This window comes from Ovis aries, chromosome 7, assembly GCF_016772045.2.
Source record: "Ovis aries strain OAR_USU_Benz2616 breed Rambouillet chromosome 7, ARS-UI_Ramb_v3.0, whole genome shotgun sequence".
Classification (NCBI taxonomy): domain Eukaryota; kingdom Metazoa; phylum Chordata; class Mammalia; order Artiodactyla; family Bovidae; genus Ovis; species Ovis aries.
The window spans coordinates 21,372,000-21,493,895 of record NC_056060.1 but is presented as its reverse complement, the minus strand read 5'-3'; the positions used below and the strand labels follow the sequence as shown (position 1 = coordinate 21,493,895).

Genomic DNA, 121,896 nt, shown 5'->3' with positions numbered 1-121,896 from the left:
CCACCATCCAAGTTTGACTTAAAGATCATTTTTCACAGAGCACACATCTCAAGCAGGCCTTCCATACTGCCCAGCAGTCCTACTGCAGTCTCATAGTTATTGCCTCTTGCATTTATCTCCTGCTTGCTGCAAACCAACACCATCCCCCAAATCCTCACTGTCAGTTGACATCCTTGCCTATTGTTTCATGGTGAGACAATAGAAGAGAATGTCCATGTCCTCCAACCACTAAATCTGTCCAAGTGCCTGTATCTTTCTCTGCATACTCGACCTCCCTCTCCTGTAGAAATGGATGTGGTGTGTTCCTGGGTATCTCCCTGACTTGTGCAATAGCTTCTCTGTCCTTTCTTACCCACTCAGGAATTTTGCTCCTGCAATTACTCCTCTCTTTCCAGAATCATGTTTTTTACTCTCTCCTGGATCTTTCCTATCAGCATGCAAACATGCTGTAATAACTTCAGTTTAAAAAATACAAAACTAAAACAATAAAAATTTAAAAAATAAATAAATAATACAAAACTAACAGAACCTCCCTTGACTTTACTTCCCTCTGCAGCTGCCACCCCACTTCTCTGCTCCCCTGTTTCCACTTCTTCACCTCCATTCATGCTTGAGTCTACTACCCGTAAGCGTTCGTCTTTATCCACACGATGAAGCCATCTGCCAAGGTCACAGGTAGCCACCACAGGGTCCAGTCCGATAGGCATTTCTCAGTCTCCAGCCTACTGATCTCACAGCAGCCCTGGCTCCTGGGGTCCACTCCTCTGGCTTTCCTCTACCTCATTGGCCTCTTAGGCTCCTCAGCTGGATCCTGTTTTTTTCCCAATCTCTCCTCTTCTTCATCTTCCCTCACTACCTGGGTGTTCTCAGTCCCATGACTTTCAGTAGCATCTACACACTGATATTTCCCAAATTTATAGATCCAGCCCTCATCGCTCCCAGAAACTCTGGAATTAGCTATCTATCAACTTGATGTCTTTCTTGGATGTGTGTGTAATAGGCATCTCAAACTTAACATGCCCAATTACTTCAAACCTGGTCTTCCTCCAGTATTCCTCACTTTAGTAAACTTTAGTAAACATTTTAGAGTTAACTTTGACTTACCTGGTCTCTTATCTTTTACTCTACATCTGGTTTATCAACCAATTCTATTAGGTGTCAATTTAAACTTACTGAGACATGACTTATTTCTTACCATCTTTACTGCTACTACCCTAATTCATTATGACCTTTATGACCGTCTCACAAGCTCTCACCCGGACTATTTCAATCATTTCCTAGTTGGGCTCCCTGTTTCAGACACTTGTTCTTCTAAAATGTCCTCCTATACATCATTCTTAACAGAGTAACCAGAATGCTCCTCTATAATCATAAGTCAAGTCATATCTCTCCCCTGCTCAGAATCCTCCAAAGGCTGCCCATCCCACCTAGAGTCAGGTCTGAAGTCCTTTCTCATGGCCTCAGGTGAGCATTCCAAAATCATATCCTTGTACTCTTCCTTCCACTTAATCCTCCCAGACTCCTAGGCCTCTTTCCTGTTCTTTGAACACTGAGCTCCGCCTCAGATCTTTACATTGGCTGGAGCTTCTGTGAGGAAGACTGCTCCTCTTAGACAGTCATGTGCCTTGCCCCCTCCTGTTATGCTCATCCATCATCAAATGTCACTTTGCAGGATTTCTCTGATCACCCAATAGAAAAATCAATCTTTATCCTATCACCTGGGCATTTTTTGTTGTCATTATTACCTAATATTTTTTGCTTATTTTTTCCTTGTTTCCCCTGTTAAAATGTAAGCTACAGATGATTGGATTTTTAATTTTTTAGGGGGGGAAATGATATTATGGTTATAATGAATATATAATTGTATATCATAGCTATATAATCTTTTAGAATTATATACCAATACAGATGAAACAATTTAATGTCTTGGGTTTGCTTCAAAGTAATATGAGAGGGAATGGAGAGGTAGTCTGTCAATGAAAGAAGGCTATGAGTTGATATTGTTTAAACTGGGTGATGGGTAGATAGGAGTCCTTTACAATATATTTTCTGGTTGTTGTTCAGTTGCTAAGTTGTGTCTGACTCTTTTGCAACCTCATGGGCTGTAGCCTACCAGTCTCCTGAGATTTCCCAGGCAAGAATACTGGAGTGGGTTGCCATTTCCTTCTCTAGGGGATCTTGCCGACCTAAGGATGGAACTCATGTCCCATGCATTGACAGGTGGATTCTTTACCACTGAGCCACCAGGGAAGCCCACTATTTTCTATAGCTTTGTATATATTTACATTTTTCCATAATAACCAAACAACCTTTGCTAGTTTATCATAATCTCCCTAATGCCCAGAGTAGTACTAGGCATATAGAAGGAATTCAATAAATATATATTTGTTGTACAGCAAAAACCAACACAGTATTGTAAAGCAATTATCCTCCAATTAAAAATAAATTTACAAAAAGAAGAGAGAACATTCTCCAACACATTTTTAAGTTTTAAAATGTTTCATCTGATCCCAATTAAACAAATGTTAATTATATGTATATAAACTATAGAATATGTTCTTTATTGCATATAATAATAAAGGCTTGTCTTGATCTATAAAAATTCATATTTATTTAATACTGATTGTATAATCAGTTAGGAGAGTGAAGGTATATTTTCAAGATAAATGTTAACCATTTACTGCTAATTGTTGAAATCTAAATTTTAAGTTCCAAGGGAGATTTTATAAAGAGTATCCCCTTCCAGGTTTTGCATCTGAGAATGTTTAATTGTGGGAATATCAAAAACTAAACTTAAGAGCAATTTTTAAAAATCCACCAGGGGGCTTCACTGGTGATCAGTGTTTAAGACTCTAAGCTTTCCATGTGGGGGGCACAGGTTCGATTCCTGATCAGGGAACTAAGATACCACATGCCATGTAGCATGGCCAATAAATAAATAAAATTTTAAAAATATACATGTGGTTTAATTTCTTATCTCTTTTTTACCAAATCATGATAATTAACTATCATCTCCTATACTACTACTACAATTGTGTAGCAAATCTGGAAAGGAAATACAAAAGTCTAAAAAGCTACAGTGTAGAGATCACTGATGTGTAATATATTGCCCATAGGAAGAGAATGTGATTGTTGAGGAAAATTTGCAATACTATACAATTAATCAGATTAATATAGAAATAAATTGTAATAGAAGTTGGATTACACATATGGGGATGTGCTCAATTAAGGTCACTTGCATAGTCAGCCCATATTTATCAACTGTTCACTGTGCTGGATACTGGGAACAAAGACCATCTGCTGGGGCTTCCCTGGTGACTCAGTGGTGAGGATTCTGCTTGCCAGTGCAGGAGACAGGGGTTCAATCCCTGGTCCAGGAAGATCCCACAGGCTTTGGAGCAGCTAAACCCATGTGCCACAACTGTTGAGCCTGTGCTCTAGAGCCCATGCTCAACAACAAGAGAAGCCACTGCAATGAGAAGCCTGGGCACTGCGACTAGAGAGTATCCCCTACTCACTGCAACTAGAGAATGCCTGCAGAAAAACAAAGTTACAAACAAAAATGCTTAAAAAAAGAGACCATCTGCCTTCAAGGACCTCAGGGACTGTGATGATTAATTTAAGGTATCAACTTGACTGGCCACTTGACTGGCATGCCCAGTTTAAGCATTATTTCTGGGTTTGTGTAAGAGTGTTACTGAATGAGATTAGCATTTGAATCGATGAACTCTAAATTACTTTAAAGTAAATTTCAGTTCAGTTCAGTTCAGTTCAGTCGCTCAGTCATGTCCTACTCTTTGCGACGCCATGAATCGCAGCACGCCAGGCCTCCCTGTCCATCACCAACTCCCAGAGTTCACTGAGACTCACGTCCATTGAGTCAGTGATGCCATCCAGCCATCTCATCCTCTGCCGTCCCCTTCTCCTCCTGCCCCCAATCCCTCCCAGCATCAGAGTCTTTTCCAATGAGTCAACTCTTCGCATGAGGTGGCCAAAGTACTGGAGTTTCAGCTTTAGCATCATTCCTTCCAAAGAAATCTCAGGGCTGAAAATCTTGCAAAACATCTGCCAGGAAGGGCCAACCTGTGGAAAGGGGTGTGTTAATCTCTTCTTTTTCGGTAACCATTCACAGGTGGGCAGGGTCAGATTATCTCTTCATGGGCTGAACAAAGGTACTTTAGTTTAACAGTTCCCAGAGGGGCAGGATCCTTTGTGGCAGGCCATTATGTTTTTCTCTGCAACATTATCATAGCATTGTGCTCTCAATCACCCAAGCCTAACACCTTAATCTTTTTCCTTCCCGCCCCCTTTTTAACCGCATAGCCAATTAGTTACCAAGCCCTGTTGTTCTGCCTCTGAAAATTCTCTCACATCTGTGTTCTGCTACCCACAATTGTTGGCCTATTCCAGAACTATTCATCTCTCTGCAGTCCCATTGCAATAGCCTGCCAATTAATCCCCCGTCTGTGATCATATATCCTTTATTCTGTCCTCAGAGTTTTGTTTCATAAAACATGGGATTGATCATGTTTCTAATCTGCTGAAAGCCTCTGGTGGTTCTCTATTATATAAAGTTATGATCCCTAAAGCTGGCCGAGTGAGCATCACAATCACCCCAGGAACTTTTAAAATTAAAAAATACTGGCCATAGGGAAGGTAGACCTTCTCCTATGGAATCTTCTGGTGACAACTTCCTGCAATGGAAGTTCACCCACAAAATTCCCTCTGAGCTTTCAATTCAGTTGGATATGACTATTGGTTGGAGGAACCACTAACTTAACAGATAAAGTCTAAACTCTTGGATAAAGGAATCAATCAATCTCTCTAGCTTTTCCCCATAATATGTCTTTTCCTCATCATTCCTTTTTGGTGTCCCATTCACTCTTCCCTTTAGACACACAAGACCAGCCTGTGCTTCCCCATACTAATGTGTTTACTGATGTTCCTCTGCCTGGAAGGCCCCTCCTCTCCATCTCTGCAGAATAAAACTTCCCTATTAAGGCTCATTCAAATACCTGTTCCTCCAGGAAAACTGTCCAAATTGTCCTGATCTCTCTCTCTCTTTTTGTTCTCATAGCATTCTCTACTTCCTCAGGGAAGCCTTCCTAAACTATATTCTCTCATAGTTATTGGTGTTTTGATTTATACGACAGTACTTAAAGTACTTAATAGTAATACATTTATTTATGAGGTTTAAGAAAACATCTTTGTCTCCTACTATACTGGAAGTGCCTTGAAGGCAACAGTCATATTTGTTATCATGTACTGATGGTACCTAATATAGATGTTCCATAACATTTGTCGACTGGGACGGGAATTAATGTTTTTGGAATGATCACATATTCTGTTTTGTTGTGTGTGCAATTATATCTCTATATATTCCCTTATTAGGTCACAGGCTTTTTGAAGGGAAAGATAAAAGTTATCTTTGTACTATATCCCTAATCCTCACCTTGATCTGTGGCTGGTAGCTAAGATGGTAAAGAATCTGCCGGAAATGCGGTGTTGTAGCCACGCATTCCAGGAAACAAACTCACTCAGAAGGACAATGCAGATAGTGGAGTGCAGTTTATTACACCGGCAGGCCCAAGGCAGAGTCTCCTCTTAGCTAAGGACCCTGACCAGCTTTTGTGAAAATCTTTTATACCCCATGTGTACGTGTCTGAACCCACCACTCCAAATTCCTTGAAACTTACATAAACCAAGGAAAATACAATCCCAATAACCCCATCATTCACGTGCTATGTGCTCACGTGCTCAAACAGTCAAACAATTAGCCAGTAATCAATAAACCCGAGGTTATACTCCGATAGATACAGAAAAACTTATGGCCTGTCTGGAGGAAGGGGTGATTAAGTGTATGTTTTTTCTTAGGTGATCAGTAACCTATATACGATCTTCAAGGTTCCCGTCTTGAGGGGGTCTTATCCTTCTGTTGCTGTTTTCATAGGCACTAAATACAGAGTTCAGAGTCCATTGGAAAGGTGGCTGAGCATGAACAGGCCTAAGATGGAGTCCAGGCCCTATGAATTCCTTCTTCAGTGGGAGACCTGGGTTCGATCTCTGGGTTGAGAAGGTCTCCTGGAGGAGGGCATGGCAACCTACCCCAGTATTCTTGCCTGGAAAATCTCACGGATAGAGGCGCCTGGCGGGCTACGGTCCATGGGGTCACAAAGAGTAGGACATGATTGAGCTACTAAGCGTAGCACAGCACAGTATCCCAGGAGAATATAGATTCCAAAAGAGCCATGACTTTTTATTTTGTCATGTCCCCAGGGTCTAGAGTAGTGCTTGGCCCCTGGCATTTGCTTAGGAAATGCTTTTTGGATGATTGATTATAATTATCAGATGGCTCCTTCTCCTATAGTTCCTAGTGGTACTACTAATATTCTTCATTTTATTCCTAGATTTCTCTTCTCCAATTGAGATATAGTTCCTGTTTGAATGTACTAAAGTGTGACTTGAAGCAAGGTAAGATTCTCCCTGATAATTTCCTTTCTGATTCCACTGTTTATCAAATATCTACCCAGGACCTACTACATATCAGACACTGTGGGAGGACTGGCAAGCCCAAAGCAAAGTGTAGCCTCAGTCTGGTTAGAGGGAGAGGTGAACACAGTGAGACAGATGATAGTGACATGGAAAAGTTACTCTGGGAGCGCCCCACAGTGGACAGGCCAGACTGGCATCTGGAGAAAGTGATTTCTGAGCTGAGTCTGAAAGGACGAATAGAAGTTAATCTGGAGAATATGCCAAGCAAAGGAAATAGCTTAAAAGGCACACCGGTGGGAGAGTGTGATTTAAATTCAGTGTGACTGAAATGCACTGCGCTCTTGACCAAACATTGAGAGGTGCAAAAAGAAATGTAAATCATGAAGAGCTTTAGTGCCACACTCAGTGAATTGTCTTGAAAGTATCGGGCAGTTTTAAACAGAACGGTGATTGGATCTGGCAGCTTAGTAGGATGGAATGGATTGGGCAAATCTATAGGCAGAGAGCAGTTAGAAGACGATTAGGGTAATCAAAACAAGGAATAAGGAGAAAGAAAGCAAGATTAATGAAAATAGAAAGATGATAGATTCCAAGCATATTTATAAAATACATACTCAACGAACACTTACGTCTAGAAAATTAGTTTTAGAAATAATGGCATGGGTGCTTAAAGGTCAATAAAGATGTTTATTATATCATATTTCTGCAACAGTTAAAAATTGGAAACATTATGCGTCCATCAACATGAGATTAATTAAATTAGGATCTAATTTATCTAAGCATGCAAACTTTAAAAAGAATGATGTATAAAGGGAAAAATATTAACTACAAACAAATTGTAGGGCTTCCCTGGTGGCTCAATGGTAAAGACTCCGCCTTAAAAAAAAAAAAAAAAAAAGAATCCGCCTGCCAATGCAGGACACGGGTTTGATCCCTGGTCCAGGCAGACCCTACATGGTGTGGAGCACCTAATCCTGCGCGCCACAACTGTTGAGCCTGAGCCCACAAGTCACAGCTATTGAGCCTATGTGCTGCGCCTACTGAAGCCCACATTCCCTAGAAGCTGTTCTCTGGAACAAGAGAAGCTACCGCAATGAGAAACCCATGCCCCACAACTGGAGTTTCCCCACTTGCCATAGCTAGAGAAAAGCCCTTGCAGTAAGGAAGACCTACAACAGCCAAAAATAAATCAATAAAATAAAATAAAATAACAAACTGTAGATAGTATGTAATGTCGCATTTTCATTTAAGTGTGTCTAACACATGTGTATTGTATATTGGTATATGCATTGAAAACAATTTCTGAAAGGATTTATGTAAAACCTGTCTACCATGTTTGTCTTTGGGGAATAGGGTCAGGGTGATGGGTTTTCGCTTCCTAATTTCTAAACCTGTGTTTTCATTTTTTTTAAATTGGATGCAACATGTGAGCCTGAATAGAAAACAAAAACATTTTCTTTTTATATAAAGGACATTTGTGGGACAGTGGGTGAAATTCGACTAAGGTTTCTAGATTAGATAACTGTACCATATCAATGTTAATTTTTTGATTTTGATAATGGTATTGAGTTTATGGGAGAGAATGTCCTTGTTTATGGGAAACACGCACTGTATTATATCTGATCCTGTCACAGTTAGGAGCTATTGTCAAATTCAAGGTCATTAAGATTTGCCCCTATTGCTTCTTCTAAGAATTTTATGCTTTTTCCTCTTACATTTAGGTCTTTGATCCATTTTTAGTTAATTTTTGTATATAGTATAAGTAAGGGTCGAGCGTTATTCTTTTTCATGTGGATATACAGTTTTCTTTGCAGTTTGTTGAAGAGATTATTCTTCCCCCAATGGAATGGTCTTGACATCCTTGTTGAACATCAGTTGACCATAGATATGAGAGTTTATTTCTGGATTTTCAATTCTACTCCATTGGAGTAACCTTATGTAGCACCACATTGTTTTAATGATGGTAGTTTTGCTTTTTTTAAAAAAATAATTAGTTAAAACTGGGTCTTTGTTGCTGCATGCAGGCTTTCTCTAGCTGCAGCAACCAGGGACTACTCTGTAGTTGTAGTGCACAGGTTTCTCATTGTGATAGCTTCTCTTGTTGTGAAGCATGGGCTCAGTAGCTGTGGCTCAAGGGCTTAATTGCCCTGCTGCAAGTGGGATTCTAGTTTCCAGACCAGGGATCGAACCTGTGTCCCCTGCACTGTCAGGCAGATTCTTAAACACTGAATCACCAGTGGTGATTATACTATAACTTTATATAGTATGTGAAGCATGGGACACAGTAGTCTGTGGCTCAAGGGGCTAATAATTGCCCTGGATGCAAGTGGGGATTGTAGTAAGATTAGAGACCAGGAAGATCGAACTGAATAGCTTGTGTCCCAGACTGCACTGTCAGGCAGATTCTTAACAGCACTGAGAGCCTCACCAGGTGGAAAATTCAGATTATACTATAACTTTATATAGTATGTTTTAAGTTTGGAAAAGAGAAGCTAAAGGCAAAGAAGAAAAGGAAATATATACCCATTTGAATGCAGAGTTCCAAAGAATAGCAAGGAGAGTAAGAAAGCCTTCCTCAGCAATCAATGAAAAGAAATAGAGGAAAACAATAGAATGGGAAAGACTAGAGATCTCTTCAAGCAAATTAGAGATACCAACAGAATATTTCATGCAAGAATGGGCACAATAAAGGACAGAAATGGTATGGACCTAACAGAAGCAAAGGATATTAAGAGATGGCGAGAATACACAGAACTGTACAAAAAAGATCTTCATGACCCAAATAACCACGATGGTGTGATCAGTCACCCAGAGCTAGACACCCTGGAATGCAAAGTCAAATAGGCCTTAGGAAGCATCACTATGAACAAAGCTAGTAGAGTTGATGGAATTCCAGTTGAGCTATTTCAATTCCTGAAAGATGATGCTGGGAAAGTGCTGCACTCAATATGCCAGCAAATTTGGAAAACTCAGTAGTGGCCACAGGACTGGAAAAGGTCAGTTTTCATTCCAGTCCCTAAGAAGGCAATGTCAAGGAATGTTCAACTTCTGCACAATTGCACTCATCTCACGTGCTAGCAAGTAATGCTCAAAATTCTCCAAGCCAAGCTTCAGCAGTACGTGAACCATGAACTTCCAGATGTTCAAGCTGGATTTAGAAAAGGCAGAGGAACCAGAGGTCAAATTGCCAACATCCACTGGATCATAGAAAAAGGAAGAGAATTCCAGAAAAACATCTACTTCTGCTTTATTGACTATGCCAAAGCCTTTGACTGTGTAGATCACAACAAACTGTGGAAAATTCTTCAAGAGATGGGAATACCAGACCACCTGACCTGCCTCCTGAAAAATCTTTATGCAAGTCAAAGCAACAGTTAGAACCAGACATGGAACAGTAGACTGGTTCCAAATCGGGAAAACAGTATGTCAAGGCTGTATATTGTCACCATTCTTATTTGACTTATATGCAGAGTACATCATGCAAAATGCTGGGCTGGATGAAGCACAAGCTGGAATCAAGATTGCCAGGAGAAATATCAATAATGTCAGATATGCAGATGACACTATCCTTATGGCAGGAAGTGAAGAGGAACTAAAGAGCCTCTTGATGAAAATGAAAGAGGAGAGTGAAAAAGCTGGCTTAAAACTCAACATTCAACAAACTAAGATTATGGCATCTGGGCTCACACTTCATGGCAAATAGATGGGGAAGCAGTGGGAACAGTGGCTGATTTTCAGTGGCTGACTTTATTTTTTTGGACTCCAAAATCACTGCAGATGGTGACTGCAGCCGTGAAATTAAAAGATGCTTACTCCTTGGAAGAAAAGCCATGACCAACCTAGACAGCATATTTAAAAGCAGAGACATTACTTTGCCAACAAAGGTCTGTCTAGTCGAAGCTATGGTTTTTCCATCCATGTTTGGATGTGAGAGGTGGACAACAAGGAAAGCTGAGTGCTGAAGAACTGATGCTTTTGAACTGTGGTGTTGGAGAAGACTCTTGAGAGTCCCTTGGACAGCAAGGAGATCAAACCAGTCAATCCTAAAGGAAATCAGTCCTGAATATTCATTGGAAGAAATTATGCTGAAGCTGAAACTCCAATACTTTGGCCACCTGATGCGAAGAGCTGGAAAAGACCCTGATGCTGGGAAAGATTGAAGGCAAGAGGAGAAGGGGACAACAGAGGATGAGATGGTTGGATGGTGTCACTGACTCGATGGACATGAGTTTGAGCAAGCTCTGGGAGTTGGTGATAGATAGGGAAGCCTGGCATGCTACAGTCCATGGGGTCACAAAGAGTCGACACAACTGAGCGACTGAACTGAAATTTGGAAATTGTGAGTCTTTCAATTTTATTCTTCTTTTTCAAGATGGTTTTGTCTATTCTGGATCCTTTGAAATTCCATATGAATTTTTGAATGCGTTTTTCAGTTTCTGCAAGAATTTTCAAAGGGATTGCACTGGTCTGTATATCACTTTGGGTAATATTAGCAACAATATTTAGTAGTTTTCCATACATAAGTCTTTCATCTCTTTGTTTAAATTTTTTGTTTTGTTTTGTTTTCTTCCCAGTTTTTTTTTAAATTAATTAATTTATTTTTTTACTTTATTTTACTTTACAATACTGTATTGGTTTTGCTATACATCAACATGAATCCGCCATGGGTGTACATGAGTTCCCAGTCCTGAACCCCCCTCCTACCTCCCTCTCCTTGTTTAAATGTAACTATTCCTTTCCTTTTGATGCTTCTGTAAATGGAATTGTTTTCTTGTAGATAACTTATTTTTGACAAAGGCAGTTTAGTTGAGAAAAGATCTTTTCCAACAAGTGGTGCTGGAACTACTGTATATCCACATGTGGAAACCAAAAACCAAAAACACAAGGACTGTAATGCATACCTCAAATCATGTAGAAAAACTAACTCAAAATCAGTCATAGTCTTAAACATAAATACAAGTCTAGATTTCTAGAATTTCAGAAGAAAATGTAGGAGGAAATCCTTGAGACCTCCAGTTCTAGGCAAAGACTTCTTAGATATGACACCAAAAGCATGCTCCATTAAAGGACCAACTGATAAATGAGACTTCACCAAAAATAAAAATTTGCTCTTCAAGGGGAATTGCCTGGTGAACCAGTGGCTAGGACTTGGTGCTTTCACTGCCATGACTGCATGGCATGGCCAAAAAAAAAAAACAACAGAAAAAAAACAAACAGTCCCTGTCCCGCCCCACCCTCACTCTTTAAAGATTACTATTAAAAGATTGACGACACAAGCCACAGATTGGACATGTATTATTTGATAGAGAAATTTCTTCAGAATATATGAAAAACTCTCAAAGTTCAAAATATGAAAAAAAAACACCCCCAACCTAGTTAAGAATGGTTAAACAAAGATTTTAACAGACACGTCACACACACTTGGGCTTCCTGGTAGCTCAGTAAAGAATCTGCCTGCAATGTGGGTGACCTGGATTCAATTCCTGGGTTGGGAAGATCCCCTGGAGAGAGGAATGGCAACCCATTCCAGTATTCTTGCCTGGAAAAATCCGAAGAATACAGGAGCCTGGCAGGCTACAGTTTATGCAGTTGCAAAGAGTTGGACACAACTGAGCGACTAACACTCACGCACATTCATTTAAATATAAGCACACAAATATATGTTCATCATCATTAGTCATCAGGGAAAAAGCAGTTAACACACAATGAGATACTAGTACACAGCTATTAGAATTAATAGTAAAAAGACTGAACATTCTGTGCTGGCAGTAACGTGAAGAACCTGAAACTCTCATACTTTGCTTGTGGGAATGGAAAATGGTACAATCACTTTGGAAAAGTTTGGCGTCTTCTTTAAAAGTCAAACATGTATCCAACATAGCTACTATATGATCTAGCCAGGGAAAAGAGGGCATATGTCCAAACAAAGACTTGAATATGAACATTTATAGCAGCTTTACTATAGCCTCAAACTGGAAACAATTCAAATGTTCATGAACAGATGAATGCACAAATTGTGGCATTTACATATTAAAGTGTTCCCTGGTTGACTCATCCTTAAGATTCTTCAAAGAATCTGCCTGCAATGTAGGAGACACAGGTTCAATCGCTGAGTCAGGAAGATCCCTGGAGAAAGAAATAGCACCCCACTCCAGTATTCTTGCTTGGAAAATCCCATGGACAGAGGAGCCTGATGGGCTACAGTCCATGGGGTTGCAAGAGTCGGACACGACTGAGCAGCTAAAACCACCACTGCCACGTATGATAAAATACTACTCAGCTACAAAAACGAAAGAATTATTGACACATGCAAGAACATGGATGGATCTCAAAATCCTTATGTTGAATGAAAGAAGCTCAACAAAAAGTACATATGATTTCTGTATGTAAAGTTCCTGAAAATACAAACTAATCCGTACTGATAGAAAGTGCCTGTGTTACCTGGAGAGAGAAATGTGGAGGAGGATTGGGAGAGATGGTTAACAAAGAAGCATGAAGAAACTTTGGGGCATGATGGATATCTTCACTATCTTTAATGCAGTGATGCCTTCAAGGCTTTATAATATGTCAAAACTTATCAAATTATACATTTTAAGTATATACAGTGGGTCAGGAAGATCCGCTGGAGAAGGGATAGACTACCCACTCCAGTATCCTTGGGCTTCCCTTGTGGTAAAGAATCCGCCTGCAGAGAGTATTGAGTAGAAGGGCCAAGCTCTGTGTCTTGTATTCCCAGCTGAGTGATGTAGAAGCTGGTGGTGCCACTGTCTTTCCTGATCTGGGGGCTGCAATTTGGCCTAAGAAGGGCACAGCTGTATTCTGGTACAACCTCCTGAGGAATGGGGAAGGTGACTACCGAACAAGACATGCTGCCTGCCCCGTGCTTGTAGGCTGCAAGTGGGTCTCCAATAAGTGGTTCCACGAACAAGGACAGGAATTCTTGAGGCCGTGTGGATCGACAGAAGTTGACTGACATCATTTTCTGCCCTTCGCTTTCCTGGCCCCACGGTCCGTGTTGTCTTCAAGTTCAGTGTGACAGACTCCGTCCCATCAGGCGGGTCTCTGGAGGCGTGAATGTTTTGTGTGGAGTAGAGAGTGGACTAGGGAAGGTCCTGGATGACCTGGGTCCCAGCCTCTCTGGCCAGCCCATGCTATCTCTGGACGCTTGGGTAGGGTTGGAGCAGAGTCTGGAGGTCTGCACCTAGCAAGGTACTTTTGTACCTCAGATGCTTTAGGTGTGAGATGTTTCAGTGAACCAAAGTTCTGACACCTTGTTTACATGCGTGTTTTTATGGAATTTCTATTAATGTGGCTTTAACCAAAAATAAAATGTCCCTGCCAGAAGCCTTAAAAAAAAAAAAAGAATCCGCCTGCAATGCGGGAGACCTGGGTTCAGTCTCTGGGTTGGGAAGATCCCCTGGAGAAGGGAAAGGCTACCCAGTCCAGTATTCTGGCCTGGAGAATTCCATGACTCTATAAATGGCAACCCACTCCAGTGTTCTTGCCTGGAGAATCCCAGGGACAGGGGAGCCTGATGGGCTACTGTCTATGGGGTCGCACAGAGTCGGACACAACTGAAGCAACTTAGCAGCAGCAGCAGCAGCATAGTCCATGTGGTTGCAAAGAGTCGGACACGACTGAGCAACTTTCACTTCACTTCACATGTCAATTCTACATCAGTAAACTTTTTTAAAAAGCTACCAATCTGATGTATAGTTAGGTTCATTTGTTTTAGTCCTCAAATTTTAGGAGTTGCTTTTTAATTTTATTTTTGAATATGTAAAATAATTACATTTATATAGACAAAATTATATAACCAGTTAAATTCAGGGATACATTCCTTTCATATTTTCACTTCTACAATGTTCCCTTCCTATCTCCATAGGTAACTTTTTCTCTTTGTAATTTCTGTTTTATCATCTAGAGTTGCTTTTTGATATGCATTTATACTCCCCCATCTTTTGGCCATGTTTTGGCCACAACATGTGAGATCCTAGTTCCCCCACCAGGGATTGAACTGGTGCTCTCTGCAGTAGAAGCTCTGGACTGCTAGGTCAGTCCTCTTTCCAAAACAAAGAATTGCACATTATGTAACCTATACCTTCTATTTTCATTTAACAATAAATTCTGGAAATTGCTGAGTATTCTTCTTTGAAAAAATTCTGTTATTTATTTATGGCTGCCTTAGGTCTTTGCTGCTTTGCTTGGGCTTTCTCTAGTTGCTGCGAATGGAGACTACTCTCTAGTTGTTGTGCATGGCCTTCTCATTGCAGTGGCTTCTGCTGTGTCAGAGCACAGGCTCTAGGAGTACAGGATTCAGTAGCTGCAGTGCGTGGGCTCGGTAGTTGTGCTTTGCAGGCTCTGGAACACAGGCTCAGTAGTAGTTGTGGTGCATGGGCTCAGTTGCTCCATAGCATGTGGAATCTTCCCAGACCAGGCATTGAACCCATGTCCCCTGCACTGGCAGGTGGATTCTTATCCACTGTGCCACCGGGGATGTCTCTCCTTTCTTTCTTTCTTTTTTTAAGAAATATTTATTTACTTATTTGGCTGTGCTGGGTCTTAGTTGCGGCATGTGGGATTTAGTTCCCTGACCAAGGATTGAACCCAGGCCCCCTGCATTGGGAGCCCAGAGTCTTAACTACTGGATCACCAGCAAAGTTCCTCTCATTTCTTTTTATATGTGCATAATACTCAACTGTGATTTGTCACTGATAAATGTTTGCTATTATAAATACTAATACAAGAAAATAACCTTGTTCATAAGTGATCTTATATTTTTGCCAGTGCATCTTTGAAATCCTAGAAATGGAATTGCTGGGTTAAAGATAAATATATTTGTAACTTTCCTAGATAATGTGACGTTCACTACAGAGTGGTTGTTGTATTTGGTATCCTCATCAGCAATATATGAGTGTCTGTTGCCCCCTAACCTTGCCAAATGAATATGTTATGAAATACTTGGGTCTGCCAGTCTGATAGATGAAAAGTGGTAGTTTGCTGATCCCACTAAAAGTGAGGTTGAATATCTTTTAATATGTTCAAGGGCTATTAACTTTTTTTCTATAAACTGTTTATGCGTTTTGCTCAACTTTCTATTGTTGTTGGTTTTCTCTTTTTAGAAGTTCTTTGTATAGTAAAGTTATTAACCCTTTGTGATTTAAGTTGTCACAATTTGTCACTTAGGTTTTCACTTCATCTATAGTGGGCTTTCTCTGTATATATGTGTGAGAGAGAAAACTTTGGACTCTTTCTCCAGAGGGTGTTCTTTTATTTTTATGTTGCCAAGTTTATCAATCTTTTCTTTTATTGCTTCTAGACTTTTGGGTCATAGCAAGAGTTCCTCCAATCCTCAGTTGTAAGAGTAGTCGCCATGTTTTCTTTCAGTACTTATATGTTTCAGTTTACATTTATTTATTTATTTATTTTTTACTTCAGACTGCGCTCTATTTTGATAAATATTACCTTTTACATGCACATCACCTCAGAAACAATTACATATATATTTTTAACATAGCATTCTAGGCCATAAAATAGAGTCAAAATAATTAACCTTCAGTGCATGACAAACTCATGATAGACCAGTTGACATAATTAAGCTAATCAATTAAAGATTTACCTAATGCTTAGTTTAGAATCATTATTAGACTTTTGAAAATGTGTTTTTAAAAAGGGAATAGATAATTAACACTATTAATTCACTTTCTTCTGGAGCCTCAATATGAGAAAACTTGTATTTTAAAGCTAGAAAAAACGATCTAACCAAAAGTGTCATAATTTTATGTATGTTTATATTCTCAATGCTTTCAAAGCCCAATTGTGATTTTTTAAAAAGAAATTAAACAACATGCTTTCATTGAGAGAATTTTTAAAATCTTTACAATTCAAGCTAATGAAATATTTTATTGTATATAATAAAAGTGTTTTTAAAAAAACATTTCCAGGCCCAGACATCCGCAGGAGTATGTGAGGAAAGGATTCCACTGGAGTATAAGCAATAACTGAATTCAATGAAACCACAAATCCACCCTCCCTACAGTAAATACTAACATTTACCACAGGCTTGAAATTCCTGTAGCATCAGTAAATGTATTTTTTAAAATATTACAAACATGCTTACGATGCACAGGAGGATGGGAAAATTCAGACTTCACTGTACACCATATGTTCCCAGCTTCTCTAATTCACAACTAGTAAAGAATCACAAACATCCAAAGAAAGTATTTTAAAATAGTATATGATTCACTGGTAAGTGATTTTCATACTCAAATAAATAGGAAAATTTTCATTTTAACGTCACGTTGAATTTCAGTACTTTTCACTCCAAGAAAAAAATAAACTGAGACGTGGTCATGAGTTTAGGATTATATATATTACAATTTGCCTTATAATACATTTGTGGCTTTATGATAAAAATAACTCAGGGACATATGGAATCCAAGCTAATCTGCATAACTGTCACAAGAAAAAAAAAAGCATTTAAATGCATTTCTGAAATAAGAATTTTCACTTAATTCAGAATCTCAAAACAGCATTAGACCTTGGCCTTGTTTAAAAAAAGTTCAGTTAAACACTAAGCTAGCTAAATAACCTTCTTGAAAGGCTTAAACATAATTGATATAGAAAATGCTTTCCCTCTAATCTCAATCTTACATAAATGAAAGAGGTGAGGGGCGGGGGAAGGTAGACAATTTCTTTAGCAGCATATATGGCTAAATCCATCAACCACCTTAAACTAGAATGTCCATTATTGACCCCAACAGTTACCCACTTCATAGACCAAAAGACAACAACTTTAGGGTTATGGTAAGTAAAACATTTTTGAAAATTTTGACATTAAACTAGAGGAATCATGTCTTCATTGTAAGACAGAAAGACACAACAGAAAGTAAAAGACATTTAAACTAAACTGATTTTCAATCTTCTCTGAATAAAAGAAATTTTAAAAATGGTTGAATAGCTAAGCTTTGTGCTCTAACCAAACTAATTAATTACAGTGATTTTAAATGGCAACGGCCCTCTGACTGGGTAGCTTGACAGTTTTGAATACTTTTGCAATGATTTTTTTTTTAAATGCAAAGACACTAAAATGATCCGGTCATGCAATGTTCATCTAATGCATTCTGCATCTCTTTTCCAATCTTGTAACTAAGGATCTTGTTCCAGTCAATCTTAGTGCGTGTAACTGGCAACTGCCGACGTAAGGCTTTGAAAGTAATGTCTGACATCGTCTGGTAATTCTCACTGATGGCAGTCTGGTATTCATTTTCTGCAGCCTCTACAATCTTTATAAATTCTTTTGCTGTTTGCACCTCATTAGACACTGTTAGGGAATCTTGTATATCTTTATGACTCACTAGTTGAACATTACCATCTTCATAATAATGAACCTGAATTTTCAAGATGCCAACCACCTGAGTGGTTGAAGGAGTGATTGTAAACTTCCACTCTGACCTCCAACGACCATTCCAAAAGTTTTTTGCTTGAAACTGATGGCTTTCTATGCATGCAATAATGGTTTGCTGTCCATCTATATTTTTACCATATTCAGTGCAGACTCCATTCGGATAATGTTCTTTTACATAAGCTCGTAGAGCAGTTTCTACTGAAGTTCTCTGTGATTCAATTGCATTTTCTGCTTCATATGGTCTTGGATCAGTTGCTTCCTTTCTTAAGTGATCAAATTTGAAAGAGATTCTGTTTTTTGGATCCAAAAACTTTCCATTTCCCAAGTCACCATGTTCTGTTATCAGTACCTGATCTTCATAACCTTCAATTTTTACTGGGGTAAGCTGGTCCAAGTTATATTGTGCAAATGCATGGGCTGCTCCTTCCCTGAGAAGATTATCATTATGAAGTAGTAACCGAACATCATTAAACACTTCAGTAAATTCTCCAGGAGGAGCATGAATGATGAATTTGGCTGCTATGCGCACCTTCTCTTCATCAGACAACTGCTCCTCCAGATTCGCCATTTTTCTTCTGGCGACAAACCGCCTCAGTTTACATTTAGATTTCTGATCCATTTGAAATTTATCTTGGTGTGCTTGCTTCAGCAGCACATATACTAAAATTGGAACGATATGGAGAAAATTAGCATGGTCCCTGCGAAAGGATGACACGCAAATTCGTGAAGTGTTCCATATTTAAAAAAAAAAAAAGAAATTTATCTTGGTGAACAATGTAAGATACAGACCCAGTTTGATATTTTTCCAAATGGCTATCCAATTGTCTCAAGTCTTTAAAAAAAAAAAAACTCAATCCTGGGAATTTTCTGGGGGTCCAGAGGTTAGGACTCAGCCTGCACTACTGCCAGGGCCATGGGTTCCATCCCTGGTCAGGGAATTAAGATCCCACATCCCACTGGTGGTGCAACAGGGCCAAAATAAAAACAAAAACAAAAAACCCCTCAATCCCACCCCATTCCCGTTGAATTCCTCACTTTTATCACAAAATAATAATTTCAAATGTACATGGTTTTATTTCTGGACTTTCTATTCTTTTTTTGTTGGTCTGTATGTTATCCATGTACCAAGAGCATAATTTTTTAATTATAGAGACTTTATAGTATGTTTTAATATTAGATGTGGCTAGCTTCCCCCAGACATGACGCTAAAAGATTTTCAGGGTGTTCCTGGATGCTCTTGTCTGTTTGGCTATTTTCTATATGAAATTTATAATCAATTTTTTTAATTCTAGAAAGGCGACATTTTTGGACCATGTTGTTAAATTTATAATTAGCTTAGGGAGAACTGACATCACTATGATGTTGACTCTTCCTATCCACCATGACTTTTTTTTTTTTTCCCACCACGACTTTTATGTTTTTCAATAAATGGTTTAAAGATTTCTTCATATATATGGTTACGATATTCCTAGGTATTACCCTTTTTTGTTTCTATTTTAAATAGTTATCTGTTACATCTTCTACCTAGCTATTATTTGAATATGGAAAGGTTATTGTATTTCATTTTGTTAATTTTATAACTTGTTACTATACTAAATTTTCTTATTATTTACAGTAGTTTCTCCGTTGATTTTTTTGAATTTTTCAACATACAATGATATAATCTGCTAAAAGAGGTACTTTTATCCTTTTAAATTAGTGTTCTGATACCATGTAAAATGCTAGTGATAGCTCATTCCTGACTAGCAATAATGCCTGTAATGTTTCCTCATTTAAAAAACATACTGGATTTTGCATACACATGCACACACACACATCTTTTAATCCCGTTAAGGAAATATCCATTGACTCTTACTTCACTGAAATTTTAAATCAGAAATGGATATGAATTATGACAAACACGTTGTTGGCAACTGTGGAGATAAGCATATGACATTTCTTCTTAGAAATATTACTATAATAAGTTACACTAATAGATTTTTTAATATTGAATTATCCTTTTTTTTGGTAATGAACATCACTTGGTTGTACTTTTTAAAATGTACTCTATTTTCTATCTTATTTAAGATTTTTGAATCAATATTCACAGGTGAGATTGTTATATGGTTTTCTTGTGTACATGCGTGCAATCTTTATCATTTGTTTATTAAGTTCATTTCATAAGATGTTTTTAAAAGTTTTATCCTTTTTCTATGACCCAGAATGTGTAAGCAGAATTAAGATTATATTTAGGAAAACTATGCAATGGTTTGAGTTATGGGCTGAACTAACCACTTTTTATTGGAACATCTTTTTAACCTGAAACAACAACTAACAAACTATACTTACTCAGATTTGGGCACTTGGTAGAACTTTTCTCAAAAATATACAAACTGAGTTTGTCACTTCAAGGAAAACAGGTGACTTAGTATAATACTTATTGCCAATGATAAAACTCAAACTTTCAGATGAAAATAAAAATTTTGAGAAACTTGTATCTGTAACCGTGTGCCTGACTAGTTCCCAATACTCAAAGATTTTTCTGGTGAGATTGGTAGTGATAGTAACAAAGGTGACTTTAAAATATTATAAAATGAGTGTGTCAATATTTAATATTGTTTCATGAAATGTGTCAATGTGTATCACTCAGTGAACTAGTATTTTCCAAATGACCAATTTGGTCTAAATGTAAAACGTGACAAGTTCATTGATACAGTGCTGCTAGCTTTTGACAAACTTCCACTTCTTAAATTTTGGTGTAGTGTCAAAGAAAAATATTAACAAAATCTAAATAGGTGAATATCAGACTCATTGGAAAAGACCCTGATGCTGGGAAAGATTGAAGGCAAAAGGGGAAAAGGGCGGCAGAGAATGAGATGGCTGGATAGCATCACTGACTCAATAGCTATGAACTTGGGCAAATTCTGGGAGACAGCGGAGGACAGGGAGACTTGGCTTGCTGAGATCCATGGGCTCACAGAGTTGGACAGCACTTAGAGACTGAACAATAGGCTCTAGGGAAATACCACTCTCTTTTCCAGCTACATACTTGAGTGAGTCCAGATCTTTACACGCTGCAACCAAAACAGTATACTGCAACAAAGTGATTGCAGAAGTACATGTGTGAATCCAGCTTCTTTCTATTAGGTCAGATTGTGTGTATGTGTGTGTGTGTGTGTGTATGCACACATGCATGCTCAGTTGTGTCCAAGGCTTTGCAACCCCGTGGGGTATAGCCCACCAGGCTCCTCTCTCCATGGACTTTTCCAGACAAGAAATACTGGAGTGGGTTGCCATTTCCTTCTCCAGGGGATCTTTCTGACCATGGGATTGAACCCACATCTCCAGCATCTTCTGCGGATTCTTTACCACTGAGCTAGCTACCTGGGAAGGCCAGGTTAGATAGTGTTGTTGTTCAGTCGCTGGATCCTGACTGATTCTTTGCCATCCCATGGACTGCAGCACACTAGGCCTCCCTGGCGTCATTAGATGCCTGGTCAGATAGTAAGAGATTATAAAATGGTAAAATAAAAGTGATGCCACTCTTCTCACTAAATTGTATTTATTTTGGAACATATAGTTATATTTCACAGGTTATGTTACCGCTTAATGGGTTTACTATTGTTGTTTTCAAATAAATTAATAAATATTTTTAACTTTCAGTTTTAATTGCTAATATGGTGAATATTGATAGATACAATCCACAGAAACCAAAACTTGGTAGGGAGGGAGTCTTCAGTATATATATATATATTTTTGCCACAGCATGTGGGATAGAGGATCTTACTTCCCCAACCAGGGATCAAACCTGTATCCCAGCAGTGGAAGTGCAGAGTCCTCACCACTGGACCACTGGGGAATTCCTTTCAATACTTCTTAAAAGTTAAAAGAGTTCTGAGACCAAGAAGTTTGCAACTCAGTACTTGTTGACTTCCTCAAGAAAATTTCATGTTCACATTTTTTGGGGGGCCAGCTACTTTTATAACTGAACAGAGCCATAAAATTATTGGATCATATTTTCTTTTTGAAAACCTTGAAATGCATCTTCATTGTTTCTAGCATAAAATAATTCTGTAAAGAAGTCTGATGCCAATCTACTTTTCTTTTCCTTATAAATGGCTAGTATTTGTTGTCTGGATGCTCAAAGGGGTTTTCCTTATCTTTTTTCCCCTTATCTTTAAAGACTAATAATTTTATAGCTTTACTAGAAAATGTTTTGGTTTTGACTGTTCTGGGTCAGTTTTCTCCTTTGCAATAAGTATGTAGACTTAGTTCTTATTCAGGAAAATTTTCTCAAAATTTTGTTTTAAATATTTGTTCTGATACATTGCTCTGGTTTTCCTTGCGGGGATAAATGTATGTGTAAAATCTCTTTGCTTGTTCTCTATATCTCTTTCTCTTGAAAGTTTTTATTTTTCTTTTTAGGAAAACCGTTCTCTTTTCAGCGTTATTTATTTCTGAAAAAAATTTTTTTTAATTTCCTTGATACTGGTTAGTTCTCATTTAATATACAACAGTACTCTATACAAATCACTTTTTAGCTTTTCTATTTCTGGTTTACACTGTTCTTTAAAAGCATTTATTATTTTATTTCACTTAAAAATAAAGTGAAAAAAGAGAGGAGAAAAAAAATTACGTTAAAGTTTTCATCAGCTTTGTGACCACATTTTTCTAGTGTGTTACGTCTACTTGAATATTATTAGGTTTGTTTTCACCTTTTTGTTTCCACAGTAGTACGTATGGGATTCGACCACATTTCTTATCTTTTCCGAATTTTAAATGAGGTAGATTTTCCCGGAATCTACTTTCGTCTCTCGGGCCCCGCCCACTCCCGGGCCCCGCCCACGCCTCTCACACACCGTCGAGGGACACGCCCAGCTGCTTGTCTCTCTCTGGTGCCAGACTCGCTCTATTTTTTCCCGCCATTTCCAGCTCGTCTTGAGAGCAGGTTGGTTTCCGTGAGATCCGAGGCCTTCCGGGATCACTGCGGTCAAACAGGTAGGGAATATAGTTTTAAAAGAGCTACTGGTAAGTTTGAGCCTTTGCCAAATCTCCATCGCCCTTAGAAATAGGGCGAGTCTTACCCTCACAAACCCTGTTAACGGCTCTTCTTTGAAAGAGTTCATTTGGTCAACCCATTTGATTAAAATTCTTCTTGCTCCGCCTAACTGGGAGCGTTATAACTGGGACCTTTCCAATAGTTCTTTAGACTCACTTCTGGGAGAAGTTAGTGTATCTGTGAGCAACAAATAGAAATCTGAAGCTCGTGCCTCTGTGTAATGTCTTTGCGTTGAAACGTTTGCATGCTCAGTCGCTTCAGTCGTGTCTGACTGTGACCGGATGGACTGTAGCTCGCCAGGCTCCTCTGTCCAAGGGTTTCTCCAGGCAAGCATACTGGAGTGGTTTGTCGTGCCCTCCTCCAGAGGATCTCCCCCACCCAGGGATCGAACCGGTGTCTCTTTACAGATTCTGCATTGGCAGTCGGATTCTTTACCACTAGCGCCATCTGGGAAGCCCTATTGAAACATTTATTCAGTGTTTTTGTCTTGAATTTTGCCTTTGTGTGACAAAAATGTTAAAGTGTGGCGCAAAGTAGCCAACATCCTTTGAACAAATGTCTCCATAAACGATTTTAAAACGTTTTTAAAGAAAAAACTTAAGTGGGGAAAAAAATTTACCTTCTCTTTTGGTTTTTCCCCCAATTTAATTTGAAATTAAAATCAAACCTATTTCATTCTTGTAGTATATTCATGAAATTAAACATAAATTCATTAAATATATGAACTAATGACAGCTCAGTATGTATCAGTTCTGTATTTTTAATGTCAGTTTCTTCATTTCAAATCTTGCTGTTCAGTGAATATCAAATGCATCTTTTAAAAAAGAATGGGATTGGACAAAATGTTAAATGAATCTTAAGATCACTTTTAGATCTGTGATTCTGAGGTTCTGTGGAGTAGAAGAAAATGTAAACAAGCTGAGACATCATTCAGAAACCATGTTTCTCTTAGATAAAATGTGTCCCAAGTGGTTGATATGTGATCTTCTGTATTTTGTCCACTACCTCCTCCTTGCTCCATCTTGCTGTATCACTGGAAACTATTAGGAAATAAGATGGTCCTTTTTTTTTTAAAGATTGTTTTTTCTAATTACAAATTAATACCTGAATTAATACAGAAAACTTAGAAAACAAAACAGTGTAAAGACAGCATATACGCACAAATATCCATGATCTTCCCATTCAAAAAAAAATCATCACTGTCCTGTTACTTTTCTGAATATGTATACTTTTTAGAGAATGGCATTGCATACTCTGCAGTCTGCTTTTTTACAGTTGAGAGATATATGTACTTTCTTACAACCAATTGAAATACTCCACAAAAATATGCCCGTATTCCAATAAGTTAGCAGAAGCTAAGCAAGCATTATTAAGTAGATTTTGGAACAGCTATAATTATGTTATAGTAAATATAAATATGTTATGCCCAGAGTTGTTCTCTCTCTTTGTTGCAGAATGGATTGGTTTCACTGCAACCGATGTTTCAGAAAAGATGGGGCCCATTTCTTTGTCACCAACTGTGGCCATATTTTCTGTAAAAGATGTGTGATTCTGGGTGAGTAACTTAACTGTTTTCAGATTCAGACAAAAATGTTTTAAACTTAGAAATAATGATTAGCCGTTTCTCTGTGTAACTTGGAATAAATATCACTTAGGAGGTCAAATGTGCTGTGAGTATAATAGGAAACTGTTGATTATGAAAATTGGAGGAATCCATTAACAAAGAATGATTTAGCAAATGGAATATCTATTATTTGAACATCAAAAGGTTGCTTATTCGTGTTCTGAAGCCTGTAGCGGGGAAAGCCACAAAATTATCACACTGACTAGAGAAAAGAGAGAAGAATAAAAATGATGACTAGAAACTGGGAAAGTGGTTGATAACAAGAGCCATTTCTAATGGAAAGTGGTATAGTCTGTCAAGTTAATTTGTTTAGAAATATTGACAATGATGATAGTGGTGGGTAATACCTTTGTGGTTTTCACGTGTCCTGATTTTGTTGGAAGGAAAGTTATGACCAACCTAGATAACATATTCAAAAGCAGAGACATTACTTTTCCAACAAAGGTCCGTCTAGTCAAGGCTATGGTTTTTCCAGCGGTCATGCATGGATGTGAGAGTTGGACTGTGAAGAAGACTGAGCGCCAAAGAATTGATGCTTTTGAACTGTGGTGTTGGAAAAGACTCTTGAGAGTCCCTTGGACTGCAAGGAGATCCAACCAGTCCATTCTAAAGGAGATCAGTCCTGGGTGTTCTTTGGAAGGACTGACGCTAAAGCTGAAACTCCAGTACTTTGGCCACCTCACGCGAAGAGTTGAGTCATTGGAAAAGACTCTGATGCTGGGAGGGATTGGGGGCAGGTGGAGAAGGGGATGACCCAGGATGAGATGGCTGGATGGCATCACTAACTTGATGGATGTGAGTCTGAGTGAACTCCGGGAGATGGTGATGGACAGGGAGGCCTGGCATGCTGCAATTCACGGGGTCGCAAAGAGTTGGACACGACTGAGCAACTGAACTGAACTGAACTGATTTTATATATCCTTAACACAACCCCAGGAGGTAATTATTAGTAGACCCACTTTACAAATAGCTGATTCAAAGAGGTGATTTGACCAAGTTCTTGTAACTGTTAAATCTTAGAAGTGGGACTTTAAGATATGTCTTTTTTTTTTTTTTTTTAGTGCTAAAATACTTACAAGGTATGTATTCTGTATATATGTATTCTGGGTACGCAGGTCCAGAAGAGGGACTTAGGATGCTTTGATCAGGGAAAATTTCATGGAAGAAGTGCCACTTTGATAAAGTTTTGAGTAATAAATTGGAATCTGCCAAGTGAATTAGGCAGGGAAGATCATTCTAGTTTAAAAGAACATCATGTATAAAGGTATATAGCATCATAAAACTTAGTACAGGAAAGTACACATGGTTGGGATTGGTAGAACATAAAAGAATAAGATGAGAAATGTGAGAGATGAGGCTAGAGAGGTAGGCAGTGGCCAGATGATGGAAGGCTCTATCTACCGGGCTAAAGAACCTGAACTTTATCCTGCAGGTGATGGAGAGCTGTGGAAGTTTCTTTGTTTTGTCTTTTTCTTAAATAGAAGGATGGTTTGGATGTGCTAGCTGATTCTGGCAATAATACAGGAGGAAGACCAAGAAAACTTTATCCCCAAGGAAAAAGAGTCAAGTTAGCTCACCTCTGGAGAAGCTTTTTTGAGGTGTGAATCTCATGACCCTTTTAAGTTCTCTGCTAATGTGACAAAGCTATTACTATGCTAACAGCAGCTTACTTTGGAGCAGTTTGTCTCAGTGAAGCACATAGTCATACGATGTTTTCTCCTGACATGGCATTTATCTTAATCAATAACCAGCACCACTACTAAAAATTCAGCGTCAAAGGAAAATTAGGAATTTTAATTCTCAAATCTTTCATGTTGAGTTAATTAGACAATAAGGGTAGGAGAGCTCCAAAATTATATCCAGGAATACTAGCAAAGTGCAAAGAGGGCAGGAATAATTGGAGAATTTCTTCAGGTACCCAATGTGTGCCTACTGTCAGGGAGATGGAATAAAAAAATAATAAAGTTGAGATCATTGGTACTCTTTCTAGATTCTAGTAAATGTACATCCCTGAATGACTGCTGGGAGGCAACTGTCCCTCATTTGTAGAAGAAAATTGGGAATTTATTAAAAAGGAGATGGGTAGAGGTACAGGGTGAAAGCCTTACTTCTCATCAACATACAAGTTTGGAAACGCTGATTTCTGGCATGGTGCTCAAGTTGAGGTCCTTCTTTAGCACAATGACATTCTGAATTCAGTAAGAGCCTCTTTTCATTAGCTAGCCAACTTGACTGTTACCACATACTTTGGGAGAATCTTACTTCACGCCCGTGAGAACCAAACATTTTTTTCCCTTTCCTCTCTAGAAAAATGTGCTGTTTGTGGAACTGCCTGCAAGTATCTGGCTCTTTCTGATAATGTAAGTTTTTCCTTTTCTGTCACAATCTTATTCTGTTTCCTGGTATATAGAAAGTATACAAAGAATACAGTGACTATGAACTGAAAGTTGGGGGGAATTCCATGTCGGTTCAGTGGTTAGGGCTCAGTTCTTTCACTGCAGACCTGGGTTCAATCCTTGGTTGGGAAACTTAAGATCACCAAACCACACCATGCAGCCCCAAAAAAGAAACAAAATGCATAGATAACAATTGAGGGGGAAAAGGAGGTAAACAAGAGATAGAAGAATTATTTGTGGGTTTGTGGCTACTGCCACAGAAGCGTGAGGTAAGGAGGATTAAGACGTACAGTCAACATCTCCTGGTTCAGTAGTGATCACACTCTTACCTAGCACAGTGAAATTCTATTTGGTGCTTTAGAAAGGGTGGTACATCTTTAACCATATTTGCCAATATTTTATTTCATTCCATTGTGATGTGTCTTATTCTCTTCATAGCTGAAACCTCAGGAGAAGATGTACTTCAAAAACCCTGTGGAGACAGCTTTGCAATATTTTAGTCACATCTCTCAGGTATGAGAAATAACAGTGAAGACAGCCTGATTTTCCAGGCAAGTTATAATTGCATCTTATTTCTTTTCTAAAGGTTCTCTTTAAACTGCATTTGTACATTTGTATACAATGGGCAGAAAGTGGCTGCCCTATTTGCTTTCTTCCCTGATAGTACAAATCTCAACAATTAACTTTTTACTGACCCAGAATCTGTGATAGGTTGTAAAAACCACTATGTAGCTGAATCTTATAGCTCCTAGTTCTATTAAGTAATTTTTGAGGATAAAGATGCTTCTCAGTTCAGTTCCGTTCAGTCGCTCAGTCGTGTCTGACACTTTGCGACCCCATGAGTCACAGCACGCCAGGCCTCCCTGTCTATCACCATCTCCTGGAGTTCACTCAGACTCACGTCCATCAAGTCCGTGATGCCATCCAGCCATCTCATCCTGGGTCGTCCCCTTCTCCACCTGCCCCCAATCCCTCCCAGCATCAGGGTCTTTTCCAATGACTCAACTCTTCGCGTGAGGTGGCCAAAGTACTGGAGCTTCAGCTTTGGCATCATTCCTTCCAAAGAAATCCCAGGGTTGATCTCCTTCAGAATGGACTGGTTGGATCTCCTTGCAGTCCAAGGGACTCTCAAGAGTCTTTTCCAACACCACAGTTCAAAAGCATCAATTCTTCGGCGCTCAGTCTTCTTCACAGTCCAACTCTCACATCCATACATGACCACAGGAAAAATCATAGCCTTGACTAGACGGAACTTAGTCGGCAAAGTAATGTCTCTGCTTTTGAATATACTATCTAGGTTGGTCATAACTTTCCTTCCAAGGAGTAAGTATCTTTTAATTTCATAGCTGCAGTCACCATCTGCAGTGATTTTGGAGCCCCAAAAAATAAAGTCTGACACTGTTTCTACTGTTTCCCCATCTATTTGCCATGAAGTGATGGGACCAGATGCCATGATCTTCGTTTTCTGAATGTTGAGCTTTAAGCCAACTTTTTCACTCTCCTCTTTCACTTTCATCAAGAGGCTTTTTAGCTCCTCTTCACTTTCTGCCATAAGGGTGGTGTCATCTGCATATCTGAGGTTATTGATATTTCTCCCAGCAATCTTGATTCCAGCTTGTGTTTCTTCCAGTCCAGCGTTTCTCATGATGTACTCTACATATAAGTTAAATAAGCAGGGTGACAATATACAGCCTTGACATACTCCTTTTCCTATTTGGAACCAGTCTGTTGTCCCATGTCCAGTTCTAACTGTTGCTTCCTGACCTGCATACAGGTTTCTCAAGAGGCAGGTCAGGTGGTCTGGTATTCCCATCTCTTTCAGAATTTTCCACAGTTCATTGTGATCCACACAGTCAAAGGCTTTGGCATAGTTAATAAAGCAGAAATAGATATTTTTCTGGAACTTTCTTGCTTTTTCGATGATCCAGCGGATGTTGGCAATTTGATCTCTGGTTTCTCTGCCTTTTCTAAAACCAGCTTGAACATGAGGGAGTTCACAGTTCATGTATTGCTGAAGCCTGGCTTGGAGAATTTTGAGCATTACTTTACTAGCATGTGAGATGAGTGCAATTGTGCGGTAGTTTGAGCATTCTTTGGCATTGCCTTTCTTTGGAATTGGAATGAAAACTGACCTTTTCCAGTCCTGTGGCCACTGCTGAGTTTTCCAAATGTGCTGGCATATTGAGTGCAGCACTTTAACAGCATCATCTTTCAGGATTTGAAACAGTTCAACTGGAATTCCATCACCTCCACTAGCTTTGTTTGTAGTGATGCTTTCTAAGGCCCACTTGACTTCGCATTCTAAGATGTCTGGCTCTGGATAAGTGATCACATTATCATGATTATCTGGGTCCTTCTAGGCATCTTCATTATCATTCTGTGCAGATTTAGTGAATCTTCTAAAATTTGCTTTGAATATATAGGTCTGACCCTGTAGTGGACTAAGCAGCCTGGCTTTCAAAGTTTTGCTTATAGACCTAAGTTCAAGAAGAGATTTCTTGTTCTCTATTCTTATTTTTCAATAACCTTTCTTAGAAATGCTTATATATTTAATTCTTAATTTAGTATTTATAATTAGTTGTCTGAACTTTAGAAGATATTTTTCTTTTCCTGATGCATGATATGTTGTCATGCTATTGACTCTGTCAGGAGCAATCGAGTTGTGGAAGGAGGTGAAGAGGAGACAGGACAGATTTGAGAGAGTTCCCAAATTGTAAAAAGCTCGGTTTTTCACTTTCACTCTTTAGTTCTCCACCAAGATCATTTCATGGCCTCATGGGATTCTTATCTGGGCATGTTTCTTGAGATTTTATCGCTATTTTTCTTCTCTATTCTTCTCATTATTTTGAGTTATTCTTTTATTAAACATGAAGATGGTCCTCTGTCATGTTTGGCTGAAGAGAGTAGATTTCATTTTTCTTCGATGTCTCCCCTTTGATGTCATCGTCCTGACTCTGGAGATGGAGGAGGGGAAATGAGGGCTTTCACGGCATCCTATTTTAGCTGCTTGGGTGAACCATCATATTTGAGATACTATTTAACATTATGAGGAGATAAAATCCAGCTGAGACTCAAGCAGAAATGTAAACAAGGTCACATGAACAAGAGAAAGAGCAGAGCTTTGGTTAATAACTAAACGAAGGATTAGTTAATGATCAGTAGAGAAATTATATGTAGTCTGAATTCTACCTAATCATGGGACCAATTACACATGGTCAAGTAATCAAGATAAAATACATGGAAAAGGTCAGTTAATCATCACTTTAGTGAAGTGCCAGTTTGGTAAAGTCAGCAATGTCTGAAAATGTGTTTTCTTAATCTGTGAAGTTGAGTAACTGATCCAAGTAATGTCTAGATTGTCTTTTGCTCGCATTTTCTTTCCTCAGTCAGACTTTTACTGGCTCATCTCAAGTAGCAGCCTCAAGTATACTTATCCTGCTTTATTTTTCATTGGAAATCTTATCTCTGACATTTTATATTTGTTATTGTCTGAATTCTGCTCTGCTTTCTCATAGCATAATGTGTTCAAGGTTCATCCATGTAAAAATATTAGAACTTCATTAGTATTTCATTCCTTTCTATGACCAAGTAATAATATAGATGGATATGCATTTCATGTATTCATTCATCAGTTAAGGGACATTTAAGTTGTTTCCACCTTTTGATTATTATTAATAATGCCATGATGAACATATGTGTACAGTTTTTGTGTGGACATATATATTCATATCTCTTGGATATATACATAGGAATTAAATCACTGGGTCAAATGGTAGTTCTGTGTTTAACTTTTGAATCTGCCAGACTGTTTTCCCAAGTGCTTGCCTATTTTACATTTTTACCAGCAGTGTGTAAGAATTTTTATCTCCATATTCTAATCAATATTTGTTTTATCTATCTTTTTAAATTACAATCATCTTAGTGGTATGAACTTGTACCTTGGTGTGGTTTTGATTTGCATTTAGAATTGATGCTTTTGAACTGTGGTGTTGGAGAAGACTCTTGAGAGTCCCTTGGACTGCAAAGAGATCCAACCAGTCCATTCTGAAGGAGATCAGCCCTGGGATTTCTTTTGGAAGGAATGATGCTAAAGCTGAAACTCCAGTACTTTGGCCACCACATGCGACGAGTTGACTCATTGAAAAAGACTTTGATGCTGGGAGGGATTGGGGGCAGGAGGAGAAGGGGACAACAGAGGATGAGATGGGTGGATGGCATCACTGACACAATGCACATGAGTTTGGGTGAATTCCAGGAGTTGGTGATGGACAGGGAGGCCTGGTGTGCTGCGATTCATGGAGTCGCAAAGAGTCGGACACAACTGAGCGACTGAACTGATGATTAATGATGTTGAGCATCTTCTTGTGTATTTATTGGCTATTTATTTGTCATCTTTAAAGTGATGTCTATTCAGATACTTTGCCCTTGCCCATTTTTTTTAAAGATTGTCTTTTTACCATTAGTTTATTAGTTGTAAGAGTTCTTTATATATTCTAGGTACAAGTCCTTTTCCAGATATATAATTTGCAAACATTTTCTTCCATTTTGTTGGGTGCTTTCCACTCTAAAATTAAGAAATAAAATAGGGTTTCCCTGGTGGCTCAGTGGTAAAGAATCCGCCTGCCAATGAAGGAGACTTGGGTTCGATCCCTTGTCCAGGAAGATCCCACATGCTGAGGAGCAACTAAGCCTGTGCGCCACAACCATTGAGCTTTTGTTCTAGAGCCTGGGAACCACAACTACTGAGCCGCAACTACTGAAGCCTGCTCTTTGCACCTACAGAGTAGCCACCACTGGCTGCAACTAGAGAAAAGCCCGCACAGCAAGGAAGACCCAGCACAGTCAAAATTAAATACAAATTACTTAAAAAAAAAGAAAATAAATGTTCATTCAGTCAGTTCAGTTCAATTCAGTCGCTCATTCGTGTCCGACTCTTTGTGACCCCATGAATCGCAGCATGCCAGGCCTACCTGTCCATCACCAACTCCCGGAGTTCACTCAAACTCATGTTCATTAAGTAAATTCAAATAGGAAGAACAGATAAGAGGGGGTATCAGTAAAGTAGGAAATAAAGAGAGAGAAGATATTGAGAGAAGAAGAGGAAAAGATGTAAATTCACAAAGAAGGACAAATTCAGAGCAAAAGGCATAAATGAAAATACAGAAAAAGACATTATTTTAGTGTTTGGATAGACAAATATGTCTTGAAAGGTCAGTAAATATTTAGGCTTTACAGGCCATGCAGTCTCTGTTGGAGCTACTCAACTCTGCTGTTATAGCATAGAAGCAGCCATAGGCAGTCTGTAAACAAATGGGCAGGACCATATTCTAGCAAAAGGCAAAGGACAAAAGGAAAGATATACCCATTTGAATGCAGAGTTCCAAAGAATAGCAAGGAGAGGTAAGAAAGCCTTCCTCAGTGATCAATGCAAAGAAATAGAAAAACAATAGAACAGGAAAGACTAGAGATCTCTTCAAGAAAACTAGAGATACCAAGGGAACATTTCATGCAAACATGGGCACAATAAAGGACAGAAATGGTATGGACCCAACAGAAACAGATGTTAAAAGGAGGTGGCAACAGTACACAAAAGAACTATACAAAAAAGATCTGATCAATAGTTGCCTGACATTGAAGTCATATGTTTTGCTAACATACATAAATAACTACCATACAAGTCGTTTGAATAAAATCAAGTCAAGACCCGATCTCATCAATAGACCAGACCAGTTTTCCATCCCTCACTTGAATTTAAACATCGAACAACTGAGATAATCAATGATGCCTTTGAAGAAAGGTATTGTTTAATTGAAGATTATTTTACCTGAAAAGAAAGAGTTTATCTGTCACTATATAAAACTTTGGAAACAGTATAGTTGAGTTCTTTGTCACTACTGAGCAAGTTGAAGAACTTAAGCCCCAATGTAAGAGATAATATTGCTTTGATTATATACTGTTCAACCCAAAAGTTTCTGACTGCGCTGCACAGCATGTGGAATCTTAGTTCATCAACCAGGGATGGAACTCATGCCCCTTAAAGTGGAAGCATGGAGTCTTAACCACTTGACCACCAGGGAAGTCCCCTGCTTTTGATAAGGAAGCATTTAGAAAAACAAAATTTTTTGCACAAATCTCTTTGAGCATCATAATTACTCTTGCAGTTACAAATCTGAACATGTAACTGCCTTTTCAAAACCCTTTGATGGTTTCCTATCACCTGTTTCCGACTCTTCAGAGTGACACCTAGTTCCCTTAAGATCTGGTTCCTCCAAATCTTCTCTCTCCAATGTCATCCACAGCTACCACTTCACATTTTATGTACCACATAAGTTCTTGTGTAGGTTATTTATTACCTAACCTATAGGGTAGGTTTAGTTCTTTGCAGTTCTTTTATACACCATGTTGTGTATAACAGTTTTGTATCTCTGTGCCTGGAACGCTTGACTTCCACACTAAAATCACCTCTTAATTATTGTTTCTATGCTTTATACATACTTCTGTTTTTCATATCACCTTTTGTTTTAGTTATTGATTCATACTTCTGAATGTCTCTTGTACAATATGGTGAGGAGCTACAAAAGTACAAGGGTTCATATTATCCCTCTTAGTATTTCCTATTCCTTGTATCCATCACCCTGCTTCACCAATTCTTAGCTCATGGCCAGTCTTCCTTTTTCTGGACCACCCCATCTAGATTATTTTGAAGCCAAAATCAGATATCATATCATTTCAATTTGTAAATATCTCAGAGCTTGTCTCTAAAAGATAGGTACTCTTTTCTTAAATATAACCACATCATGATAAAATAATTCCTTAATATTATCCATTAATCAGTTAATATTCAGTTTCCTCAGTGTCTCATTATTTTTTTCAGTTTTATTTATTTATTTTTTACTTTATAATATTGTATTGGTTTTGCCATACATTGACATGAATCTGCCACGGGTGTACATGTGTTCCCCATCCTGAACCCCCCTCCCATCTCCCCATCCCATCCCTCTGGGTCATCCCAGTGCACCAGCCCCGAGGACCCTGTATCATGCATCAAACCTGGACTGGCGATTTGTTTCACATATAATATACATGTTTTAATGCCATTCTCCCAAATTATCCCACCCTTGCCCTCTCCCGCAGAGTCCAAAAGACTGTTCTATACATCTGTGTCTCTTTTGCTGTCTTGCATATAGGGTTATCGTTATCATCTTTCTAAATTCCATATATATGTGTTAGTATACTGTATTAGTTTTTTTCTTTCTGGCTTATTTCACTCTGTATAATAGGCTCCAGTTTCATCCACCTCATTAGAACTGATTCAAATGTATTCTTTTTAATGGCTGAGTAATACTCCAATTGTGTATATGTACCACAGCTTTCTTATCCATTCGTCTGCTGATTGGACATCTAGGTTGCTTCCATGTCCTGGCTATTATAAACAGTGCTGCAGTGAACATTGGGGTACACGTGTCTTTTTCAATTCTGATTTCCTTGGTGTGTATGCCCAGCAGTGGGATTGCTGGGTCATATGGCAGTTCTCTTTCCAGTTTTTTAAGGAATCCACACTGTTCTCCATAGTGGCTGAACTAGTTTGCATTCCCACCAACAGTGTAAGAGGGTTCCCTTTTCTCCACACCCTCTCCAGCATTGATTGCTTGTAGACTTGATAGCAGCCATTCTGACTGGTGTGAAATGGTACCTCATTGTGGTTTTGATTTGCATTTCTCTGATAATGAGTTAAGTTGAACATCTTTTCATATGTTTGTTAGCCATCTGTATGTCTTCTTTGGAGAAATGTCTGTTCAGTTCTTTTGCCCACTTTTTGATTGGGTCGTTTATTTTTTTTGGAATTGAGCTGTAGGAGTTGCTTGTATATTTTTGAGATTAATTATTTGTCCATTGCTTCATTTGCTATTATTTTCTCCCATTCTGAAGGCTGTCTTTTCACCTTGCTTATAGTTTCCTCTGTTGTGCAGAAGCTTTTAATTTTAATTAGGTCCCATCTCTTTATTTTTGCTTTTATTTCCAATATTCTGGGAGGTGGATCATAGAGGATCTTGCTGTGGTTTATGTCGGAGAGTGTTTTGCCTATGTTTTCCTCTGGGAGTTTTATAGTTTCTGGTGTTACGTTTAGATCTTTAATCCATTTTGAGTTTATTTTTGTGTATGGTATTAGAAAGTGATCTAGTTTCATTCTTTTACAAATGGTTGACCAGTTTTCTCAGCACCACTTGTTAAAGAGATTGTCTTTTCTCCATTGTATATTCTTGCCTCCTTTGTCAAAGATAAGGTGTCCATAGGTGCGTGGATTTATCTTTGGGCTTTCTCTTTTCCATTGATCTATATTTCTGTCTTTGTGCCAGTACCGTACTGTCTTGATGACTGTGGCTTTGTAGTAGAGACTGAAGTCAGGCAGGTTGATTCCTCCAGTTCTATTCTTCTTTCTCAAGATTGCTGTGGCTATTCGAGGTTTTTTGTATTTCCATACAAATTGTGAAATTATTTGTTCTAGTTTTCTGAAAAATAGCATTGGTAGCTTGATAGGGATTACATTGAATCTATAGATTGCTTTGGGTAGTATACTCATTTTCACTATATTAATTCTTCCAATCCATGAACATGTTATATTTCTCCATCTATTTGTGTCCTCTTTGATTTCTTTCACCAATGTTTTATAGTTTTCTATATATAGGTCTTTTGTTTATTTAGGTAGAGATATTCCTAAGTATTTTTTTCTTTTCATTGAAATGGTGAATGGAATTGTTTCCTTAATTTCTCTTTCTGTTTTCTCATTGTTAGTGTATAGGAATACAAGGGATTTCTGTGTGTTGATTTTATATCCTGCAACTTTACTATATTCATTGATTAGCTCTAGTACTTTTCTGGTGGAGTCTTTAGGGTTTTCTATGTAGAGGATCATGTCATCTGCAAACAGTGAGAGTTTTACTTCTTCTTTTCCAATTTGGATTCCTTTGATTTCTTTTTCTGCTCTGATTGCTGTGGCCAAAACTTCCAAAACTATGTTGAATAGTAGTGATGAGAGTGGGCACCCTTGTCTTGTTTTTTACTTTAGGGGAAATGCTTTCAATTTTTCACCATTGAGGATAATGTTTGCTGTGGGTTTGTCATATATAGCTTTTATTATGTTGAAGTATGTTCCTTCTATTCCTGCTTTCTGGAGAGTTTTTATCATAAATGGATGTTGAATTTTGTCAAAGGCTTTCTCTGCATCTATTGAGATAACCATATGGTTTTTATTTTTCAGTTTGTTAGTGTGGTGTATTACATTGATTGATTTGTGGATATTGAAGAATCCTTGCATCCCTGGGATAAAGCCCACCTGGTCATGATGTATGATCTTTTTAATATGTTGTTGGATTCTGTTTGCTAGAATTTTGTTAAGGATTTTTGCCTCTATGTTCATCAGTGATATTGGCGTGTAGTTTTCTTTTTTTGTGGCATCTTTGTCAGGTTTTGGTATTAGGGTGATTGTGGCCTCATAGAATGAGTTTGGAAGTTTACCTCAGTGTCTTATAATTATTTTAAAACTTTTAATTGGTTTCAATAAATTCTATATAACTGAGTTGATTTTTTGTCTCTTAACGTTAATGGTCTTTTGTGCTGTAAGGCTGTTCATAGCATGGATTTTGCACATTGTATCTGCCTAGAGTCATTTAATGCGCTTGTTTATCCTCTATATTTTCTCTAAGTTAATAGTTATTTAGGCTTAATCAGAATCATTTAAGTTGAGGGGAGGGGATGAGACAAGACTACTTACAACAGTGCTGTGTTCTGCCAAGAGGTATGTAATAATTTTCTGTCTCTCATTTTGTGTGATGGTAGAAGTTGATGAACTTTACATTGATCCATTAGTTCACTGAGTTGCAAGATGCTGATATTTTAATTCTGTCTTCTCATATTTTTTAGCTGAATACTTGGAAAGGAGAAATTTACATTTCTCAACTATATGATTACCTTAAGATATAATTCAAAATTATGGGAATTCCCTGGTGGTCTGTTGGTTAAGATTCTGAGCTTATACCGCAGGGGGAACTACGGTCTAACATGCCACATGGCATGGCCAAAAAACAACAACAACAAAAACAACAGCTAAGACCTGTAGATATTAAGGAACAAGGGAGTCAATTTCACCAAAGATAGATAAAGGAAACTAATAAATTATGAGTACCTAAGAGAGATAGTGAATTTACCAATTTTTTTTTATATGAAAGTGAAAGTCGCTCAGTTGTGTTCGACCCTTTGCAACCCCATGGACTACACAGTCCATGGGATTCTCCTTGCCAGAATACTGGAGTGGGTAACCACTCCCTTCTCTAGGGGATCTTCCCAACCCAGGGTTCAAACCCCGGTCTCCTGCATTACGGGCAAATTCTTTACCAGCTGAGTCACCAGGGAAGCCCGAGAATACTGGAGTGGGTAGCCTATCCCTTCTCCAGCAGATCTTCCCAACCCAGGAATCAAACCAGGGTCTCCCACATTGCAGGTGGATTCTTTACCAGCTGAGCTAAATTTATTTATTTGGCTGAGCCCAGTCTTAGTTGTGGCTCTTCGGATCTTTGATCTTTGCTGTGACATGCAAACTCAGTTGTGGCATGTGAAATCTAGTTCCCTCACTGGGGATTGAACCTGGGACCCTTGCATTGGAAACGTGAAGTCTTAGCCACTGGACCAGCAGGGAAGTCCCTACCAATGCTTTTAAAGTAAATTTTTTAAACTTAGCAACTCTTCTACAATTATTCAAAGCATTAAAATTACATGGGAATATAAAACTTCAACTAAAAAATAATGACATTTAAAAGTAAAAATTAGGAAAACCATTCTTTAGCACACACACAGAAAAAAAGCTGGTCAAGCTAATGCTCATTTCCAAAATATATTTTATGAGACGAAAACCCCCTTTTCAATTAAGGCAATAATATGCATAACCACATTGGATCATATGTCTTATCTTAAGAAACCATTGAGCTCCCCTTTACTTCTGTATGGTGACTCTCTCAGTATCTTTCAGTGGTTTCTTCCTTACTTTTCCCAGCCTCTTGGCATTAACTGGATCTAATTCAGAACTGAAATTTTAAAAATACTCTACAGTAAACAAAATAAAAATTATGTCCCATGTTATCAATTCTAAAAGGAGTGGGAATCCAGAGCATGAAGACCATGATGCCTTTACCTGGTCCTAATATGAAGATACAGGAAAGGAGTCTGAGTATTAAAGTAGGTAGTTCCATGCATTGTTCCAATGAAATAAACAATATTTAACACTTGGCATTATACAATGTTTAATGTTATCAACAGAACTACTTTTGTTACTATCTGCTCTATTATTATATGAATAAAATTATCCCAACTAAAAACAAGTAGGCAAAATTTGTCCTAAAGAATCTATAACCTTTTTATGAGGCTGAAGGATTTGAATGAGACAGAATAATAAATTTGCTCACATTTGAGATTTGTAAAATACTGAGATTCATTACTGAGTTTAGAATCTCGTTTAGTAGATACATTTGAAATAGATCAAATATTTGTGCTCTAGCTTTGGGAAAAATCACTTGTTTTCTCCTCTAATTCTTTTTGCTGATGGTTGTTTACTGATTGATCTTTCTTCCTCTTGGAATGGTCACATCTGAGGTTTGGGTGTTAGTTTTTTGGGGTAAGTATGTGAAGCAGGCCTACTTAGCCCTAGGCAAAAGGTTCCTCCAATAGTCTAGTCTTGTTCCCTGAAATTCCACAGTAGGGGAGGGTCTGTTCCCCCTGTACACAGGACTAGGGGAGGAGTAACCCATCTAGGGAAAGATTTGGGCTTTCTTGGCCCCAGCCTGATACTAACAATTTTATCACAAACTGATCCCAAGAGTAGGTTAGGATGTTTGGGGTACTGTCTTTTGGCTATATATTATATCTACCTGTAATATCTATTTCTTTCTAATCCTTTGCCATTTTAGATAACTCTCAGGAGTGAGTGCCTCTTTTTCTGCTTTTGCATTGTTCAAATTTTCTAAACTGAATATGTTTTTACTTTTATTGGAAATAAGAACAATTTAAAAAATAGACTACAGTGAGTTCTTGTCTATATAGAATTAGTTTGTTTTTGAGTAGAAAATTAAGAGTCTGCAGACTGTATAGATTTGGAAGTAGAATTCTTTAGTAAGGTGGCAAAAGCAACTTGCAAATTAGATGAGAATGAAAAGTTTATGGCAAAACTACCAGATCTAGGAAGGACCTCAGACAAAGGGTTTATGGCTTGAATAGGTAGGAAACAGATGAGACATAAATACTGCTGTGTATTCAAAAGTACAGCCTGACAAAGCTAAAACGCTTTCTAAATATTAACTTTTGATCTGATTCAGTAATCCCATGATGGGCGCATCAGTACATCAAATGGTGAATGAAAACAAAAGATAAAATTATTTGCCCATGCCCAGAAATAATATTCAGGAAAAGTCATCTCCGTCTGTGTCTCTTTTCCCTCTACTGTAGCAGTATAAACAGCCTGGAAGTATCTCTGTGTATCTTAGGGAAAGTAAATTGGTTACCAGTGCTCGGCAGTATCTAGGAATGTGGAAGCTGAGTCCAAACCAATTGTAAACAAGTAAGGTCAGAACCAATTCTAAACTTGGAAACTTTTTTTGTTGTTGGTTGTCACCCTTCTTGCTCATGATGAATGGTTATATTTTAAAAGGGCTTATCTGTGTCAGTATTCTCATTAAGATATTAGGAAGGTGTTATTCTGGAAATGTAAAGCATTGGCTTTCCCTAGTTTTGGGGAATCGCGAATTAGGTCAGATGCTCCAAAAGAAAACAATCAGTAGTAGAGTATGAATTGAAGAATTTCTGTTTGTTACTGGAAATAAGGGGAAAGGAGTTATGGGGTTGTATGTCAAAGGCCTGTTTTCCCCTAGTAGGTGTGGAGTTTCCAGAAGAAACAAACTGATCTCCTCATCGCCTTTTATAAGCACAGAATTACAAAGTTAGAAGCAGCCATGCAGGAGTCACAGCAAACACTGACCAACCAGGACAAGTAAGTGACAAATCAGATCGTCCAAGAGCCCTTTCCAGAGAAGCTAGAGCCTTTCTATCTTTATGGTTCCAAAGCCTGAACATTGCTTCATGTGTGTTTGTGTTTGTCTTGGATAAGTTCAGTACAGAATTTTGTTCCCTCAGTCTCCATTTTCTTTTTCTCTTTCTTCCCTCTTTACTTTATAGCTTTCCTCTTTTACTTCCATCTGTCAAAAACTGCTTCTTCAGAGAAATCAGACATGGCTTTTTCACAGTAATAATGATGGGAGATAGCATTTAAAATGTTACCTGTAGGAGGATGTATTTTGGAAGTCTTAAGCTAAAAGATGGAATCCCTGACAGAAATGTTCAGACATCTTCAGGCCAGGGGTGCACGTGCAGAAGAGATGCAATTCTGTGTAAAAGCCTCTGAAACCATACCAACTGATGCTTATTTTCTCCACCTGATTCTTCTCACCATCAAAACCCTGCCATTGCTGACCTGAATCACTAGGTCTCTGTCAGAATTATCTTGTATAGTGGCAAACATCTCTCTGGAAGCATTAACTAGATTTGATAATAATAAAAATCAGGAATTTTTTTTTATCCCACTGACGTGCTGAAGCTCACCGTTTCCATCTTTTGCCTAGAGAGCTGTCAGTCTTAAGGAAAGAGAATGGAGAACTAAAGAAATTTCAAGCCATCGTGAAGGTGAATAAAATACATTTTCCATGCTATTATTTTCTTCTCTATTTTGCCCATCTGTCTAGCTGACTGAATAGAATAGTTTTCCATGGCAGGTATTAATTGATAATGTTTGTAAAATAAACATACTATAGTAAATGGACAAGGCCACAGAAGACCTTGAAGGGATGAGAGGACAAAATTTAGCACAGTGGTAACCCATTCTCGAGGAGAAGGCAATGGCAACCCTCTCCAGTACTCTTGCCTGGAAAATCCCATGGATGGAGGAGCCTGGTAGGCTGCAGTCCATGGGGTCGCTAGGAGTCAGACATGACTGAGCGACTTCACTTTCACTTTTCACTTTCATGCACTGAAGAAGGAAATGGCAACCCACTCCGGTGTTCTTGCCTGGAGAATCCCAGGGACGGGGGAGCCTGGTGGGCTGCCGTCTATGGGGTCGCACAGAGTCGGACACAACTGAAGCGACTTAGCAGCAGCAGCAACCCATTCTCGAACATCAATGAATCATGACATGGCACATGGGGAAGCTCTCTTACAGAGGAGTTATCTGTTGTAACTTAAAATTTCTCTTTAAGAATCCCAAGGCACCTCAGGACCCTTCTTTTCCATCTAACTCTATTTCCTAGACATTTCTCTCTTCCCAAGATTGTTCTTTGTGTTTATATAACATTCCTTTTGATCTTACTCTTATATTTTCCTTTCTCTCTCCATAGAGTCTCTATATTTCCCCATGTATATCAGTCTTCAGGATTCCCAATGTGTTTTTGTGAAGAGAGACTAAAATTTTCTTCCCCCAAAGCTAAGTGTTTCTAAGGAAACACTGCAGCTGTTTTCTTCTATTGGAAATCTTAATAACCACAACTAGAAGACATTGCAGCTTAGTTATCTGACAAGTAAGATCCATTGATGGGGACTCTTGAGCTAAAGCTTCCTTCACCCCCATTTTTTTCACCTACAGGAATCTCCAAGTTGGTACCAAGGAAGCAGGTCAGTTTTATCAGGCGCCATAGCTTCCCTCTCTGAAAATATCTATCCTTTCTTGACACTTGGCTCTAATGCTTATGTGGGCTCTGAGGTGGAGGAAATGGTTTATGAATTTATCTTTCACTTCTCCATGAAAGAGTTACTCACTGAAAAGCGCTGATGTAAAATCTTGAATGCAGTGCTCACCCTTGACCGTCATCTTATGAAATTCTACTCATCCTTCAAAATTCAGCTCATGTGTCATTTCCTCTGTCAAGACTATTAGGCAGAGTTAGATGTTCTATTATTCATTTATTCAATAAATATTCATTAATTGCCTATTGTTTGTGATGTACTGTGTTAGGTGTTGGGTGTGCATCACCAATTTTTCTAATTATAAATGTCTGTACCCTACCAATTGTGAAATATTTTTAATATCAGCTCTGTATTGATGGATTAAAAAAACATAGCCATTGACTCACAGAAGCTAAAGTCATGTTCTAGCATACTCTGTACTTCTAATACACACATTATAACATTTAACGTTGCTTTTTTATTGTCTCTCTCAGTAAGCCTCTCAAAAATAGAAACCACATTCTAGTTATTTTTTGTAACCTCAGGATCTAAGATACATGAGCACTAAATAAATGCTTGTGGATAGATGGAAGATGGGATGGAGGGAGTGAGGGAATGGTGGATGTGTAAATGGGTGGATAGATATACGTAAAGTTGAGAGTATCTGGTAAGGCACTAAGGGAAGGAAGAAAGGACTTCTATTACTGGGAATAGAGAAGTGGAGAAGATTTCATTTAGGGAATTGGAGAGCCAAGGAGACCCATATGGAAACCTTGCTTCCACTATGCTCAGAGAGGAGGCTATTATTTTTATAAATAAATGGTGTGATTGATCCTCTAAGGTGGCACCAAGTTCTGCTTACAGAGATTAGAACTGCTTTTGTTTTTTTTCTTCCTTGCAGATTAAACACACCTCGACCAGTGGGCATCACTTCTCCATCTCAGTCAGGTAGAGACCATGTTTTGCCCAAATATAAGCGTGAGATAAATAAATATCCTTTTCCATAAACTATAAACCATAAGGAAGATGATTTCCTCTCAGAAAGTATAATGTGATTTTCCTATTCTTATGTATGATACGGAAAGGCCAAACTCGCAGATACTAACTTGCAACAGACAGGCTAGGCAAAACAGGAGACACCATTAATGGCAACTTTTCATCCTCTGTTTTATTCCCTTTTAGTTGCTCCACGACCCATTTCTCAGCATAGTAGCCAAGTGGTCAGGTGAGTAGAAAGCTACACAGAAACATTAAAACTGTTGGCAGAAGATGGAAGATGTGGCTGAGATAGGTACTGAGGAGACTTTACGTCTATAAAAGTTTAATACCAGGTTTGTTTGCTTTTCGTCTTTGTTTTACTTCATACAGTCGGTCCTCCTCAGTGGAGTCTACCCCTTATAGAATGGCTGGCTTTAGTGACTTGGGACAAGTAAGTAATGTTTACATTGTCTTTCCAGACTGAGATTTCTAATGCTAAATGAAAGCCAAGATTAAAGCAAGAATATTAAACTTATTGGTTTTGGCATGAATTATCTCTCTTTTGGCAATGCAGACCTGATATTAGAAGTGGGCCTAATTCATAGCTTGGAATGAATAGAGGTGAAAATAGTGAACCACATTAACAGTGTCCATCATGTTCATTTTGGAAAGATTAAAATGTGGGTCTTTCTTGGACTTGTGTACCCACTCTGGGAGAACAACATATTCTTCAGTGTATACATAGCATGAAATATAGAAGCCAGAGAATCAAGATATATTTACTGTTACTTGTCCCTCAGGGAGCCAGAGGTCTTCAGGGAAGGAGCACTCCGAGGGATTCTTTTACTGGTAAGAGGGGGAGAAAAAAGTTTTCAGAGATCAACATATTCTATAAAACTACCAGCAGATTTTGGGTTTTCTGTGCATAATATAATGCCATTTTACTTCCTTTTTCTCTGAACAGTGATCCCAGGTATCCAGACATTAATTTTGAATAATATTTCTGTTCTCAAACTGATAGGGAGAAAATTGAAACTTGAGTAATAGAAAGTCTTCGAAACCTTCTGGTCAGGAGAGAGAACTTTTGAGTAATTGACTTGGGTTTTTTTTAATTGCCACAAGATGGCAGTAGAAGTTAGATCTAAAAGAAGATTAGCTAGATGTCAATTATGTTAGCCTAAAGAGTATCTCCTTCTTCAGTTCAGTTCAGTTCAGTTGCTCAGTCATATCCGACACTCTTTGAGGCTCCATGAACTGCAGCATGCCAGGCCTCCCTGTGCATCACCAACTCCTGGAGTCTATCCAAACCCATGTCCATTGAGTTGGTGATGCCATCCAACCATCTCATCCTCTGTCTTCCCCTTCTCCTCCTCCTCCCCTCAATCTTTCCCAGCATCAGGGTCTTTTCCAATGAATCAGCTCTTCACATCAGGTGGCCAAAGTATTGGAGTTTCAGCTTTAACATCAGTCCTTCCAATGAACACCCAGGACTGATCTCCTTTACAATGGACTGGTTGGATCTCCTTGCAGTCCACGGGACTCTTAAGAGTCTTCTCCAACACCACAGTTCAAAAGCATCAATTCTTTGGCGCTCAGCCTTCTTCACAGTCCAACTCTCACATCCATACATGACCACAGGAAAAACCATAGCCTTGACTAGACTGTGTCTCTGCTTTTTAATATGCTGTCTAGGTTGGTGATAGGTTGGTCATAACTTTCCTTCCAAGGAGTGTTTTTTAATTTCATGGCTACCATCACCATCTGCAGTGATTTTGGAGCCCCCCAAAAATAAAAGTCAGCCACTGTTTCCACTGTTTCCCCATCTATTTGCCATGAAGTGATGGGACTTAATACCATGATCTTAGTTTTCTGAATGTTGAGCTTTAAGCCAACTTTTTCACTCTCCTCTTTCACTTTCATCAAGAGGCTCTTTAGTTCTTCACTTTCTGCCATAAGGGTGGTGTCATCTGCATATCTGAGGTTATTGATATTTTTTCCGAGCAATCTTGATTCCAGCCTGTGCTTCTTACAGCCCAGTGTTTCTATAATGTACTCTGCATAGAAGTTAAATAAGCAGGGTGACAATATACAGCCTTGACATACTTCTTTTCCTATTTGGAACCAGTCTGCTGTTCCATGTCCAGTTCTAATTGTTGCTTCCTGACTTGCATACAGGTTTCTCAAGAGGCAAGTCAGGTGGTCTGGTATTCCCATCTCTTTCAGAATTTTCCACAGTTTATTGTGATCCATAGAGTCAAAGGCTTTGGCATAGTCAATAAAGCAGAAATAGATGTTTTTCTGGAACTCTCTTGCTTTTCCATGATCCAGTGGATGTTAGCAATTTGATCTCTGGTTCCTCTGCCTTTTCTAAAACCAGCTTGAACATGAGGGAGTTCACGGTTCACTTATTGCTAAAGCCTGGCTTGGAGAATTTTGAGCATTACTTTACTAGCATGTGAGATGAGTGCAATTGTGTGGTAGTTTGAGCATTCTTTGGCATTGCCTTTCTTTGAGACTGGAATGAAAACTGACCTTTTCCAGTCCTGTGGCCACTGCTGAGTTTTCCAAATGTGCTGGCATATTGAGTGCAGCACTTTGACAGCATCATCTTTCAGGATTTGAAACAGCTCAACTGGAATTTCATCACCTCCACTAGCTTTGTTTGTAGTGATGCTTCCTAAGGCCCACTTGACTTCACATTCCAGGATGTCTGGCTCTAGGTGAGTGATCATAGCATCGTGATTATCTGGGTTGTGATGATCTTTTTTGTACATTTCTTCTGTGTATTCTTATCACCTCTTCTTAATATCTTCTGCTTCTGTTAGGTCCATACCATTTCTGTTCTTTATTGAGCCCATCTTTGCATGAAATGTTCCCTTGGTATCTCTAATTTTCTTGAAGAGATCTCTAGTCTTTCCCATTCTATTGTTTTCCTCTATTTCTTTTCACTGATTGCTGAGGAAGGCTTTCTTATCTCTCCTTGCTATTCTCTGGAACTCCACATTCAAATGGGTATATCTTTCCTTTTCTCCTTTGCTTTTTGCTTCTTTTCATAGCTATTTGTAAGGCCTCCTCAGACAGCCATTTTGCTTTTTTGCATTTCTTTTTCTTGGGGATGGTCTTGATCCCTACTCATGTACAATGAGAACCTTCACGAACCTTGGTCCATAGTTCATCAGGCACTCTATCAGACCTAGCCCCTTAAATCTATTTCTCACTTCCACTGTATAATCATAAGGGATTTGATTTAGGTCATACCTGAATGGTCTAGTGGTTTTCCCACTTTCTTCAATTTAAGTCTGAATTTGGCAATAAGGAGTTCATGATCTGAGCTACAGTCAGCTCCTGCTCTTGTTTTCGCTGACTGTATAGAGCTTCTCCATCTTTGGCTGCAAAGCATGTAATCAATCTGATTTCGGTGTTGGCCATCTGGTGATGTCCATGTGTAGAGTTTTCTCCTGTGTTGTTGGAAGAGGGTGTTTGCTATGACCAGTGCGTTCTCTTGGCAAAACTCTATTAGCCTTTGCCCTGCTTCATTCTGTACTCCAAAGCCAAATTTGCCTGTTACTCCAGGTGTTTCTTGACTTCGTACTTTTGCATTCCAGTCTCTTATAATGAAAAGGACATCTTTTTTGGGTGTTAGTTATAAGAGGCCTTGTAGGTCTTCATAGAACTGTTCAACTTCAGCTTCTTGGGTGTTACTGGTCGGGGCATAGACTTGGATTACCGTGATATTGAATGGTTTGCCTTGGAAATGAACAGAGATCATTCTGTCGTTTCGGAGATTGCATCTAAGAACTGCATTTCGGACTCTTTTGTTGACTATGATGGCTACTCCATTTTTTCTAAGGGATTCCTGCCCGCAGCAGTAGATATAACGGTCATCTGAGTTAAATTCACCCATTCCAGTCCATTTTAGTTCACTGATTCCTAGAATGTCAACGTTCACTCTTGCCATCTCCTGTTTGACCACTTCCAATTTGCCTTGATTCATGGACCTAACATTCCAGGTTCCTATGCAGTACTGCTCTTTACAGCATCGAACCTTGCTTCTATCATCAGTCACATCCACAACTAGGTGTTGTTTTTGCTTTGGCTCCATCCCTTCATTCTTTCTGGAGTTATTTCAACATTGATCTTTAGTAGCATATTGGGCACCTACTGACCTGGGGAGTTCATCTTTCAGTATCCTGTCTTTTTGCCTTTTCATACTTACTGTTCATGGGGTTCTCAAGGCAAGAATACTGAAGTGGTTTGCCATTCCCTTCTCCAGTGGACCATATTCTGTCAGACCTCTCTACCATGACCCAGCTATCTTGGGTGGTCCCACACGGCATGGCTTAGTTTCATTAAGTTAGACAAGGCTGTAGTCCATGTGATCAGACATAAAAATATTGCAGAGAAGAAATACTCTGCAAAACTCCAACTTAATTTCTTGTCTCTTTCCCCTTAGAACTAGTATTCTTACTACTGTTTTGTAAGACATTAGTCAGTCCATAGAGAATACTTATCAGAGAGGATTTCCCTTTCTTTCCCAAGAGGCAATTTTTAAATTCACAGATCTCTTCCTGAAATAGCCATTTTTGAAATTCACCAAATAGTCATCCTTTGATTCTTTCATACTCACCCCTTTGAAGAGTAGGTGTTTTAGCTTATTTCTGTCAAGTTAGTAATACTCTCTTTTATTCCTGATTTTAGTTATTTAAGGCTATCTTTTTTTCTTGGACAACCTGGCTAAAGATGAGTCAAGTGTTTTAAACAACTCTTAAGAAGGAAGTTTTAAAAATTTGTTATTGAGCTATAGTTGATTTATAATATCATGTAAGTCTCAGGTTTACAGCATAGCAATATATGTATATATATTTCAGATTCTTTTCCTTTTAAGTTATTGTATAATATGAGTATAGTTCCCTGTGCTATACAGTAGGTTGTTGTTGGTAATCTATTTTAACTAACTATACATAGGAAAATCCATGGACAGAGAAGCCTGGTGGGCTGCAGTCCATGGGGTCGCTAAGAGTCGGACACGACTGAGCGACTTCACTTTCACTTTTTGCTTTCATGCATTGGAGAAGGAAATGGCAACCCACTCCAGTGTTCTTGCCTGGAGAATCCCAGGGACGGGGGAGCCTGGCGGGCTCCCGTCTGTGGGGTCACGCAGAGTTGGACATGACTGAAGTGACTTAGTAGCAGCAGCAACAGCAGCAGCATACATAGTGGTGTGTATATGTCAGTCCCAGCCTCCTAATTTATACCTCCCATTATCCGCCCAGGATTAGTGAATTTTGTTGATCATTTCAGAGAACCAACTCTTGGTTTTCTTGATTTTTGTCTGTTATTTTTCTATTCTCTATTTCATTTATTTCTGCTCTAATCTTTTTCTTTCCTTCTGCTTTTGAGTTTAGTTCTTCTAGTTTCTTAAAGTGGAAGGTTTCATTGTTGACTTGAGATCTACTTTTTTAATATAGATGATTACAGTTATGTTTCACTCTGAGCGCTGCTTTCACTGCATCTTTCAGGGTTTAGTATATTGTGTTTTTGTTTCCATTCATCTCAAAGTATTTTCTAACTTCTGTGATTTTTTTTTTCTTTGACCCATTAGTTATTTAGCAGTGTTGATTACCCATATAATTGTCAATTTCCCAAATTTCCTCCTGTTTTTTATTTTAATTTCATTTCACTGTTGTTGGACAACATATTTTGTATGATTTAGATCCATTTAACTGTGTGGCCTAAAGCATTGTGTATCCTGGGGAATGTTCCAGGTACACTTGAAAAGAATGTATATTCTGCTGTTGTTGGATGGAGTGTTCTGTAGATGTCTGTTAATTAGTTGGTATATAGTGTTGTTGTGTTTTAAAAAATGTTTATTTGTTTGGCTGCAACAGATCTTAGCTGTGTTGTGGCATGCAGGATCTTTCATTGTGGTTTCTCTCTGGTTGTGACTTGGGCTCCAGAGTATACGCTCTGTAGTTGTAACCCATGGGCTTAGCTGCCCCACAGCATGTGGGATCTTAGTTCTCTGACCAGGGATCAAACTTGTGTCCCCTGCATTGGAGAGCAGATTTTTGACCACTGGACTACCAGGAAAGTCCTTATAATGTTGATCAAATCTTCTGTTTTCTTGGTGAACTTGTCTAGTTGTTTTATCCATTATCAAGGAGTATCTTAATTTCTCCTTCATTTTTGAAAGATAGTTTTGCTGGATTTAAAACTTTTGGTTGACATTGTTTCATTTAGCATTTTGAATATGTTATCCTCTTATGTTCTGGCCTCCATGGTTTCTGAGGAGAAATCAGTGCCAGTTTATTGAGAATCTCTTGCATGTGATGATGGCTTCTCTTTTGCTGCTTTCAAGGTTCCTCTTTCTTTCTTTTTTTTTTTTTTCTGGTCTTTAGCTTTCAACAGTTTATTATGCATCCAGGTATGGTTCTCTTTGATTTATCATCTTTGGGATTTATTGAGCTTCTTGGATGTATAGATTAATATTTTCATCAATTTGGGAAGTTGTCAGCCCTTATATCTTTGGATAATTCTCTCTGTCCCTTGTCCTCTGTTTTCCTTTTGGAACTCCCATTTGTATGTGCTGGTATGCTTGATGGTATTTCATCAAGTTCTCTGAGGCTCTGTTCATTATTCGTCAGTCCTTTTTATTTGTCTTCCTCAAACTGGATAATCTCAATTGATTTATCTTCAAATTTGCTGGTTCTTTCTTCTGCCTGCTCATATCTCTAGGGCAGTTTTCATTTTAGTTAACTTTACTTATCAATTCCAGAATTTATATTTACTTAGTATTCTCTGTTTGGTGAGACCATTGTCATACTTTCATTTAGTGCTCTAAACATGGTTATCTGAATATGTTTAAAATAGTTCGTTTAAAGGCTTTCTCTTAAAAGTCTAATGTATCTGTGCGTGCATGTGTGTGCGTGCTAAGTCACTTAAGTTGTGTCCAACTCTTTGCAGCCCTATGGACTGTAGCCCACCAGCCTCCTCTGTCCATGGGATTCTCCAGGCAAGAATACTGGAGTGGGTTGCCATGCCCTCCTAATGTATCTGCTGCTGCCAAGTCACTTCAGTCATGTCCGACTCTGTGTGACCCCATAGATTGCAGCCCACCAGGCTCCCCCATCCCTGGGATTCTCCAGGCAAGAACACTGGAGTGGGTTGCCATTTCCCTCTCCAATGCAGGAAAGTGAAAAGTGAAAGTGAAGTCGCTCAGTCATGTCTGAGTCTTATCGACCCCATGGACTGCAGCCTACCAGGCTTCTCTGTCCATGGGATTTTCCAGGCAAGAGTACTGGAGTACTAGGTTGCCATTGCCTTCTCCGCCTAATATATCTAGGCTTCCTCAAAGACAGTTTCTACAGCTTTTTTCCTTTACTTTATATAGGTTCTAGTTTCTTGTTTCTTTCATGCCTTATAATTGTTGAAAACTAGACAGCTAAATAATATAACATGGCAACCCTAAAAAATCAGATACTTCCTCCCCCTCCAAAGTTTGTTGTTGTTTGTCATTGTTTGTTTAGTGACTTTCTAAAACTAATTCTATAAAATCTGTTTTCTTTGTCATATGTGGCCACTGAAGTCTCTTTTCAGTTAGCTTAGTGGTCAGCTAATGATTGGACAGAGATTTCCTTAAACACCTGATACCAATACATCTCTCAGCGTGTGTTAAAGGACTGTATATTGAGGTGCACTTTCAACACTCAGGCAGTTGACTTCTGTGCCATAGCCTTCCCTTTCTGCTTGTGTGACCTCTACGTAAGCCCAAGATGACAGCTTAGGGTCTTTTTAGGTCTTTCTTGAGCATGCATATAGCCCTGTGCACACGGCCTCGATTCCCAAGAACCTGTTGTTCCTTTTCAAAGTCCCTGAAGACAGCTCATTCCATAGCTTTCTTTTTGATGCTTTTTGGTTAGCCTTTTATTTGTTCCAATTGATAGTCACCTCAGGCAGCCTAAACAAATGCCTCTAATTGTTTGCAACAAACACTCCTGGGGGGAAAAAAGGCTTTTCACACTTGGTGAACTCTAAGCTCCAAGTCCTGGTAAGTTTGGCACTTTGTTGTGGTTCAGTTGCTAAGTCATAAACTCTTTACGACCTCACAGACTACAGCATGCCAGTTTGGCATCAGTTCAGTTCAGTTCAGTCGCTCAGTCGTGTCCGACTCTTTGCGACCCCATGAACACGCCAGGCCTCCCTGTTCATTACCATCTCCCGGAGTTCACTCAGACTCACGTCCATTGAGTCAGTGATGCCATTCAGCCATCTCATCCTCTGTTGTCCCCTTCTCCTCCTGCCCCCAATCCCTCCCAGCATCAGAGTCTTTTCCAATGAGTCAATTATTTGCATGAGGTGGCCAAAGTGCTGGAGTTTCAGCTTTCGCATCATTCCCTCCAAAGAAATCCCAGGGCTGATCTCCTTCACAATGGACTGGTTGGATCTCCTTGCAGTCCAAGGGACTCTCAAGAGTCTTCTCCAACACCACAGTTCAAAAGCGTCAATTCTTTGGCGCTCAGCCTTCTTCACAGTCCAACTCTCACATCCATACATGACCACAGGAAAACCATAGCCTTGACTAGACGGACCTTAGTTGGCAAAGTAATGTCTCTGCCTTTGAATATGCTATCTATGTTGGTCATAACTTTCCTTCCAAGGAGTAAGCATCTTTTAATTTCATGGCTACCATCACCATGTGCAGTGATTTTGGAGCCCACAAAAATAAAGTCTGACACTGTTTCCCCATCTTTTTCCCATGAAGTCATGGGACCGGATGCCATGATCTTCGTTTTCTGAATGTTGAGCTTTAAGCCAACTTTTTCACTTTCCTTTTCACTTTCATCAAGAGGCTTTTGGTTCCTCTTCACTTTCTGCCATAAGGGTGGTGTCATCTGCATATCTGAGGTTATTGATATTTCTCCCAGCAATCTTGATTCCAGCTTGTGTTTCTTCCAGTCCAGCGTTTCTCATGATGTACTCTGCATATAAGTTTGGCATCAAGTCAGGTCAAATAAAGGCAGCCGTGCAAGTGAAGACAGGTGAAGTAATGAGAGTTTTCTGGGATGAGGCTTTGAAAGAGTTCTAACCCCATTCCATCCCCTATGATGACAGCCAGACTGTTGGTTTTCAATGCTTCCATTGACCTGGAGAGGGAAAAGTGGGACTAGGGCAAGTTAAAATGTCACAAAACTCACTGTTTACTCACATTCAGTTATTTTTCTGGAATAAACTTTCCCCAGCTTGTTAAAAACCCCTTGTTAATTTCTAGAATTCTGAGAAAAGTCGACTCTGACAATTTTTGCCAGATTTCTCATTCCTTTTATGGAGAGACTCTGTGGAGGTCCTCACTCTGCCACTTTTACTGATGCCACCAATTTAACGACCCATTGTGTTTAGACATTCTTTCTGGTCATCTTCAACTTAGAGGGGAAATCAAGGCACAGATACATTGGAGCACATCAGGGCAGTGTGCTCATGATCCTGACCTACAAACTCATGAAAGGGAAAAGACAGTTCCATAATGATCCACTGCTAGGTGATTTGTGGGCTTTTTCACGTGCCTTTAGCCCCAAAGCCTAACATATATACTGAAAATCTTTGATCCCCAGTTCCTTTGCCCTGGCCCCCAAAATATCTGGATCTCTTTTCAGTTCGTGGATTATCTCACAGACTCGTTTTTATGCTTTCCAGAAACCCCTTCACCGGCTTCTACTCACAGCCTATCTTATAGGTAAGGCACACTGTGTTTCCTTTCACTTGAGATGTTCCCACTGACATTCTGCCAGCAGCCCTGGAGTTATTATCTCCATTTACCTGTACTACTGAAATTTATAATCAACCTTGGAAACAAAAGAGAAGATTGAATAGTTCTGTGTCTAATACACATCTGAATTATTTAATTGTATTCTCAGTTGCAAGTAGGGGATTTATTTCCTCTATGGCTTAAATGTATAGGCTCTTCCTTTACACATGCTTTTTACTTTAACTTTTCCTTTTTTCTGCTGATGCTCTTGTTTCCCCTCTTTAGAGCTTCATCTGCCTCCTCTGGACAGGGAGTCTTTTCTTTCAGACCGTCTCTAAATAGTGGGGATTCAGGTCACACAAGAGTCTTCACCCCTAATAATTCAGGTAAGTTAATTTAACATTCCTAAAGAAGTAGCGCTTCAACTATTGACATATATACTGAAATAACGATTTCAAGGTGAAAAGAAGTTGAGATTGTTTTTTTTACGTGCTATTCTAGACCCTGGAAAAGCATTGTCTCAAGTTGTACTCCTTAATTTTCTTAACACCATTTCCTTCACTTTGGATTGTGAAGGTAGGCTTTGGATTGTGCCTAATTTTCACTCATCCCTTATACAGGTCTGCTGTAATATTTAACCAGAAGATTGGCTTGTAATATTAAACTGTTCTTTTTTGTTTGTTTGTTTTTGTCTGTTGCTTTTGAGATCCCTCTGTTGGAACACTGTTGGGAGCTCAGTGCTCAATGAAAATGATAAACCAGCATCTTTTTTCTCCTCATGTTTTCCAACATACTTTTGCTACCAGTCCTTGTGATAAGGGTCTATCATTTTCCTTAGCTCACCAAAATCTTGATATTGTCTTTACGTCTTTCTATTCATAGTTAAATTCAAATCTCAGAACTCCATGTCAATACCCCATCCTCAAACGAAAATAATGGACCTTATAAGTCACCTCTTGAGTTACTTAGCTAACAGCCTTTTCTCTTCTGAGTAGTATACTACAGATTAAGAACTGCTTATTTAACCTGATCAATAAATAGCAATACTGAGGAAATATCCCAGGAAGTTATCTTTCATCATCCCATTCCATCCTTAAGGTCAGAGGCAGAACAGAACTACACTGGGGAGCCTTCCTGGTTTCCAGCTACCAGTCCTACAGGTGAGCTAGTCTAATGTCTCCGCACATGCAAGCCTCAGTTAGGCCTGCACAATAAATGCCTCATTCTGGTGTCTTGTTAAGGTGATAAAATGTAACCAGTGAAGAGGGAGGTGGATTTCAAGTGTGGTAATTTTTCAGAGTGGTCTTAGTTTCAAAGATTCTAACCCCTGGTTTGGGGTTTAAAAATTAGGTCACACAGTTGTTGTTGTTTAGTCACTAAGTCATGTTTGACTCTTTGCAACCCCATGAACTGTAGACTGCCAGGCTCCTCTGTCCATGGGATTTCCCAGGTAAGAACACTGGAGTGGGTTGCCATTTCCTTCTCCAGGGGATCTTCCTGAGCCAGGGATCCAACCTTTGTCTCCAGCATTGTCAGGTGGATTCCTTACTGCAAGGCTTTAAACTGAGAGGTCTTGGCCACGGTGAACCTAATAAGTATGCTAATACAAGTAACATTCCCCAAAGTTTCACAGATAAAGATTTTCAATGGAATATATCTTTTGGCTAAAGGTACTGAATGAACTAGGGAAAGCCATTTTCATTTCTCCAGAGAGAACTAGAATAATGTTTTGTAAATTTATGAAACTATGATTCTGATTCAGAAAACAAGAGGAAAAGGGCACGGGAACAAGAAGAAAGGTTTGTAAGGAGGTCTCTTATAAGTTTAAGTCTTGGGTTTTTGAGAATATTTAGACCAAGCTCCTGGTGACCTACTAAGGTAGGTAAATATTTTGCTGTCAGACTTCAAAATGCCCTTTATTTTTATCAGCAAGAAATTAGAGTCACTCCTTAAAAGGCAACACTGGGGGAAATAACATCCCTCTGTGTGTGTGCATGCTAAGTAGCTTCAGTTGTGTTGGATTCTTTATGACCCTACGAACTGAGAGCCTGCCAGGCTCCTCTGTCCATTGGATTCCCAAGGCAGGAATACTGGAGTGGGTTGCCATGCCGTCCTCCAGGGTATCTTCCTGACCCAGGGATCGAACCCACGTCTCCTGTGGCTCCTGCCTTGCGGGCAGATTCTTTACTGCTGACCCACCAGGGAAGCCCCTCTAAGATCCTTGTAAATGGAGGGATTAACCCACAGGTGAGAAAAAGACTTGAGACGTATAAACCATCCGCAACTAAATGTTCATTTGGATCTTGATCGAAGTACACTGTATAAAACCATTTATGAGGCAGTTGAGGAAAACTGAATATTTAGTGGACATTTGATTAAAGAGCTTTTAATGGGTTTTTTTTGGTAGGCATGATGCTATTGTGGTTGTTTTAAAGTCTGTCTTAAAAAAATAAGTATCTTTTGGAGATGCATACTAAAACATTTATGGATAGAAAGTTACATGATTGTCCTAGTTTTGCTTTAGCTTCATCTAGTGGAGCAGGGCAGTGTGAGGGAGCAGAAAGCAAAGAAAATTAGCCATGAGTTAACTGTTGAAGTTGGGTGATGGGTACATGTGAATTCATTATATTACTGTTTTTGTATTAAGAGTTATTGAAGAAAGTACCACTTACCCAGAGACATAATTCTCCCTCCCTGGTAATGGCCTCTGGGTATGGTAGTCATGTTCCAGGTTTCCCTGGTTTGATTTTAGAAATATTCTGCCTTATCACCATAAACCAACTGAAACATTCCAGTTTCATGAGTAGCAACATAGCCTTTGTCGCACTGGTTGTATCAAATCTTACAAGTTTTCTTGCAATGGAAAAAACTATGGGGAAGCAACAGCAATGGTTTACTGTCATGCTAAACTTCATATAATGACTGAAAAGGGCCTTACTTGCCCTTTTTGATTATAAACGCCCTTAACTGCCTTCCTGTCCTGTGCTGCAGAATCTCTACCAACAGAGGCAGATGGGATTAGCCAGAGGGAGAGAAGCATGGAACACTCCTGGATAGACCACCTTCAAGGTCTCACCTATGCATACTGCTGAAGTATGGACAGAGGCATCTCATACTCACTTAGGTGTGATGCCCTTGGAAAATGTACCCCTGCCTACGCTCGTTTCATTGTGTACTTTCTCTCTTTCAATCTTGACCCTATACCGCTGTATTACTTCCTATGAAAGTGATCAGGTCAGTCCTTCAGGAAGATGTTTACTATCTCTCCCACAGGATACAGATAGCTCCCTTGTTTCCTGCAACTTGAAACAAAGGTTATAAAAAGAATTCTTGGCATCATTGGGGGGTGGTGTGGGGTGATATACTTATTAACCATGTTTTATTTATGGATTTCACTTTTTAGCTTTGTATATATTCTCCCATTGTCAGTTAACAAGCAGTAACTCTGTTCCTTGTCCTATTATAATTTTTCTATTTCCCTATTGTTTCCTCTGTACCTAGATACTGTTAAATATGTTGATTTTCCTTTCTGTTTCGTAACAGTTGGAAACACAGGCTTGAAGCCCTACTAAAGTATACAGATAATGAAACAAAGAGGATGCCCTTTTATTGCTACTGTAACTCTGTTGATGTCGTAAACTCTCAAATGGTGGGATAAGCAAAGAACATTACCACTGAGATCAAACATTTATTCTTCTTTGGGTAGTAAGGGGTAGAAATGAGGAATTAAATGGGTGGACCATAGGCAGGTATACCTTAAGTGAAAATACTGGAAAACTGAAGAGAGCATCCGCTAGAGATAAATTAGGTCTTAGGAATGACGTGGTAGCTGAATAGGATCCTATTACGTTTTCTGAAACTGAGCTTATTTTTAAAGGCATTTCTAGACTCCCCCTCTTCTGAGAGAGAACCTACGCTATAGCAGGTGTGGAAAGCAATCTGCCTATTAATAGGTACTGATCTATTTCAAGTTTTGTTCATTTACTTTACCTCAGTATATCCTGCTGCTTTGAAAATAAAAAGTATACTAAATCAGAAAGTAGATGAATTTGGTTCCATTAATCTTTAAACCAGAGAAATGGCAAAGTGGAGAGAGAAACAATTTTATTTTTGGCCTTTTTATTATTAGTCTAGCAATTTGGGGCTTCCACTCTTTTATTTCTAGATGGTTAACCCACTGATATCTTTATATCTGACCCCAACTGATGAAAACCACTCTAAAACATAAGGACTTCTGTCCTCAAGACAGATATTATAAACAGGGGGTAAAGTCTCTTTTGTGGACACAGACCAACACCAAAAAGATTAAAAAATCAGTTTCTGTCAAACTAGGCAGGTGGGAGTGTCAGGTTTGTAAAACCAAACCTGGAATCTATCTGGACTGTCCTCCCGAACAGCAGACACCATTCCCTCTCCTTTACTCCTCGGTAATCTATAATTCTACTTTTTTAAAAGGACATCTCCCCTAATTCCCTCCAATAAATATCCAGTCTAAATTATTCTCCACCCAATTATTAAACTTTTTCACAAGCTCCGGGGGGAAGATTTACCCTGAGACAAACAGTGAACAGAATGGGGATTTTTGGAAAGGTACAAGGCATAGTGGTCCCAGTATCAGAAATGAAAACATTCTGCTCCCTGTGAGATTCAAAAAGCAGCAGGAAAACACAGAAAATCAAGCTGGTATGAGGAGAGGAAGTATTTGCGATTGACTGGGACATAACTGAGATTCTTAGCTGCATTAATGCATGAACTTGTGTTCAGAGAGAAATGAGGTGCAAGGCAGCCTTATATTTGGGGAAAATGCTGGGACTGGGGTCGTATTAGAAACTTTCCTCCTCCTTTACAGAACTCCATGGCCGTGGGCCAAAGCCTAGCCTCTCTGTAGAATAGTAAGGTGAAAGAACAGGGATATGAAAAGAGCAAGAGCCTTTTCCCAGACCCATAGCAAGCCCCTCAGTGAGATTGGAGGCCTAGATTTCTGCCCGTCTGATCCCCACCTCGTTTTGTACTCCATGGTCATCCTCCCTGGTCTACCCTTACTATATCCCTGTCCCCCACCCTCAAGAACACAAAGTTTTTCAGTTCTTTGCCACAAGGTAAGTTAAAAAGAAAATAATGTGGTTTCTTTGTTTAAACAGTTAACTAAGTTGGTTTGTCTTTTAGTAACAGACCTCCCCTCCCCCAGCCTCCCACTCAGTCCTGGATGATCACATCATCATCATCGTCGTCATCGTCCTCCTCCTCCTCCTCTTCATCTTCTGGCAGTTCCTCCTCTTCCTCTTCCTCCTCTTCATCTAGACAGACCACCACTTCAGCTGGCTCAGGTAATCGAGAGTCAAACCAATCCAGTACCTGCTGGGTGCTAAGCCTTGATGCCTGACTCAGTTGAGGGATATCACTTTCCCGGAGCTGTTGGTGGGTTGCCCAGTACCTCTCCAAGGGTCGTATATCCGGTGGGGGCGGGGGATTTGGCAGAGGTGGTGTCTCAGCCCATTCATTCAAGGAGCGGGTTGAAGGTGGTGGTGTAGGAATTGCTGGATCCTGGAAGCTAGGGGCACCAGGTACTGCATTGTCCCGAAACCATTTTAGTTGCCCATGCTTCAAGGCATAGCGTGTGTCACCAAACCACTGAATAATCTCAGGCCGAGGTAAACCAGTGATCTGCTCTAATTTATGGTAATCCTCACGCCGTGCCCATTGGCACTGTAGAAAAAACGATTTGAGGATAGCCAACTGCTCTTTGGTTTTGCGCTTGGTCTTTCGCTGGCGTTGCATGTCTGGGGAAAGATACTCTGCAGGGCCAACCCTACCTGATGCTGAGTTATGCCTTAGCCCCTGGGGCCAAGCTGGCTCCAGCTGTGGGGGTAGTGCCTGTTCATTGGGTGACAGTGGTTGTGGGGCACAGCCCAGTGGCTGGAGGGACTTAGAGGTGGCAGGAGCTCCATTAGCCAGTCCCTGGAAAGAGGAAGAAGAGGTAGAGGAAGGAGGAGTCACATTAGATGCTGACTCCTTCTTACAACTACTGGCAAGTAATGAGATGGATTCGGGCTTATCCCGAGCATGGGGCTGGTGGACAGCTGTGGCATGGTTCCAGGAGGCAGTACCTAGGCTGTGTGACTGGTCGGGACACCTGCCTGCCTGCTCCTTGGAGAGGCCACTGCATTGATGATCCTGCCAAAATTGCGATTGATGGGGGAATGCTCCACTGCCAGGTACCATCAGGGTCTCCTTTGCTTTCTGGTGATTCAGTGGCTCCTCAGGCTCTACCTTCAATCCTTTCATCTGGGTGGGCTCGCTAAGAGTCAGGGGCACTATTCCAAGACCAACTTGTTCCGGAGGTGGCACAGGAGAAGGAGGCACTTCCTCTGGGGGCCGCCCTGCATGATGAGTAAAAGAGAGAAGGGATTTGAAATGGAGTTGGTCCCGATGGTAGACTACTCGGGCTCGAGTCTCTTCAATTTCTTCAGATGACCAGCTAATGCCACAGCGAAGGCGCTGGGCCATGAACCAAGTCTTGACTTTCTCCATCTGCAGCCCATAGCGCAGGCAAAGAAGGGCAATGTCTGCTAAACTGGGGTAGGGGAAGTAGCTGAAGGTTTGGAGCAAGTGTTCATTGCTGTCCAGCTCACTGGTCTGGGCTGCTTGGGTCCACACAAGCTGTAGTTCCTCAGAGATTGGAGGGAGGCAGATGAGGCCCGCAGGGGAGCTATTAAGGCTGCTGGCCTCTTTATTAGGAGGCATGGTGCTTTCTGATTTGTGCCCTTCAGAGATAGCTGTAATAAGAAGAGAAACAGCTCGATCACTGGGGTTCCCCTTTCAGGCCATTGCTCAATTTCTACCAAACAAAACGTTGGGCTCCAAAAACAATTTTCTATGTGTACTGTACTGGATTGCTTTTAAAGTGTTTAACAATTTCTCATTTAATTTTCATAACCTTATAAATCATCAGAGCCTGCTATAATTCCCCCTATAGGTATGAAAAAACCAAAGTCCAGAGAAGTTAAATTATTCCAAGTCACAAAAATAGTGAGTGTTGTCACCAAGATGATTATCTGACTTCTGAGGTTAAAAAAAAGGAAAACATCCTTAGAGCCTTTATCTTTCCCCTTCAAATTCACTTCACCCTCTAAGTTCATGCAACAAGAGTGACAGAATGAAGATTCACCTAGAAAACCCAAAGAGATGTATGTAATCTCAGAACACTTTAGCTCCTAACAGACTATTTCTTGAGTTATCTCTAGATTATCTCTAAAATGTGGAAGATTAGGAATACAAAGTGTGAGAATCTAGAAGGTACAGAAGGTAGAACAGCACTGTCCCTCTACCCAGCTCCCTTTTCTTTTCTTCTTTTCTTGGTGGTGGAGTGTTGCGGGAAGGTGACTGAGTTTAATTTTTTTCTAAGTCTCATTAGGATGAGATGGGTCAATGATCTGGGATGAATGGAGTTCCCCTTGGTTTTGATCCGGAGAGGGTAGAGGGAGGTGAATGTTTCCTTCCCCAAGACTTCCGCAGAACAAAGGTTATTCCCCTTTTTCCCAGCCTTTGTCTCTTCCAACTGCTGTCTCTCTCCAGGAAGCCTAGAGAGCTCCCTCAGACCTTAACAGCCGCCTCCACACAGGGCGGGAGGCCTGCAGCTCTTATCTCTTCAGTCCAGCTTTCTTCTTGGAACCAGGTGGGCAGGCTCATTATAAACTGTAACCAGGTCCTGCAAGCTACCCAGTGGCACCAGGGCTCCCAGGCTCAACATGGGTGTGGGGACTGCAGAGAAAGCCTCTGACTGTGCTTTATTCCTGGAAACCTGCCCAAGCTATTTCCCAGAATAATTCTGGGCCCCAGTTTGACTTTTTTTTTTTTTTGCCACGTGGCTTGTGGGGATCTTAGTTCCTCAACCAGGGATTGAGCCCATGCCCCTGCATTGGAAGTGCTGAGTACTAACCACTGGGCCACCAGGGACTTCCTGGTGATGGAGTTTTAACTCAATTCCCTGTTAAATGTTCCCTGTGTGGGCATTAGAGACTAACATTATCTGTCACCCTTTACTTTTCAAGGACTCCCATCTGAGTTTACAAATAGTCCCTGTAACACATTACGGAGAGGACAGCATGCCTATGTAAAAGTTACAGATAGAGCAGTGTAATATCGGAAATTTTATATGATGAACAGAAAAATTTGGCAGCATTCTAATGCATGTCACCATTCCCTTTTAACAAGAAAATCTTAACAAACTGAAGGCCATGCAGACCTTGAATGCAATACAGTTTGAGAACCTTCAGAGGGTAAGTGGAGGCAGCATGGCATAGTGGATATGAATGTGATTAAGGCCAGCATTACATAGGAAGTTTGAATCCCAGTTCTGTCTGAACTTACAGGCGCCTCAGTTTCCTCATGTGTAAAAACTGAAGATAATGTTGAGCGTATGTAAAGTTACATATGTTTTTACAGAGCACCTACTGTGTGCTAGGTGTTGTATAGGCGGGGCCTAGAGCTGTTAGAGGTAGAGGTCTAGGGTGAGACAAATCTGAGATGAATCACAGCTTCACCACTCCCGAGAGTGCTTGCTGAAGCCTTAGTTTCCCATCAGAATAAAAGGTGATAACAGCATCTACCTGCAAGGTTATGACTAAAAAAATGCAACTGACATTATGCCTATACTAAAGGCTCAATAAATTAGAGTTTTTATCATTGCTTCAGCATCATGGGATGATTCTGAAAAGTAATGCTCCTCCTAGGCAACAGGGGAAGTGAGGCAAAGATGGAATATTTTAAATTACTGTATCCAATCTGTTATTGCAGAGTCCTAATTCTAATGGGGGAAACCAGGGTATCTGATTTTGTACTTTTTATATTTGGGGAGTTGGATATAATTCCAGAAAAGATTTTGCTGCTTTTTAAAAAAGTATCAAAATGACTGCTTTAGAGAATCTATAATTTAGATATAAATCCTTTTTGATTGCTGCCGGGTGAATTTTGATTGCTGCTACCCAACAGGTTCATCTCAAGACACAGCTGAGTGGCTGTGAGGAAGTGCCTGCATGGGTAGGTACTTAAAACCACCATTTGGAAGTTGTGGCCCACCAGGAACACCACTACATCTAAGCTGGAGAATACTTGATGATCCAACGCTCGACACCCACTCAACCTTATTCGTGCCCTATTTTTTTAAGGTCGTGGCGACAGTTTAGACGTGAGGAAAAGGTAGCACAAGGAATAAAGCAGTCCAGTGTGAGGTGAAGACTGCTAGACAGGGAATAAGGCAGGTGCAGGTACCAGCTGACAAGGAAACAGGTTGCTTTCATTCGTGTGGTCTGCTATCCTTAAGATTCTCATGGCTTGATAGTTCAGTGTAACAGTACTGCAAAGGTCATATTTGGTGTACTGCATACATCCACATTTCTTCAGTAACACAAAACACAAGTTGTGAAAGACTTTGATACAGAATGGTGCTTTAAAATTAGGACACAGCAGTAGAGCTGGTACCTCCCTGGAAGAATCTGGCTTTGCTATAGGAGGAAACTAGAACCAGTTCATGAGAACTATAACAAAGAGGGTAGATCCTACAGTAATCAAAAGCACAGTGAAGGCACTATAGCATCTTGTGTCCTTGTACCTCATTTGGAGAAAGTAGAAAAAGAAAGAAATCAAAGCTGGAGAAATAAGGACTCCTCTGGGCAGAGGTGTCAGTGATGGTGGTACTATCAATTCTGAATTTACTAAATCTGTTACCATGCCAGATATGTCCTACTGCTACTTAAGTCACCAATAAAAAGTACAGAGTCAAGGCCTGTACTGAAATAAGTCAAAGCCTTATTTCCCTTTGGGCTTTCCATATCCCTGGACAAAAGGCAGAAAAGTATTAATGGGCTGCCTTAAACTTCTAGTGTAGGTGTTCACACAAGGTTAGGAAAAAGAGATCTTCAGAACCTGAGCCTAGGTTGGGAATTTCCTGGTGGTCCACTGGGTGGGACTCCACACTTTCACTGCAAGACGCATGAGTGTGATCCCCTGGTCAGGAGACTTAAGATCCCACATGTGGCATGGTGTGGCCCAAAACAAAAATCTTGAGCCTAGGCTTATGGTTAAAACAGGTGACAGTTCAAGTGAAGACCAGATATGAGCCTGCTAAGTTATCTAAGTCTTTATTCAGAGAACTGAAGAATGTTCCTGAGTGAGATGTGTTTTCGTGAGTTTTCAGGGCCTTAAAGGACATTTAGTGATACTCAGTTCATGTGCTTCTCACTTTTTGGATCATGACTCTCTTTGACAATAGAAGTTAAAGGTTCTCAGAAAGTTACGACTTACCTCGCATCCCGCCCCAAACATTGAAACTTACAGATTATAAATTATTATCTCAGGGGATTTACTGATTGTCCAGAAGCCCGTTAGAAACTCTGTCCTATGTCCTCCCAACTTAGTAAAGGCATGGTCGTAATTGCTTTAAGAAAACAGTTTATGAATGAATGGAACAAGTGGTTGGAAGGCTGAAAGAGAATGTAAATTAGTTTAGAAGGGACTAGGTACTAGTGCTATTAGCTGGACAGAAGCGAAAGATGTTCAGTTGGTTTAGGAGCTTGGTTTAACTGATCCCCACTGGATTACATAATCAATACCCACAGTGCACTGGACACTAGAGGCTGGTAGCCTAGTCTCTAGCATGGCAAAGTCATCTACTTCCTTCAGCTGCCCTATGTGCTGAGGCCAGTTATGTGTGATTCCAAATCTGCTTATGCCCCTTGTTTTTCTCTATATAATTAAACATCCTATAAACCTATGAAAATCAGTGCATTAAGAATTGGTTCTGAAAAAAAAAAGTCAAATGCTTTGGAAAGACATAATACAAAGAAATGCACATTAAAAAAAAATTGTTGAGTTGGGAGAAGGCAAGAAAACTGTAAAAGACTGGAGGGGCAGGAGACTTAAAAATCTCAAAAGTATTCTGCATTCATATTGCTTCAAAAGTGTTTAAATTCAGTCTCCACTTTAAAGAAACCAAACCTGGAAATCACAGATGATGATGCAGTGGTTCCAGTCTGACTGCATATTAGAAAAATTCCCCGGGGAAACTTAACCCACGCTATCCACCTCGTTCTGATTTACTTAGCCTGGATTGGGGCAGATGAAAGTAGTTTATTTTAAAGTTCTCAGGGTGCAGCCAGATTAGAGATTTGCTTATGTAGTTGATATTAGAAAGACAATTGGGACTGCCAATCAGCAACACAAAGAAAACGCTGGGACACTTACCCAAGAAATTGGTGAGATGAAAGTACTTTTAATGACAATGCTTAGGATATGTATGCATCATTTTAAAAATTCCCTACTTTCACTGGCTTACTTTCAGTTACTGCCACCTACCTATCCTCAGCATAAAAAGCCCTTCAAATGTATGGTGAGAAGAGGGTTCATATAAAATATATCATCTGGGTCCACATTACCAAATAGGTCTCAGCTTGAGTCTTCTTTCAGTTTAGAAGTCTCTGATTAGGAGGCAACACCAGGAACCTTTGAGGACTCAGGTTTTCACTTTTCTGGTTGGTTTTCTGAGTATGGCTGGGTAGGGGTCAGAAGGGGCAGTTTCTCTCAAACCTTTCATTCCCAAAGGCCATGCTCCCCAGGAATAAGGCCAGGTTTCTGTACGTGTGTTGAAGTCGCCAGGAGGCAGTCATGGAGGGGAGGAGGGGAGGCCTGGGAAGGAAACGTTTCTCCTATCCTCCATTTCGCAGGCAGTCTAGAAGGCTCCAAACTGGGTCAGAGAACAAAAAGTTGCTGCACTTGGGGCAATGAGCCCCAGGGAGCAGGCAAATCTCAACCCTCCCCTCGCCAAGGGCGTCCCAACCCGGCCTTCCCCTCCTCCTATACACCCACTCACCCTCCTCCAGTTAAAACAGGGAACCGAAAAGTCCTGAGGAGAAAGGAGAGAGAACCGGACCACTTCGAACCTAGAATTCTCCTCTTCCCTCCAGCGCGGAGATGGGGCTCCGGAGGTCGGAGATCGTACAGGGACTGCAAGGGGAAGTCGAAAGGGCTGGGGATCACTCACCGCAGTCCAGCCCGGGCGGCGGCTCCCAGCCTCGCACCATGGGCCGGGGGGAAAGGGGGAGAAAGGGCAGGGGGCCTCCGGGGTGAGAGTGGGGTTGCTGCCCGGCGCGGCCTGCTCCGAGCCCACCCGCGCGGAAGGCCAGGACCGGGACTGCCCCCCCTCCCCGCCCCCGAGAGCGCGCCCGTCTAGCCCAGCCCTGCTCCAGCGAGTTGGAGGCGGGGCGGATGGGTGGGGTGGGCTCCAGGGGTGGTGCCAAGGTGGCCCGAGTTTTGATTGGTGGGCGCAGGCAGGCGGGCCCTCGCGGAAAGGGCTGGGCCGGCCATTGGCTGAGTGGGTCTCGGTTGAAGTCGGCTATTGGGTGCGTGGGCCTCAGCCGGGATGCCTATTGGCTGCATGGGACAGGGAAGATGTCCCCCCCAGGCTAGGATGTCGTGAACAGTACCCCCTCCCACCCTCGCCGTATGGGCGCCGGATCTTCGGTGTTACGCTGGGCAATGTTCCGCCTGGAATTCCCCAAGAAATTCAAAGCAGTTTGCTGAACTGTCCAAACCGCCTACAACTACTCCCTATTTGTTTCCTCCGGAAGGAAGACGTTTTCAGTATCCCTTTGCCAGCTTCGTACAGGAGACAAGCGTTCCCAGCCTGGGGTCAAACCGTCGTCAGCAGCGTCAACTGTAAACGAAGCGCCTACAGCAACCGTTAACTTGTTCTAGAGATGGATCAAGTGTCTTGCTGCTAAGTCGCTTCAGTCATGTCCGACTCTGTGCGACCCCATAGACGGCAGCCCACCAGGCTTCCCCATCCCTGGGATTCTTAAGGCAAGAACACTGGAGTGGGTTGCCATTTCCTTCTCCAAGGCATGAGAGTGAAAAGTGAAAGTGAAGTTGCTCAGTCGTGTCTGACTCTCGGCGACCCCATGGATTGCAGCCCGCCAGGCTCCTCTGTCCATGGGGTTTTCCAAGCAAAAGAGTACTGGAGTGGGGTGCCATTGCCTTCGTCAAGTGTCTTGACCACCCAGAAAAATGAGGATCCTAGCAGCCTGGCACCTTCCGCCGCTTCCTGGGTCCAGTTGTCACCAGACAGGTGTTCTCAAATATGAAGTCCTAGAGGGGGTCACCTCATTAGGTCTTGCCAGCTCCCCTCAGGCCCTTCCTCTGCCCTAGTAAAGACTACCTGGAGTTGTGCCTCATGTTGGGGGGGCCTTGGTTTTGCTGTCAAGAAAGGGATTATAATAAAACGGGCTTTCCAACGACTCAGTATTCCACACATTCCAAAATTCTAGGCCAAAAGTTTGTATAGTTAGGATTCTCAGTCTTCTGACCAAAACTTGGGAACAATTCTTTCTGAAATGACTCTTCTGTTCTCATGATAGTCTTCTGTTGTTTATTTAGGTCACAATAGCTTATATACTTACAATAATTTATTATGCCCTGTATTCCACAGATCTCGCCACTCCCCATATACCCCGTAAAAAGTCAACCATCATAACTGATACTTCTGATTCTTCATTGCTCCACGCTAAGGTCTAAAGCTCTTTAAAGATTGCCAAGCATGAGAAATGTATCTCTAATTCAGCTTTTTCTGTTGACTCTGCATTTGCCCCTTCCTCCCTTCTCTCAATACATTTGGTAACAATCCCAGTCCTAAGAGCCATGCCCTTCAAACTAGTATCCCTTAAAAGCATGATAGGAGTAAGCAACAGAAATAATCTTCACAGTTTTAGAGTTAGAAACTTTTGATCACTTAGGATTTAAGCCAAGGCCAGTGCTATATACAGACCTCCTAACTCAAGTCTTATAATAACCCCAATGGTTTGTATGTAAGGAAGAAAGGGAAAAGCGAAACATTTTAGGCAGTGACAACCCTCAGCTGTCAATGGAGAGCTCATTCTTTTAATCCAAACAATGAGGCTGGATATTGAGTGGGAAGAACTCTGTTTGGCTAGAAAGCCAGGCAGGAACTGTGAAAATTTAGTGGCTGTTCCTGGGGGGGTTAAGTCAGTTCTTCTGGGCATCACAGATCATGGGCTGGGAATTATGAAATGTAGACAACTCAGTCACATTTGTCTCAGGAGGATACACACTCCCAAGTCAGGGGTATGCAGAAGAGTGAAAGACTCAAGATTTAAGAGAAGAAGAATCTAAGGAAAGAAATTCCTGTGCCCTGGTTCTGGAAAGCAGGCTGAAGACTGCCTCTTTTATGTGGGTTTCACCCTTACACGTAAGAAGATGATGGAGTGGACTGGAGTAGGGGAGTGGAAGAGAGGAAGAGGTCCAGACTTGACATTATCAGAGAAAGAAGTTAGCAAGTCAGTGATCATCCCAGCAATTCCAGGAACTAGTGCTGAAGAATGTGGACCTACCACGTCATCCTCAATCTTTAGTGGAAACTCCCTCCCCCTTTCCGTGGCTCAGTAACATTAGCAGGACTGACCAGATATACAATTACCCAATAGCTAAGGAAGCTGGGATTTCTTTGGAAGGAATGATGCTAAAGCTGAAACTCCAGTACTTTGGCCACCTCATGCGAAGAGTTGACTCATTGAAAAAGACTCTGATGCTGGGAGGGATTGGGGGCAGGAGGAGAAGGGGATGACAGAGGATGAGATGGCTGGATGGCATCACTGACTCGATGGATGTGAGTCTGAGTGAACTCCAGGAGGCCTGGCGTGCTGCAATTCATGGGGTTGCAAAGAGTTGGACACGACTGAGCGACTGAACTGAAGCGAACTGAACTGAAGGAAGATGGAGGAAGTTAAGACTCCTCTTTTGCACAGATCTCTTCCAAAGCACTGGAAGAGTCTCAGCAATGTGTTAATGTGTTTTTGTAGAATTTAAAAAAAAAAATCAAACTGCAGTTGGTCAAAAAATCAAACTGCAGTTGGTCAAGATTGATGTCTCTTTCTGACTTCCCCTCTATCACCCTTCTCTTTTTGTCCAGTGGCAATGAAGAGGCCATGGGCATTTTGGGATTGACTAATGAAGTTGAGTTGGGAATACATTTAGTTTGGGTTTAGGAGTTACACATCTGTGGTTTGCAGTTACTTCTTTGAACAGTTAATAGTATTTATGATGTTATGGGCTGAACTGTGTCCCCCTAAAATTCCTGTTAAAGTCCTAACTCCCAGTACCTCAGAATGTAGCCATATTTGGAAATAAGGTCTATTCAGAGGTAATTAAAATAAGGTCTTTAGGGTAAGTCAATTCAGTATAACTGCTGTCCTTATAATAAGACGGAATTTGGACGCAGACATGCAGGTAGGACAGACCATATGAAGACATAGGGAGAAGATGGCTAGCCACAAGCCAAGAGAGAGGAACCTCAGAATGGAATCAACCCTGTCAACGTCTGGATCTCAGGCTTCCAGCCTCAAAACCGTGAGAAAATTTCTAAATTATAAGCGACCCAGCCTAAGTATTTTGTTATGGCAGCTCTAACAAACCAATATACAGCTTCCAGGAATACTACTAATGTCAACAATTCAGAGTTATGTTATTCATTATTACAAAATTTGAAAATGCTCCAAAATCTTACACCACATATACTAAAGAAATTTGGTAGGGTTTTCCCAAACTTGACAAAAATCCTACCCCCCAATTATGTGAACATAATTGTTCACTTACAAGGTGTGAAGGTGAAATTCTTTATAATTATCAAAAAAAATTTTTTTTAAGTGATCATGGTGATGGAATTACCTCTTTATGGAAAAATTATATGTAATCATATTAAAAGATTGATATCAAAGAGTGTGCAGCCAAAAACAAAACTGTAGGGAAAAATATTTAGGTTTGCCACATAAGTAGCTTTTAAATTTTGTTTTTCTTGATTTTGTGATCTTTATCAGCTTTTTTAAAATTATAATTTTTATATTTTTCCTCATCCTGAAATATATTCACTCTTGTGCCTTATGTATTTTGTTTTTCTTGAAAAAAAAAAAAAAAGAGTCCATAAGTTGTGTGCTTCAGACAACTAAAAACTTGGATCTGTCCCTGGGAATGAAATGGATATGGTGAGTTTCTGCCCCATTTAGGGAAACCCTGCTCTAGTGTTTTATGCTCTGTCCTGAGAAACACTGGAGGGGAGGGCTGACCGATCAGAGCTGCCAAGTATGGAAGACTTAGAATAACAAAAGCTGCAATAAAGGAGTCTGCGGAAGAAAGATTTCAGACAAACCTATTACCACACTAAGAGGTGACAGATCTAGAAAGACATTAGGGCCATGGAGCAACCCTAGGCTATAAGCCATGGCAGGAACCCCTGGAAAGCCCTCAATTACCTCTCCTTGGGTGTCTGCTCCTCATGCCGATTCTACCCTTCAGCATGTCTGGTTTCATTTACAACGTGTACTAAAGAGTGGGTACTCTGCAGTGACATCACAACTTGGCCATTATGATGTAATGAGATGGCATCTGATTATTCTAGGGCTAGGGCTTCCCTATAAGGAATGTCCTTTCATTACTTTGAGGGTAATTGGACTCTTTCATCATTCAGGGGATGTGGGAGTCAATACTGTTTTAGAACTGACTTTTTCAAGGTTACTTCCCTTTAATATCTGTGTCTTCATTTTGTAATAGACAAAGGTCCTTGCTTTTCCTATCATGCTCCTTGTTCTTTGTTTTAGGGTTACCCTTGACAAAGGGGCTTTGATCTTCCCTCCACTGCCTAAGGAGCAGAATGCAATTTAGATGATCCCTTAAGAAGAGCACCCCACCAAAGGGGAAACCTTTTACCTGAGCTATTCCCTTTAATGCAGCAGCAACTGGTTCCGGGTACAGGGTAGAGGGGAGCTAAGCCCCAGGCCTGGTAACTTTCTCTACCACTGCCCAAAGTGGTAGTGTCATACAATAGGGGTGTCTCATAACAGGGCTGCCCAACTCCTCCATTATCTCCTTCCCATCTCAAGGAATGAGATGGCCAAGCAATGAGGGGTGAGAGGGAGGAAGAAATCTTGCCTCTGGGTCTCTTGCCACCCTCAGCCCCCCCAAAATAATACTTCTCAACATCTTATACTTTCTTTTCAAATTTCAACTTTATTTCAAATATGAGGTCTTTTATCCAAAAGGGAGGGCAGTTGCATGAGTAAGCTCAAATGAGGCACAATACCAGCAGGTATGGGGTCCAGAGTACCAAGCTGCACTGTGAAGGAGGTCGGGAGGCTCAGGGAGGGTCTGGTGAGAACAGTGGTTTGGGGGGATTCACAGAACACACTTTTATTTCCTCTCTAGGTTAGCTATTCAATGGGTAGATTATCTAGTTGTTTGTTTTAGCAACCTCACTGTTCTTCAGCAACATCACTGAAACAAGTGCCAAGGCTAATGACATACTAGTCCCTTTTGTTTCTCTTTCTGCCTGAATGCAGTAGGGAATGGAAACTAGAAGCAGAAAATGGAACACTTCTGATGTATCCCTTGCCAAGAAAAATCATGGGCCTGTTCCCGTGGAGAGAGGACTCTTCGGTAGCCTGGGAATAGAATGTGGTCAGGAGGCTTGGGTTTAAGTCCCATCTGCAGTTGTACCAACAAATTCTCTGACCCTGCTGGGGTCGCTTCTCATCTCTGGACCTGTGGCCTCATCTCTAGAGGAATCTAGACCGAATGATCTCTAAAGACAAGCCTTTTCAGGTCTCTGAATTCTGTGATCTCTGGATTGCTAAGATCCAGAGCAGCTCCAGAGAAACACAGGAGTTAGAAGAAAGGAAATGTGGGATGAGATTGGAAAGCTGAGTTAGGGCTTATTAAGAAGAGAAATGATGAGCTACACTCATAAAGGAAAACAAAGGAACAGGAAGAGTATGTAGGAAGGACATCTGAGGTCTGGATGAGAGGAAAGGGCAAGAGGGTTCCTGCTGTATTGCTTCAAGGACCCAGCCTGTGCCCATGGTACAGGTTTCTCATATGGTACTTCCCAGTCCATGGCTGACAAGTTATACCCTCAACTGCTCCTGTTCGTAGTCATCAGGCTTTACAGGAAAGTCCTGTGCCTAACACATGACACACCTCTAAAGATTCTGCCAAATTCCTAGTGTTTCTCATGTCAGATTTGACCTGCAGTTTACCACCTTCCCACCGCTACCCTGTGGCAACTCTGTATGGAAAAACCACAAGACTCATGTCTTGGCTCTATACAGCTGAGAATAGAGGAATGGGTGAGCAATGGTAATTCTTAGAGATAAAGCTCAAGAACAATGAATTCTCTTTGGTTCCCTGACCCCAAATCCATTTGCATTTATCCCCTTAGTATTACTCAGGCTCCAGGAGACCGACCATCCAGCAGACCATCCAGCAATTAGCCCGTTCATGAACCCTTCCAGTGCAAATTTCAGGGAACTGGGCAATTCAAGGCTAGAGTCGGGCGGGGGTGGAGGGGTGGTAAGAAGGTGCACAGCACGTCAACTGGTGTGGACTACCTAGGGCCAGAAGAGAATCCCAGTGTATGGGAAGGCTGGAGTTCACATGGGTTCCTAAATTCTCCAGCAGGCAGGCAAAGTGGTTCCTTGCTGATCACAGGGTCACAGAAAGCAGCAGCAAGCTTCTGGAAGGAGCAGATGAAGCTTAGGACCTTCAGTGCTTTGCCTTTCCCAAGCCAGTTAGGGAGGCTGGGAAGGCAGAGCACAATTAGAAACTGGTCTTTTCCTAGTACGAGATATGTGGCAAGGGTTTCTGTTTTTGTTTTTTTTTTAATGGCAAGGTTTTAATTTTGTTTTTAAAGGAAAATATTATGACATCATGCTTATGCACAGAGGCTCTGGAGATCTCCCTCCTGCGTTCACAACCCTAGCTCTGCCATTTACTAGTTGTGTGATCTTGAATAAATTACTGAACTTTTCTGAACTGTTTTCTCTCTAAAACAAGAATAACATTACTCAATCCATAGGGTTGAGGATGATAATGCATGCAAGGCACCAGATTTTAGTGGATAAGTAAGTAAATGTGGGCTCTTGAGATTGCTAAATACACGGTAACAGTCATGCATACACAATAAGCAGCCCTCCCGCTCCATTATCCTCTCTTGGGATCTTCACTGGTGACTAAAAAGTGCATTGCTTGGTGGCTTCCAGTACACTTTCTCTCTTCATTCTGCTGGAACTCTGACCTGAAGGTGATCCACAAGATACATGAAATTCTTTGTTTTCTTTATCAGATAAGGATGACATTTAAATGGGCATTTGAGTGACTTGGGGTTTCTCTTTTAACCTTTTTTTTTTCTTTAAAGAATTAGGGTTTTGGAGAGGAGGGGCATGATAAACAAGCCCCATACTCTATTCTGAATGCATGTATGGGCACATGTGCGTCTGCCTTCTCTCACTGAGTGGTAAAAGGGGAATCCAAAAATTTCTGAGAAATCAGTAACAGGAAGAAATGGGTTTGGGCAGCTGGTTACCTGGGAGCTCCATGTTCATCGGCAGCATCAGGAACTGCTTCTTCTCCCTTCAGAAGACTGTCAAGAAGGAGCCTGAGAGGAAAGTGGACCAACCATGATCTTGGCGAAAAGGAAACAGGTTCTCCACTCCTTCTGGAGGGAGAAGGAATAGCAGAGATCAACAAGGATGAAGAGGGAGGCAGATGGAACTAGAGGAAATGAAGGTAAATACCCTACATGCTACAAGAAAATGAAAATGGTGAGAGGGGTAGAAGGAAAGAGAGGAGCTTAGAAACAGGGTGAAAGGAGCGAAAAAAAACACCCAGCAGAGGTCAACCAGGAGACATAAGGCATGAATGTAAATGGGTAGGAGAGTCCAGCTTTCCCATTCACTTGCTCAGGGTATGGAAGAGACTGCTATCTTCTGGCACCATTTAATTTTCAAGCTGCTCTGTTTCTTTATTTGAAATGTTTTCCATTTCTCATACCAATAATCCTTTAACCTCAAGAAAGTCCCCAACACTGTTTCATCTTAGGGGCTCCCAAGCATCATTTTCCCCGATAGAGGCACCTCCCCCAAGCTGTCTCATAGCATCCAGGCTGGAAGTCCGTGGGGCAAAAGCAAAAAGCAAGGGGCCAGAGGATGAGCTGTGGTTTGAAAGAGGTCCTGGAATACTTTGAGAATGCAGGCTGGTTATGGGATGTTTCCTGGGCTCTGGAACATGTGTCAAAAACTGGAGGACCATTCTCAGGCCCAACCAGGCGCTTGGGGTGCTGTGTGTTCTGAACTGTAAGCACTCCAACTACAGGCTGGAGAATGTGGCTTCTAATCCACACTCTGCCCCTCACAGATCATACAATGTTAGAGCAAGAAGGGGCCTAAGAGATCAACTAATCCAAATGCAGTTTCTCAAGGAGGAAACTGGGGCCCAGAGAGGTGAAGTAACTTGCCCAAAGTTATCCAGCTAGTCAGTGATTTCCTTTTCTTCTCAGGCAGAAAGAGTCCTGTGTTTCGCTTGTCCCTTGACAAATACAGTCCATAAAGTGCTTAGAGGTCATTAGAAGGCACCCAGAATGGTAAGGCTGGCATTCTTCTGGAAGCCCCTGATTGCACTCACCCCTTAGGCACCACGTTATTTAGCTACAAGGCCTGGAGTTGGTTTTGCTTTCATTTTCATCCCCAGGGCTGCCGCTGGAGGAAGGAGCTCTGACTGTTACCTGCCATCACTCCCCAGCCAGTCAGCAGAGACTGAATCCAGGGATAGCAGGGGTGACAAGGGAATCCTGTCATTAATGCCGGGGGCCGGGGAGCAATGGCCAAATTCCTGGGACTTAAGCAAGGTAATTATGGCTGAGTTAAAGCTAGGACAACAGGGCTGTGGGACCTGGGGTGGCAAAGACCAGTAAGAGGGAGTGAACCAGCAATCTAAATGATTTCAACTGCGGTATGTCTCTAGTTCACATAAAATACCTCCTGAATACCAAACAGGTGTCCTCAACCTTTGACTACATAGGCCTGACCGACCTACTCACTTTCTCCCAGTACCCACTCACGGAAGAGAACGTCACCACCGTCCTTTTGCTTATTTTCTAATATTCCAGCACCCCTTCCGTCTCCCTTTTCTATGATGTGGGTTCATCCACTCACATCCACCCCAGTCTCCTCGGCTTTCTTTAAGTCCACGCACTCCCTACACCCCTTTGGCTTCTCCCATTCTCCTCGCCCCCCCTGACTTGACTCCTTAGGACAGCTCCTCGCCAATCTCGGTTTCTCCCATTCCTCCCAGGCAAATGTTTGGGATCACCCAACCCTCCTGGTGCCTTTGATTTTTTTCCGCCGTCGGCAGCCTGCGTCTCAGATAAAGTGGATCCAGCCCAGGGGCTCCGGGTTTCCGCCACTGCCCGGGTGCTCCGGCCCACGCAGAGCATAGTCACGGCCGCCGTTGTTGTCCCAGAACTCGCGGCCGGTCACGCGATAGCGCAGGGCGAAGAGCAGGGAACCTCCAATGGGTGGCGCCGGTAGGCGGAAGGAGAAGCGGTCGGCGCGCGGAGGGGGCGGGGCCGGGCCGGCATAGGCGGCGGGCGCCTCTCGTTGGCTCCGCCAGCCGTCTGCACTCCAGCGCACGCTCACGCGCTTCTCGTAGGCCAGGTCCAGCACGCGCGCGCTCCCGGCCACGCCCAGCGGGCCCGCCTCGACGCGTTCCAGGCAGATGCGCTGGGCCTGCAAGCGGGCGGCGAAACCGGGTTCGCTGGCCGGCTCCAGAGCGGCGCGCGCCTCCTGTAGGGAAAGGAGGAGCTGGGAAGAGGGAGCCGGGGGAAGGAGAGGGGCGGGGGAAGAATGGGGGCGGGGTCAGGGCGAGGCACTGGACCAATCGGAGGCCGACCCTGGCGTCGGGGCAGTCGGGGGTAGCTGGGAGAATAGCCTAGGGAACTCGCCAAAGGGAACCCCAAAGTGGGTGAGCGAGAGCAAGCCCAGGGTTGGGGATGGAGATGGGTGCTTCTAGGTAAATCCACTCCCACACGTCCGCCGAGGCCAAGCTGAGGAAGTCCTGGGGAAGCGGAGTGCCTCTGCCGCCTACCTGGAGGCCTCGGGCGCGGGGCTGGCACGGCGCGAAGTGGCGGAGGGCGTCCCTCTGCAGCTGGACCTGCACGTGGCGGGGCACCCGGGGCAGCTCTCCCGGGCGGAAGCGGCGCACGGCTGCCAGCTCCAGCCCCAGCGCGTCAGCGAAACGCACTCTCTTACGGGTATCGGGGCTGTGGTTGCGGAGCGCCCGAGTCCCGCCGCCTCCGGCGGGCGCAGAACGAGCCCGGCGCCCCCGACTCGGACCTGGAGCTCGAGATCGGGCCCCGAGACGCGTCCCTCCCTCACTTGGTTCCTCCTCTGGCTCCTCCTCGAGGCTGGGCCGCTGGCTGAGGTAGTAGGCGCGCTCTGTCAGCGAGGCGATGAAGCTCAGGTTGCGGGGGATGTCGGTGCGGGAGTGCCGCTCGCGAGACATGGCAACCCCCGCCCAGGCGGGACCCTCCGGCGGCGCCGACGCGCTGCCCTCCTTTCCTAGCTCGCACCCGGCCGGTGTTCGCACAGAAGCTTCAGCCACCCCTCGCAGTTGTGTGCTCTCCTTGCTGTCACCTCCAGAATCCTCCACCTTCTGCAGCTCTGCCTCGTCTCCAAGTGACTGCCTTTCCTCCCACTGGCCACCTTCTCCCAGGGTCTTTGACCATCACCTCCTGCAGGCTGTCTCCTCTGAGCCTGCGCTTAGCCGCACTCACCCTCCGGTCCCGCGGCCCTCGCGGGGCCTGGCCCCCGCCCACAGCCCTGTGACAAGTGACTCTCCATCTATCATTGATGCTGCTGCACCAGGAGGCGGGCACTCCACTCTATCGGTCCAGAGTGGGACCACTGTTCCTTTTTCTTCTTTTGAAAGGCCTCAGTCTTTCAGGCACCGGAAGAGTTAACGCAAGGAGTAGAGAGCAACCTTTTCTTTTCCTTTAGAGGAAGGTTCCAACCTCCCAGCCTCTAACTTTCTCTTCTGGGCTCAGTGTTTTCTTTCCTAAACCCTAGGCTCCAGGTTTGGGAGGATGGTAGTGGTGGGTGCAAATACGGGGAAGTCACAAAAGCTAGGTAGAGCCTCAAATAGAAATTGAGATGTGGCGCTCAAATAGGTGGGTGGCCCTTTGGAAAGAGTTCTGAACTGAGAGTTGTAGAAAGACCTAGTTTCTGGTCTCACCTCTGGTGCTATTTAGCTGTGTGACTTTGAGCCAGGCACAACTTCTCTGGACCTCAGTTTTCTTATCTGTAAGAAAAAGTGGATTAAAATTCTGATCTCTAACCCGACTGTAAGCTCTTTGAGCAGCAGAGGCTGTGTCTGATTCATGGTGAGTTTCATCGCATAGTAGGCCCTCAAATTATTGAATGAATCATCACATATCTTTCTTGGAATTGGGACTGTGGAGTTGTAGTTCCAGTGAGAGCTCCAAGAAGAGCACAGAGCTGCTTTTTACTCCTTTTTTTTTTTTTTTCTGTATTTGTGGAAAAAAGTGAAGTTTTGTTTAGTTTTTTTCTAACTCCCTACTGATCTTACGTAGCACTTGCAATGTGCTAGGTAGCATTGTTTTACAAACACTAACTCATATAGTACATTCATCATAGGAGAGGGAGTATTATGCCTAATTTATGGATGAGAAAATTGAAGGAGTGGGTAGGTCTCTTGCCCAAGGTCACATAAATTAATATTTGGGGAGCTGGAATTAGAATCTCAGCAGTTCCGTTCTAGAGTCTACTATTTTATACACTTAATTATATTAAGTGGATTAAAACATTTCATGGTAATAATTAACTCTCCGAGCACTGAAATATGGAATGTTAGAGTAGAAATGGAATCTCTAAAGCAACAAGGGTGTAAAATCACAAGTGACTAAGTTGGAAATAAACAGTGAGACATATACTGTTTATTTTACAATTTATTCCTGTTGGCATCTTAACTCCAGTATTAAGCATAGCAGTGCTCTTTAACCAGGACTCATTTTTAAAGTGATACTGAGTTTTATTTTCTTATTTTACACATACATATGTAATCCACGGAAAACACATTCTTTTCATATTTTAGGGTATGAAATAATGCTACAGTAATTTGTGTTATAGTCAAGCAGTTTAAAACTGTCTTCCTTGCTCTGGTACCACATGTCATTGACGGAACAGGTAAGGTTCCGTGTCAGCCTACATGGGCCAAGGTTTTCTGGGAAGAGCTCTGTTGTCTGAGCTGCCATTCCTTGGCTCTGTGGTGTTGGTCTGAGAAGATCCTTGAGGCACACAGCCTTGGACCTGGTGTAATTTGTGTTGGTCCAACAGTATTTGTTTCTTAAGTAGCCACTGCAGTGATCTTCAAACATCTGACTGGGCCTGCTCAATAACTGGCCAGAGGCATCGAGTGATTTCTTCAGTCAACATTTACTGAAGGTCTATTAGGCCATTAGAATATAAAAGTGAGTACAATTCAGTGCCTGCTCTCACCGAGCTTATAAATGAATGGGCAGGCAGAGAGAAATCTGTTTGGATCCTGAGACTTAAATGTGTTTTTATTTCAAGTAAACATCTTAGAAGAAATCAAGACTGCAAATGAAGGACTAGATTATTCTCTAAAAAAGGTGGCAAACTTGCTGATAGCATCTGGAATGACTATCCCAAGAGCAAAGAAGAAATGCAGATGGTTGGAAGGATACAATCATAAAGAAGTGAAATAGATGTTAGATTCAGAATATTGGGGAGAACTGAGTTTGAGTTTGTAAACGGTGTGGATTTGGCTTGGCCTCATAAACGGCATAACAACATTGATTACTGGAAACAAAGAGGGACCTTGAAGCAGTACAATGTTAAAGTTAAGACAAACTTTCAAACCACAGTTAGGTTGAGGCCTATCTTCTCAGTATGTGGCTTTAGGAAAATTACTTAACGTCTCCAAGCCTCACTTTGCTCATCCATAGAATGAGAATAACACAACATAAGAAGGATTGATGTGAGAATAAAATATTAAGCATATAAAGAGCATTTAATACCTAATAAGTCTTCAAAATGTGTTAGTTGTTACCATCGTTACAAAAAAGACCTTTCTTCTTTAGTTTGGGGCAGATGGGAATACCAAGGCTCGGACTGGAGGTAGAAGCAAAGGAACCAGCAGGGAAGGGTTACCTCTTTTGGTCTGGTTGGAGAGTCCTCCAAATGGAGCTGTACTAAGTGCCAGCTGCGAGAGCCAGTGGGCCCCAGCCAGAATGCCTGAGGGTGCCCTCGTGTGGATCAGCTGTGGCCAGGTGGCTTCACACCCTGTGTAAACATACTGCCTGGTATAAATAATAGACATTAACGTATGTGTGTACATATATGTAATCTGAAAGGATAACGTCAACCTTGACATTGGCAACTTGCAGGAGGGAAGTGGGATTTTGGGAGTGGCAGAGGGACTGAAGACTGGTGTTTTTTTCTCTACACTTCTATATTATTTGGCTTTTAAAAGAAAACCAATCTAATTATTTGAAAAGGAAGAAAGAAGATGAAGAAAAGTTACCTGCAGAAACTGCTTGCCTATCCTAGTCTTGGCTCCTCGGTGCTTGGCTAAAGCTCCAGCTCACACAGAGGCCACTGGGTTAAAGGTCCTGGAGAGAAGAGGAAGTGTCTGCTGTCTGTGTCACGTCTGCCAGTCCCACAGGGTAAGGCACCTGGCAGACAGTTCCCACCAGTATGGGAATTGTTCCTCTTTTCTGGGCACCCATTCCAGGGCTGGAAGAGTTCAACAAGTGCATGGAACATCAGAGACCTTCTGGAAATGCTGAGTTTGCTCCAAGGTTTCAGGAGGCCCAGCCGGCTTCTCTCCACAGGCTCCAGGGTCAGAAGCCCTGCCTGGCCCTCGATGCCCTCCTGGCCCTGTTCTTCCTGGCCTCCAGCGGCCCTCTCCCTTTCTGAGCTGTGGCTCTTCCCAAGCCTGCGTCCCAGCCCCGCCCCTCTCTCTGGACGCATCTCTGGGCCCCATCATCACCCGGCGCCGGGCCCCCCCCCCCCCCCCCCCTTTCTCCTCCCTCCTTCCTTCCCTCCCTTCCTCCCTCTCTCCCTCCCTCCCAGCTCCTGCACCAGGAAACAGCCGGATCCCGGCAGCGGCCTGACCCGTGAGATCCCTAACCTGGCAGGCAGGCGGGGTTGGAGCCCGGCTGAGGGTGGGGGTGAGGGAGGAGCTGGGCCTCTGGGCTGCACTGAGGGGAGCCGGGAGCAGAGATGGTGTCGGCAGGAAGCCCTTGGCCCTGGGTTTCCCGGGAGGACAGTCATTAAACATGGATTCGGCCACACAGCTGGTAGAGCGTTGGGGGCAGGGGCCTGGTCCCGGGAGCTGCAACCCCAGCCCTTCTCAGCCCAGACCCTGATTCCTAGTCTTCCCCACCTAGCTCTGATCTCCCCTCCCCTTCCCAGGGCTCCAGGCTGGGCAGGAGGATGAAAGGCCCCAGCTGGGGGCTCCTTGCCACCAGTGCTGGGTCCTAAGAGCTGCCATCCAGGCTGGGTGAGTGTCCCCTTCCTTCTCTGTCCCAGGCAATCCTTTGGTTCTCCTCCTTTCCCTTCGGCCCCTGTCTCCTCCCCCATCTTGTGCCTCTGCCAGCATCTTTGCATCTTGCCCCTGGGGAGGCCCCAAGCCCCTTCCTCTAGCCAAAAAGGTGTGTACTGGAGGGGGAGGGGTTGTAGGGGTGTCATAGAGCTGTTGTCTTGTGGAAAGAATCTAAAGTATTTTAGGTGAAATTTACTTGTTTTATATTGAATTTGGCATATTACAAATTTAAGGGCCTGCCCCTCTAGCCGTGGGGCCCCTCGCCATGGCTTAATTTTCTTGCTCTTACCCCTTCCTGGCCAGAGGTCTCTGAGATTTCCCCTTAACTCCCTGCCTGTCTCATGGGCTGGCCAAACCTGAAATACCTCCTTCTGGGCCTCTCACCATATATTCATGCCAGTCTTTTATGTTTGACTCCAACAGCCGCCCGGATGGCGACCCCAGCCTCAGCCCCAGACACACGGGCTCTAGTGGCAGACTTTGTGGGCTATAAGCTGAGGCAGAAGGGGTATGTTTGTGGAGCTGGCCCCGGGGAGGGCCCAGCAGCTGACCCGCTACACCAAGCCATGCGGGCAGCTGGAGATGAGTTTGAGACCCGCTTCCGGCGCACCTTCTCCGATTTGGCAGCTCAGCTGCATGTGACCCCGGGTTCGGCCCAGCAGCGCTTCACCCAGGTCTCTGATGAACTCTTCCAAGGGGGCCCCAACTGGGGTCGCCTTGTGGCCTTCTTTGTCTTTGGAGCCGCATTGTGTGCTGAGAGTGTCAACAAGGAGATGGAGCCACTTGTGGGACAAGTGCAGGAGTGGATGGTGGCCTACCTGGAGACGCGGCTGGCTGACTGGATCCACAGCAGTGGGGGCTGGGTAAGAAGCTTCTCGATTGCTGCTCTGCACATCCCTCTGAAAAGTTGGTCTCAAGGGGGAAGATTGGGGGCTCTGGCTGGAGCTGGGGGGCGGTTGTGCTGGGAATGAGGCGTGGGGGCCGAGTGTGTCTGTTTGGGTGGAATCAGGTGCCCTCACTATGGGCACCTCTGAACTCTGCACTCCAGGGCTGCCATGCAGTCATCATTCAGTGGGCTCATGGTCCAAAGCAGAGGACAGGACACACAGTAGCCAGGTAGTGCCTGCACAGAAATGGCATCCAACCATCACAAATTTTTTACACCTGAGTGCATGGCATGGGCCGGGTCAGGGATCAGGGATGGGTGGGCCAGACAAGCCTTGACAAAGGATGCCAGTTCTGAGCAGAATTTTTGGCCAGGGAAATTTCAGATGGGATGCACCTGAGGTAGAGAAGGGCAAATGAGCCAGGTGCTCATGGGGGATCCGAGGGGCTGGGGGTGGGGTGGTGCTTGCAGTGGATGGAACTGGAGCTCTTCCTCTCCTCTTTTCTCCACTCTTCCCTCTCCTGATCTCCCTTTCTCCTTCTTTCTCTCCTGCTTCCCTTCTCTCCCACAGGCGGAGTTCACAGCTCTATACGGGGACGGGGCCCTGGAGGAGGCGCGGCGTCTGCGGGAGGGGAACTGGGCTTCAGTGAGGACAGTGCTGACGGGGGCCGTGGCACTGGGGGCCCTGGTAACCGTAGGGGCCTTTTTCGCTAGCAAGTGAGAAAGTCCAGGGCCAGGTGGGGTGAGGTGTGGCTGGGGGGCAGGAGAGCAAGAGCAGAGTGGAGGAGTGCCCTTGGAAGAAGTGGGGGAAAGAATGGGCATGGAACAGGAATTGGAAGGGGAAAGGTGGTGTGTGAGGGAGCTGACTGTGCCAAGCAGGCCGTTGAAAGAGTGAGCTGGAGACATTGTGGAATGTATTTGGAAAGTCAGGAGATGGAGTCATTCCAGGGCTGGGGGGATGTGGGAAGGATCATGCCTGTAGGTATAGGCACACGAAACTCTGCCTGGAGCTTGATTTGCTGCCCTGAGGGAGGTGGACTTGCAGAGGGGGTTGGCATCTCCGTTCAATGAGTGGGATTTGGGGCAAATACAGAAGGCACATCCCTTTGGAACGGGAGCTTGGGGTTCTCATGGGCTAGGAAAAGGTGTTATGACTGAGGGCTGCTGAGACATGAGTGTGCATGCTGGGCTGCTTGTCTAATCTGGTGTCGGTGAGATTCCTTGAAGAGAAAACATTTCACTCCCTCTTGCAGTGGTGAGAACAAGGGCAGCTCTCTGTCCCTCCTCCCAACCTTCCCCTCCCTCTTCCCCCTTGTCTTGCTGCCTCAAGGCTGAGGGAGAAACACTGTATCCAGGCTGAGGGCTCTGGCCGCTTTTTTGCAGAAAGTTGTCAGCAGGGCTTTAGAGAGAAGAGCAGTTCTATAGCTGACCTTGTTCCTTCATCATCCCCCTTCCTTGTGCATCACACACTTGCTGCTGCCTCCTGGGCTCTGACAGAAACGCAGGGCTGTGAAGCCTGCGGTGGATGGGGGCTTTGGGAGCTGGAGCTGCCCCTGCCCTCCTCTCCCACTGGGGCGCCTTGGTGCCTAAAGGGTTCCCTATCTCTGGGACCTTCTGTATCCAAACTTAAAGTCTAAATTGGGGCTTTTAACTCATTTTCATTTTGAGTGTGTGGACGTAAATGCAGACCTGGAATACAGTCTGGTCCTGCACTGTGTCTCGGAAAGACTGCCGGTGCCTGGAGAGGAACATTCCAGCTCTGAACACCATGCGTGTGAGGGTGATGTGTAAACTCTGTGACTGGCCTGGTCCATGTGGTGGGCATTGGTGCTGCTTCATTAAAGGCCAGGTGTTTGGGTTCCAGAGTACCGCCATGATGTAGAAGCATTGATATCTTCTTGGAAGCCACACTGTTTGCATGGGTGTTACTTGTCTGTACCTCAGAGTCTGCGGATGTTAACTTTAGAGCGCACAGTCCTCTAGAACAGATTCAGATGACAGCTTTTTCTTTTGAGAAAGACATGATTGATTTCACTCCAGATGCATGTCCTGAGCCAGACCTCACTGCTGCACTTTCCAAGGTGCTAAAATTGCTGCTTTCCAATGCTGACTTCTTCTGACACAGTGCTCTAGAACCCTGCCCTTGATCCTGAGCACTGACCTGCTTAGCTAGACCATGGTTGACTCTTGGAGATTTTCACTGGTCCTAGAATGTGGCGACATAGTTGTACTCACGAAAAGGTGGGACCAAAATCGGCCTCAGGTGTTTAGCTCAGACTTTTGCTTTTGAGGAGGGCTGCACTTTTTAATGATATTTATAGGGAGGTGGTGGACTGCATGGGCCACTTGGTCTGTTGTGAGTATGCTGGTACCAGGCACTCAGAGCTGGTCTGTAGCAGGCAGTTTTGGGTTGTGTGTGTGGGGGTCTCTGACTTGCTCAGGACAAACTAGGCCATTGGTTTTCCACCTGCTTGGCAGGACCCTAAAGTTTCCTAGGGGTTGCCTCAGGAGTCCTTGGGGGAGATGAAGCTGGGGTGCTGAGCAGGCTAGGCGACTTGCCCTCAAACAGAACAGCTCCCCTGTAGCTGTCTTACATATCGGGGTTCAGGGTAAGATTTTATTTGCATTAAGGGGTTTGCTGCTGAAAAAAAGAAAGCTGGAAAACCACTGATTAGACCATCCAAATTGGAGCCTGTGTTCCCCCAGGTTTGGGGCAGACTTCCCCCCACTCTCTACCACAGAACGTCTAGCCCTCGTAGTTTTCCTGGAGCCTGTAGCAAACAGGGGAGGCAGGGACCATGGTCAGTTACCAAAAAGCCCTGCTCAGAGGCCTTCACACCTGGGTGGAAGGAGAGGCTGTTTTCTGAAAGGGAAAAGGACATGGGCTGGATTTCCAGAGGTATAGCTTGGACGGGACCACGGAGGGCAGTTTTGACATGTCCTGCCCTTCTTAGCCTGAGAGGGAATGGAAACCCCAGAGACTCTTCTGTCAGGGAAAACTAGAGACTCTCTTTTAGAGCCATATAGTTCCTTGGGATTAGCTCTTGGCCAAGATGGCTGAGTATGGCTCCCAATTTTTAAATCCATTTCATTTTTTAAAAAATAAGGGAAATAAATCTTATTGCCATTTTTCAGAGATTAAATAGGTGGAGAGGGTGTTTCTTGCTCTCCAGAGCCCAAAGGGACAAATATGGACTTTGCTTAGGCCAAGGAAGGAGCAGAAGTAGGGCAACTAGGTCCTGCACTTATTAACCCCACTCCCCACTTATCCGGGGGCATACACTATTTTACTTTTTTAAAATCATAAAGCGGCGGGAGAACAGATTTGGTTAGTTTAGAAGAGAAGAAAAGCTCTATAAATATAAATATATATTCCTGTATTTTTATTTAATAATTTATAAATACCAAGTTCATTTGACTTTTATTTTTGTGTAATATGTAATGGTCGTATTAAAAAAATAAATAAAGCCCAGAAGTTTAATGAGAAGGACTGAGCAGGGTTTGTGACTTCTATACTGTATAGCCTGCGGTCAGGACATTTCTTGATCTAATCATTTCATCATGACCTTGTTAAGGCCAAGAATTAGATTAATAGGGATTTGGGAAACTATTGAGATTAAAAAAAAAAGAAAAAGAAATTCCCTGGCAGTCCAGTGGTTAGTCCTCCATACTTTCACTGCCTAAGTACCTGAATTTGATCCCAGGACAGGAAACTCAGATCCTGAAAGCCGGGCCAAAAAAAAATCAGAGTTGTTCCTCCACCCCCCTATCTCGGCCAAATGCCAAAGCCAAGAACTGCATCTGTGCCAACCCAAGCCTTGAGAGGGTGCGTGTATACGGTGCTTTGGGATAGCCACAACAAAACCCAAAACGAAACAAAGAAAACCTATCAAAAATCTTTATGATGGAATCAAGTCCCCAGTTGTGGTTTAGCCCCTGATCAGAAGTGTATGATGATGAACATTTCTCAGTATCCTGCTACCTACTTCAGACTTAAGTCTGGCAAAAATGGAGCCCTTGTTTACTTTCCTGGTCCCCTTAGACATTTGGTTTCAGCCATTTTAATGTGAACTGCTAAACTGGATGGGATCTATAGAATTGTTTAGCCCATCCGTCTGTACTTCTAGTCTAGGACCATATCAAAGTCATGTCTGACAAGAATAACATCTTAATTTGAAATTACAAGTGGGAGTTTCTAGTCTTTCTATAATCCAATGCAGTAACATGGTATTTAGTTTATGTGTTAAATTGCAGTGAGAAAGACACTGCCTAGAGGAATGCACTGTTGCATTTCTATTCTCTCTGTATAGAACAATCTACAGGACAAGCCGTTAAAATCAGAAAGTGGCTTAGTGAGCATGGCTTTTGGGAAAAGGGAGTTAGATGGTCTTAACAGTTCCTATCACCAGGCTATATTAGCTAGTGTATTTATTCCTACTTTGGTTTGATTGGTTTATAATTTGCCTAATTCTAAAAAGCATTTGTAATATCTTACTATAATACAACAGACAAAACAATAGGAAAATATAGATTTTTAAAGTAAGGGTAAAGGGAAAATTGAAATATTATAATAAAATGACAGCAAAAGGAAAATTAACACAGAAAAGCATTCTATAAGCAGTATTGCCAGATACTAAAGGTAGGCTATGAATTCAACTCTGAGCTTCTTGGCAGCTAAGGTAAATTGGGGAACAATGAGATTCACATCCCTTTAGGATTTATAAAACTTTTCAGTTCCTCAAGGTAGCAAACTTTTGTGGCTCTTCTGAGAAGACAGTGCCATTAGTGGACATCACCATCTAAAACACCTAATAGCAATACGATATTGAGTTTTACACTACCGTTGCCTGCAGAAACACCAAAGGAGGATTCAGTAGGTCCTAAGCTTGTTTTATCAGAATCACCACAATTTAGCCCATATATGCTCTCTGATGCCACAGTTTAAAATAGGGCTCAATTTCAGACTATATAAATGGACAGATGAATGGTTTATTCTTCACACAGTTCTCTGTGAATGTTACTTCTCCAAATGCCACTTCTGATGAAAATTGGGCAACATTTAGTTACACTTTCTAACAAATGGATGGATTATAGATATTGTTTTTAGTTGAGAGCAGATCCTTTGAAAACTTTAAAAGCTGTCTTAAATGTGGATACAGTTGAGATATAAATAAAATAACAATATTTTTATTTTTTAACAGTATTTTTAAATCAACCAAAAAAGATAATATAGTAAAATATGATACAGTTTTTTATTAATCCAATCATTCATTTAGCAAACACTCAAGCATCCTCTGTGTGCCGAGGACAGTTTTAGGCACTGAGCTAGAGAAGTGAACAAACTGGCACAAATTTCTGCCTTCATGTTACTTGTATCCTAGCAATAGAAACAAAGCTAAATAACTATCTACCTACATAAATAAATTTCACAGCATTAATTAATATAACATTTCATGTTAGGGGCAAATGCTGTGGAGAAAAAATAATTCATTAGGGTAGGATTGGGAAGATGGATAGGTTTCAATGATAAATAGAGTGGTCAGAAAAGTCCTCATTCCTATCTGAATAAAGTCATGAAAAATGAAATTGGAAAAATATTTTTATTGACATGGAAGAATGTTTCTATATCTTATTAGGTAAAAAAGAAAATAGAGTAGAAAACAATATATACAGTATGATTCCATTTTGCAAAAAAAAAAAATGTATACACACACATACATATATATACCTCTATATGTATTTGTGTATTGAAAGTTTGAGGAAGAGCATATGCCAAAATATCAGTGATTATCTCTGGATGGTGGATTTTATGGGTAATTTTATTTTTTTTGCTATCAGTATTTTTGGAAATTTTGATGAACACATTTCATAAGGTACAGCATATTAAAACAAGATTTTCAGGGCACAAAGTTTTCTAAAAGTTAACCTAGCAGAATGGAGATTAACAGAGGCTCCTTCTCACTAATGGCAACCCCACTTCCCCTCAAGGTTGGACCTAGGGAGTTAAGGTAGGCCAGGGCAGACTCTGCATTAGAAAATAATTGGAATGGACTCAAAAACAGAGGTAAGTAAACGCTCAAGGCTCCAAGGTTCTGTGTCAACGCTGTCCAATAGAAATAGAATGCAAGCCACATAGGTATTTCACATTTTTTAGTAGACTCATTAAAAAAGCTAAAAGAAACAGGTAAAATTAATTTTAACAGTATATTTTTTACACCCAGTATATAAAGATTACAATAATTTTGATCGGTAATTAATGTTGAACAATTATTAAGTCATTTTAGTCACTTTTTCATCCTGAGTCTTTGAAATTCAGTGTATATCTGGCAGTTGCAGTACATCTCAATTCAGACCATTTCACATTTTAAGTGCTCAGAGGAACCATGTGTGACTGGTGGCTGCCATATTAAGCAATGTACTTCTAGATGAGAGGGAATTATTACAGCAGTCAAGGTAAAATTTTCAAAGCAGGAGTTAAAAATAGGGATGAAACTATATTAGGAACCTAAGTATTTATATGTTTAGTGAGAAAACTTTTCCCTTCTGGACAGAACTGGACATGCCCTCATCCATTCTTTATGGATTTAATCCTCCTTTTCTCAACTAGACTGACCATTCACTTTCCTTAACGCATTTTTCTTCCTTCTAGGGTACAACATCACTGAGTTACAGTTCTGAAACTCCATGGCCGCCTATTTATAGGTTATTACTGAAGGAAAGGGGGCTTCTCTAGTAACTCAGAAGGTAAAGAATCTGCCTGCAATGCAGGAGACCCTGGTTTGATCCTGGGTCAGGAAGATCCCTTGGAGAAGGGAATGGCAACCCACTCCAATATTCTTGCCTAGAAAATTCCATGGACAGACCATGGGGCCGCAAAGAGTAGGACAGGACTGAGCAACTAACACTTTCACTTCTACTGAAGGAAAAGTATATTTATAATGGGTGAACCTTGTATCATTACATACCAATTTTTTTTTTTTACATACCAATTTTTAAAAAATTCATTCACAGAGGAAAACATCTTTTTGATGTTCTCTATGCATCAACAAATGCATGATATGATTATTACATATAAAGCAATTATCCTCCAATTAAATATATATCAAAAAGATTATTACAGAAGATCATCCATTCAGTTAGCACCTATTGAGCAGAGTGATAGCCAATGGCAATGCAAAGATAATTAAGAAGGTGCCCCTGCCTTCTACAGTTTACAGCCTAATAGGAAAGTATCTTACAAATCACCATTCAAATATCTTTAAAAATGTGTTTGTAAAAGTAAATGTTTATTGAGTAAGTTGGAAAGTTGAAGTGTTTTTTAAATTTTAAATAAAAATAATAATTGATATTGTGGAAAAATCATAGAACATGGGAAATTATAAAGAAAATCAATCATAATCCTACTATCCAGAGAGGATCACTATCAACATTTTGGTATATTTCTTTTCTGTTGTCTGTGCTTATATTTTACGATCATACTGTATATATAATTGTGTATACTGCCATTGTGCTTACCATTATATTGCGAGCATTTTCCTTGTCATTACACGTTTTGAAGACATAATGACTATATAAAATTACAATATATGCTTGTATAATTTTCCTGAAAAATGCCCACTTGGACAATCAAGTTTTTTATATATTTTTTCACTTTGATGAACATAATTATTCTCAAATTTTTATCTAGGTTTTATATTATTTCTTTAGAACAGATTAGAAGAAACACAATTACTGGGTTAAAAATTTCAGTATTTAAAAAATATGTTGCACATTGCCATAGAAAAGATCGTCTTGGTTCTTATTCATTTTTCCCCTCAATGCCCAAGTTGTTTTTGTTTTTTTTTTAAACTAGGTATACATAGCTTTAATCACATTTTATATACAATTTTACATTCTACTTTTTGGCCTAACAAAAATTTTTGCAAGTTATCATAGTGTAAACCTTTTTTAAAAAAACCAGTGCATAATCTTGTGATGTAATTATAGGTTGCCTAAACATTTGTCTATTGTTGGAATTTAGTCTTTTTCCAACTTCAGCATCGTACATAATGTTCTCTTTGTATATTAAAACAGACCTTAAAGTAATTTTGATCTGAGCTTTTAAATCTGGTTTTGAATTCCCTGCTCACTTCTAATTAGTTCCATGACTTGGACAAATTACTTCATTCTTTTCTCATCCCTAAAAAAGACTATGGTTTTGTGATTTCTTACTTCATGTTGTTTTGAGAATCCAATGAGATAACATAACAAGGAGTCTAGGATGATGCCTGTTACAAAATCAAGTGTTTAACAAAATTGGATTTAAAGGCATTATTTTAAAAATCCCATTTCCCTTAATTGGCTTTCTTAAACTAGGTACCAATGAACATCCAAGTCTTGACTTGGTTAAAATCAGTAGAAAAGATTTTTCTTCCAGCCAACTCAGTCTTTTAGAGCTTGTCTTTGGTGCTAAGCTTAGTTCTCTCAGACCAGTGAAGCTGAGATGGTTCATGAGGTATTTTTCGGTGAAGTTTTAAGCAACCGTGACTGTTCCAAGTTCTCCTGTTCCTGAGGTAAGGATCTGTGTGTGGGGGCGTGGGGGGTGGCGGTGGAAACTGAGGGTGAGGGGAAGAGTGGGGTATATTGTGAAGCTCTGACTTTTTGGTTTGCTAATAGGAATCTCCTCTTATCCAAAACCCACTACCAAGCTATGCACATCCTCTCCAGGTTGTTTCAGTAACTACTTGGTTAGGCTCAGGTGAATCTGGCTTTCAAACTGTAGCTTGGTCTGGCTATAACTATCCCTCTTGCCAACTTAGCACCGCCATTCCTTCGTTTTTAATAAATGTATAGGAGCACCACTAAACTATGGCAACCCTGTCTTGCAGGGCTAGATTCATTGGTATCTCAGAGTGCAGTGGTGTGGTGGAATTCCTCTGGGGTCTGAACCAGGGTCTGAAGTCTCGGAAAGCGTGGTAAATGAAGGGTGACATCCAGATCCCTAGTCAATGTATCTTCTGGTCAACAAACATTTATCTGGACACTTATGTGCTAGGCATATTGCCCTAAGGTGGAGATGCAAATATAATTAGAGACCAGCCTTTCATCTCCAAGCTCTCACAAGCACTAGCTAGGAAAGGCTGCACTCAGAGGTAGGCCCGCTTGTGATGGGAGAGGAGGGGAGGCTAGTGAAAGGCTTTGCAGGGGAGGTGATGATGAGGTCTGCTCTGGTTGAAGAGGGACTGCATATGCAGAGGCACAGACTTGGGTACAGATACACCCACTGGAATGAAAAGCGTGGAAATAACATTCATGAAGAAATCTGGTCTGGAGTTCTCTAAGATCTAGCTAAGGAGTTTTGAGCTTTTACCTGATGTGAACTGGGGTGGTGACCCATTGGAAGCTGATCCATTAAGGGGCTGTAAATAAGCAGGAGAACAGGCTGAAACTGGGGCATGAACAGAATGCTTGGAAAGTATGCCTGTGCAGAAAGACAGCACATAGAAGACTCACGACTGGTACTGGAGTGAGGATTACTCCCTGCTTTCCGGTTTAGGGAGACCTGACAGATGGTGGATAGATAGTGGTGCCAATAACCTAGGTAGGTAAGGTAAACTCCTTTCTGGACAGCGCCGTTCAGAACCCTCTGCTGCAACATCCCGTCTACTGGTGCATTCCTGATAGAAGACCGGTTTCCAGGAACAGCCGCAGTTTCCGGCCTCTAGCTTCCAAGAGCTCACTAGCTGGCAACCAGCAGCATCAAGATGGCGGCCTCCTAAAGACTAGTCATGTGACCTCGGGTTTCCCTCGATGGGAGCCCGGCTGTGTGTTCGGGGGCAAGGTTCACCTGTCGCGAAATGGGTGTCAGCTCTTCGAATCTCGCGAGCCAATTGGCATCTGAGACTGAACCACTTCGGCGAGGCGATCGGAAGACTGTTCCTTTCCCGTCGCCTTGCCAGCGGCCAATCACCGAGCGTTATACTTCGCAGATCCTCCCTTAGGCGGGGGAGAAGCAGTAACGTCGTCACAGCTTGGCGTTATTGTTACCTAAGGACTTGAGAGGAGGTGGGACGTGTGTTGATTGACAGACCGACTTCCCCTACCGGGATTTGAGAATTTGGCGCAATTCCCCGCCTTAGGGGGTGGGGTCTTATTTGATTGCCAAGTAATATCCCCCAATGGAGCCCTAGCTCGTGGTGACGGGCAGGCTGTTTGACTAATGAATCCTCGGCGAAGCCGGCGCAGCTCTCCAATCGCTGGGCGGCGGGCCCCAGTCTGAGCGGCGATGGCGGCGGCGGCGGCGGCGGCAGCAGCAGCGGGGGCTGCGGGCGGTCGGGGCTCCGGGCCGGGGCGGCGGCGCCATCTTGTGCCCGGGGCCGGTGGGGAGGCCGGGGAGGGGGCCCCGGGGGGCGCTGGGGACTACGGGAACGGCTTGGAGTCTGAGGAACTGGAGCCTGAGGAGCTGCTGCTGGAGCCCGAGCCGGAGCCCGAGCCCGAAGAGGAGCCGCCCCGGCCCCGCGCCCCCCCCGGGAGCTCCGGGCCCTGGGCCTGGCTCGGGAGCCCCCGGCAACCAGGAGGAGGAGGAGGAGCCGGGACTGGTCGAGGGTGACCCGGGGGACGGCGCCATTGAGGACCCGGTGAGGGAAAGAGGGCGAGCGAGGAGGCCGGCGACCGGCCGGGTCACGGGCGGCACAGAGATCGGGCGAGCGGGAGGCGGGAGGGGGGGGGGGGGGGGGGGGAATAACGTGGCTGGGGCCGGGCCGGGGACGCAGCCTCGACCGCCAGAAGGGGCCCAGCCGGGTTGACTCCGGCGTCATGGGTGCCTAGTGTTGTACTAGAGAAGGTAGCTTTCTTTTCTTTTCTTCACGACCCTCGCATGGGGCGAAGGAAATGGCCGAGCATGGCTGGGGCCGCGCGCGGATCGAGAGCAGGGCAGAGCCCCTGCGTTGGTTCCTCTTAAGCTCTTCTCCATACCCTCCCCACTCATTGTAGGAGCTGGAAGCGATCAAAGCTCGAGTTAGGGAGATGGAGGAAGAAGCTGAGAAGCTAAAGGAGCTACAGAACGAGGTAGAGAAGCAGATGAATATGAGTCCACCTCCGGGCAATGGTGAGTAACTGGCGGTTGCACGCGGAGCCCAGGTCCTAGGATGGGAAGGGTTATGAGAGTACGGTTTATATGGAATTAGATAATCGGAACCTTGGAGCTGCTCGTCTGAGCAATTACTGGGCAGTTGCCGTGGTCATAGTCCATTGTGCGTTTCTCTGACCTTTGTGAGACAAGGCCTGTGTTTTCGTGATGGTAGTCTTGTGCCTCCCTTTGTCCTTGTTACAAATGTGTTGCTCTTTGTTCTTAGTCTTCCTCTACTCTTTGTGGAGGTTGCCAGCTGGTGTTTGACCTTCAAGTCTAATAGTTTTTCGTTCAGTCGAAGACCCTTTAGTTAGGAGTTCTAAGACAAAATGCCCAGCTGCAGGGGGCTTCTCTAATCTCAAAATGTCCAGTCTCAGCCCACTTAATTTTGTTCATTTTTCAAATCATTTCAACCAAGGGTACAATAGGGACTTGATTTGGGAGCAGGAGGGGATTCATCTACTGTTTTCTTTGAATTTTAAGAATGTATTCATCTGTTCAATAACTTGTCAAATATTTAGTAAGCACCTACTGTGTGCTAGACTTTTCTAGGTAATGGGTACAGCAGGGAACTGAACAAAATCTTTGCCTTTACTAATGGTGGTGGTGGTGGTGGTAGTGGTGCATATATTGCCCAAGTAGAAAACAAGGGTGGTTTTCTGATTATTTTTTCTTCAAAGCTGGCCCAGTGATCATGTCCATTGAGGAGAAGATGGAGGCTGATGCCCGTTCCATCTATGTTGGCAATGTATGTATGAGGGCCTTGATTGGGGTTGGGGGAGCTCTTAGTTTGGGAGATTATTTAGTAGGAGTCTTGATGGAAACTCTTTCCAGGATAGGTGGTGGATTTAAGGAGTGGAGGGAAGGTTAGAATGAGGTGAGAGTTAATGGTGATTAGCAGAGGCTCTGGGGTTGGAAGGAGAAGAGTTCCTTAGAGAACTAGATTTGATGTGCTTTGGTGTATACTGGGGGCTTCCCAAGTGGCACTAGTGATAAAGAGTCCTCCTGCCGCCTCAAAAGATGTGGGTTCTATCCCTGGGTTGGGAAGATCTCCTGGAGAAGGAAATGTCAAGCCACTCCAGAATTCTTGGCTAGAGAGTCTCAGGGACAGAGGAGTCTGGCGTGGTACTGTCCATGGGGTCGCAAAGATGGCTCAGCCCAAAGGCTTGGCAGGGTGTTTGTTGAGATGGGAGTTTGCCTATTGCCTGTGAAATGTACCCCCAACAGGTGGACTATGGTGCAACAGCAGAAGAGCTAGAAGCACACTTCCATGGCTGTGGTTCAGTCAACCGCGTTACTATACTCTGTGACAAATTTAGTGGCCATCCCAAAGGGTAAGTGTGGGGAAGCTGAGGTCTTTTTAATCACAGTTAAAAAGTAGGTAAATTATGCTTTATATTGAGCAGTAAGTTAACTGTATGTTAAAGTAAGTAGTCTTCATCTTTTAAGATACGGCGTTAGTGTTATGTATCAGGGATTATACTTAAAATTGCTTTCAGAGGCCCAAGAGGTAACAAAGATGAGGGCTGGGTGTGGGTGGGATCATGAACTAGAATGGAGGGGTGGCTTCTGCTTGGCTTCACCTTCTTCCACCCTCTGGAAATCCAGGGCCCTCTGTATCCTATTTTATAATTTTCCAGGAGTAGGTACAAATTATGATTAAAGAATTCCATTAAGAATTGTTTTGGACAAGTAGTTAAAAATATGAACACATTGTACTCAAAGCATGCCTGCAAATTGGATTTTACCTATGAGCTCCTGTTTTTGACCTCAGATAAAGTGACAATTACTCTTTTCAGGTTTGCGTATATAGAGTTCTCAGACAAAGAGTCAGTGAGGACTTCCCTGGCCTTAGATGAATCCTTATTTAGAGGAAGACAGATCAAGGTAAGCCCCATCCCATCGTTCTGGTTCTCAGTAAACTCCCCAGGTTGACTCTGAGGCTTTCTGTTGTGCTTGCCACTCTCAGGTGATCCCTAAACGAACCAACAGACCAGGCATCAGCACAACAGACCGAGGTTTCCCACGAGCCCGATACCGTGCCCGAACCACCAACTACAACAGTTCCCGCTCTCGATTCTACAGTGGTTTTAACAGCAGGCCCCCGGGGTCGCGTCTACAGGTCAGGATAGATGGGCTGCTCCTCTCCCCCGCCTCCCATGAACCCTTCCTTTTCTCCTCACCTGAGGAACCTCCCTCCTTTACCCTCCCCCTTGGTTCCAGGGACTTGGTCTCCTGCCTGTGCAGGGTGAGGAAGGTAGTTGCAGGCCAGGCGGCCAGTCTCATCTTTTTTCTGGAGCCGGAATTGGTGATAAGGGCTGGATCTCTCCACCCTGTTCTGAGAGATGCTGCTTCTCCCAGCCTTTTTTTTTTTTTTTCCATGAAAGTTGATGGCAGTGAAAATGTTTACACAGGAGGCTGGGGAAGAACAGGGCCTCAGAGCAGTGAAAGTACTGCTTGGACATTTGCTTCGTTTCCCAGAGATAGGGAAGGGTTGAAGAAAACCAGAGGCTAGTTGATCCTCCTGGAACGCTATGTGGGAGGATCAAGATACTTACTACTATAATAACTAGCCAGGCTTTTGCAAGGTTAATGTGCATGCTGGGCCTGGTGTGGCATCCATGTTGTTTCTGCACTTCCATCTTTGTACATTTAAATAGAGGGATTAGGTGGATAGATACTGGCTTTTCACAAGATTTGCTTCTCTGCTCCATGGAGGAATTAGGGAAGATCTGTTGGTGAGAGCCTTGCATTTAAGAGCTGTGGAGAACTGAAAACTGGATAAACAAGGAGTCCTTTTTCTTGTCCTTGTGTCTCAGATGTATTTTTTTATTGCCACTGTTTGGCGAAGTAATAACAGTTAATTTCCCCTCTCACTTGCCAGGTGTGTCACTGTTTCTGGGATTGTGGGGATCAGTTTTAGGACTTGGCAGCCTCTTTCCCCTCTTCCCTTCACAGTAACTGGGGCGAGGGCCCACGGGGGAGGGGCTTGTGTTGAACTCTTTAGTGATCATGTTAACACCTAACTCTCCTTCTTTCTTCCAGGGGCCGGGCTAGAGCGACATCATGGTATTCCCCTTACTAAAAAAAAGTGTGTATTAGGAGGAGAGAGAGGAAAAAAAGAGGAAAGAAGGAAAAAAAAAAAAGAATTAAAAAAAAAAAAAAAGAAAAACAGAAGATGACCTTGATGGAAAAAAAAAATATTTTTTAAAAAAAGATATACTGTGGAAGGGGGGAGAATCCCATAACTAACTGCTGAGGAGGGACCTGCTTTGGGGAGTAGGGGAAGGCCCAGGGAGTGGGGCAGGGGGCTGCTCATTCACTTTGGGGATTCGCCATGGACACGTCTCAATCGCGCAAGCTGCTCCCCCTGTTTCCCTGTTCCCCTTTGCCCCCTTGGGGGCTGCTCAAGGGTAGGTGGGCATGGGTGGTAGGAGGGGTTTTTTTACCCAGGGCTCTGGAAGGACACCAAACTGTTCTGCTTGTTACCTTCCCTCCATCTTCCTAACTTTCACAGTCCCCTCCTGCCTGCTCCTGTCCTGCCAGGTCTGCCACCCACCCTGCCCCTCTTTTCTGGCTCCCTGCCCCTCCAGATTGCCTGGTGATCTATTTTGTTTCCTTTTGTGTTTCTTTTTCTGTTTTGAGTGTCTTTCTTTGCAGGTTTCTGTAGCCGGAAGATCTCCGTTCCGCTCCCAGCGGCTCCAGTGTAAATTCCCCTTTCCCCTGGGGAATGCACTACCTTGTTTTGGGGGGTTTTGGGGTGTTTTTTGTTTTTCAGTTTTTTTGTTTTGTTTTTCTTTGCCTTTTTTTTTTCCCTTTTATTTGGAGGGAATGGGAGGAAGTGGGAACAGGGAGGTGGGAGGTGGATTTTGTTTATTTTTTTAGCTCATTTCCAGGGGGTGGGAGTTTTTTTTTTTAAATATGTGTCATGAATAAAGTTGTTTTTGAAAATAAAAAATGTTTGGCCTTTTGGGTGTATGGATTGTTTACCTGTCCTTTCTTAAGTCCCAGATGGCTGTTAATTCTCATTTCTGGAAATGCTGGTGGTGTGGAGGGGAAATTGCAACCTAAATTAAGGAGCAGGAGTTAAAATTACAACTAGCAGGAACATTATGTGTTTAGTTTGAATTTTCTGAAAATCATGCAGTCTTGATTGGCATTTGAGAGGTGAATTAACTGAGCCTGGGAATGTAAAAGAATGGATAGTAAGATTTATGTACAAATGAATTACCCATACCAGCGTTAGATTCTTACATTGGGGTCTGGGTAGCCTTCCTTGGTTTCTCCACCCCAAGGTACCCTCAAAAAGTGAAAAGTAATGTTTAATGATAACTGCAAAGCTTACATTGTCTAGCAATTTGTGGCCACTTAGTATGTTCAGCTAACTTATTTTGGGTGGTTCCATTAGGACAACTGGTCATTGAATATCCTTTAGTTCAGCTGCTTGGTCATATTAATACCCTGATTTCTCCATTTTATATTCTAAGTAAAAGTCCTTGGGTACTGCATCACACTCCCCAACCCTTTGTAGGCTGCATTACTTAACAGGGTTTCTAAATATTTAAACCTCTGTTTTATTAGAACCATTCACTTCTGTTCCTACGATGTTTTGTTCATGATTGACTTTGATGTAGATGCTTTTTTTGATAATCTTAGGTTAAAGAAACAGCTTTCCATATTCATGGAGCCTTCGTCTGCCTCTGAAATGGCTTGAAATTTCAGGTCAGTATTGACCATCCAGTAATTGATCATTTGTACTACCTGTTATATCCTTTGTTAGATATTTGGGAGTCTTGTCTATCTAGATTGAACTAGAACAATGTCTTCTAAGCTGAGTATGGAAATTTGAGAGGCTGATTAGCAAGAGACTGGATAAGTAACAGGAAAATGTGCAACATCCTAATGCTTGATGTTCCTAATGCTGGGGAGGTATTGTCTATCCACCAGGGGGCAGTAAGTCGATGTATAAATTCTATAAACTTGTTTGATCTTGGAAGGGTGAGTTGCTTTTTTGAACCTTAGTTTCTATAATTGTGTTCAGTCAAGTTCTCAGTATCCTGTGTGTCTTCTGCTTTAACCGTTTGACCACTTCCTACCTTCATGGTAGTGGTGTGGCAGATCGGTGGCTCCAATTCATGTTTCTGGAAAGGCCCATATGCTGTTAGGTGTGGAACTAAGGCTTCTCCCATTTTGATCCTGATTGATTTTCCTGCTACATCCTGCTGCACATCTGATACACTGTGCACTCCTGTTGAGTTTTTACTTTATTTTCATGTATTGCTCTTTGCTGTTTATCCTGCTATGCATACCACATCCACTCTGTCTGAATCCTAAGATAGAAGCCAAGGTGTATAAGCCAAATACCACAGCCAGGAAACTAACTTGATTTCCTGGGCAGAAAGAATCATGTCTCTACTCAGGGCAAATTGCTCCTCTCTTTGGAACTTAATGGTTTCATAATTTAAGTGATTCCATCCCTGTTACCCCACTAGACTAAAAATTCAAGGGCATGGATTGTGCCTTTGTATGGCCTCACAGCACCTGCCACTTAGGTGGTCAGAAAGTGTTAATTCACCTTGGATGGTCCCTTTATCCTGGACCTGCTGATTCATATCCTTACAAGAATTAAATTTCCTATTCTACCTGGTCTCTTCATTATTCATGTATCATCCTCAGTGATTTTAGAGGAAGTAGCTTGAGAAGCAAGTTGCTTTCCTTGAAAAAGATTGGTTGGTTTTCGGTCAATCATTCCTAGTGAACTGTCTTAAGCAAGGGGTAGGAATAAATCCAATCTCATTTGGATTCTGTAGGCAGGAAGTGTCCTTGAGGAGAGATTAGGGAAGCCAGTCTAAGAGTGAGTCTGAGTCAGAGGCAATGTGTGATAGAAAATGAATGAGGACAGCCCAGTGCTTTCTCAGAATTTGCCCAACTTGTCACCAGCAATAGAAAAAAGCAGTGGCTGGGTTTTTTCCGGATTGCCATAGCTTTCCTCGGTTTTATATGGTTAGATGAGTAGCCTTTCTCATCTAGTTTTAAAATGTTGACCCAGCTAATGCCTTTTTCCCCTTTATGCCTATGGTAATCATTCATTCAACAGACATTTGAATATTTAACCAAGTACTGGGCACTGTTCTAGGTGCTCAAATTTGTCACAGAAAAAGGAGATACTAAAGGACCCTTAAGGAACTTGAGGGACTTGCTTGGTGGTCTAAGTGTCTAAGATTCCACGTTCCCAGTGCAGGGGGCCCGGATTTGATACCTGGTCAGGAAACTGGTCAGTCTTCCCTGGTGGCTCAGATGGTAAAGCATCTGCCTGCAATGTGGGAGACCCAGGTTTGATCCCTGGGTTGGGAAGATCTGGAGAAGGAAATGGTAACCCACTCCAGTACTCTTGCCTGGAGAATCTCACGGACGGAGGAGCCTGGTAGGCTACATATAGTCCATGGGGTTGCAAAGAATCGGACACGACTGAGCGACTTCACTTCAGGAAACTGGATCCCTCATACTATAACTAAAGATCCTGAGTGCTGCAACTGAGACCTAACATAACCAAATAAATAAAAATTCTTAAAAAGATGTAAAAAAATTTTTTAAGTAAAGGAAATTGTGTTATTTGCTAAAGAAAGCTTGCAATATTTCTGACTTCTGACTTTCATCCCACCAGAAGGCTCTATGGATGTCTGTTTTTTTTGAGAGATAATTCTTATAAAATTTGCCTTTGAAGTGTACTTAAATTTCAGCAATATTTAGTAGATGTATTTATAGTAACCATATTATTTATATATGTACATATGTATAATCATCACCATTACCTAATGGTGCATTACCTAATTAGAGCATTTTCATCACATAGAAACCCTATACCTATTAGCAAGCATTCCCAATTTCCCCCCCTCTGAGTCTCAAGCAGCCACTAATACACTTTATCTACAGATAAGACTTTTCTGGATATTTCATGTAAACGGGCTCATATAATACATGGCCATTTCCGCCTGGCTGCTTTTATTTAGCATAATGTTTTCAAGGTTCATCCATGTAGCCTTTAGCAATACTTCATTCCTCTTAATGGATGAATATTTCATTATACAGTTGATCATGAACTGCATGGGCTCACTTAAATGTGGGCTTTTTCAGTAAATATGTACTAGAGTAGTACCCGGTCGATGGTTGAACCCATGGATGCAGAGCTACCTACGACATGGAGGGTAGGCTGTAAGAATTTTGCAAATTTTGAACCACATAAAGGGTCAACAATCCTAAACCCCCAAGTTCAAGGATCAACTATATAGATACACCACATTTTGTTTATCTGTTCATCATTTGTTGGATATTTGGGATATTCCCACTTTTTGACCATTAGCAATGTGTGCTCCAGACATCTGTGTATGAGTTTTTGTGTGACCATATGTTTTCATTTCTCTTGGGTATATCTTGTCATGTACTTACTGACCTTTTGTATATCGTCTATGAAGAAACGTCTAGTAAGAATCTTTGCCTACCTTTTAATTGGGTTATTTGTCTTTATTGTTGAGTTGTAAGAGTTCTTGATATATTCTGCATACTGGACCTTTATCAGATAAATGATTTACAAATATATTTTCTCCTATTTTGTGGGTGTTTTTTTTTCACTTTCTTGATAGTGTCCTTTGAAGCACAAAAGTCCCTAAGATTTATGCTTACGTTTTTTTCCTAAGGGTTTTATAGTTTTGGCTGTCATATAAAGCCTTTGATCCATTTGAATTCATTTTGTGTATGGTATGAGTAGAGGGCCAACTTCATCCTTTTGCATGCAAATCATGGATTTGTTCCAGCACCATTTGTTAAAAAGGCTATTCTGGACTTCCGTGGTGGTCTAGTGGTTAAGAATCTGCCTGCAAATGCAGGGGACCCTGATTTGATCCCTGGTCTGGAAAGATCCCCTACGCCATGAGGCATCTAAGCCCCTGCACCACAACTACTGAGCCCACGTGCTGCAACTGCTGAAGCCTACACACCTAGAGACCTCGCTCTGCCCCTGCACCGCTACCAGAGCAGCCCCCAGTCGTCACAACTAGAGAGAGCCTGAGTGCAGCCACGAAGACCCAGTGCAGCCAAAAATAATAAACAGATAACTAATTTTTTGTAAAGGCTATTCTTTCCCCACTGAATAGTCTTAACAGCTTTGTTGAAAATTAGTTGACTGTTAAGTGTGCAGGTTTATTTCTGGAGTCTCATATCTATATGTCTGTGCCAGTAGGATGCTGTTTTCGTTACTGGAGTTGTTTTTTTTAACTCCTGGCTGTACTGAGTCTGTTGCTGCAGGGCTTTTCTCTAGTTGCAGTGGATGGAGGCCATGCTTTGTTGCCGTGCACGGGCTTCTCATTTCAGTGAGTGGCTTCTTGTAGCACACGGGCTGAGTAGTTGCCGTCTTCGGCCTCTAGAGCACAGGCTCAGCTGCTCCACACCTCGTGGGATCTACACCGTGTATCCTACCTTGCCAGGTAGATTCTTTACCACTGAGCCACCAGGGAAGCCCCTTGTAACAAGTTTTGAAAGTGAAAAGTATGAGTTCTCCAGTTTTGCTCTTTTTCAAGGTGGTTTTTAACAATTCTGGGTTATTTACATTTCCATGTGGGTTTTAGAATCAGCTGGTCAGTTTTTGCAAAAATGATAGCTAAGACTTTAACAGGGATTGCAACTGATTTTTGCTGATTCTCCACTACTGTCTGGTGCTGCCAGAACATTGGGAGATAATTACTATCCTATACAGAAAATGCAGAGAAATGCATTTCTGTAGAATCTATAGATCCATTTGTAGAAGATTGCATCTCAACAATATAAAGTCTTCCAATCTGTGAACACAGTGTACAAGTCTTGTACTTCTTTTTATTAAATTTATTCCTGAGTATTTGAGGTTTAGCTATTTAAATGGAATTCTTTTCTTAATTTCATTTTCAGACAGGTCATTGCAGTTATTATAAAAATACAATTAAAAAAATAAAGATACAACTGATCTTGGAAATTCCTTGGTGGTCCAGTGGTTAGAACTTCGAGCTTTCACTGCCGGGGGCCCAGGTTCAATCCCTGGTTGGGGAACTAAGATCCTATAAACTGCATGGTGTGGCAAACAACAACAACAAAAACGCACAAAACCCAAAACAGCCCAGTTCATTTTGTATATTGATCTTGTGTCCTCCAAGTTCAATCTCAAGTTTAGTAACCTTGCTGAACTTGTTTAGTTCTTAAAGGTTTTTGGTTGTTTTCTTTTTTGGTGTGGATTCTTTAGGATTCTCTATATATAAGATCATGTCATCTGCAAATATAGTTTTGCATCGTCTTTTCCTTTCTTGGTGCTTTTTACAGGCATGTCTCATTTTATTGGGTTTTACTTTTGCACTTTGAAGATAATTACATTTTTTTTTTTTAAATGAAGGTTTGTGGCAACTCTGCCTTAAATGAGACTGTAGGCACCAGTTTGAAGCAGCATTTGCTTAATTCATGTCTCTGTGTAACATCTTGGCAATTCTAGCAGTTCTCACAATATGTCACTCCCTCTACCAATGGAAAGATTACGATTTACTAAAGCCTCAGGTGATGGTTAGCATTTTGTAGCAATGAAGTATTTTTTAATTAAGGTATGTATATTGTCTTTTATATATAGAATGCTATTGCACACTTCATAGACTACAATACAGTGTAAACATAACTTTTCTATGCACTGGGAATGGGAAACCAAATAATTTGTGTAATTTGCTTTGTTGCAATGGTCTGGAACTGAGCCCACAGTATCTTCGAGGTATGCCTGTATTTCATTTTCTTGCCTCATTTCTCCAGCTAGAACATCCAGGACAACGTTGAGTAGAAGTGGTGAGGGCAGACATCCTTGTCTTGTTCCTGATCTCTGGGGGAGAAGCTTTGGGACTCTCACTGATGAGTACAGTGTTAGCTGTGGGTGTTCACAGCTGCCCTCCATTCCGTGGTTCCCTGTGTATGCCATGTTCTCCGTTCTGTGTTGTCCTCCGTGTATACCATGTTCTGTCATGTCTCTAGTCTGCACTGTTTCTTCTTTCTTTGTGTCGTTGGCAAGCTCAAGACTTTACCTGTAGGGTCCAATCCAAGTCTCTGAGAAGCTTTCCTTGACTTCCTCCAATAGGATATATCCAGTCCTCCTTGAGGTGCTACAGCACTTGTTCCATTTCTGTGCATGTTCTGTATAGGACAGTAAGTATCTCCCAGTGTTCTGAGCTCTTGCAGGCCAGGACCATGCTCCCCAGACCTGAGGCAGCACCAGAAAGTGGATAATCAGTAAAAATCAGTTGCAAGGTAGCCAGGCTAGGTTGACAGAATGAAGAATGGAAGTGGCTTTCATACCACTTTATGTAACTTTTTAAGGTTAGAAATGTCAACCTGTATACCCTTTTAATTTCTCCCTCAATAATCCATTGTGGCTTTTAGTTGTGAATCCAACTAAAACATTTCTAAAGCAGTTCACATTTCATCAGTACAGCCTTCTCAGGGAAAGTAGCTGTTTCCTTGTTTGTCTGAAAATGATCTCCAGGTTCCTAGGGGTACCTTCTCAACTTAATATTACAGGATAAGTAATACTTTATTTCATGGTGTTTAGAATTATTTACTATGCAGTAAGAAGTAAAGTATGCGGTAAGAAGATTGCAGGCTCTCATTTCTCAAGATCTGGCTACTCTAATTACCAGTCACTGCAAAAGTGACTGAGGTCCAAACCTCAGTCTCCCCATCTGGAAAAGCATGAAAATAATGTTTCATGGGCTACTGATAAGGATCCAAGGAGAGATCCTGTGGTTGGTGAATTTTAGAGCAACTGACAAGGTGCCAGTTGCTGCGACACACATTGTTCCTTTCCACATAGACCATGAATTGCTTGGGGAGGAGGGACTGGATCTTTCCCTGTGCTTCCCTGATGCTTCCCAAATGCTACCATTTTTTTTTTGCCTTTACCTCTTCGCTTGAAGCCAGAGAGGCTCGCTGTCTCATACCTACCCTGCTACAGCAGCTGCGCTAGCTTCCTGAGTATTTTTGTTTTCCTTACTTGGACCTTTTTCTAGCAGTATGCAAAGAATGTGTTCTTTGAAATGCCTCTTTGACACTGTTCCTCACAGTGTGCTTTGGAGAGTGTCATTAGCATATAAGTAACTCCTTGGCTTTACATGGGCTCTTCCAAAATGTATTTACCTACCATTCTGTTGGTTCTCACAGAATCTCTGGAGGCAGCGATGAGTATGCTGTCTTGTGTTATCACTGACCACTCAGAGCTAAAAAGTCAACATTGGGCCGTCCCCGGCAGTCCAGTGGCTAAGACTGCGCTTCCATTGCAGGGGGTGCAGGTTTGATATACTCAGGGAACGAAGACCCTGCATGCCACATGGTACGGCCAAAAAAAAAGTCAACATTGGAGCCAGTTCAGAAGGCGCAGACACTGTTGGGCAGAACGTATGATGCAGAATGTCTAGCTGTGCAGAAACTATGGTAGTAGAAAGGACAGTCAGAAGGCCTGGGTTTAAGTCCTGGCTCTGCCTTTCTCAGCAGTTCCTTCCATTTCTCTCATTTCCATTCCCTCAGTAGCTAAATAGGATAAAACTAGTAATACCTATTTCAGGGTACTGTGAAGAGTAAATGAGAAGGATTCCCATGAGTTCTGCAGAGGCTGAGAACTCAGGAGCGTGGCCTAGTGCCAGCACTCTGGGCCTGGGACATGGACTGGCAGAGGGGAAGGAGATAGGAACTGCAGGAATCTGGGTAATGGGTCTCCCTCATGTGGAAGAGGCTGGTTTCAAGACTTGTTTTCCTAAGAATTCCTCCTCTAGGACCGCCTCACCCTTTCCTCCCTCCAGGCCTCTGCTCTCCTTGTTGTTATTTAGTCAGTTGTGTCTGACTCTTTTGCGACCCCATGGATTGCAGCCCACCAGGCTCCCCTGTTCATGGGACTTCCCAGGTGAAAATACTGGAATGGGTTGCCATTGCCTTCTCCAGGGGATCTTCCTGACCCTGGGATTGAACCCACATCTCCTGCTATTGGCAGGGGGGTTCTTTCCCACTGAGCCACCAGGGAAGCCTCCTGCTTTATGGCCTTTGAATTGAGAACAGTGTACCTGTCTCCTGGGTCTTTGCCTGAGGTCTTCCTGCCTCTCTGAGTCCCACTTCCTTCAAGAGGCAGACTTTCGATGCTCCAAACACTGCTGTCTTCCTCCTCATTAATATTCCCAGTGTTAGGTGGATTTCAAGCTCCTTGAAATCCTAATATCCAGGATAGTACTGGTCTGTAAATCTGGCACAGGAAAGATTTGCCAAAAGAATGAACAAATACAACTTTTTGAACACCTATCATGGGTCAGGCTTTGGTGTTTCAAAGTTGAGTAAGACAAAATTCCTGTCCTCAAGGAACTTACCATCTAGTGGGATAATTTGAGGCACATACAATATATTATCTTGTTTAATCCTCATAGCAGCCCTTGAAGGAGGCTGGAGGTTGAGAGGTTGGCCAAAAGCCAGGCCAGGGTTAATCAGAGGCAGGCCCTAGCACTGAGGTGGAAGACGTCTCCTACTGCCCCCTCCCAGGGCGGGGGCTAGAGACTCACTCCTCGATTCCAAGGGTAGTGTACAGAGATTGGAAGGATTGGGAAGGTGACCGCAGTGTGCATTACTAGAGAGCACCAGCTCCAGGATCCAGTTACACCCCAGCGATCACTCCTTATCTTTGTAATGTTGGGCAAGTTACTGAGTCTCTGAGTGTCAGTTTTGTCATCTGTAAAAGAAGAATACTGTGGTGGGCACCCGCCATTTTTACCTGTACAACATCCAGCCTTCTGCTAGCAGCGCTCAGGTCCTGTTCCCCCCTCAGCAGTTGGCAGTATGGGGGTGGGGTGGGGTGGGGGTGGTTGTGATAGGCAAGCTAGCCAGTCACTGACTGTCTTGCCCTTTCTGGTTCTTGGCCCTTTATAACTAGTTCTGCTTTTCCTTCTACCCCATGAGCTTTCCCGTAGGGTAGAACCATAGCCTGCCCCACTGAATCCTCTAATAAATTCGCTTTGTTGCTCTAAGTTCATTAGAGTCAGTCAATTGTTACTGCTTGCAAAAACAACAACAACAAAAACTTTAATAGATCCAGACACCTACCTTGCAAGGTTGCGAGGATTAAATGATTAAATGAAGTTTGTGAAGTGCCTAGCCCAGTCCTAGCAGCAGAGCAAGCAATCAGTAAGGGGTGGTAATTGTCTGTAAGTTAACATGGAGCTGGGGGCAGGGTGGGAGGAGAGGGCAGGGCACAGGGAAGGAGAAGGGGATGGTTAACGGTTTGGATTCCACTGAGAGAAACCTTCCCCCGAGAGACAGGACGACAGAAGGGAGGGAAGTCCAGGCTATGGTATGCTCATTTATTCAAAATGTCTTTATTGAAACAGAGTGATAGAGCAAGAAAGAATGAGGTCTGGGAGGATGTGGTTGGGCACAGGATGGAGCCCAGACCTGGTGGTACAGTGTGGAGCTCTCTCCCTGCTCCCTGACTCTAGCCAAGGGAGTGAACACCAAGCAGCAGCGGGGGGAGATGGGGTGAGGGCAGCCCCCTGAGCGCCCCTTCGTGTCTGGCCCGAGGTGCCTCTGAGCCTCGCGGGCAGCCCTGCCTCTCTCACTAGTCCTCCCGCTCTCCTTGCCAGGGCCTTGTGCCACTTTTCGGTATGGGCCAGCCTCCTGCCAAGGTGCTCAGAGGTCACTCAGAGGGCGGGGTTGGGGGTGGCAAGCAGCGGGACGTGGTCGCAGCGGTTGCGGGGGGGCTGCCGCAGCAGGGAAGGCCGGCGGCACAGCTCCCCATCCCGGAGCACCTCCGGCAGGAGCTTGCGCTTGGTCTCCGGCAGAAGCATGATGCTGAGGATGCAGAGGAGTGCACAGGCCGCCAGGACCACGTGCTGCAGGAAGGCCCCGTGGCCCATGTGGAGGCGCTGGGCTGGGCCACTCAGCCCGCCGAGCGCCCCCAGCGCCACGATGAGGCCCAGGCCTCGGCCCCTGGGAGAGACGACAAGGCACTGAGCCTGCGGCTGTGGGCCTCACCCCCACCCTTCCCCAGCAGCTGCTCCTCCGGCATCCCTCAGGCCCTGTCCTCAGACAGAGGCCTGGAGGCCGCCCTGGCAGCACGCCTGCTCTCACCGGACTGTGGTAGGGATGACTTCGGCAGCAAGGAGGGTGCTAAGGATGCCGGCAGCTTGGGAGGAGAAGAGCCCAAGGACCGAGAAGGTGGTGATGGCAGCCTCGTTCAGATCTGGAGGGCCAAGACGGGGCGTGTGAGTGGAGGCGGCAGATCATGCTTGGCCTTGTCTCTGCCGTCACCCCTTCTGATCCCTAGCTGGGTGTGTCTGGGTATTCACTGATCAGCTGGGAGAACAGACTGGAGTGTGCGGCCAGAGGTTGTGAAAGATCTGGGCAGGATCTGGTCTGGTCCTGGGAAGCCTGAGCCAGGAGCAGTGGCTGAGTCCATGTGGGGCATCTCTGCTGGGGTTCCTAGGCTGAGCCCACACTGCGGGGAAGGGAGGGAGCTTACAGTCCCACAGGCCCAGCAGGGCCAGGGATGCAATGCCAGTGAGTGTCATCGAGAGAAGCAGAATGCCCCGGCGGCCGAATCGGTCCACGGTGACCCCCAGGAAGACGCAGGCCAGGGCCGCTGTGCCGCTGGCCAGCAGGGAGCACAGGTAGAAGTCTGATGGGCTCCCTCCTCCTCCCACAGGCTGGTAGCAGTGGCGAATGGCGTGGGCAATAAAGCTGTGAGACAGGGCGGGGAGGCACAGGATAGCGTCTGTGGTGTCTGCATTGCCACCTGCAGCCTTTCACCACCCTGGTTGCCCTCTGCAGGGGTCCTCAGGCCTTCCCCACCCAGCCAGCCCCCATCCTAGCTACCGGCCTGGCCCTTGGCCCCAACACCCAGGCTCACTTGGTGAAGCCCAAGATAAGCAGATTTTTCCAGATGTTGCGGTAGTTGAGGAGGGAAGCGAAGGAAAAGGAGGATGTTGCAGGGAGAGGGCAGGTGTTCTCCAGGTCTTGGGAGAGAGAGAGGAGCTGTTAGAAGGAACAGCTGAGCACTCAGGGTCCTCCTACATGGGTGGGACCCCTGTCTCTTACCCTGCAGGGCCTCCTGGGCCTCCTCTCCCAGCATCTGCCCATGGGGCCGGTTCCGCTCAGCCAGGATCCTCAGCACAGATTGGGCCTCCTCAATCTGTCGCTTCACTATCAGCCACCGTGCAGACTCCAGAAACAGACCAGGCCAGCTGGGGGAGGGGGAAGGGAGTGCACTGTGAGGCTTCCCATCTCCTGACCCAGAATGGAAAACTCCCACCTCTGAGGGGCTGGGGCTGCAGCAGCCTGGACGAGGGGCAGTGGAGAAAAGGACGGGTTTGCAGGCTAGAGCTACAGGTAGGAGGTAGAGATGGGAATGGCCAGACAACAGGTGGAGGGTGATACTGACCCATAAAACAGGAAGAGGATGCAGGGAGCGGTGATCATTCGCTGAAGAAATCGCCAGTCCTTAGAGACAAGGGCCAGGCCCAGGAACAGGAAGTGCCCCCCTACCCCCACCAACTCCCCCGCCAGGGCCACCCGAAGCCTCTGGGTTGGGTCGCACAGCTCCAGCCCTGGAGATACAGCAGGGACAGGGAGGAGAGGCCAGGGAGGACGGAGGCGTGGGAAGAGAGGAGGGGAGAGGGAGGGAGGAGGACAGAGAGTAAGGTCAGACCCTGTGTGGAGGCTGCAGCCACTGCCTCCCACAGACTAACCGCTAAGGCAGAGTGGGGAGGCTGTTCGGACCTCTCCTCTCTCCTGCTCAAACTTGGGAGGGCTTGAGGTTCAGAGTCCCTGCAGGGGCTCAGCATTCCCAGTTTACGGGCCCTTTCATATCAGACCTCTTATTTGACCTTCACATTAACTGTTGTTCAAGCTCCTACAGCTACTCAGGATTTCATTTTTAAAATAAGGCTCATTCCCTGACAGCAGTAAGTCCAGGGCAAGGAAAGCATTAAAGATCATGGAAGGAGAGGGGCATATGAGAAGCAAGACCCCTGGATCCTTTAAAGCCCTGGCCAGAAAGAGCCGAGATTCCAGAGAGCTGAAGAAGGGACTGAGGGGTTCCCAAGGAGCAGTGGCAATGACCTGGGGATACAAACAGGCAGGCATGAGCCCCTAGGGAAGGAGCTCTGGAAGGGTGCCACTCACGCATCAGGTAGACACCAAGGTCAACGCCAGCAAGCAGGAAGCCCAGGAGGAATCGGAGGGCCATGACACCCGTGGAGGAACCTGCAGCAGCACCTCCCACTCCACAGGGGCCCACCAGTCCCAGAGTCAGCAGCACAATCCCACGTCGGCCAAACCTGGAAAGCAGGGAGAGCCTCTGGTCACCCAGACTCCCTGAAGGAGAAGTGGCTGGGTAGGGTCCAGCTGCCCACTTTAGAGATGGAGATATGAGGATGAGGCCCAGGGAACAAGGGTTGGACTAAGGCTACAGGAGATGGGGAAGGATGGGGACCCTGGCTACTGGGCACTGGGGCATGGCTATTGTTCTGTGGGGGATGGGGCCACTGACTCTGAGGGCTGTTGGTCAGAGATGAAGGCATTTCTTCATGGAAGTGAGACCAGCCATCAGTGGGGATGGGATATTGCTTAGGAGAATTGGATCCATGAGACCTTGGGAATACAGATATTGGTCAGTGGGGATGGAGCTTGTCTTGCTCAGACTGATCAGAGGAGATGGGCTCATTGACATACAGGGTTGGAATTACTGATCTAAGGAGGTAGGCCATTGGCCACTTGTCCATGGGGATAGTATTGGTCAGTGAAAATGGAGCTCTTGATCTTTGGGAACTGAGTAATTGATTTTGGGGGATGAAGCCATTTTTCCATGGGATTGGGACATGGGTCTATTAATCCATAGGAGTGGTCAGTGGGATGGAGTCACGACCAGAAGATGGAGCCATTGATCCATGAGAGTGGAGCTCTTAATCCATGAGATAGGACTATTAATCAGTGGGGCTGATCACTAACTTCTGAAGATTGGACAGTTCATCTTTGGGGATGTAGCTATTAATTCCTGGGATAGAGATTTCATTCGGGATGGATGGGACTATTGGCCAGTAGGGAAGAATCTGTTAATCCATATGGATTATCAGTAAGCATGGGGTCATGGAAATGAGAGACTATTGGTCAGTGGTGACGGTCACAGACTGTGAGTCAGTGGGGACAGGGTTCCTGATCCTTGGAGGGTAGGCTACTGGTTTTTAGGGATAAGAGCACTGGTGTAATGTGGATGTAGACTGGGGTCACTGGTCATTGGGAAGGGGACACTGATGCCTGAGAGTGAAACTACTGACCCAATAGGGTGAGACCATTTTCCATGGGGTTGAGCTTATTGGCTAAGGCTACTGAATTTAGGAGATTGAATTTAGGTCTTTGGGTATGAGGCTACATACTCCAGAGGAATGATGCTACTGATCTGTAGGTATGAGGCCACTGATGCATGAGGATGGGCTATTGACCTATGGGTTTAGGATCATTTGCCCACAGGGGTGTATGACTATTGGGCAGTGAGGATAGGTATTGTTTTCAGGGAACTGGACTATTGAATGGTGGGTTGCCTTTGAGCCATGGGAGTTGAACTATAAAGCCATTTGGATGGGACTGTAGACCAGTGGAGATGTCTAATAATCCCCAGGGATGGAGCACCTGGTCAGTGGTGATGGTGTCAAGGATCAGAGATGGAATTTTGACCCCTGGGAAGAGCTGCTAGTTGGTGGGGATGGGTTTGTAGATCTTTGAGATGTAACCACTGATTCCTGGAAATGAGGCTTTTGATCTGAGAGGATCTGAGAGCACTAATGATTCATGAGGATGGGACTATTAGCCTGGGGTGAGGGGTGCTATTGTGGTCATTGATCCATGGTGGTTAAACTATGGACCCTCCTCAAGAGGGTAGTCATTTGTTTGAAGAGTTGAGCTACTGATCAGTGTGAATGGGGCTGTTGATATTTAGAAATTAACATAATGACCTTTAGGAATGGGGCCACTGAGACAGAGCTAACAGACCAGGTAGACAGTACTGTTAACAGGGATTAATCCACGAGGACTGCAAGGGAGGAGCTTGGTGGTAATAGGACAACAGAGGAAGAGTCAGGACTTCTGTGGACCTAGGGGTTTTGGGCAGGAGGGTGGGGCCACTGATTCATGGCTGTGGGACTGGCAGTGGGGGGAGAGTTATCCTCTGTTTGGAAGAGGTATGGTAAGAGTATTTCTTGGTGGGGAGTGAAGTTGAGACAGTGCTGGGGCCGCCTCTCAATGAACAGGAGCAATCCAGAGGACACTGCAGAGCTGAGCAAAGCCTCTTCACCCTCTGGCGAAGGCTAGGTGCCTGGACCAGCCTCCCTAGCAAGCCCTCCTCTCTCCTTGCTGAGCCCTCACCTGTCTGCTGGGTAGCCCAGGAACAGGTAGCCGGAGGCGAAGCCCAAGATGAAGAGGATCTGCTCCAGGATCACCTGCCAGCCCAGGTCACACACCAGATCCCACTAGGGACGCGAGAGGGAGGAGCGGGTGTGAGACCCCTCGCTGGTGGCGCGGCCCGCCCCCAGACCCGCGGCCCAGCGGGCCGCCTCACCTGGCCGATGGCGTTGGTGGTGAGCACCGGGAGGCCGTTATAGTCCCAGTCCTTGAGACAGTGGTTGAAGTCCGGCGGAGCGAAGCCGCTGCACGAGGGGTCCGTACTGGTGGCGAGGCGGCTGGCGGCGCTGGCGGCTAGGGCCGCGCTGGCGACGCTGACGCCGCTGGCGTTGGGGGGCTGCTCCCAGCCGGAGGCGTTGGGGGGGAAGGCCCCGTAGTGGCAATGCAGCGGGGGTGCCAGCGTGAAGATGGGGTCGGAGGCCAGGCCCAGCGCCACGAAGAGCACGGGCAGGCAGCAGAGGCCGAGCTGCAGCTGCTGGCCGCCGCCCAGCGCCCCCACCTGGGCGAGCAGCGCCTCGAAGCTGAGGGGGCCGGGGGGCACGGCCAGCGACAGGCTGCTGCCCATCCCGTCGCCGCCCGCGTGGCCCTCCCCCTCCCGCTCGCGTTCGCGCTCCCGCTCACCCTGCAGCTGCTCCGTGGGCACCGCATCTCCAAGGGTCCCGACCTGCTGGGGGTGGGAGTGTGGGTTGGAGGGGTGGCGGAGAAGGGTGAAGCGGAGAAAACCGCAGGGTAAGGGAAGAGGGGGGGGCGCAAGCGGGAGGAAGGCAGTCTGCCGCGGGGGATGCACGGGAGGAAAATGCCAGGCGCTTGTCCAGGGGTGCGGGGAGATGATGGCGTAGCCCCCAGGGCGCGGGCACTTACTCCGTTGGGGCTGGGGGTGATCTCTACAGTGCTGTCGATCTTGCTGCCGCCCCCGCCATTGGGCTCGGGGGTCCCGGTGGCCACCCGGGGAGCCAGTTTGCCGACCGCAGGGGCCCAGGCGGCCCGCACGGAAAGGATGCGCTGTCTTCTGGCCCAGTGGCGCGCCGTTGCCCGGACACAGAGGCCAAGAGATCCCGCTCTGCAGCTCTGCAGCCGCGGGCGCCTCCTCCGTCTCTGCGATCTCTGCGCCGCTTTCCCCACCCCTTCCTCCAGACTCTCCTCCCCTTCCAACGTCAGCAGAACCTTCGGTCCAGACTCTTCGTCAGAGAGAGGAAGGGGGGCGAGGACCCAGGGGAGGGAGAAGATGGGGCTCTCTCTCTGTTCCCTGGGTCTGCGGGCCATTGCGGTATAAAGGGAACAACTGAAGGATAGTAAGTACATCCCAGGCAGGTGCCAGCGATTCCTCTTTTGCTTCCAGTTCTTCCTGCTCATCCATCCATCCATCCATCCACTCACTCATCAGTACAATTTATTAAGTGTCTGCTATATTCTGGCCGTGTGCTGGGCTTTGGGGATAATAGGATGGACAAGACTGATATCGGAGTGGCTCACTGAGGAGAGACAGGCATACTGGAAGGGGTGCTTGCATATGGTGGACTGCACTGGGCGTTGCACTCAGCCTTGGCTTTAGTCCTCTGCAAGACCACTTCTCTGGTTTCACAACCCCACCCTGGCTGAGTCTCCATCATTTCTCAGCAGCATTTGGCTTTGTTGGCTACCCCTTCCTCTAAACTCTTTCTTCCCTGTCTGCCAGGTCCCATACTCTCCAGATTTTCTTTCTCTTGCCACTCTTTTCTCTACCACAGACTCATTCTCCTCACCATCCGTCAGAGCCTGTGATCTTTGGAGGCTTGATTCTAGGTCCTCATCTCATACTGTTCTCTCCGCCTCAGAATCTCACTTATGCCCACAGCTTCCGTCACCCTCAGTATAAATAATAGGAGCCAATATAAACCTGATTCCCATATTTACGTCTCCAGTTCCCACCTCTCTTCTGAGCCCCAGACCCTTGAAGCCACCTCTTATTTGGTTTCTTATCCTGGATGCATCACAAGGATCTCAGAGTCAATACGTCCAAGACCAAACTCATGGTCATGTCTCCCCGCTCCCCCCAACTAGGCCGTCTTCTAGCTCTTCTTTCCTCACTGAATGGCACTTTCACCATCCAGTTGTGGCCAGATGCTCAGGTGACAGCCCTTAGAGCGCCCCCTTCCTTACCCCCGCTCTCCACCCCATGTCAAATCCTCTACAAAATCCTGCGCATTTCATTTCCTGTGTAGTTCTCAGATATTCTGCTTCTTTCCATCTATCTCCGGCACCGCTAGTCAAGCTACCTGTTGTGCAGACTGCTTTAGCCTCCCAGTTCTTAACCGGTGCTCTGTATCTGCTTTGTTTCCAATCCTTTCCCCCCATCTGTTCATAATGCAGATGGACTGATCTTTTCAAAAGGCAGATGTCTGTGTTCCTTTCCTGTTTAACAACCATCAGCGTCTTCTACCGTCAAGGTAAATGCAATATTCTAGACCTCATAGTGATCCGATACTCTCTGCAGCTCTCTCTCTCTCTCTCCAAATTCTGCGCACCAGTCACACTGACATTCTTCCAGTTTTTCCAGTGCTACAGGGCCCTTGCATAAGCTGGTCCTTGTCCCTAGAAGTCTCCTCTACTTTAGTCAAGTTCCTCTTCAGCTGTCAGTTCAAGCTTATTTGCCTTAGAGAAGTCTCCCCTAACTCCTTGAATTGCTACTCAAAGTATGATTTATAGACCAGGAACATCCACATCACCTGGGAAGTTGCTGGAAATGTAGAATCGAAGGCTGTTTTCGGATACTTTGCATTTTTAACCAGATCCCCATGTATATGTACGTTAAAGTTAGAAATGTAACTCTTCTCAAGGAGATTTGATTTCCTTTTTTTTTTTTTTTTAGACTTGATTTCTAATAGGTTCTTTATTCTCTTATTCCAGGTAAGTGTTGAAAAGGATGTCCTGTCAATCTCAAGATGGAAATCCATTCCATCTTTTCTCCACTGAACCACACTTCTAATTTGTCCCCTCTGTTCAGAAATTTTCCAGATATGGGAAAGTCTTCTAATGCAATAAGCAGCCTCTCCCCACCCCTCAACCCATTTCCACATCTCTTCAGTATTTACTTCGGTGCTGTCACAGGCAACATTCCTTGGGGATTTATTTGCTAGTCTCCTCATGTCTGTCTTGGAATTGTAATCCATGTAACTCTCTGCGTTGCTGGGCTGTTCACACGCATTATCTTGTTAGGGCCTCACAACAGCCCTGGGAGATCACTATGTTCCTTCTCATATTAGAGAGGAAACTAGGACTCTGAGGATCTGACAGGATTTACCTGCAGACACAGGTACATGGAAACTTGCATTGAGACCTCTGACTCTAATTCCAGGCTGATCCCTTGAAAATCTTTCTGGAAGGTGGTGGAGGACGGCCTCTGTTATGTCTTTAACGCCAACACCTAGGGGTGAATTTTGGTGGCCTCAGCCTCTGGAAATGAGTTTCTTTTGAGAGTGAAATGGGAACAAAGAACCTCAAATGGAGGAGGCAAATGCATGGGGAGAGGGGCCAAGGGACTGACTGTGATTGAATTTTGGGGTACCTCCAGTCCAGTCACTGTGCCAGGATAGAATCTTGGGAAAGCGGAGCTTAAGCAATGTGGCCTGGACTTCTTCCCTTGCGGTAAACGGCTGAAGTGATCCCCTGTCTAGGCCATGGCCCATCGATTTCACCAAGGCCCTGTGGACTATGGACTTCTAACACATTGAATTCATTGGCCCCTCAGCTCCTCTAAAAGGTGGTGTCCGGAAGGACAGTCAGCAGGAAGTTGGGAAGGGGAGTTTAAGGGACTAGACCCTCTTGGGTTAACCTAAGGGAGAGGGCACCCAGGCCAGCAGTCTTCTGCAGTGGGTCAGAGCTGGCCTATGGCACAAAGCGGAGGACAGCTGGGGTGGCCTCTTCAGCAGGGCACCATCAGGGCTCTCTCATAGCCTCCCTCCCCACGTGTGCACCTCTCTGATGACATCATCTGACATCGGTCTTAGAAGAGAGGCCTTGGGCAGGAGTCAGGGCCTGCCTTCCCAGAATGCTACGTTGCAGACTATTCTTGGTTCTCTCATCCTCGGGGTCTCAGCACTGATACCACCTCCCCAGCAATCCTGTCTAAAGTCTCCAATGTCCTCTCCCCATCTACTCAGTCACATATCACCCTGTTCATTTCCATTACCAGCAACTATCAACTCTGTGGCAGGTTCCTCTTTTTTTTATTTACTTGTTTCAGCTGACTTGTTTCTATCCAGCCCACCCCCACAACGGACCTTCAGAACTGGTGCCTGGCACATCATGGGAGCTGAGAACCTGCTAGATGAACAGTTGGAGAAACAGCAGAATTTCTCCACAAACCCTAAAGGCAGACTACCCACAGTGTGTGTCCCAACAGTTTGGCCAAGGCCCCCCAGGCTCCCAGGAAGCAGAGTCGGGGAACCAGAAAGCCCGGTTTATTGAGGTGCACCATGTCAGAGGCCCAGCTCTCCTGCTTCTGCGTGGAGCAGTCCTCTGGCCTCTCCCAGACCTTCCCACTCCGGGCTGCCAACGTTCTGCCCTCGCTCTCGGCTAACAGGGAGGTGCTGATGTTCCAGAGCCAAGACACAGGACATAAAAAGGGGCTCCTGGTGGCTCCAGGTTTCAGCTACTTGGCTCTCTGTGGGGTTAAGATTCCAGAGGGCTTGGCCTTGCAGTGCCCAAGAACCTCCACCCCAGGCTGAGGGAGGAGGAAGGTCCCTGGAGGGCCTGGTGCCTGCCCCTGACAAAACAGGGAATAATATTAAATATAAATAATTTATACAAAATGGCTCGTACAAAAAGCTGTGGGGTAGGGGAGGAGGGGCCTCAGTGAGAGGCTGAGATGCCTGGAAAGGGCAGTAAAGGGGAAAGATGCCTCAGTGTCTCCTAGTCCCAAAAACAGAGCCCTCCAGCCACCTGAGGACTGGAGGCGGCTCTGGGAGGCAGGTGAGGGCAGAGCAGAGACAAGGGGCTCAGGGGGCCAGGCTGGTGAGCAGAGTGGTGAATTGCAGGGCCCTCCCTGCCAGGTCTGCCACACACTGCGCCATCTCTTGGGCTGCAGGGCTGGATGGGTAGCCCAGGGCGGCCCCCTTGATGGCCAGCACGGTGGCCCGCAATGCCTGGCCCAGTGCTGTGCCCGCGGCCCCAACCTGTGCTCGCAGAGGGGCAGAGGCTGCCAGGCGGCCCAGGGTATCCCCAACGAACACCAGGCGGTGGGCGGCCACCAGCACCCGCTTGCCGTGGGGCACAAAGAGGCGCGGGGGCTGCTTTGCCTGGGTGCTGGACATCAGGGCCGCCACGGCCGCCTGCAGTGTTGAGTAGTGGCCCCGGCACTGCCCAGCGTAGAAGTGCAGGAGCTGTAGATCTCCAGTGGGCAGAACCAGTGGCTCCCCAGGGGACAGGGCCTCCTAAGGGCGAGAAGAGGGTTCAGCAGGACTGCTTGGCCAGTGCCACTTCCGTTCTTATTTCCTTTCTCCTTCCCTCCCTTTGTTCCTCATGCCTTCCTTTCTCCCTGAGCTCGACCCCTTTAAACTGTACCTTCTCCTATCAGACAACTTAGATTCTCTTAGCGAGTGACAGGAAGATGCCCAGAATTGATGTTTGATAAATCTGGATTCAAACAACCTCAGAAACAAGTCTCTGAACGTCATCATTCCTTTATCTCCTTTATCTTCTTTATCTTCCTTTATCTTCTTTATCTACGGGGAGCCTAGTACTGCACTGTCCAATGTAAACATAATGCCAACCACATATGCTATTTCAAATTTCCAAGTAGCCACGTTAGAAAAGTTACAAAGAAATTGGTACCTATTTTGTAATTCCATATATTAAAAATGGTGTAGTTTCAACACTGTAATTAATGTAAAAATTATTGAAATTGCTTTCCATACTAAGTCTGCAAAATCTGGTGTGCATTTTATATTTACAGTGCATTTCAGTTCGGACTGGTCACACTTGGGGATGAGTAGCTGCATGTGGCGTGTGGTTACCACACTGGATCCTGCAGTTCTTGTTTCTGCCTCCTAAGGCTGCAGTGAAGATTAGCTGATCTTCACAAAAAGAGCTGAGAACACAGCACTGCAAACTGTAAGCACCGTATGAGTGCTAACTATTGCTATGATCAGTGCTGACAGGTGCAATGTACTTAGCACAGGTTCTGGCGCTTGGTACAAACGTGACAGATGGTAGCTATGGCGATTAGGACCATTCTAGACCATGAGTCGAGGAGACAGTCTCATTTCCTTGAGACCCAGAGAGATTAACTGGTGGCTTCGGAGGCCCTGGCTTCTTAGTGGTGGAGCTGGAATTAAGACCCAGGTCTCTTAGGAACCCAGGAATTCACAGTTGGAAGGAGCCTCAGAAGTCACCCGGCCCAGAAACTCTGTCCCCCCCCGAATGCTCGGTTTTCTGACTCCTCTCCAACACATTCTTTCCTCTCTTTCTGAATTCCTGATATCCTTTTCGAAGTTCCAGCTCCTTTCTGGATTCTAACTCCTCTCCACCCCAACTGTCCTGTTTCATTGAACTCTTACCCTCTCCTAAATAGACTTCCCTCGATGCCTCAGTTAAGAATACCCCTTCTTCCAGGTTCCTGCTCCTCCTCCCCTGCCCCCTTCTCTAGCACCAACCGCACCGGGTTACCTGCTGCTCTGGCGGCCCCCTCTCCAGCTGTTCAGGATCCCCTGGGGAGGCCTTATCTGGAGGCCTGGCTTCCTGAACTTTATCCATGCCCTGCGGTAGGGGATAAGGGCCTCAGTGCAGGGGTAGGGGAGCAGGGCAAGGCAGCCCCCGTGGTCTTCCCACTCCTCCCCACTCCCACTTCCTCCTGAAGGTCTCTCCTCCCATCGGATCCACAGCCTCCTGACTCTGGGTCTGGGAGAGCCCTAGTGGCAGGTCAGAGAGCTTGGGGACCCCAGGTTGGGTTGCGGCACTGATACAAATGATGTGGCCCAGTACAGGGGTCACAGGCTACAGGGTGCAGGGTCAGCGGAGGGGAAGAAGGGAATGGAGGAAGCCAGGGTCTGCCTCTGGGACCTCAGGTCTTGACCCCCATTCTCCTGGAGGCATTCTGTGGGTGCTGACTGAGGCAAGCTCACCTTCAGGTGGACGTAGTCGTACTCCTCAGCCACTGGGATGCCCTCGTACTCGTTGTGGTGTCCTGCCGGGTGGTCCTCCACCTCCCTGCCCTCCGGATCCCCCTCCACCTTGGGGCCCCCGTAGCCAGGCAGGCGCGGTGGGGGTGGGGGCAGGGGCCTGTCCTGGATGCTGCCCTTCCGGCCTGGAGCAGGAGAAGGAGCCGGGGAAGGGCTGGGGGCCTCCGGCACAGGCAAGGCAGGCAGGGGGCGACGGGACAGACTCTCGGCTGAGGGCAGCCGGGGTCTGTGTGGGGCTGGGGGGCTTCTGGCCAGAAGGAGGGCCAGGGTGTCCATGTCACTGGAGGCCGAAGCTCCCAGGGGCTCTGGAGAAGGGGGTGTCTCCGGCCCCAGCAGGGGGACGTCATAGATGCCCTCGTCAGCGCCCCCGCCTTCCCCATCTGCCAGCAGTTCCTCTGGTGCTTCGTACAGATTGAGCAGGGCTGATGCTCGTTTCAGGTTGGAGGGGGCAGCATAGAGGGGGGGCCCTGGTTCCCGGCCCCCCTCCCACTCCAGATCTAACTCCAGGTCTGATGGTGACTTTGGGGCCAGAGGCACGTCATAGGGAGCTTCATCCTCTCCAAGGGACTGGGGGGCAACCTGAGCCAGAGGGCGGGCAAAGGAGGCCGGGGAGTCATAGGGGCCATTGGAGGGAACTCGGAGGGCAGTGGGGGGTACGTCGTAGACCTGCAGAGGGAGAAGTTAGTTACTTTCAGGCTCGGCAGTGGGCCCCCCACTCCCCTAAGCCATCTCCGAGAGCCATCTGTCCCCTGTCCAACAGACACATGAACCCCTAGCCCTCACCTCCAAGGCAGCTCCAGGGGCAGCCAGTTGGGTCCCACCGCCTCTGGGGACCTTGTAGATGGGGTCAGGGGAGGGTGGGCAGGGTCCAGTTGGAGGTCTCGAGGTAGGACAGAGTCGAGCTGGGGGTGGCACCACGTACAACTGGGGGATCGACAGGCAGGAGGGTCAGGTAGAGTGGGGAGCAGGGAATCATAGTGTGCGCCTGGGAGGAGCTTAGACACCTTCCAACCCCCTCCCTGTGCCAGTGGAGAAAGAGCCCAGAAAGACTTGGCAGACAGGATTTGAACAGCAGGGTCAGTGCAGGGCTGGGGGTCTCAGGGCTCTTTCTGTCCCTCCTGAAGCAGCAGAGAGGAATAGGTTGTCCAGAATCAGGGTTGGGGGGCTCCAGTGCTTACCTCCTGGTCCTCACTGCCATGCTCCGGGGCCGGATGTGGTGAGCCTGGCTGGGTTGGGGGCACCTGGGAGAGGCCAGGCTTGGGTGCTGGGCCAGCGGGAAGGAGCTTCACTCTGTTGGCAGGCACGATGCCCTGCTGGCCATGCAGGGAGCAGAGGCACCAGCCATCCAGCCCACCAGCGCCTTCCCTCTGCAGCACCCGCAGAACGTCCCCTCGGCGGAAGGACAGCTCCTGCGGGGACTCAGCTGTGTTGTCGTACAGTGCCCGGGCCAGCTGGGCCTGGTGGGTGAGGTGGGAGCAGGGAGAGGGGTCTTCACACACATCATCAGGTCACATTACCCCTGCTCAAAACACAGAGCTCCCTGGTTTCCTCAAGCTGAACATATAACCTCCCGATTCAGCTCTTCCTGATGGGCCCGGCCTGGCTTCAGTGCCATTCCCTGCATTCTCACTCTCTATCCTGTGATCTAGACAAGCTCTTTCCCACCTCAGGGCCTTTGCTCTTCCTTTACCCCTCCCTAACTCTTCAGTTGATTAGACCTTTTCATCCTCCAGTTCTTCTTCTTTTCAATTCCTTTATTTTTGAGTGTGCTGGGTCTTCAGTGCTGCACAGGGTTTTTCTCAAGTTGCGGAGGGCAGGGGGGCCATTCTCTAGTTGTGGTGCGGGGGGCTCTCATCGCTGTGGCTTCTCTCACTGCAGAGCACAGGCTCCACGTGAATGAGCTTCAGTAGCTGCAGCACATGGTCTCAGCAGTTGAGGTTCCCAGGCTCTAGTGCACAGGCTCAACAGTTGCTCTGAGGTGTGTGGGATCTTCCCAGACCAGGGATTGAGCTTAAGTCTCCTGCATTAGCAGGCAGATTCTTACCCCTGAGCTACCAGGGAAGCACCTTCAGTTCTTCTTAAATGTCTCCTTCTCCTGGGACTTCCCTGGTGGTTCAGTGCTTAAGATTCTATGCTCCCAATACAGATAATGCAGCTTCAATCCCTGGTTAGGGAACTAAGATTCTGCAGAGCATGGCCAAAAAATAAATAATGTCTCCTTCTCACTCTTCTCCCCACCTCCTTCTGTGTCTGTCTCCACCTATTACTTCCTTCACATTAGTTTATACTGTTTGTCTGAAGTGAAGTGAAGTGAAGTGAAAGTCGCTCAGTCATGTCCGACTCTTTGCGACCCCATGGACAATACAGTACATGGAATTCTCCAGGCCAGAATACTGGAGTGGGTAGACATTCCCTTCTCCAGGGTATCTTCCCAATTCAGGGATCGAACCCAGGTCTCCTGCATTGCAGGTGGATTCTTTACCAGCTAAGCCTCAAGGGAAGCCCATACTATTTGTCTACATACTTTTTAAAATGGATTTTTTTCCCTTGTACTGTTGGCCCTGTGAGAAAAGCGACTATTCTATTCCTAGCCCCTGCAATAGGCTTGACCTGGAATCAGTCCTCCATGAACGTGTGCTGAATGAATTACACAGGGAAATCTTGCAAAGGTCTCCCATAGAATCTCCATCACCTTCCCTGTTTCCCGGTCAGTATCCCCTACAAGCAGGTTAGATTAAGCAGCTGCAGAGATACCTCATTCTGAGACAGGCTGGGAGAAGTCCAGCCCAGACAGAGCCCCGGCATAATAGGGAAGAAAACAGAAACCGAAGCAATTGTTTTGTTCTCAGTCTTAGCAAGTAAGGTTCTACCAGCAGAGGCTGAAGTTACCATGAAGAGAAAAGTATATACGCTCATGTGTGTGTGTGTATTTGTGTAGGGGGTGCTGGTGGACCAACCAAGAGCAAAGATTTATCAGACTGTTTCCAGTTCTCCTGGTGGGGATATCTAAGCTTTTTCCTTTGAGAGCTATGTGCGTGTGTGCTAAGTCACTTGAGTCGTGTCCAACTCTTTGCGACCCTATGGACCATAGCCTGCCAGGCTCCTCTGTCTGTGGGATTCTCCAGGCAAGAACACTGGAGTGGGTTGCCACTTCCTCCTCCAGGGGATCTTCCCATCCCAGGGATCAAAACCATGTCTCTTGTGTCCCCTGAATCAGCAGGTAGGTTCTTTACCACTAGCGCCACCTGGACACTACTAGGCTCAGGTGAATCACAGACACCAAGTGCGAATTATATATCCAGACACTGAACAAGTGTTTGCACTAATCTCATCTCATTTAATCCTCAACCTGATAAGGGAGGAGCCATCATTATCCCTGTTTGGAAAGGAAATTGGAATAGAGAGCTTGGTATGTTGCCCAATGACATACAGCTGGTGCAACGTGATTTGAACTCCAGGCTGTGTGATTCCAGAGGCTGCACTCACACGCTTTCTCACAACCACAAGCATAAGGATCTACTTTTGGGGAGCTCCCTGGTAGCCTAGTGGTTAGGATGCCAGACTATCACTGCCGAGGCCCACATTCAATTCCTGGTTAGGGAACCCAAGATCCTGTGAGCTGTGTGGCATGGCCAAAAAGAAAGGATCTCCTTTTTTCTTCTTGTACAGTAACAGTAGTAAAGTCAAGAGGGCCTGTGACATATATCTGGACAAAATTATAATTCAAAAAGATACATGCACCCCTAATTTCATAGCAGCACTATTTACAACAGTCAAGACATGGAAACACCCTAAATGTCCATTACTAGATGAATGGATAAAGTGTGGTGTATATATCCACATGGAATACTATTCAGTATTGGAATGGAATGGAATACTATGGAATTCTACTATAATGGAATACTACTCAGCCATGAAACAGAATACTACTCAGCCGTAAACTACACACATACACACACAGACACCCAATGGAATATTACTCAGCCATAAAAAGAATAAATAAATGCCATTTGCAGCAACATGGATGCAACTAGAGATGATCATACTAAGGGAAGTCAGAAAGAGAAAGACAAATATACGACATCACTTACACATGGAATCTAACATATGACACAAGTGAGCCCATCTGTGCAGCAGAGAGGGAATCACAGATGTAAAGAATATACTGCTGGTGCCAAGGGGGAGGGTTTGGGAGAGGGATGGAATAGGAGGTTGGGGTTAGCAGATGTAAATTTTTATATGTAGAACGGATAAGCAACAAGGTCCTAGGGTAGAGCACAGAGAACTATATTGACTATTGTATGATAAACCATAGTGGAAAAGAACACTGAAAAGTAATGTGTGTATATGTATAAGTGAATCACTTTGCTGTAGAGCAGTAACTAACACATCATTGTAAATCAACTATACTTCAAAAAAAAAAAAAAGACGATCCATAGCTCAAACAGGATTTAAGTTCATAGGAAGTTTTCACGATGTCCAAGTTCCCTTTACTAGTCACTCATCACTGGACTCTGGTTTCACCAAGTCGTTTGGTAGAATCAGGCCACTCACACTATCAAAATATATTCCACTTCCAATATGTTTGCTAGTGGCTTACACAGTGATGGTAGAAAACAGGTAGTTAGGCGCTGAGTAGTTAGTACTGAGCAGGTAATCCATGTGGATTGACTAACATGGTGAAACTTCTCAAGCTCAAGATATTGGGTAGGCTGCATTTGGTCAATAGACACTGGGGGAAGGATGGCCTGCTCAGCCAGAGAGAGTGCATTCTCCTCTTGACTGATATTTCCCTCAGTTGGAGAGGTTGTCCAGCCCTTTATGGCTGGATGAGATTAACAACAAACTGACTTCTTGCCTGATTCCAAATTCATCAAACCCTTTTCTGCTTACATTATGACTTCTAAAGGCAATTGTGCCACAGAAAGCAAACATGCTAGCCAGATGACACAAATTCCTGGTTAGCTTGGCACTTTTCTAACTATAAATTAGAAATCAGTGTTTTGGATCTAGGCAGGCAGTTAAGAGCACTGTTTTTAAGGCAGACAGACCTGAGTTTTGAGTCCTGGCTCTGCTGCTTTCAAGCTGGGTGACTTTGGGGAGTCTGTTTAACCTTGCCAGACTCAGGTTCGTCCTTTGTAGAATTCCATATCCATAGCTGAATATCCGCTTTCAGATAATAACAGTACTAGCTGCAGAGTTGTTGTGAGTACTGGATGAGACAACGCATCAAAGAACCAGGACATACCAAGACAAAGTTTAGGGCCAGTAAATACTTGGAGAAGATTAGCTGTTATCAGGGTCCTGTGTGTTTCACGAGTATAAATACCAACACTTTCTCCTTTCAAGCAAAAAGAAAGATCTAC

At 43.7% G+C, this 121,896-nt stretch overlaps 8 protein-coding genes and 1 non-coding gene across 25 annotated transcripts in view; 4 read left to right on the top strand and 5 right to left on the bottom strand.

The window, feature by feature from the left end:
• Window positions 1-17,471: 17,471 nt before the first annotated feature.
• On the bottom strand, window positions 17,472-18,490 carry LOC101121938 (F-actin-capping protein subunit alpha-2-like). Its single transcript, XM_042252964.2, has one exon. The coding sequence runs from the start codon at window positions 18,465-18,467 to the stop codon at window positions 17,577-17,579; it is 891 nt and encodes a 296-aa protein (XP_042108898.1). The 5' UTR covers window positions 18,468-18,490; the 3' UTR covers window positions 17,472-17,576.
• Window positions 18,491-18,535: 45 nt separating this feature from the next.
• On the top strand, window positions 18,536-18,642 carry LOC114115989 (U6 spliceosomal RNA). Its single transcript, XR_003590089.1, has one exon. It is a non-coding gene; the product is annotated as a U6 spliceosomal RNA (small nuclear RNA).
• Window positions 18,643-22,796: 4,154 nt separating this feature from the next.
• On the top strand, window positions 22,797-56,470 carry RNF212B (ring finger protein 212B). Of its 5 annotated transcripts, XM_042252958.1 has the most exons (16): window positions 22,797-22,876; window positions 24,392-24,492; window positions 26,869-26,921; window positions 27,396-27,470; window positions 39,875-39,990; window positions 40,619-40,679; window positions 41,632-41,660; window positions 42,613-42,659; window positions 42,894-42,936; window positions 43,080-43,140; window positions 43,490-43,538; window positions 52,380-52,419; window positions 52,717-52,817; window positions 52,933-53,007; window positions 53,530-53,591; window positions 55,423-56,470. In XM_042252958.1, the coding sequence occupies exons 2-16, from the start codon at window positions 24,393-24,395 to the stop codon at window positions 55,486-55,488; spliced, it is 978 nt and encodes a 325-aa protein (XP_042108892.1). In that variant the 5' UTR covers window positions 22,797-22,876; window position 24,392; the 3' UTR covers window positions 55,489-56,470. The 5 variants fall into 5 exon arrangements, with proteins under 5 accessions (XP_042108892.1, XP_014952364.1, XP_042108893.1 ...); XM_015096878.3 differs by lacking the exon at window positions 52,933-53,007; XM_042252960.2 differs by lacking the exons at window positions 22,797-22,876; window positions 24,392-24,492 and adding an exon at window positions 25,635-26,159.
• A 48-nt stretch (window positions 56,471-56,518) lies between these two features.
• HOMEZ (homeobox and leucine zipper encoding) lies at window positions 56,519-64,620 on the bottom strand. Of its 3 annotated transcripts, XM_042252957.2 has the most exons (3): window positions 64,298-64,620; window positions 63,864-64,171; window positions 56,519-59,207 (listed from the first exon to the last, which is right to left on the bottom strand). In XM_042252957.2, exon 3 carries the CDS (start codon window positions 59,173-59,175, stop codon window positions 57,628-57,630), a length of 1,548 nt encoding a protein of 515 aa, XP_042108891.1. In that variant the 5' UTR covers window positions 59,176-59,207; window positions 63,864-64,171; window positions 64,298-64,620; the 3' UTR covers window positions 56,519-57,627. The 3 variants fall into 3 exon arrangements, with proteins under 3 accessions (XP_042108891.1, XP_027827429.1, XP_004010381.2); XM_027971628.3 differs by lacking the exon at window positions 63,864-64,171; XM_004010332.6 differs by lacking the exon at window positions 63,864-64,171 and having other exon boundaries at window positions 64,469-64,620.
• A 4,858-nt stretch (window positions 64,621-69,478) lies between these two features.
• PPP1R3E (protein phosphatase 1 regulatory subunit 3E) lies at window positions 69,479-78,312 on the bottom strand. Of its 3 annotated transcripts, XR_009601348.1 has the most exons (4): window positions 74,407-78,312; window positions 72,779-74,105; window positions 71,849-71,980; window positions 69,479-71,560 (listed from the first exon to the last, which is right to left on the bottom strand). XR_009601348.1 is itself a non-coding variant. In XM_042252961.2 (2 exons), exons 1-2 carry the CDS (start codon window positions 74,821-74,823, stop codon window positions 73,683-73,685), a joined length of 840 nt encoding a protein of 279 aa, XP_042108895.1. In that variant the 5' UTR covers window positions 74,824-78,312; the 3' UTR covers window positions 69,479-73,682. The 3 variants fall into 3 exon arrangements, 1 of the variants encoding a protein (XP_042108895.1); XR_006060505.2 differs by having other exon boundaries at window positions 71,849-74,105; XM_042252961.2 differs by having other exon boundaries at window positions 69,479-74,105.
• Window positions 74,226-83,279, top strand: BCL2L2 (BCL2 like 2). 5 transcript variants are annotated; one of them, XM_015096877.4, is made up of 4 exons: window positions 74,226-78,025; window positions 78,777-78,864; window positions 79,330-79,769; window positions 80,364-83,279. In XM_015096877.4, the coding sequence occupies exons 3-4, from the start codon at window positions 79,338-79,340 to the stop codon at window positions 80,511-80,513; spliced, it is 582 nt and encodes a 193-aa protein (XP_014952363.2). In that variant the 5' UTR covers window positions 74,226-78,025; window positions 78,777-78,864; window positions 79,330-79,337; the 3' UTR covers window positions 80,514-83,279. The 5 variants fall into 5 exon arrangements, with proteins under 5 accessions (XP_014952363.2, XP_014952360.2, XP_042108897.1 ...); XM_015096874.4 differs by lacking the exon at window positions 74,226-78,025 and adding an exon at window positions 78,440-78,478; XM_042252963.2 differs by lacking the exon at window positions 74,226-78,025 and adding an exon at window positions 78,440-78,499.
• Window positions 83,280-90,022: 6,743 nt separating this feature from the next.
• On the top strand, window positions 90,023-94,877 carry PABPN1 (poly(A) binding protein nuclear 1). Its single transcript, XM_015096873.4, is given in 9 exon segments — window positions 90,023-90,293; window positions 90,295-90,408; window positions 90,764-90,878; window positions 91,580-91,647; window positions 92,127-92,233; window positions 92,699-92,786; window positions 92,869-93,000; window positions 93,002-93,021; window positions 93,945-94,877. Coding segments are annotated over 9 exon segments (921 nt in total). The 5' UTR covers window positions 90,023-90,056; the 3' UTR covers window positions 93,985-94,877.
• Window positions 94,878-104,275: 9,398 nt separating this feature from the next.
• SLC22A17 (solute carrier family 22 member 17) lies at window positions 104,276-110,472 on the bottom strand. Of its 4 annotated transcripts, none has more exons than XM_027971622.2 (10): window positions 110,235-110,472; window positions 109,531-110,040; window positions 109,338-109,441; window positions 107,103-107,257; window positions 106,360-106,525; window positions 106,017-106,162; window positions 105,829-105,934; window positions 105,442-105,659; window positions 105,051-105,162; window positions 104,276-104,909 (listed from the first exon to the last, which is right to left on the bottom strand). In XM_027971622.2, exons 2-10 carry the CDS (start codon window positions 109,936-109,938, stop codon window positions 104,621-104,623), a joined length of 1,704 nt encoding a protein of 567 aa, XP_027827423.2. In that variant the 5' UTR covers window positions 109,939-110,040; window positions 110,235-110,472; the 3' UTR covers window positions 104,276-104,620. The 4 variants fall into 4 exon arrangements, with proteins under 4 accessions (XP_027827423.2, XP_027827424.2, XP_027827425.2 ...); XM_027971623.2 differs by having other exon boundaries at window positions 109,531-110,037; XM_027971624.2 differs by lacking the exons at window positions 105,442-105,659; window positions 105,829-105,934.
• A 3,090-nt stretch (window positions 110,473-113,562) lies between these two features.
• Window positions 113,563-121,896, bottom strand: part of EFS (embryonal Fyn-associated substrate) — a 10,819-nt gene continuing 2,485 nt past the window's right edge. For both annotated transcript variants that reach the window (XM_042252956.1, XM_004010328.5), the window contains 5 exons: window positions 117,709-117,987; window positions 117,314-117,454; window positions 116,474-117,196; window positions 116,019-116,108; window positions 113,563-114,784 (listed from right to left, as the gene is read on the bottom strand). In XM_042252956.1, the coding sequence (XP_042108890.1) occupies window positions 114,350-114,784; window positions 116,019-116,108; window positions 116,474-117,196; window positions 117,314-117,454; window positions 117,709-117,987 (1,668 nt within the window). In that variant the 3' untranslated portion in view covers window positions 113,563-114,349. The remainder of the gene's footprint in view (window positions 114,785-116,018; window positions 116,109-116,473; window positions 117,197-117,313; window positions 117,455-117,708; window positions 117,988-121,896) is intronic.

What these genes read in the sequence shown, in the direction of transcription:
- LOC101121938 (XM_042252964.2), bottom strand. Translation starts at nt 18,467, where the DNA reads ATGGCGAATCTGGAGGAGCAGTTGTCTGATGAAGAGAAGGTGCGCATA.
- RNF212B (XM_042252958.1), top strand. Translation starts at nt 24,393, where the DNA reads ATGGATTGGTTTCACTGCAACCGATGTTTCAGAAAAGATGGGGCCCAT. An exon ending in CACTTCTCCATCTCAGTCAG is followed by an intron (nt 42,660 to 42,893) that starts GTAGAGACCATG and finishes ATTCCCTTTTAG; the next exon opens with TTGCTCCACGACCCATTTCT. An exon ending in ACTCACAGCCTATCTTATAG is followed by an intron (nt 52,420 to 52,716) that starts GTAAGGCACACT and finishes TCCCCTCTTTAG; the next exon opens with AGCTTCATCTGCCTCCTCTG.
- HOMEZ (XM_004010332.6), bottom strand. Translation starts at nt 64,508, where the DNA reads ATGGTGCGAGGCTGGGAGCCGCCGCCCGGGCTGGACTGCG. An exon ending in GCCGCCCGGGCTGGACTGCG is followed by an intron (nt 59,208 to 64,468) that starts GTGAGTGATCCC and finishes TTCTTATTACAG; the next exon opens with CTATCTCTGAAGGGCACAAA.
- PPP1R3E (XM_042252961.2), bottom strand. Translation starts at nt 74,823, where the DNA reads ATGTCTCGCGAGCGGCACTCCCGCACCGACATCCCCCGCAACCTGAGC. An exon ending in CCCGCGCCCGAGGCCTCCAG is followed by an intron (nt 74,106 to 74,406) that starts GTAGGCGGCAGA and finishes CTTTCCCTACAG; the next exon opens with GAGGCGCGCGCCGCTCTGGA.
- BCL2L2 (XM_015096877.4), top strand. Translation starts at nt 79,338, where the DNA reads ATGGCGACCCCAGCCTCAGCCCCAGACACACGGGCTCTAGTGGCAGAC. An exon ending in TCCACAGCAGTGGGGGCTGG is followed by an intron (nt 79,770 to 80,363) that starts GTAAGAAGCTTC and finishes TCTCTCCCACAG; the next exon opens with GCGGAGTTCACAGCTCTATA.
- SLC22A17 (XM_027971622.2), bottom strand. Translation starts at nt 109,938, where the DNA reads ATGGGCAGCAGCCTGTCGCTGGCCGTGCCCCCCGGCCCCCTCAGCTTC. An exon ending in CCACCAACGCCATCGGCCAG is followed by an intron (nt 109,442 to 109,530) that starts GTGAGGCGGCCC and finishes TCGCGTCCCTAG; the next exon opens with TGGGATCTGGTGTGTGACCT. An exon ending in CTTATCTTGGGCTTCACCAA is followed by an intron (nt 105,660 to 105,828) that starts GTGAGCCTGGGT and finishes CCTGTCTCACAG; the next exon opens with CTTTATTGCCCACGCCATTC.